General features: G+C 49.4%; 1 protein-coding gene across 1 annotated transcript; it reads right to left on the reverse strand.

Moving 5' to 3' along the window:
- Nucleotides 1–13,730: 13,730 nt before the first annotated feature.
- On the reverse strand, nucleotides 13,731–109,541 carry PXDN (peroxidasin). The gene is made up of 23 exons (XM_063078723.1): nucleotides 109,309–109,541; nucleotides 67,434–67,505; nucleotides 66,391–66,462; nucleotides 62,562–62,633; nucleotides 58,984–59,055; nucleotides 58,542–58,613; nucleotides 55,981–56,150; nucleotides 54,424–54,541; nucleotides 50,568–50,737; nucleotides 46,243–46,515; nucleotides 45,041–45,157; nucleotides 43,895–44,053; nucleotides 43,071–43,183; nucleotides 42,043–42,199; nucleotides 35,109–35,217; nucleotides 34,348–34,505; nucleotides 29,222–30,725; nucleotides 26,135–26,269; nucleotides 25,289–25,497; nucleotides 20,157–20,277; nucleotides 19,692–19,824; nucleotides 17,171–17,284; nucleotides 13,731–16,116 (listed from the first exon to the last, which is right to left on the reverse strand). Exons 1-23 carry the CDS (start codon nucleotides 109,506–109,508, stop codon nucleotides 15,997–15,999), a joined length of 4,440 nt encoding a protein of 1,479 aa, XP_062934793.1. The 5' UTR covers nucleotides 109,509–109,541; the 3' UTR covers nucleotides 13,731–15,996.
- Nucleotides 109,542–117,081: the final 7,540 nt, after the last annotated feature.

Below are 117,081 nucleotides of genomic sequence, written 5' to 3' on the forward strand. Positions count from 1 at the left end.
TTGTCCAATTTTGTCAAGAACCCTGCTAAGTCAGTTTAACTAGACCCCCACCCCTGATATCTGATCACCCTCCGTATCTGGTAAGGGTCCTCATCCCCGAAATCCTGCGGGTGATGTCTAATGGCCCTGGTCTGTCCACAGCAGGGACCCTGTTAGGTCAGTTGCCTCATGCCTGATGTTTTCTCTTCGTGACATCCCTCCACAGACCCCCACCTGCTCCTTGGACACAGTCTGCCTTGTTCTGGTTTTGTTTGGCATTGACCCTGCTCTCTACCACTCGAGACCTCATCGCAGTGGTCCCCATACTTATCATGATGGCCCTCCCGAATCAAGTCTGCCTTACTGTCTTTGAACAAATGTCAGAGTAAGTTTCTTCTGTAACACCTGGCAAAGAACACACGCTCAGGATGTATTTGCTGAGGGCCGAGTGTGACCACAGTCTCCGTTCTGAGGGCAGCATGGAGTGGATCACTTGAGCAATGACACCCAGAAGAGGACGAGGGGGAGGAGATCGGAAGGGGTGGCTTGAGCAGGATCCAACGGGGGGTCCTGGGCAGTGACAGGGGAGGGGCCGGGGAGCAAAGCGCAAAATGAGAAAGCAGAGGCCCAGAGTTTACACTCGCCTGAGGGGTCAGAGGCTGGTAAAGTCCCCCTGAAGGTGTTACTTCCACTTGCAACTTAATTGGGTGGTACATACACAGACACTTAATTCCTCTCAGAGTTGAAGCACCCTTCTCCAGTATAAATAGAGGTTTTCCCACACTGGTCAAGCAAAGCATTCCCTCAGGATGGTGCACACCTGCCGTCCAGGCCCGCGCACGTGTCCCCACACCCTCCTGCTCTGCCTCTTTCAGGGGTGTCGTGGACACATCCCAGCAAGCACGTTGCCTCAGAGTTCGGGAAATAATTCTAACAAAGAAGAACGACAGGGTGCCATAGCGTCCCTTAGTGTCTAAAGGAAAGACTCAAAATAGCAATAGTGGTCATCGCCTGAGAGGAAACTATCTGCACTGTGCGTGCCAGAAGCAAAACCATCTATATTCTGATCCACAATCGGAGAAAAGAAAACCTAAAAAGGAGGCTGCCAGTTACTCGCTTGTTGAGAGGGTGTGGTACTGATCACACCAAGGTCAAGGGCTTGGATCCCCACCGACTAGCTGCAAAAAACTTCTAATGACATCGTCCTTTTCACCCTGAGGAAACAGTAACCGCCTTCTCCCTGAGACTTCCCAAGGATTGGCTTGAGAGGCGGAATCAGGTGTGGCAGGAGGGATGGATCTGACCCACCGTTCTGTGGATGTGCCAGTGACACAACAGGAATTTGGAACTTCTGGAATGAAGTTCATTTCAATTAACAAAACATAGTCTCCTTCGGCTGAAACATGCAGAGCTTTTATCTGGAAAACTCGGCTATTTGAAGAACTACAGCTCAAATAATAAGACATAGTGGTGCAAAGTGCTGCAGTTTCCAAGAGCCTTCACATTTCGTGTTATGACTTTAGTCCTCGCAGGCTGTCTGGTGTATATGGCAGCAGCCAGCATGCTCATGTCACAGATGAAGACACTGGGACCGGGAGAGGCCAAGGGGCACAACTGGGACCCAAATCCAGGAGCATCAACTCTGAAATGGGCATTTTACTCATTTTCCCATACTCAGTCCACGTTAAATAAAAACCACACGCCATGTTGCCAGACAGCAACATCTGGTCTCCTAAAGTCGTCTGCTCTAGAGAGAGAGAGAGAGAGAGAGAGAGAAATGTGACTATTATTCATCCCTGTGAACCAACACCACCACATCGATGTGTAGGGGCCAAGGGAAGACATCCCCTTCAACCACCAAAGGTTCTCTGAACAATCACCGGATAAAAACAGATTAATATGAAGAAAATGCATAACAAATTGTTATATCATAGTTTTATGTGACACAGGAGCCTTTGGAATGAAGACCCAAAGATATAGGGAAAATAATCCTTATTTATGCTTAGGTTCAATGAAGAAGGCCCAGCAGTGTAGAAATGGGATTGGACAAGAAAAGTGTGCTCTAGACCGAGTGGGGAAGCCCAGCAAGGCCTGTCTGTGTAGCATTCACTCCTCCAGGGTAGGGCAGGACCCTTTCTGGAGTGGGGGTCTTATGACCTACAATCAGACAAGGCAGGTGGGAGAATTTCTTAAGGCCAGCTCCAAGACAGAAAGGCAGGGGGACGGCTAGAGTACATTTTTTATCTTTATGGCTGGCTTTGTGGAAAAGGCCTTGGGGAAGAGGGATTCTAGTTTCTAGAGCTTGCCTCAGGGGAGAATGCGGCTGGGAGACAGGAGGGCAGGAGAAGGTCCCGGGGAAACCCTGCTTTTGAGGCTGCTCCTGAGGCCTTCACTTTGGAGTATCGTTTTCTGGGCCTCAACAGTTGGAGCAATACCTACACAAAAGTATTAGCAGATCATGAACTTCCAAGAGAATTTTGGTAATTCAGAAGTGAAGGATAAAAACAAAGTTCTGACAGAGTCTTAAGAATCTTGGCTGGAAGTATCTAAGGAAAGTCTGCCCCTGGCCAGGAGTCACTGTGCTGCATTCTCCAGCTGTGGATACATGGATGTGGGACCTTCTGGCACAGGCGCTGGGCTCCGCGTTCCGGGAACAGAAAGGCGGGCCCACAGCTGCTGGAGAGCGTCCCCCGCACAGCTGAGAGGGCTTCCCACGCCAGGGCTTGTTTCAAACGAAAGTTGCCTGAAGGAATTTTGGCTTTGTCTATGGGAACAATTATAAGTTTTAAAAAATGCATTTGCCCTCTGGATGTTTTTTAAAATGTTAGTTTTCATGCCTGTCTTATAACGAAAGGCATAGGCTATTAGTGTTAAGGTTATTGACTTTAAACATGTTTAAGAAAAGAAAAAGAACATTTTCTGAAATTTAGCAAGTATAAAAAGATCTTAATTATTATTTTAATTACTCTTGAAAGAATCATTAGCAAACAAAAGAATGTGGAGCCTTCTGCTCCTCAATTAGGCCTGATGTTGATTGAAATGAACTTGAACTTCCTCAGGATGCACCGAGGCACTGTGACTAGCTTTGCCCCTGCTGAGGACTGAAGGGGGGTTTGAACAGGGAGGGCAAAGGGAGGCTCGTTAAAAAAAGAAAGAAAAGAAATGAAGTCAAGGAAGACAGAGAGAGAGAGTGGAGCTCCTGCCTTTGAGAACTGCCCTCAAATTGGTGACGTTAAGTCATACCCAGGGAGAAACCCGAAAGGGGCAGGGACCCGAGGGTGCAGGGAGCTGGTCAGGAAGGGGGATACAGGAGGGGGGGACCCGCAGCAGATGTGGAGGCCTGAGCTGTGCCCCACCGCATGCCCTCCCCTGGACAGCAGCTTGCCCCTGTTTCCCTAACTCTGGAAGCACCTGCAGGGCTCTTTAACACACGCTCCACTGGGCCCCAGCCCCGAAGTTTCTGCTGGGAAGGACGAGGAGGGGTGGACACTGCATTTCTAGGAAGCTCCCAGCTCACGCAGACGTTGCAGTCCTGAGTCCCCGCCTGCACCTGCACAGCCCCAAACTGGGATCTCCTTGAGAGAGAGGTAGGCAGGGCAGAGCAGCCCCCACCCTGAAACTCCACCACGTCACCCCTCTGACACCACACCATCCCTCCAGTGCTGGCTGGCAGTGCCACCTGTCCTGCTCTGTGGCTGTGCCTGGCCAGGAACGCCATGAATGAAGGCCCACAGTCCGTGGCTCTGCAGATGGCTACTGCCCCCAGCACAGCATCTGCAAAGTCCCCAGTGGTCCTGCTTATCAAGAGTTCACTCCCTTTTTATTACTGACTGGTATTCCATGGTATGGACGTGTAGCTTGTTCATCCACCAGTGCTACGAGACATTGGGATAGTTTGTGGCCCTCATAACTAGATGCGCTATAAATGCTCAGGTACACATTTTTGTGTGAATATAACCTTTCATTTTTCTAGGGTGAATACCCAGGAATGGGATTGCTGGGTCCTATGGTAAGTGTGGTCTAACTTCACAAGAAACCAGCAGGCTCTCTTCCAGAGCGCCCCCACCATGGCGTGTCAGGTTTCCCTCTGCCTGGCACTGGCGGTGTCTGCACCCCTCACTGGCCACCAACGCTGACCATCTGTTTAGACACTCAGTTCCTTATAGCTTCCTTGTATCTTCTCTGGAAAAGTGTATGTGCAGATATTTTGCCCATTTTAAACTGGGTTGTTTTTCTTCTTCCTATTGAGTTTTGACAGTTCTTTATATATTCTAGACACAAGGCTTTTGCTGAATATGTGCTTTGCAAACATTTTCTCCCATTCTGTAGCTTGTTATTTCATTCTCTTAGCAGTGTCTTTCACAGAGAAATTTAAAAAGAAAATTGGTAAAGTCCAATACCACTTAGTTTTTCTATTATGGGTTATGCTTTCAGGAATCAAGTCTGAGAACTCTGCATAGCTCAAGGCCACAGAGGTTTCTTCCATATGTTTTTTTCCTAAATGTTTTCATTATGTGTTGTACATTTACATCTATGATCCATTTGGAGTTAATTTTTGTATAAGATTTGAGGTTTACAGTAAGGTTTATTTTTTGGCCTGTGAGTGTACAATTGTTCCGACACCACGTGCTGAAAGATTGTTCTTTCCCCATCGAAGTGCCTTCACACTTTCATCAGACGTCAGCTGCCTTTATTTGGGTGATATGTGCTCGGATTCTGTTGTCTGTTCTGGATCTGCATGTCCGTCCCTTCACCAACACCACACTGTCTGGATTACTGTAGCTTTCTGGTAGATCTTAAAATCCAGTAGTGTGAATCCTCCAATTATATTCTTATTTTTCAAAAATGTTTTGACATCCTTTTCCTTTCCATACGTATTTTAGTACCAGCTCATCTATATCTACAAAATCTCCCGCAGTGACTGGTGGGGGCTGTGGACCCCCATCAGAACCAGCAAGACACAGACGCAGTGCCATGCTGAGAGCCTCAGCCCCTCCCCAGTGCATGGGCTGCCTCATGGGGGGCCTGCATGTCCCACCCCATCCTCACACCCAAGACCAGCTCCACTCCCCAGACCTTGCATCCTCAGTGGGGCAGAGTCACCGCCAAGGTGGCAAAAATGGATTTCTGGGTGGGCAAAAATTGTTTGCCGATACAATGTTTGTGACTGTCTGAAGGGTCAGCACATGAGCAGATTTACAGTTTATCCATGGTGTTATTTTGCAGGGGTGAGGGCTTGGCTGGGAATGCTATGCTGAAAATGCTCCTTAGCACGGTTTCACTGCTCTAGACTGGGAAACCATCTGTTTGCCATTCCTGGCTAGATCACACATTCATTCAGCAAAGACATCTGGATTGCTTATGATGTGCCCTGCAGGTACTCTCCCAGCTGTTGGGGTGTGGCAGCAGGTAACATCCTTGACAGCCGACAGCTGTCATTCTATCAGAGGGAAGCCTGGTGACACCTCCTAAGGCTCCTCTCCAACCAGGCATCCAGACTCCTGACACTTCTAACTCAGAAGTGTCCAGTTCCAACCTACACTTCCCACAGGCAGGGCCTGGGGCAGCTCCCAGCTCCCAGCTTCTCGCTCCCAGATAATGTGCCTTCAGCAGAACTGGCTTTCTCTGGGTGCCCGCCTTAGAGGTCCTGGTGCTCTGGAGCTTGGGAACACAGTTCAGACACAATGAAGCTTTGCTGCATCCAGAAAAAGCAAATGGTAGTTCTGCGGTCAGCAGGGAATGTAGGGACCTGCTTCCTTGGGGGTCTCTTCTTTTGTGCAGTTCAGTGATTGATGCAAAATGTTCTCTACTCTAACTGGCATGGCTCTAGCAGAGAACACCCTGGTAATACTCAAAATTAAGACAGGGTGTGTGTTTCACCAACAACCTCAGCTTCCCGGGCACGTGCTGACTGCAGTGGACCTCCTGGGTACGTCCGCCGGAAGACTCAGGCCGCCACAGTGCAGGCAGGGCGATGGTGTGGGTTGCGGTGTGCTCAGCCAGCCCCTTAGCTCTGCTCATGTTTTCCTGTGTCTCGCACAACAAGGGAAAGTTTCATTTGTAAGCCAGTCCTAGAAGTGATGTCATCTTCCCAATATTCTGGCAGGCGATGGAGGATCAGTCCTATGGGACTGCCATTTTGGAAAACCCGATTTTAGAATCACTGGCCTGAAGCTTTGACCCTCTTGACATTCTGTAGGCATCCAAGAGGTCTCTTCTCTTTCCCGACAAAATCGTCCCTCAGGAAAGTATCCTAGCAAATTAACACACACAAAGGCTGACTGCACTGTCTTTTCTGGGATAAGAATCTAACCCCTGACCATATTCCTATCTGTCTCGGGTCAATGCACGAGGCTGCACTGGGACCTGGAGACACTGCATGGCTGGGAAGGGAGTTGTAGGAAGCCCATGCAGGAGTGATGCATGCCTGGTGCAGGCCCCACAGGGACAGTGCTGCCATCGTCCCCAAGGTGCACTCAATGCAGGGAAGGCTGCTCATCACACACTGCAGGGTGGGTCACACTGCAGTCATGGCGTGTGTGTATTTCCATGGCGAGGGTTTTAGAGAAAATGGAAGTAATGTGTCTGGAGAAAGGGGGGCCTTTCTAATTTAGCAGGTGCTAAATCTGGGCAGGGGAGCAGCTGCCTCCCTACCCCACGGCTTTGACATCCAGCTCCTTTCGAGGTGACCGCCGGCTGCCCCTCGACTGCGGGGTCCTCCTCCTCTCCTTTCTCCTCCAGGTTTCACCACCAGATGCCTTTCTGCAGACCGTGCGTGCTCCCTGTCCCTCCTCCCACCCTGGGTGGACAGTGGAGAGCACCCTTCTCCCCCCGGTCCAGGGGAGCATCCCCATCATGGCGTGATGGAGGCTGCCTGCCCAGGGTGGGTTCTGTTCCGATTTTACTCCCTGCTTCAAACCCACCAGTGGCTTCTGCGGGGCACTTAGAAAAAAAAAGTCACTCAAGCTCTTTAGGACAATCATCTCCTGCTCACGTGCCATTTCCCCAGGAGCCCTTGAGGTCCCCTCTGAGATACGTACACCCCCTCCCACTCCAGTGGCCACCCCAGCCCCGTTCCAGGTGCTTTTTCACGTGGAGAAGTTTTCTTGACATTCTAGATGAGCGAGGGTCCCTGCTGTGGGCTCCCATGTGCCCTGCACTCCCCACCGTAACTCATCACACAGTCCCAGCGCTTCCCTCGTCTGTCTTCTCTCCCCACACGCTCCCGACAGGAGGAGACTCCAGTATCATCAATGTCTAGGGCACATGCGGTGTGCATGTGGTCTGTATCTAGCCTATATCTAGTCTACATTCAGTCTACATACGGACCACATCTACTTAACATCTAGTCTAATTCTTGTCTTCTAGTTTATATACATCGTCTACGTCTATTTCATATGTAACCCACACTCAATCTATATCTAGTCTACCCCGAGTCTATATCCAGTCCATATCTAGCCTACATCTAGTCCGTATCTATCTTATGTCTGTATCTTGTTCACATCTCTCTAGAGCCTGGCTGCTAGCAGGTACTCAATAAACACTAGCTGAATGCACAGGAGAAAGAAGAGGTGACTAGATGACTAGAGGAATAATTCTTCCTAACCTGGGGCATGCTTACAGTCTCAGTTACAGATTGAAATCACTATCATGTCCCCTCTTGCTGACAGCACAAAATAAGGCAGAAACGAATGCACTGATCAAAGCCTTAGCTACCTCCACTCAAGAACGGAGGTGTTTATCTACAGGGTCCACATGGCAAAGAATTCAAGGATATTGTCTAGAAGAGCTGGTTTCCCCAATTAACCTTATAGGGATGGCCTTTGGGCCCCCAAGAGGGCAGGGACCATGTGCTTTCTTTGTAGGAGAGGAGTTCACAGTGCTCAGGACCTGGTTCCAGGGTGCAGAATCCCGCAGCTCTGCTCAAGAAAGGGCTCCCTGGCAGTCCATACATCGATACCCTTTTATTTTTTCACCGACATTACTTTGTTTAATTAAAAAAAAAATGTTACTAGGTAGATAACGTTAGAGATGAAGAAACTGAGGCTGGAATGGGTTGCATCACCTGTCTGAGCTCAAACAGCAATGAACAGGAATGGAGCTCACCAAATTTCACATCTTCAGATACATTGTGTGCAAAAAATAAAAAGTTATAATCAGCCTACAAGCAGAGATTTTCATCTTAAAAAGTAATAGAGCCACTGCCGATGAAAGATGGGAACAGAAGCAGTAATGATTTGTAAGTAAGCTCAGAATCCAGGGAGAAAAGGGTAAGGTGGGTGTGAGCCTGTCCTTGAGGAGTTTATCATCCAGCTGCAGAGATACAGCTGCAGGGGGAGGTGATTAGGGAGTCAGGACAAGTACAGCACAGCACAGACACGGCCCTGCCTGCTCGTGCTGGACACGCTCCCGGAGTTGGGTCCCCTGGACCGATGAGATGAGCGATGCAGGACATACAGGGATACTGCCGACGACGAGGGTGGGGAGAGGGAAGACAGGCCGAGCCCAGACACAAACGCAGGAAGGGTGTGTTTGGAGGCCACGGGCATTCTGTGAGGAAGGCGGGGCTCTGAGCCCAGGCGCACAGTCTCTTATCAACACACTCTCGGCCCGGTGAGATGGCCCGGTGAGATGGGGCATCAGCCATGGGCCTCGAGTTTCGAGATGCTCTGGGTCGGAAGGAGAGTTTCTCACCCTAACTTGGCTGCTTTTACATTCAAGCTGCAAATGGAGGAAGGACAGAGCCCTGCATCTTCTCCTGTCCCTGTCTGCAGGGAAACAGGAGCCATGGCGTCTTTTCATGACTGACTATGGGACATGGGGGACGGGTCTCCAAGCCAGACCTCCCCAGAAGCAAGGCTGTGTTCCTGTGACCAGAAAAAGATTAAACTCACACATCTGTGCCAGGCACTTTGATGTGGTCATCTCTTATTTGTATAGAAAACTCACAAGGTGGGCAGTATAATTAACCGTTTTACAAATAATGATTAAATAACAAATTTAGAAAGATTCGGTGACATGACAAAGGTCACAGAGCTAATAAATCACAGTCAGGATTGCAGCTCAGTACAAATAAGAAATTATATCTCAAAGATTCAGATTCTCAAACGTACACAATTTTGTCCTTCCCATAGGAGGAACATTCAATGAACTACTCAATTCTAACCACATTTTGGGCTCAGCGTGGAATAAATCAGAGTTTAACATTTTTTAAAATTTATTTTAATTGACATTGTAATTGTACATATTTACGAGGTCCAATCTGATGTTTAGATATATATGTATGTTGTATAATGATCGGGTCAGGGCACTTATCATTTCCTTGTGGAAACATTCAAAAGCCTCTCCTCTAGCTATTATGTAATATACTAAGTTTTAATTAAGTGCAAATTTCAATTTTTCTAACTTTGATGAAATGAAAAACGTATTGGTCTCAGTATGAAAAGAAATGTGTTTGAGTCTGGGATCTTGTGAGTCCTGACTTGCAGGAGATCGGAGTCATGAGATGGTGGAGGTAAGAGAGACCCCTTCACGTGGCCCCTCAGGACACAGCTCAGGACTGTCCCTGGAAATCACGTGCACAAGGCTTCCACAGAGCCCACAGTGACTACCAGCTGCCTGGTGTCCTGCTCCCTTCTCATTTTAGCCCTGCACACTCTGAATTTAGTTATAGGAAATGATGGCCCGTAGTCATTCTCTGAGTTAACATCCGGTGCAGTAATTTTTAAAGAAGATAAACATGAATGTTTTCCAGGAACTTCCTTTGAAAACAGCTGCATACTAGTCATTCGACAAGGCTCAGTTTGTATATTCTGACTTGTTTTGCTTAGAGAGGACTGTTTTAGTCACTTTGTGTTGCTATAACAGAACTACCTGAGACTGGGTAATTTATAAAGAACAGAGGTTTATTTGGCTTACGATTCTGGGACAGCTGCATCTGGCACAGGCCTCAGGCTGCTTCTACTCATGGCGTAAAGTGGCAGGCAGCTGGCAGGTACAAGCAGATCACATGGCGACGGGAAGCAAGAGAGAGAGAGAGAGAGAAGGTGCCAGGGTCTTTTTAAGCAATGAGATCTCGTGGGAACTAATAGAGCGAGAACTCACTCATTAATCCTCCCTCTCCCAGGGAGAGCATTAATCCATTCATGAGGGATCCACCCCCATGACTCAGTCAGTTTCCAACACTGCCACCTTGGGGATCAAATTTCCACATGAGTTTTGGCAGGGACAACACATCCAAACTCTGTCAAGGACAAAACAAGAAAATCAATTTGTGTGGGAAAGACATAGACAATTTTTAAAACGCATACAACAATGATATCATGGAGTTATTTAATTTAGGGCTTTTAATTGTGGGTTAATAACCCTTTGAAAGGGACTTGGTTTTGGAAAACGTGTTGAAAATAAAATTTTCCATGTAATTTAAGATTATGCTGAACATCAGAAAAGAAAATATGATGAAAATCAGAGGGCTCCTATTCCTCCGTTTCCACAAACCACTGTAGGAAAAAGGCACATTGCCTTACCATTCACATGTGAACAGTCGCCGGTGACAAGGGACACAAAATACTTCCTTCCCTCCTTAGTTACAGCAAACTAATCATAATGAAGCTGTTCCTGGGAAATATGGTTTCTTGGCTGTATTGTACTGGATTATTAGACTGACATTTGGAATTATAATGGGGAAAAAATGTTACTTCTAGGTCACTTTGTCAAGGTAGGGAAACGTTTGTAACATAGTAGGAAAGACGACAGAGAAGGTGCCGGGATCTCTCAAGCCTGGCTTCGTTCCTCTGGAGTCATCCGGGTTGTTTGAACAAAGAAAACCCAGACACTGTAATAGCTGATAGAGACTGAGTTATTTTCAACAAATACCACAAACATAAAAAGTTACTGCTGGCGTTTCTGGAACCTTCAAACATGCTACCTGTTCGTGCCTCCAGGTTTGAGGTTTGAGAATATTTTTTAGCATAAACAAACAAAAGCAAATCCCCAATGTAAGGATTTCTGGCATAAGGCTAAACACTCAACACCTGAAGAACCAAAAATGCAGGGATGCTCAGTGCCTGTGTTAGAGTAACGAGGATGTCCAAGCAAACTTGGGGTGGCCGTCCAGAGTGAGACACTGGCAGGAGGGAGCTTGTCTGAAGACGTGTGCAGGTGGAATGAATGTGAATGTGCTTTGTTCTGTGCATTCTCTGTGTTTTTACAGCTGATACAAATGACTGATCTTCGCTAGCTCCACACTGTGCATTTGTTTAAATTAAATTTGGCATATGGCACTCACCCCCCATTTTCATTCCCTGTGTGTAAAATGCTGATTAGGACAGGCCTGACTGCCTGTTGTTGGCTGAGGGGTGAAAGCATGTGAGTTGCTGGTGGGCCAGTACGAGCTGCACCTCTGCATCCATGGCTGTGGCTCCCAGCCTGAGGCAGCCTCCAGCCAGCGGAGCAGACCGTGGACCTAGGCCCTGCAGGAGAGGGCTGCAGCCTCACGGCGCTCGCAGTGCATGCCTAGAGTCTGGCCGGAGACGGGCTGCCTCCGCCCATGTGCAGACCCACTGCTGGTCCTTCTGTGGGCCAGGAGCCTCACAAGCTGTGTCAACGGAAATTAAAGCTGTCGAGGCAGAAATAATTTTGCGAAGTTTATTGGGAGCCAGATGTGAGGATAGGCCTGAGAAACACCATCTGGCAGTCAAAGTAGTACTCCTAAGTTTATTACAAATAGGGAAGGTAACAGAAGGGGGACCGTCTCAGAGCTGAGCTGGGTCATTCCCACTGGTGGGATAAAAGCAGAAGTCATAGCCGCTGATGGCTTATTACATCAGAGGAGACACAGTACACAGGCAATCTCAGGTAAAAATCTTCATGCATCAGCTGTCTTAAAATTGTCAGCATAACTCCTTAGTCAGCAATTTAAACACTAATCAGTTATTTCCTTCCTAACCATACAACATTCTTATAGAACAGAGAAACCCATAGTCATGAGACTCAGCCCAAGACAGAGATTGGTTAAATTCCTACTTAGGTTCCTTCCTCAGCTGCACCAGGGGCTCCAATCCCAGGTGCTCTAGAAACATGTGCATGGCACAGGTGTGCCTGGTCTCACCCCCATCACCCAGTATTTCCATCTGCCCCCACTAAGTAGTTCATTACTGTTGGGAAAGGGAAATGAAGGGTCAGGATCCCATGGAGGTTCAGAATCTTGCCAAGCATTTGATGTAAACATGCACGTGCACCCGGGTGCTCCTTGGTTATTGTCTGATGTAATTGTGCATGTGCACCCAGATGTTCTTGGGTTGTCTGACTCATACCCAGGTGCTCCTGGGTTATCAGACTTAAGTATAAAGGAGTACCTCTGATCCACAGGGCCCTCCACCCCCGGGATGCCCTGCGGGGTCGGGGGGAGTGGGGAGGCTGCCACTGCTGCTGGAGGATGTTGCTGCCAGGGCCCCCAGGATGACCCTGGAGGCCATTGCTGCTGCTGCTGGAGGCTGCTGTAAGCTGCTGCTGCTGCTGAGGAAGCTGAGGACTGAGCTCAAGTTGGAATGAACCTGTCAATGACTCCCAGGATCTTTCCAATTACCTAGCTTGTGACCTGCTCATGAGGGGTCTGGTGACCCAGTCCGTACAACAGGTTTGAAGGGTCTGAGCCCTAGACCAAAAATTACAGTCTCGAAGTACTCTGAATTAAGTGCAATGGAAATCTATCAATGATACATAAAAAAAATAAAATAAAATTCAACATACATTTATCACTCTAAGAAATGAGAGTTGTTGGAGTCTTTAAATACAATTTTTGAATGACTGCAGAAGATGATTTTAGGTTTATGAACTTCCTGTGTGGGCAGAGTTCACCACTGATGTGATTCTGAGGTTTGGGGGACCTCACTGTGAAAATGCCTGGGAGAATTTATGGATATCAGCTCCTTTAACATGGAATATTCATGAAAGCAACCCAAGGTTTTTATTCATGTTTTTAAAATATTTGGAAATTTTAAACAGTTACTATTCAATTTTTCCCCAATATTTCATTTTTTTTTCTTATAATTATATGAACTATAATGATTGTTTTCCAAGCCTTATAAAAATACCCTCAAATCCTTTCCCATTTCCTTCAGAGCAGCATCCTCTCTCCCACCCAGACCAAAGCCCGAGGGATGAAGAATCGTCACACACCGTCACCTATTTCCAGACGCAGAGCCACGCACGAGCCCAGGCCTGCGGAGGAAACATTTGTCTCCGGTGACTCCCGTCTGCCCTGGTCTGGGCTCTTGCTTTGGGAAGACAGTCCACCCTCCCGTTAGACCACAGGGTGAGTGCAGCTTGTCCTACTCGCTTCCTCACTGACAAGTAAAGGTCTTTGTCCACAGCACAGCAACTTCAAGAGGTAGGGGCAGGTGCTAGAGGCGTTTTCCAAGAGCTCAACACCCACCTGCCCTAGGTTTAAATCGACAAAGTCAGCCTAGTTAAAGCATTCTAGCTACTTAGCAAAAAAGAGTCCCTGTTAATTAATCCTCTCTTTTTTTCTTTTTCACATGTTTCATATAAAACAATTAGTGACTAGACACCTCTTGGGGTTATTCCTAGGACCTGTCTCCTTTCTTTGTTATACTTTTGATCTCACCTGGTAAACAACGTACAGCCTTTTTCATCGCTTTAAGTAAAAAAAAAAAAAAAACAAAAAAAAAACCCAAAACCAAAAATTCTCCATTTGAAAGTGTGGCCCATTTATTTGAACTGAAAGGCATCATTACATAGTGCAAACACGTCTTTGGTAAGGTACTAAATACAATGAACCTTAAAAAGGCATTTATTTGGCTATTGGCAACAGTTAGAAAAGTAAATAAATATGTACACTTTGCTTCCTATAAGCGCAATCCCCCTACAGTGGCTGCTAAAAAACATTGTTCAGGAACTGCCCACTGTTTTGATAATATATATAATATCAAACTGGTGATACTGCGGACATTTTGGTCTGAATTACAGAATTTTACTGTAAATCACAGTCAGCTTCCCCCGCTTCGGTTTAGAGAATGTAAACCCTTGACACTTGCCCAAGCTGCACGCCTGACCTCCCTCCACGCACGCTCCCTGGCAGGAGACCATGAGCACACCTCCAAGGCACTTAGGAAACAGCAAGACACCCCCAAAATGTAGGATCTACTGTCGTTTTATACCTGAGCAACTTACATAACCATCAAATTTTAGACACACTTACACATTTCCTAGTTTACAGAAATCTGTGCCAAGATCTGATCACAAAATCTGACTTGATATTTCCAAAGAAGTTCACGTCCCATGGGACAGCAACCAGCTCTGATTTATTATTTATTAACACGAAGATGACAAGTCAAGATAACCGTTTGTGTACATAAACGCCACAAATTCACTGTGACCACCTCACGGCAGGATTGTTGCCCACATCCCCAGCAGACTTGGAACACTGTGCAGGGAGGTTTTGGGGTGTCTCTTTCAGGGAGAATGATGCTCGCACTGGAATATGCATCATGTGCAAATCACACCCGACATCATAAGAGTCCATGATGTGCCAGACACTGCTGGGACCTTCCTGCCACCCCCCACTAATAATGGTCTCAATATGATGCCACCAATTTTGGAAACCTGCCACCTCAGCTGGAGGCTCTCTGAGGTCAGGGGTCCCTGCATTTCTGCATCTTGTATCCCCAGCACAGAGCTTGGCCCACAGTGGACCCTCAAGTAAAGGTGTGTTGAGCTGGACTTGCATGTTCAGGGAAACATTTCTCAGAACACAGACCAGGTGGCATTCAGAACAAAACGGAAGGTTTCAGTCAATTAAAAAGAGAGAGACCATGAGGTATGAGAGTTGCTTTCACTGAATCCTAGAAGAACTTTTGCATAGTGGAAATGATTTCCTGCCATATCTAACACCTAAAAAATGGGCAAATTTTCATAAAACATCATGCATTTTAAAAATACAAATGAGGTATAGGGGTTCCTTTTTTTTTCTTAACGCACTCACACAACCTAAAGTTAAAAAATTCTCAAAATCGAATTCCTTCAGCCCATGAGAAGAAGAATCTGGAGGGTGGCACTTCCGCCGTGTGCTCCAGTCAGCGACAGAGCCTCACGGGTATGAGCAAATCCAGAGCCGGCTATGGACCGGTTTTGTCAACGCACACGGTCACCAGCAGGTATCGTCAGATATGGAATGGGATGAAAGAGGGTTTTCACATTCGGTTCACAACTAGGCAGTACGCATGCAAGTCACAAGTGAAAACAAACCTGTTCCTAAATGTGGACTAATAATGTTACGATCATGTGTGGACAGAGCTGACCCAGAGTCACGGTGCAAAGCCGCTCTGAGTGGCGGGAATGTCTGTTTCATGATTTAACGCTGATGACCTGCGAAACAAACGTTACAGAGAACCCAGAAGAGGGAGGTGGCCAAGGTTACCATGGAGGGAGCCGGGAGCCTGTGTCCCTGTGAACATGCTCATACAAGATTCTGTTCCATTTGCCAAACACTGATTTTCTTTTTAAATGTAGCATTCGATGTAACCCAGACTTTGGCGAGCCACCTTCTGGTGGCTCCGTAATCACCCCACCTGCGGGCGAAGCATCTGTGAGCTCCCGGTGTCAGAGCCAGGCAGTACTAACATTTACAGGGATCCTGCTTTATTTAAAAAGAAGTGGTGTTATTAGGAGAAATCAATTTAGAAGCCTAAAGGATTAACTGTGCGATTTAATAGTAGCACCAAGTTTTCATCTGAACAGAATTAAATAAAAACCTGAGAAATCTAACATGAAGTTAGGACTCGTGCCTGCTTCCCCTCCGTGTGTCCGCTCCGTGTGTCCTTCCTGACGAGCACTCCAGTCGAAAGCTTCCTGCACTACGTTCTGTAACAGCACCAGCTGGACATTGTCCTGAAACGTCTTGAGTCCTGGATGTTTCCTTTGGTCTGCAGCTGCCTGTATCGGCCATCTGATCTCACGATGACCCAGCAGACTAACTTCAAGGAGCTTCTCCAGAGCCTACGGCTTTTCCTCCGTGGTTTTCTTCAAGCAGACGGGACAACACGCTCCTTTGATCTTCACAGGTGCTGGACACGTGGCAGGTGGGCAAGCCTCCACGAAGCAGGTGATCTGCCCGTCCTGGAGAATGACACGCAGCCCGTCAGTTCTTGGGTGAACCCCAGCAGGGCACAGTGCCACACCTCCCACTGTGACTGCTGGGACCCCGGGCACAGGCGTCACCTGTCCTGTGGGTTCTGTGATACAGCACTGGTTCTCTGCTGATTTCACAGCTTCACGCAGACATGAGTGAACACTACACCCCACCCCATTCCTTCCGGGAGGTTCACATCCTCACCCTCCCTTGTCCTTCCTACCATCCTCCCACACAGAGGAGGCCCCAGGACCACAGGTTGAGCTTATCCTCCCCACCTGCACCTGGATCCCATCTGATTGTGTCTGTGGATGTCGTCGTGAAGGAGGATGGGACCAGGACGAAGTGGGCAGGGACACGGCTCTCCTCCCCACTGGTCTGTCCTTCCCAAACCAGACACTCTCAGGGACACTGGAATACCCTCTCCCAATGTCCATGGCAGAGGGACTGAGCCCGTACCCTGATGGCTCCCAAGGTCCCAGACTGTTCCTTTGTCCTTGTGGCTCTGCTTCCCAACCCTCTGCCCTGAGCTACCCAGGGAGCTTGGGCTGCAGCCAGACGTCTGCAAATGGCCAGCATAGAGCACCCACCACCTGTCCACCTTCTCAAGGAGGCGGACTGCTCCTTACATACCTCTGTAACACACCCACCCCATGACTGGACGGAGGCCGGGGTGCGGGGGTCAATGTTTAAACAAGATCCGTGAGGAGGAGCCCTGTCTGTCTCATTGCAGGTTTCTGTGGTGTGAAAGTTCCTGCCACAGTGGAAAGCGGGTGCACACAAGTGGCCCCAGCTCACCCTGTGCAGGGTGGGGAATGCCCGCCCACTGCAGGGCAGAGACTGCCAAGGTTCTGGCCCTACCAGCGCCTCCTCTGCAGGTGCAGCTGGCACAGAGAGTCTGGGCCTGCCCTGTGCTTCCATGGGGGTGAAAGAGGGACGGAGGCATAGGTGAGCCGGGGCACCTCGCCCTGACACCTGGCGGTCCCCTGTAGCTCTAGGTCCCGGGCATAACTGAGGGCATGGAGACAGACCCACACTCACTCTGCATTCACAAACGGTGCACGCGTCTTTCCTCCACTTTGCGTTGTTGGTGTGTGATTCGCCGCTGGCGTCCGTGCACTCTGTGGCACTGAGCCGCGACTCAAGTTTCTTTATCTGCGACACAGAAAAAAAACCTCACTGGTCACTCAGTATCAGTTTAGCTCCAGTACTAACGATGCTCCTCCCCTGGAACAACGCCCTGACGTAAACCAAGTCTGAGACGAGCGTTTCTGAAGACCTTTTGTGGAATCTCAGTTTCCTTATTAGGCAGCTGTTGGCTGTCCAAAATCTCAAAAGCTCATGACAAGACGATTTGACACCTGTCCTCTGTGATGTCATAAGTGCATTTACTGTAAAATATGTACAAAACAAAGGACATGAAAACAAAGGATATCCTCACAGGAATTTGAGAGCAAGCATCAGTCAGATGACAAAAACTTTCTGTACTTACATTTTCAAATGAACGAATGATTATGACTAATAATCCCAATATCAAGTCTTCCTTATTTATTTTCTTTTTATTATTATTTTTTTTTTGTAAATAAAATCACTGGTTTTTATCTGGAGGTAACTGATCCCTGAATAAGGACTATCTTTCCCAACTTCCCTCAGGCCAGGTGGCTCCCAGTGGGATGTGAGGGCAGGTGCAGGAGCCACTTGCAAGTATTACCCAAGGGAGCCCACACTGGGGAGCACATCTCGAGGAGCACACCCCAAGGAGCACACTCCGAGGGAGCACACCCCGAGGAGCACATCCCGAGGGAGCACACCCTGAGGGAGCACACCCCGAGGAGCACATCCCGAGGGAGCACACCCTGAGGGAGCACACCCCGAGGAGCACATCCCGAGGGAGCACACCCTGAGGGAGCACACCTGGGGGAGCACATACCGAGGAGCGCACCCTGAAGGAGCACACTCTGAGGGAACACACCCTGAGGATAACACCGCAAGGAAGAACACCCCGAGGAAGCACACCCCAAGGGAGCACACTCGGAGGGAGCAAGTCCCAAGGATAACAATATGAGGAAGAACACCCTGAGGGAGCACATCCAGAGGGAGCACACCCCAAGGAGCACACTCCGAGGGAGCACACCCTGAGGGAGCATACCCCGAGGAGCACACCCCAAGGGAGCACACTCCGAGGGAGCGAGTCCCAAGAATAACAATATGAGGAAGAACACCCTGAGGGAGCACATCCAGAAGGAGCACACCCAAGGAGCACACTCCGAGGGAGCACACCCTGAGGGAGCACACCCCGAGGAGCACACCCCAAGGAGCACACTCCGAGGGAGCACACCCTGACGGAGCACACCCCGAGGAGCACACCCTGAGAAAGCTCCCTTCCCATATGCTTCCATGCATCTCACTGGGGGGATGCAGACAGGGTGACAGTAGCTAGAAATCCTCAGGCCATGAGGTGACCAGGACACTTGCACCCATCATAGCCTCTGAGGGTCTGTCTGGGGTTGTCCCTGCTTCTCTCTGGATGGTGCCAGCACAGCACCAGGAGAAGCTGGGCGAGGCAGTGCCATGCGGTTCTGGCTCCAGATGGCAGAGGCAGGTGGACCTGAACCTGTAGGACAGGCGAGGTCAGGCGTGGAAAGAGCGGCACGCCTCCTGTTCAGCTGGAAGACCACTTTGGCCTACACTAGAAGAAATCCAAAATCTCTCCCAAACCTGGGGCCTGAGGATCCTGTAGCCTGGAGAGGAGCTGAACTTACAAATGCAAAGTACCATGGACCACCTTCCATGTGCACTTGGGGGTCTCCTATCACCACCACCATGGGGTCAGCACACTTCCTCTTCTCTAGCCTTAGATCTCAATCTCCACTCCCTTGAAATAAAACCACATCGATAACCTCAGTACAGTGACTAGAAAAGGTAGAAATAAGTTTCTAGGCAGGGAGAACGAAGATAATTCATTTTTTGCAAAACCTCTGCGAAGAACCCAATTTGAAAATCCCTGCTGTCCTACAACGCAGACTCCAGGACCTTCCTCCCATCCAGGGAGACCTGATCAAACATGTGGAGTATCGGCCTCAAAACCCCTCCTTACCACTCCCTGGGGATACTTATTTAAGTTATTCCTGAACGGTGGCTTAAGAACAGGACTTCATTCGGACCCCCTACTGGCTAGCTGCCGAAAACAAAAACAAAAAAAGAATTCTGTGAATTCTGCCACAATGCCCTTATCCTGAGTTTCCTATGACATTGTGTCCGTGCCCACCATGTCACCTGGCTGGCATCCCTGTGGCCAGAGACACCAGTTACCTACTGCCCTGGTGTCCTGACCCACTGGGAAGCTGAGGACTACAGCTCAAGGTGGCCCAGCTGAGGCGAGCTGAAAGGAGAGCAAAGCAGGCCGAAATGGTGTCCCAGAGGCTCCAGGACCAGGCCCTGTGCTGCTGGGCAGCACCCCCACCTTCACGGGTACCTGAGTAATGAAACGTGCAGGAAGGACGTGCACTATCGAAAATGTTTGCTGGAGGTAGAGGTGTCGGGTGGCCAAGGCCACCATTACCTGTTTTCTGAGGTCTGTGATGGTCTTTTGCATTTCCAGAACAAATTCTTTGAAGTCATTTGTCCCTGGTCCTTTTGAGTGCTCATAGGCGGCTGACGTGGCATTGCTGGGATGTTGGCTGTGGTTCACAACACTGCAGAGGAAGGGAGAGAGGAGGCAGCAGTGAAGTAGAACCTTGGCAGCTCACCACTGGTGCCACTTTATGCAGGTTCAAATCGACGTTTCCTGACCATGTGCCCCTTCTCCAGGGACAGACGCTCTGAGCTTGCAGAGGGGCTATGGCTGAGCAGGACGCAGGGGGCAGCCTGTCCCCCCATCCCCCGTGCCCAAGGATGTCCCTGCAGAACACACAGACCGGTGGACGTGCAGGGAACACCATCCCCGACAACGGGACAGTGGCCCTGTCCACGACGCCCACGACGGGAGGGCCGCTCTCCACGCAGTGTACCCCGGAGACAGCCGTACCTCAGTATTTCCCGTGGTCTCATTTTCTTGGTGGGCTTGTCCTCCCGGTAGCTGAATTCAAGAGACCGTCTGCCTCGGAAATGATATGAAAACGCATTAAACTGTCCCCTGGTCCTGCAGTCTGAAAGGAAAGCATAAAAGGGGTACATGGCTCTTGATGACAAATTCTAGGAGAAATTAAGGACACCCTGTCAGATATTAACAATCTTTATGGCGTGTTTATGAGATGAACTGTGACACCTTCACGTCAGGCAGTGGATGAGGTGGCCTCTCGTGAGCCAGCAGCTGGTCTGTGGGTCCTGCCCTCTCCTGTGCCCCAGCCCTCCTGACCTCCCTGAGGACGGCCAGCCCCACCCAACAGCGCCCCCGCACTACCCGCTCACCCTCCCGTTGTCTGAACACTTCTCTGATCTCCTGCCACCCACACATGGAGACCCAGGTGCTCCGCCTTCAGGGGTCTGAGTCTGCTCATGTCTGGGCATCCTGCCACCATGGCCGGGCAGACTTTGTGCTCTGGAGCACCTCACATCACCTGCACACCCCTGCAGCAAGCCTCCAGGCCTCACTCCTGGACGAGAGGCAGGTCGTGCCTGTTCCTGCTAAGTCCCAAACACCACCTGAGAACTCCTGCCTACACCCTGGATTGAGGTATCTCAGCGCTGTCTCACCTGGGTCCAGGTGAGTGAGGTGTCTCAGTGCTGTGTCTCACCTGGGCCCCAGGTGAGTGACGTGTCTCAGTGCTGTGTCTCACCTGAGCCCCAGGTGAGTGACGTGTCTCAGTGCTGTGTCACCTGGGCCCAGGTGAGTGACGTGTCTCAGTGCTGTGTCTCACCTGAGCCCCAGGTGAGTGACGTGTCTCAGTGCTGTGTCACCTGGGCCCCAGGTGAGTGACGTGTCTCAGTGCTGTGTCTTACCTGAGCCCCAGGTGAGTGAGGTGTCTCAGTGCTGTGTCACCTGGGCCCAGGTGAGTGAGGTGTCTCAGTGCTGTGTCACCTGGGCCCAGGTGAGTGAGGTGTCTCAGCGCTGTGTCTCCTGGGCCCAGGTGAGTGAGGTGTCTCAGTGCTGTGTCTCACCTGGGCCCAGGTGAGTGAGGTGTCTCAGTGCTGTGTCTCACCTGGGCCCAGGTGAGTGAGGTGTCTCAGTGCTGTGTCTCACCTGAGCCCCAGGTGAGTGAGGTGTCTCAGCACTGTGTCTCACCTGGGCCCCAGGTGAGTGAGGTATCTCAGTGCTGTGTCTCACCTGAGCCCCAGGTGAGTGAGGTGTCTCAGCGCTGTGTCTCCTGGGCCCAGGTGAGTGAGGTGTCTCAGTGCTGTGTCCCACCTTAGCCCCAGGTGTGTGAGGTGTCTCAGCGCTGTGTCTCACCTGGGCCCAGGTGAGTGAGGTGTCTCAGTGCTGTGTCCCACCTGAGCCCCAGGTGTGTGAGGTGTCTCAGCACTGTGTGACACCTTTGCCCTCACTCACACTATCCAACAAAGTGACTGGGTTTTACATCTGTCTCTTGGCTCGCTCTGGCCCAGGAAAGCATGGCAAAGAGTGAGGGCAAAGCCAGAGATGACCCTTTTCAGATTTCTAGCCTTGCGGAGCTGCCGGGGTAGAAATTCTACAGGAGAAACGGTGTGTGAGGACTGAGCTGAAGCTACGCTGGTCACTGTCCCGTGACTGGGACTCGTTCTGGTCTAGCTTGTTCCTGTGACTGTGAACATTCTTCAAGACAGAGTCGTAAAGCTCCACTTCGGCCCCATAATGAAAGCGATCAACAGCCCAGTAAATGACCTGCAGTTGATTTCAGCAGCCAGCTGTGCTGCTTCCAGTCAGCCCCAGCAGACCGGACCCGCCTCACCTCATTCTACCCGCCAGCCATCTCAGAAGAACAGAGACTCACAGAGTTGCTCCTGGGGGCACAGACAGGTGGCAGCAGCCGTCCCCTCCCAGCCAGACCCTCCCAGCAACAACACGGCTGCTCAGAGCCTTTTCCCGGCCGGGCTCTCCTGCACCCCCTCTGAAGCCAGCGGGGCCTCAACATTGCTGACACGGGAGGAGGAAGGTGGTTCTCACTCTCTGTCCCACCCAGGACTGTGCAGATTTGGGGCAGGTCTCTGCAGAATCACAGATGTAATGGGGGGTGGGCACCAGGGGCAGGAATGAGGCAGATGGGGCCCTCAACCCGATCATGGCACCGTGGGGGTCCCTGCCCAGGTGCTCCTACCCCTGACCCTAGAGCTCTCCCAAGAAGGGCCCTCTGAGGACTCAGGGCCTCTGTCTTTGCCAGGAATGCCATTGTGTCTCTCCCTCACGCCATGGGGCACAGCTGGTCCCATCTGCTCAGCGAGCTGGCATGCACCTGGCTTCGTGCTACCTCGTCTCACTAGTCCAGGAGCAGGCTGGCTTTCTGGACCCAGTGCGGACCTCACAGGGCACTTATTGGTGTGGATGTAGATGAAGCAGATGTGCTCTCAGTGCAAATGTACTGGACCCATGAAGTCCCTGGGGAAGTCCTGTGCAGGTGGGAGATGGCGAGTTCTGAACCTGAAATCCCCACCACAAGCACCCAGTTATGCCTAGGAAACTCTTCCAGCCCAGGTGCCTTCCGGGGTTGTCGTAAGAGCTCATTTTAAAAGAAGAAAATGCTCATCTTCTAACCAGGGTAACATTTTCATAGCCTCCCCCACCCCTTTTTAATGTTTTGTTTTTTTTTTTCCTGACCAGTAAGGCGATCGCAACCCTTGGCACGGTGTTGTCTGCACCACGCTCAACCAGTGAGCACACCGGCCATCCCCATGTAGGATCCGAACCTGCGGCCTCGGCACTACCAGCGCCGCACTCTCCCGAGTGAGCCACAGGGTCAGCCCCCTTTTTAATGTTAAACACTGACATCACATTTTAATGGAATGATCCAAATTAGTGTCACCAGTAACTGGGCAAAGTGACATCACGTGCCTCCTGACAGGGGAGCATAACCGCGATTATCCAGCATAAATGCCAGAATGCAGAATTTGGATCTAACAGTGAGAAAAATGTCAGAGGAACCCAAACTGAGAGGAATTCTACAAAAAGGAGCAAGATAAAGACTGAGAAACTGTTTCAGACCAGAGAAGCGTAAAGAGACATGAAAATGAGTTATAATTCATGACCTGGTGGAATCACCTGCATTAGGGTGTAAGATAATAAAGATATTATCGGAACAAATGATAAAATTTGAACAAGATTTGGAAATTAGATAACAATATTTTGTTCCTACTTAATTTCCCAATTTTGATCACACACACAAGTAAATTATTTAGAAATAAAACAACATCATGTCTGCAACTTCCTCAGGTACTTTAGAAAAAAACATATGCATTTTATTTTACACACACACACACGTGCACACACACACACACATAAAATGAGAAAGGATGGTGAGAAGCATATGGCAGAATGTTAACAACTGATGAATACGGGTCAAGTATAGGAACTCTTTGTAATGCTTCAATAATTATTGCACTAATAGCAAAATTACGAGCGTCTGTGTGTACATGTACTAGTGCCTCTGTGCATGTGTGTATGCGTGTGCAGGTACATACTCAGGTGCATGTTCATGCATGTGTGAGTGTGTGTTCTTCTCTAAGACTCACCAATGCCCACAAAGAAGTTGTAGTTTATAACCTGGGTCAAAAGAAAAAGAAACTGGATATACCCAGGACTTTTTTCTCAGGTTTCTTATGTGGGCAGGTATCACGGATTAAAATTAAATATTGAAATGATTAAGAAATACAGTTCGTGGAAGTTTGCTTTAAAAGTGTCTTTTTAAAAAGTTGAACTGAAAAGTAGATAGCAATCAACATTCGGTCCTGTCAAACCTCAATCTTTTTTTTCTTTTTCTGCTAAATTTTAGACATGGCTTTTGGGCTAAAATAAAAACAGATAAAGCTTACAACGTATTGAGCTTTGTCAGCCCAGCGCTGTGCCTGGTGTTCTCAGATGGAAACGTATCTGGAAGGCAGTGCATCAGCAGCTGCTTAAAGCAGCTGACCAGCCCAGGGCAAAGGCTCGTGCAGGACAGGGTACACAGAGCTGGCCTCACAGACGAAGCACTTCAAGCTCTTTGGTTTTTCTGAGCAAACAAACAGGAAAACAGGAGCCTGGTAAAGTTGTCTGAAAATGGATTTTTTTTTTTTTTTTTTTTTTTTTTTATATCTGAGAATAGATGAATCGGCTTTTTCCAAAGGTTTTCGAGAGAACAATTTTCTGCAAACACAGAACAACTTCTCTGCCATGCTTGTGGAAGAGCATTTTGAATTGAACAAACCAGTGAGAATATAAAACAAAAACAAGAGAGCACAAGTAAAAACAGATGCAGGTTTCAACAGACACAATAACAAGGATGTTAATGACATGGGTCCAAGCTCCCTCAGCTTTAATATTAAAGGGGCTCTGATGGTAGTTTGGATAAAGCCAAAACAGTGGAAATCGAGGCTAGCAGAGGGGTCTAGGAATGCAAAGGGGATACGAGGCCGTGGGCATGGTGACCACAGGGCCAAGGTGCTGAGCGAGGCTCGTGCATGAGGGCCCCAGCGCACGCAGACGGGCGCTGCCAGCCCTCCAAGCATAACGGGAAGGCCTCCCGCCTGCAGGAGCCTCTCACCCCCCAGAAGGTGTCCTATAACTCCCTGCTCTGGCCATGCACATGTTGTGGACATGTGGGAAACTCAGCATACATTTTTTAAAACAAAATCTGATATATCTGACATGCTTCTTTGATAGGTTTACTTCTCATGTTTTATCTGTGAGTACAGATATACAGGCTAACACACAAGTACTCGTATTTAGAGTGGCATGAGGTTTTTTAAAAAATTAGGAGCACACCTTACATGATGGTTGTTTCCATTTCTTTTACATAGTGTTTTAGTTGTCATGTATATATCCCATGTCACTACATAGTCCTCAAGATCACGCCTTTTATTTATTTATTTATTGGCTCTGTAGCATACCTCGGTATGTTATACCACAATTCAATACATCTGCTATAGCTGAATATTTTGTTTCCAGTTCTCACTAGTGTGTAAGTCATTTAGCATGTGTTAGGTTCACCACAACTGGCTGTGGAAAGGAAGAAAAGATGAGGAGGGAGCGGGGCCCCTTCCGACACGCACCTTCGCAGCAGTCCTGCCACACACGGAGGTCCACCCTGGGGATGTCGGCACAGCTGCTGTACCCGTGCGGGAACTCCGCCACCCTGAACACGTCCCCCTGCACATGCGTGATGTTGTCCGAGTTGTCGCACAAGATCCTGGCCAGGGACGTCTGCTTGAGCTGGGTCAGCTGGGCGGGGGAGAACACCCCTGGGTTTTCATACCACAACCTGGATTCCCCCAAAGTGGGAGCAGGGTCAGAGAAAGACAAGGACACTCAAAGGTCACAGGGGCTGGGTTGCAATATTCACCCAACACCACAGACATCTCTGGTTTCAATTAGGAATCAACGAAAAAATAGCTCAGACATGGCTCATTTCCTATCACAAAAACAGAAACGAAAGCAGAGTCTGGAATATAAAAGATGGTTGGTGGCTCTTCTGGCTAGCAACAAAGAAGGAAGGCCATGTTCTCAAACAGCTGCCACGGCAGGGAGCCATCTTCTGAAGTCCTTAGTGACAGGCAAGGCCCACCTTTCCCGTACGTTAGTGAACTAATCATTTTAGACTAAAAATGAAACTAAAATCTTGCCAGAAGGTCAAACTCCTCTAGAGTCCCCAATGGTTTAATGGTATGGATTGTCCAGTAGTTTCTAGAAGCAGAAATATTCTTTCTAGGAGAAGGAGCATGAGGTTACCTGTGAACCTGCTGTGGTTGGGTCCCAATGCCACGTGCCAGGCATGCCAAGGCAGCCACGGAGCTGCCCACAAATAATGCCTCATTCTCAGCCAGGAGATTCCTCTCTCCCAAGTCCCCGAAAAAGTGGGCCTAAGGAGGGACTCTCCCCTGCAGCACATGAGTGTTTACCTGTCCCCGTCCCGGAGGCGCCTGAACTGCGTGCTGAGCAGGCACAGGAGGGTAGGGCCCAGCCGGCTGCCAGGGACCAGGTCTTCCACCATGAGGGCTGGGAAGAGGTCGATGTTGAGCGTGGAGCCGTACAGCCTGCGGAGGACGAAGCCAACACTGCGGTCACCCATCAGCTGCGCGCTGACACGGACTGCAAGCACGGGCCAGCCTCGCTCTCCTGCCTCTACGTAACCTACACTCTACTTAGAGAACACTTACCTTTATTTCTTCAAAGCATCCATCCAGTATGCTTTAAAGAATTTTTACCACTTTGTTCTATATACATACATATGTTAAAAGACATACACAAATTTATTTATTGTAAGAAATTTAGAAAAGCCATAAAAATATAAGGAATAAAATTTAAATTGTACCTTTCCCTACTATTCAGGGATAATCACATTTAATACCATACTGTATGTCCTTCCATCTTTTTTCATAAATTTATGAATAATAAGCTATATGGAGCTACAGACACATTTTTAAAAGAATAAAATTGGATTCTATTACATATTGAAAATATGTTTGCCATAATGAAAATACTTGCTAAGCAAACAGGGCAATAGCATAAGATTTAGAGATTTAAGAACTAACACTTTCTGTTTGTTTGTTTTTGTTTTTGGTGACGGGCCCGTCCAAGGATCGAACGCCAGACCTTGGTGTTATCAGCACCACACTCCGACCGTCTGAGCTAACCAGCCAGTCCAAGAACAAACATATGCATGAAATTCTTCCGATTCCTTAGAAATATATGCTTACAAGCAAAGACCTGACAACCTTACCACGAATCATTTTTACGTAATCTTCTATACTATCCAAAGAACTGTATTAGGCAACAGATGTCATCTTAGGTTCAACTGCTACTCAAAGCGCCACTAGATTTTTTTAAAAACTATACTTTATAATTCCGACTGCCTTTTTTGCATAACTTTCAAAGTAGTGACACTAGACTAAGCCTTCTAATCGAGACGGCGAGCTCTCTACTGAAAGAACAAGTCTCGCACAGGGCTGCGTGCTCCGTGGCATCCATCACGCACGTGGAATAAACACAGTTTTATTTAAACTTCCATTTAGTCCTTCAAAGGACAGATTGTGCTCATTTTCTTCTAAGTCCAGTGACATTCACGCTGAGCTTCTAGCTCTACGACGTCCACCAGGAAGCAGACTGGTCAGGGGGAACCTGGGGGCCCTGGTCTGTGGCTGGGACTCTTCCCGGGCAGCCCCCTCCTCTCCGTCCGCCCCAACCCCACCTCCGGAAGGGGTCACCTGTGCAGGTGGGAAGGATCTTGGTCCTCAGGCACACTGGCGTGAGAGCAGGGGTCTGAGGCCTCCTCTCCAGTCCAAGGAGCTCCTTCCACTGAAGGGGCCTCAGAGACCCCAAGATACTGCACAGCCTGCTGTAGGAGGCACAGCCAGTGGGGGACAGCATGCAAAACTTTATCTGGGTGTCAGTAAAGTATTTCAGAACCATGCACTCCCTTCAGGTCTGCCTAAAACAGTCTCTCTTCCCCATGAGGTCTCCAGGGCCCCACGCTCTGTGTCACCTCCTAACTTTCCTCATATACGTGTCTCATTTCCCCTGTCAGTCATGGGTTAAAAGGAAAAGAAAATAAATGAGTGATTCGTGGTGAGGGTGAGTAACTAACTTCTCAGCCCAGGGTCTCCAGCACGGAGCTTGGCCGAGGTTCACCCACCCATCGCCAGCTGCACTGGGCTGGACTGACAGTTCCCATGAGCTGTTTTGAAATAAGTTTGGCAAATGAGAAAATCGACTGGGAACATTGTTTGTGTCAGTCTGGACCAGAACAAAGGAGAATGTTCAAGCCCATGAAAAGCACAGACACAGACAGTTCACATAAGTCCCAATTAAGCAACACTGCAATAAAAAACCATCTTGTACTAGTGGAGCACGTACATATTTCCCTATGCCAGTAACGGGATACCGCTACTTACATGAACAACAGCATATATTAAACTGAATAGGACATAAAGTTCATTATTCAGAACTTGCAATAAATTATGAGTAAAAAATAATTTTTCTCTAGGAGGCACAAGTCAGATCCTAACAGGGTCTGTCTTCACTTCAGTGTTGAGTAAGTTAAAAGTAGACGAGAGAGTCCAGAAAATACGAAAAGTGAGTCTTAAGAGCGGTTTTTGTAAAAAACAAAACAAAACAATCTTTTCAAATAAAAATTAATATATCTTAAATACACAATGACCTGTGGACTTAGTTCATAAATCCAAGGACTATGAAGAATCGTTGCGGGAAAACTCTAATGAGTAATTAATTACTTCTATTTCCTTAAAAGATTGATGCAAATAAACTGGTATAAATAACATGAAAAAGAAGTTAACGAGGAAAAGACAGAAATGAGCACCAGGAAAAAAGAGAGCCCGAATATCTACACTTTGGAGAACTTTAAAAGTCTAATTTGTGACCCTATTGTGACAGAAGGAAGACTACCGGTTGTGGGTCAGGTGACATCAATTCTCACCCAGACCTGGGCCCCTCCTCGTCTAGTGGCACCCTGGTCTCTGCTTTACCTGAAAAACCTCATTTGTCTGCCCTGACTCTCCCGCGCACTCCCACCCCAGCAGGCCGGTGGGATCTGCTCCCAGACGCCGGCACCGTCAGGCAGTCACAGGACGTGGCCACATAGGCCAGATCTGGGTACACAGGTGAGCACAGGAGAGGCTGCCAGCAAACCCTTGGGAGCTGGCGCCAATCTCTGCCCTCTCTGCTCCTGGCACAAAAGCGGACACCTCCTCCCTGAAGCCCCTGACAGCAGGCCCGGTTCTGGCGTCTTCCGTGCAGAGCAGCCCAGCCCTTCTTCCAGCTGCAAAGTCACCGCTCCTCTGGGAACTCAGCGCACAGCCCCCAGGGCCACATGCAGGCCGGACTGGACCCTCATGGGCTTCCCTCATCCACCCTTTCCACGACACACACAACACCTCAAACACGGAGACTGACAGCAACACAAAGGCCCCGTCTAGGTCGTTCTGGCGTCTACACAGACACGTCACTGCAGCCGGTCTCTCTGAACTCACCTCTTCAACTTCTCCCGGATCTCAGGGCTCTTGATCTCATTTTTCAGGTCCTCAAACGTGTGGGCCGCTGACAGGTTGCAGTAGACCCTGTAGTCGTGGTAGGGTGGGATGCCGTGGTCGCGGCCCCGCTGGATGTTGATGGCAGCCAGGTCCAGGGCCACCGTGTGTGCCATGGAGAAGAGCCGCTCCGTGAGCTCCGTGTTCAGCAGCTGGGAGGGCACGCGCATCTTCCCCGCCACCCCGAACAGTCCCCTGAGCAGCGGGTCGATGCCCCCCTCGTTCACGATCCGGAATGGAGAGAAGAAGGCTTTGTGGAGGGGGATGTGGCCTTGGGCGACAGGCTGGAAGTGCTCGTCCAGTCGGTAGAGCAGCGGGTTGACAAGCGTGTGGCCAAACCTGAAGGCGGCCGTGGCGAAGGCGTTGAAGATTCCAGCATTGATGCTGGGGTCGTAGCCGCGGTACTCGCCCAGCATCTTCATGCCCACCTCCCCCAGGACCTTGGGGAGCCAGTGCCAGTAGGTGATGTGCTGGATCTCTGCCCCCACGATCTTCCTGGTCTCGTAGTAGATGGTGTCACCGTCCCAGTGCGGGTTCAGCTTGAGCAGCTCCGTGGCGATGCGGTTGTGCTCGCGGAACCAGAGCGTGTGCATGCTGGTCAGGCCCAGCTGCTCGTTGGCGCGGTGGTCCCCGGCTAGGAAGCAGGGGATGGGGCTCTCGTTTTCATCCCGCATGCACTCGGTGGGTGGCCCCGTGGCAAAGGGCAGCAGCGGCTTCCCGGACCTCTGCACAATGCCCTGCCTCAGGAGGCCGCGGTGGCTGGCCAGGTCGCGGATGCTGCGAGCCTCGTGGTCTGTGCTCCCGTACACGTTAGAGGCATCGATGTAGGACGTGAGCTGGTTAATCTGCTCCCGAGGGTACACGGAGTTCATGAGCAGGGAGGTCATGCCGCTGCCACACACGGGGCTGGACCTCACGAAGAACATGCAGCGGGCCCCGCCCCTGACCCGCGGGTCATTGGGGGGGATCATGACAGAGAAGCAGGGGGGGTCGTTGCTGCACACGGAGCTGCAGTGCTGCCCGTCAGAGAAGCGGGCCTGGCTGAGGGCCACCACCGTGGAGTCCAGGTCGTGGTCCAGGAACTGGCCCCACTGCATGAGCATGTGGGTGAACTGCACGTCGGGTGTGACGGTCTCCGTGCCTATCAGGGTTGTGGACACCAGGCGGGGCATGGGCAGCACGTGCCCATTGTAGAGCCGGTGGGGGTTGATGCCCCGGGGTGTGTTGAACCCGTTCTCATACACGGCTTTCAGCAGGCGCTCGAAAGCGGTGAGCGAGGCGCCCCACATGGGATGCTGCAGGTTGTTGCAGGTGCCGTCGTGGGTCCTGTACTTCTGGTGGAAACACATGTCTGAGCAGTTGTTGATGCGCCGGTGGGCGGTGCAGCCCGACAGGTTGGCAATGAGGCTCAGGTACTGCGGAGACACCAGGTCATTGTAGTGGTAGCCTGAAGCAGAGAGCAGAGCGGGACAGAGCTTACTTCCACCGGAAAGTGGGCAGCTCCGGCCTGCAGCCATGTCTCCTTCACAGCGGACCCACCTCGTGGGGGATCCCCTGCGTTTCCACATTCACCCATCCATCCCTAGTCGTGTCCATAATACTCAACACGGCTGAGCACCAGCGGCCTCCCCGCCCCCAGAGCAGGACCACTTTCCCAGACACCTGTCCCTCCACACCTCAGTCCACTTAGGCTCCACGCTCCGCTGCCCCCCGCTCAAGCAACTGCCACCTCTGTTTAGGATGCCTCCAAAATATTCCCGACCCACGCCCTCCTCTCTGTTCCTCTGGCATTATCCCCAGCCAGATGTTTATGCCTCCTGACTTAACTTTCAAAAAACAGCCTCCTGCCTCGCAGAGCCTCACCACACACACAGTGGTCTACCTGCAAGCTCTACTGGGTCACCTTCTTGCTCAAAAACCTTCAGCCTTTGCATACCAGCTACAGAAGAAATTCCAAACTTGTCAGCCTGGAGCACTGCTCCAGCAGGTGAACCCTGTCTTCCCAGCCTCTGCCTTCAAGACATCTGCTCCTGAGCAACAACACTTCCAGGTCCCCAGGAACAGACACACTCCGAATCAGCTTCCCAAAGCACCTCCCCTGAGCACACACAGCCGGGCTCTCCCTCAATGCCCCTCCTCCACGGGCCTGCCCGAGGGCCTGCCCAAGCAGCTACATGCACACGTGTGCACACGCCCACATGCACACAGGCATGGCCACACACAGAACACTACACACTCCCACGTGTTCACACAGAGCACACTTCCAGTCACATATGTGCACACACTCACAGGCACACACAGACACATGCTCGCACACACCCAAGCACACTCAGCACACCGTGCTCACCCTCACATGCTCACAGGCTCACTGCTGCGTTCTGAGCTGCGCCTACATCTTCTTTCTAAACCCTCCCCAGCACATGTCTGGCTATCAGGACCCACTCTGAAACAAGACACAGCCTTCTTTTTGTGTGTGTGGGTGTGTGTGTGTGTCTGAAATATCCACACAAGAACGCAAAACAGAACTGGAAGTGAGAGATTTTCCAGGCTGGGGAGAAGCAGGAGGAGGCACCCAGAGAGGTCCTGGTGGGAAACTGTGCAGGGCGTGGAACCTGTGGCTGCCCTCCCCAGTGCCGTGGGCTCCAGCTGCGTGTGACGCAGGAGGCTTCAGCAGAGCCTGCTTCCCAAGCACCGCACCGGCACAGCTGAAATGTCTGGCTCCATGTTCAGTTACTCAGGAAGTCTCAGAAGTCTCAATCGTGAACACCCAAAGGGCCGAGAAAGCAGAGGGCCAGGAGGAAAAGCGCTTCCTCCCGCGCCAGGCTGGGCTTGCATCGAGCGAACGCTCTCACTTTTTCCGCCGTGCTGGCCATAGGTTTAGAGGCCAGAGCAGGGGGCAGCTCAGTTCCTGCATCCGCCCTCATCCGGCCCCGCAGCAATGCAGTGACACAGCCCAATGCTGCAGAATCTGCCAAACCATATCGCTTCTCTGCAGAAAACCCTCATGGCTCCATCTGGTCCACAGCAAAGGACGTGACCCTTAGATCCCCTCCAAGGCCCTTTCTGACCTTACCTCTCACCCCACCCCTCCCCCGCTCCGGCCACACTGGCCTCTTGCTCTTCCTCAAATATCCCAGGCGTGGTCCTGCCTCAGGGCCTGTGGGTCAGCTGTCCCCTCAGACACCCCAGGGCCCCCTTGCTCTGTCTCTTGCAAGGCCTCTGCTTGTCTGTCATCTGCAGTTACGGGAGATGGCATGCCATCCCGACCTGGCTCCCCCACCCCTGCAAGCCTGCTCCTCTCTGCACCACTCACTGCATGGGTTCATGTGCCCTGGCCCCCTGGTTTGCTGTCTGTGCTTCTCTGGGATTTTTATCCCTTTTGTTTGTTGCTGTATCTCTAGGCCTGGGACGGCAACTGGCATAAATCGTTGCTCAGACATGCACGCAGGGCGAACGCATGAGTGAGGTAATAGCATGTGTGCGTACCCCACTGCTGCCTCGGTAAAAAGCAAACATCTGAGATGGCCTCATTGCTGGGGACCATGAGTGATGTTACTTTTCTCCTATTTGCCTTTCCAAATCTTTCTGTAACTAGCATCCAACGATATAAAACTGGCCCACAGCTCGCATTTGAGGATGGATTCCAGATGAGTTTATTTTTGTAGTGGCAGCAGAAAGTTTGTGGGGTCAGCTTGCAGAGGCTGGCACAGCAGTGTTTAAGGATCTGAACCAGTAATTAAATGAAGAAAGACAGGAAGTGGCAAAAAACAACACTGAGCAACTCATACTCTGTCCTCTGTACTAGAGAACAGGGTCCTTACACCAGAAAGAAACAAAGTCATACCAGAGCCTGAGGCAGGGCCGGGAGATGGCCAAAGACCACTGCTCTGTCTGGTACACTCTTACCGCGGCCTCACGGCAGGCCTGACATGCAAAAAATGACCAACAAAGACTGGTTTAACTGGCTTTTCTCCCTGAGAATGCCCCTGGAAAGTGAGGCTGGGTTTCCATCCATAAAGAAAAGTGGGAACGTTCAGAGGGTTCAACTCCAATGTCCTCTCCTGAGAGGCCGGGTCTGGGTGAGGTGCCCTCCTAGGACGGAAAGTGGAGCTGCTGTCTGCACACAGCAACAACGAGGCTCCGAAGCATACAAGATGGGAACTGGCTCAGAGTCCCTACTGCCACGACACAGAGAGGTGACCCCATGGTTCTCGTTTCCACACCTCTCTCATCTCACACACTCGCACTTAAGAATAACATTAAATTCTTGAGTAACATTCTGCTCAGATTATAAAAGGTGTGCTCACTGAAGACAATTTGGAAACACTGAAGAGTCATGATACAGCTCCCTCATTTCACAGGGACAGCTGCTGGTGGCGTCCTCCCTGGTGTTGTGTGTATGTGTGTGCGTGTGTGCACACGCGTGCACAGATCTCTGATTAAGTAGCTGCTGCTGCAAATGATACCATTACACAATAAAAGTCACAGGCATCTGCCATATCGTCAACAGCACAATCACTAACAGCAATAACAATGGCAGACAAAGGTGTCTCTTGTCTCCTGAGCCAGGCCAGGTGCCGAGCAGAGTAGGAGGAGGTTGCGCATGCCCCATGCCACCTGCACAACAGCTGAAGGCGTTCTGGTGGCTGGTGTCATAGATGCTGCAGCTCTTCACAAACACCCTTTCTAGGAGCTGCACGGCCTTGCATTCTGTGACAGGGCATCACGTATTTAGCTATTATCCTGCAAAGCCCTCCTTAAATCTCCTCGCCCACGTGAGGACTGGACTGTCACAGCTGTTGGGAGGGACGAGACAGCTCACCCAGCGAGGGCTACTTGGGTAGATGTGCAATAGCCTAACGAGCACATTTCACGTCCCCTGGAGTTTCCTATTAGACCCAAAGTGAGAGCTACAGGAGGTGTCAGCTCAACCGAACCCATAGTCCAAACATTACTTCCTAAGCACAGGGGCACAGAAAATGCTAGCACTCTTCAGGCACGTGACGAGCCTGTGGTGTGTGTGACAACCAGCACCGGGAACGGAGGGGAGGGAAGTCCCCGGTACTGACTCGTTCCATTCAGGTCGACCATCAAGCCGTGCTGCACGTGCTCCTGGATGAGCTGCAGCGTCCGCTCAAAGATCTCCCCAGCCCGCGCCTGCTCCACCGTGTAGGGGTCCCTCGGGTACCGGAACAAGGCTAGTAAGTCATTTGGAGAGCGAGGACGGCTAGCAGGAGTTCAGGGAGGAAAAAGAAAGAACGAAGCAAATTACTGAAGACAAAAATCACTAGTATTCAAAAATGTAATTCTTGCTGTTAATGTGTGAGGAGTTACTGTCTACAGCACGATGTACTGTACCTCGCCTGTCCAAAGTGAAAGGAAACAAAACCCCAAACACACAGAATGGAAGATGCTAAAAATAAGCCATTAATTAAGTCAGTAGAGCGCATCACAGCTACTGCATTTAAATTAATATGCAGAAAAAACTGCCCTGGAATTACCAATACGAACAAATACACTAATCACTTCTGAAATATTTTGGTTTTGCCCAATCATTTAGTAACAAGCCAAAAGGGTGACTTGAAATTTTTAAAGAATGTTTTGGTTGTGAATCATAGTTCAGACTCTACCAGCAAAGTACACATCCTTGTGCTATTTTAACCTCCAGAAAGTCAGAGGGCTGTGTTGCTCATGATTTTAAAATTAAACGCTTTGTTCCTCAGATGGAACAGGTCAAAATTTGTGCACCAGAATACCACATGCCTTTGCCAACCTCTCCTGCCCCAGAGCTCAGCAGTTTGAGGTCAGCATCACGCCTATGTCTACATACCTGTCAAACAAGTGTGTTCGGGTTGAGTTTATAGCTCTGTCCACAGTCGCGATGGCTTCAACGATCGATGTGGCCACAAACGGATCCCCGTTTCGACTGACATCAGGAACTAGGAAAACATGTAGTGGCATTTTACCGGAAAAGCGGTTACTCATAAAATAATGTCTAGACACTACATCATTTAGATTGAAGGCATGCTTTCTCAAAATGTTATTTCTACTTTTAAATCAAAGCTTGAATAATTTTATAACAAATTCTACTAGAAGCTGTTTTCAAACAGTATGGAAATTACAGACTTTTGAATTTTTGAAATCATGTGATACTCCATAAAAGGACAGGAAGGAAGTAGTTATCACCTAAGGCCAAACTCAACAGCATATGGGGAGGTGTGACTGCAGCTGCCCTGCTGGCCAGCCCTGGGTACAGACGAGCTGCGGATGCCAGGAATGGTGGTTCTGTGACCATCCACTCAGAGGCCAAAGCTTCCCTGGACACTGGGACTCCAACCTGCTCACCCCTCAAAGATGGCTCCCTGCAGTGTTCCATCCCATCTGCTTGCTTGTGTGACAGCCATCAGCACAGCACTGTACACATGCACACACACACACACATTCACCACACCACACACACCCTACACACAAACACACCACATACACTATACAAACCATGCCATGCACATACATACACATAACAACACACACACCATGTGCGCAAACATCCACAATGCACCACACACAATATACACACACACGGCTCATACACATAGACACTGTACACACATCAATCACAAACCCACCCACTACACACCACACACACTACATCCACAGAACCCCCCAAACATACAAACATCACTCTCTCTCACACATAAACACACACACCACACACACACAGTGTGACCTATCGTCCCCCGATGATGTGCTCCCTTTGTGGACTCCTCTTCTCATTCCTTTTACACTTAACATTAATATTTGCTCAGCACTTAGAGTTTGCCAAATAAGATAACTCATTGCAGCCCATTTCCGGTCCTTCCCTGTTGAGAGCAGCCTTCCCGGGTCACAGTGGCCTTCATCTCAAGCCCAGCAGTGTTCGCTTCTCTCCAGCAAATCTGCACCATTGAAATGCCTCCTCCACTAGGCTCCTGGGACACATCCTCCCAACTGGGAGGTACCAGGGCACGTTAGAGAGCTCATGGAAAGATGTGTATCACATGAGAATTCCATTTCCACCAGCTTTCTGAAGTGCCCTCATAGTTCATCCTGACTGGACCTGCCACCTCCTCCTGACTGGACGTGCCTCCTCCTCCTGACTGGGACCTGCCTCCTCCTGCTGACTGGACGTACCTCCTCCTCCTGACTGGACGTGCCTCCTCCTCCTGACTGGGACCTGCCTCCTCCTGCTGACTGGACGTACCTCCTCCTCCTGACTGGACGTGCCTCCTCCTCCTGACTGGACGTACCTCCTCCTGCTGACTGGACGTACCTCCTCCTCCTGACTGGACGTGCCTCCTCCTCCTGACTGGAACTGCCTCCTCCTCCTGACTGGACGTGCCTCCTCCTCCTGACTGGAACTGCCTCCTCCTCCTGACTGGACGTGCCTCCTCCTCCTGACTGGACCTACCTCCTCCTCCTGACTGGACGTGCCTCCTCCTCCTGACTGGACGTGCCTCCTCCTCCTGACTGGACGTGCCTCCTCATCCTGACTGGACGTACCTCCTCCTCCTGACTGGGACCTGCCTCCTCCTCCTGACTGGACCTGCCTCCTCCTCCTGACTGGACGTACCTCCTCCTCCTGACTGGGACCTGCCTCCTCCTCCTGACTGGACCTGCCTCCTCCTCCTGACTGGACGTACCTCCTCCTCCTGACTGGACGTACCTCCTCCTCCTGACTGGGACCTACCTCCTCCTCCAGATTGGACGTACCTCCTCCTCCTGACTGGAACTGCCTCCTCCTCCTGACTGGACGTACCTCCTCCTCCTGACTGGGACCTGCCTCCTCCTGCTGACTGGACGTACCTCCTCCTCCTGACTGGACGTACCTCCTCCTCCTGACTGGGACCTACCTCCTCCTCCAGATTGGACGTACCTCCTCCTCCTGACTGGACGTGCCTCCTCCTCCAGACTGGACGTGCCTCCTCCTCCTGACTGGGACCTGCCTCCTCCTCCTGACTGGACGTACCTCCCCCTCCTGACTGGGACCTGCCTCCTCCTCCTGACTGGATGTGCCTCCTCCTCCTGACTGGGACCTGCCTCCTCCTCCTGACTGGACCTGCCTCCTCCTCCTGACTGGACGTACCTCCTCCTCCTGACTGGACCTGCCTCTTCCTCCTGACTGGACGTGCCTCCTCCTCCTGACTGGACGTGCCTCCTCCTCCTGACTGGACGTGCCTCCTCCTCCAGACTGGACGTGCCTCCTCCTCCTGACTGGACGTGCCTCCTCCTCCTGACTGGGACCTACCTCCTCCTCCTGATTGGACCTACCTCCTCCTCCTGACTGGACGTACCTCCTCCTCCTGACTGGGACCTGCCTCCTCCTCCTGACTGGACCTGCCTCCTCCTCCTGACTGGACGTACCTCCTCCTCCTGACTGGACCTGCCTCCTCCTCCTGACTGGACGTGCCTCCTCCTCCTGACTGGACGTGCCTCCTCCTCCTGACTGGACGTGCCTCCTCCTCCTGACTGGACGTGCCTCCTCCTCCTGACTGGACGTACCTCCTCCTCCTGACTGGGACCTACCTCCTCCTCCTGACTGGACGTGCCTCCTCCTCCTGACTGGGACCTACCTCCTCCTCCTGACTGGACGTGCCTCCTCCTCCTGACTGGGACCTACCTCCTCCTCCAGATTGGACCTGCCTCCTCCTCCTGACTGGACGTGCCTCCTCCTCCTGACTAGACGTACCTCCTCCTCCTGACTGGGACCTACCTCCTCCTCCTGACTGGACGTGCCTCCTCCTCCTGACTGGGACCTACCTCCTCCTCCTGACTGGACGTGCCTCCTCCTCCTGACTGGGACCTACCTCCTCCTCCAGATTGGACCTGCCTCCTCCTCCTGACTGGACGTGCCTCCTCCTCCTGACTAGACGTACCTCCTCCTCCTGACTGGGACCTACCTCCTCCTCCTGACTGGACGTGCCTCCTCCTCCTGACTGGGACCTACCTCCTCCTCCTGACTGGACGTGCCTCCTCCTCCTGACTGGACGTGCCTCCTCCTCCTGACTGGGACCTGCCTCCTCCTGCTGACTGGACGTACGTCCTCCTCCTGACTGGACGTGCCTCCTCCTCCTGACTAGACGTACCTCCTCCTCCTGACTGGACGTACCTCCTCCTCCTGACTGGAACTGCCTCCTCCTCCTGACTGGGACCTGCCTCCTCCTCCTGACTGGATATACCTCATCCTCCTGACTGGACGTACCTCCTCCTCCTGACTGGGACCTGCCTCCTCCTCCTGACTGGACGTGCCTCCTCCTCCTGACTGGGACCTACCTCCTCCTCCTGACTGGACGTGCCTCCTCCTCCTGACTGGACGTGCCTCCTCCTCCTGACTGGGACCTGCCTCCTCCTGCTGACTGGACGTACGTCCTCCTCCTGACTGGACGTGCCTCCTCCTCCTGACTAGACGTACCTCCTCCTCCTGACTGGACGTACCTCCTCCTCCTGACTGGAACTGCCTCCTCCTCCTGACTGGGACCTGCCTGACTGGACGTGCCTCCTCCTCCTGACTGGATATACCTCATCCTCCTGACTGGACGTACCTCCTCCTCCTGACTGGGACCTGCCTCCTCCTCCTGACTGGGACCTGCCTCCTCCTCCTGACTGGGACCTGCCTCCTCCTCCTGACTGGACGTGCCTCTTCCTGACTGGGACCTGCCTCCTCCTCCTGACTGGGACCTGCCTCCTCCTCCTGACTGGGACCTGCCTCCTCCTCCTGACTGGACGTGCCTCTTCCTGACTGGGACCTGCCTCCTCCTCCTGACTGGGACCTGCCTCCTCCTCCTGACTGGACGTGCCTCTTCCTGACTGGGACCTGCCTCCTCCTCCTGACTGGACCTACCTCCCTCCTGCTGACTGGACGTGCCTCCTCCTGACTGGACCTATCTCCCTCCTCCTGACTGGACGTACGTCCTCCTGACTGTGACCTACTTCCTCCTGAGTGGAACAGACTTCCTCTTAATTGGGACACACTCACTTCCTTCTGAGTGGGACCCTTTCCTCCTGATTTCCTCCTGCCTCACGAGGACTCCTTTTCAGTCTCAGGCTCTCTCTCATACACTCTCGCTCCGTCTTCTTCTGGCTGACAGGTGCACACCATTGGATTAATTGTAATCCTTGCTTTCTGATGTCCTCTCTTCACTGGTCCATCTTGGGGGGTCTTTTTGTTCATTGCTCCTTCCCTGCCAGATCTGACTGCTGGAGCAGCCAAGGGCACCGTGACCAGAGCTGCTGTCTATCTACAGGCTCTCCCCAGGTGACTCCACCTAATGCCATGTTTTTAATACTCGCAAGTTAATATCATCCACCCAGACCTCTCCCTTCAGTTCCAGACATGCAGACACACCTGCTCACTCCAGGCTTTTCAACCTTACCAAGCTCACACAGGATTCTTGATTCTCCAGTTCCCCATGCAGAGCCCAGCAGTCCACTGCAGGCTGGGCCTATTGGATCTGCCCATGGTAGTGGCCCCACCGCTGTCATCAGGCTCACCCTGACTGCAGGACTGCACCCCTGCTGTGCTCCTGGACACCCTGCCCACACCCCCAGTCTCCACGTGGCACCCTTCTCAGAATCTACTAGTCAGGTGGTCTTCCTTGACCACCCTATGTAAAAGAGACCCCGCCCATCTCTCCCACCCCTCGCCCTGCTATTTTTTGTAGACTGATCACAATTTGAACATTACTATTCATTTCACTGTTTCTTTTTTTTCTTTTTCTGGGTGGCTGGCCAGTATGGGGATCTGAACCCCTTATTGTTGGTGTTAAAAGACCGCGCTCCCACTAACGGAGCTAACCGGCCAGCCCTCATTTTACTGTTTCTTATTCATCTCTCTGCACCAGAATCTAAGCACCATAGGGGAGAGACCCTCATCTGTGTGGCTCGCTGCGGCATCCCTGGTGCCCAGAACAGTGTCTGGTGTGCACACTTGAAGTCTGCTGCATGAATGGAAGGAGAAGCAAGCACTAGACACTCACTTGTAGAAACTGACCTAGCCAGAGATCCCTTCACCACCTTTTCACAGCATGTCCTGCATTCGTGCCGAGCTATAAGTGGGCAAAGCACCCCGAAGTACATCACAGCAACACGAGAGACATATGCATGCAGTGAGTTGATCAGCTATTCTGCACATTTGAAATGTTTACACATTTCCAGTTCAAAGAGGTGAAAAAAATTTGCTTGGGCAGAAATCCTATTTTTTTGTTTATATCTCAAATAGATTTTGACTTAACTAACTTTAGGAATCTAATATTTTTATGCCAATTGACAGACAATAAGGCAGATGATTTATTTAATTTTATGACTCTAATATTTTGTTATTACCAACGGTTTAAATTGAATTTGCTTTCTCTCAACACTGATCACAGAAAAATAATTTGAAAGCAGGTATCTATCTACATTTTTTTTTTTAAAAGAGGAAATTCCCCAAAATGTTCACAGTAGTTATTTCTTGAGGATGGGTGGGAGATTGCTTTAAATTCCGTATATAACTAATTCACATTAAAGTAAAACATTATTTTTCAAACATAAAAATAAATATCAATTGAAAATAACTACTTTTTAGTCATAGGATTCATTACTTAGTTTCACACTGCACGCACGATATAAAATGTAATAATGAGGTCATTTTACATTTTTCCTAAGATTAAAAAAGAGAGAAAAAGGTTTCCAGTTATTCTGTCACGGTTCACATTTACAAGTGTGAACCATGTTCAAGCCACTGTGTGGGGTGTTTAGCCAACACATTAATGGGACACCCTTCCTATCTGCTAACATGTCCGATGGAAAAGACAAATTAGTCACAACGAAAGTGGAAAAGGCAGAAAGGGAGTCTCAGTGGAGTGTGGTGGCTGAGGACTGGCTGCCACCCGCTGGGAGCTTGGAGTGGGTGAGAGGCTCGTGTACCTGCTGAGGCGGGCACCCTGGGCAAAGAAGGGCCTTGAGAGAAAGCAGGTTCTCAGAGGCAAAGACTAGGAACCAGGAGTGGGAGTGGTGGCGAATGCAAGCCATGGGACGCAGGATCGGGTCAAATTGTGAGTACTTTATGTGATGCTGGAGAGTGTAGATTATACCCTGGTAGCCACAGGAAACATGCAGAAGGGTCAGGGATGCATCATGAGATTTGTGCTTTGGGAAAGGCAGACCAGACGGTGTGGGGACAAGTGTCACGATTCAGATGCGATCTTCCGAGGGCCTGGAGTGAGCAGCACAGTGGCAGGGGCCAAGCATGCATGGGCACCAGATGCAGAGATGGAATCTGGATGACTCCAGGACTGCTAACTGGGTGTGGGGAAAGGGACCGTCCATGAGCATCTGTGGGTTTATATCGAAGGACATCCCCAAAGCATGCATGGCTGCACCCAGAGCAGAGAGAAACCACGGCTGAGGAGGACAGAATCTTATAGCAGTAACATTTGCCGAATGATGACTGTAAATTACACAGTCGGGGTGACTGCCAAGGAAAGCTCTGGTGAGTGAAGCGGCCGTGATGACTTGCAGAGTGTCAGGGCAGCGGGGAGAAGGGACTGGGAGAGTGGCCTCGCCTCGCACTAACCACATGCTCACCTGTGAATTAGGGAAGCACTGTCCCCTGAGCGTTTAGAATCATTTAGAACCTACTCTGATCAGCCTGGAGTGACAGCAGAGGCCCGGGCATGTTCTTCTCGATGGCACGCAGGGCGTCCCATGCCAGCCCCGGGAAGCACTCCCGCCAGCCCGGGCAGTCTTACCGTTCACGCTGAGCACCACGCTCACCGAGGCGTAGCCAATGGTGTTCCGGGCCACACATTCGTAGCGCCCCGCGTCCGCAGTCCCAACGTCATTGATGGTCAAGAACCCTTCGGGGCTAATGTGAAATTTTCCACTTTCCGTTACCTGAACCCCATCCTGGAGCAAACCAATAAAAATAATAGTAAGGAAGAGACTAAAAAGCAGAAGTTGTTTTTCCTGGGGTGGGCGGGGGAAGAACGCCATTTGTTAGGATTCACAAATGGAAAAGTCTCAAGGCTACGATCAGATGTATCCAGAGCAAGTCCGTGGGACGAACCCTTCACACAGGCTCCTTCTTTGCTGAGGACAGAGCTTTTAATCCACAAGATGATTTTCCACAACTGTGGGGTAGGGGGAAAGTTTCAGATGGCACCTCCCATGGGCTCGGTGCTACGGTGGGCACATGGGAGTGTCCCTGTGGGGGACAGGAAGATTCAGACAGACCCAGAAGCTTAAGCGACGTTGCTGGCCCAGGCAGGAGCATGAGCGGACACACGGGTCTGGGTGGAGAGTAAAGAGAGGCCGGAGAGGCTGGAGGAGGGATCGCGAGGAGCCCAGAGGGGGCAGAGGGAGCCTTCACCCACCAAGAGCTCTCCTGCCAGGGACCCCGAGTGGGCCAGCCCTGTCTGCCCAGGAACATTTCATGTTAAAGCGGTGTTGATAACGTGTAAGTACTGTTAGCGTGTTTATGTTGTGCTTATGAAAATAGCAAAGAAAAATTAAATAATATCAAAAACCGTTCTTTATTGATTATGAGATGGTGGATCTAATAAAGGGGTTCATTTTGCTTTTGTCACTGCAAATGAGAGTGTTCTGAGTTCGTTTTGTTCTTATTGGTAAGAGTATCCTCAGAATATGTTTAACTCCAGGCCAACAATGTGAACATTTTTTTTTGCTGCTGTAGAAAGTCTGCAGCAGAAGCAGGCAGGTGGCGGCCGGTTGGCTCCAGCACCCTACCTGCGGCAGAGGCGAGGCCTGGGCCCGTTACCTTGTTCCAGGTGATGGCTGGCTCGGGCTCCCCCTGGGAGCTGCAGGGCAGCTGCACGTTGGTTCCCACCTCCACTGTCCTGTCGCTTGGGATGCTGGTAAACACTGGTGTGACTGGAAGTCAAAGGTGCAGAATCCAGGAAAACTCGTAATTCACAGCAAAGAGTTTCAGAAGAGCAAAAGCCCCCTGCACTCGATCAGGCCAACCAGATCCCCGAGAGTGGCCTGAATAGCCTCAGCTCCAGTGGCCACACCAGTGTTAGTGACCTCTGGGCCTGCATCTACGCCCCAGTCATTTTATCCTGACTCTATCAAGAGAGACATGGTGTGCTGAGATTCTTCCAACTGGAGAGAGCAGGTGAATGACACATAGCAAGGACAAATGGCAGGTGGGGGTCTGATGTGAGACCAGACAGGAGAGAAACAGAACAGTGCCCCTGGGACATCGTCAGGGTCTGCACATGCTGAGCTGGCTCAATTAGACCTCATGCTGCTTAAATACCCACCTTAGAAAATGCAGTTAAAAAACAACCCTGCTCTAAAGTAAATATTAATTAACCAAGGGAAAAACTGATTAGTTTTACTTTAATGCGTCAGCCTTATCTGAATTCCACAGAAGCACCATTAAAAAATAAATAAATGTTTTCACCAGCTAAAGGGAAAGAGATTTAACATAAACACCTTGGTAATACCAGTATGATGATGGTCAATACGGCACAAAACAGGGAAGAGTAAACTCTTTATAATTAGCAATCATATTAATGTTGGTTTCAGAAAAATCTGTGTTTCCTGACAATGGATTGGTTCGGGCCACCTGGTGCATACCTCTGGGCTGCACGGTCAGCTGGGCTACAACTCTCTGCGAGCCAATGATGTTGACAGCCTGGCACTCGTACTGGCCCTGGTCATGGAGGGCGACCCCGGAGATTCTGAGAGTTCCTGATGATAGGACCAGGTGCCGCCTGTCCACGGAGAGCTGGCTTCCTGCAAGGGCACATGTCAGTTATGGAGACAGGAGCACAGCAGGTGAGACATGGGGGTTCAGGAGGACCTTATCTGTGAAAGTGAGGGCTCGCCAGAAGTTTGTGGTCCATTTCCCAGGGGACTCCCAGCAGAGCCTGCATGGCGCTGCACACGGGCTGGGTCATCGAGTCAGGGAGGGATGAACATCTCCCGTTCCGACCTCCAGGAAGGGCTGGGAGGGAAGTCAGGATGACATGAGACTGGGGTGACCGATAGGCTGGTCACAAGCCAGGTCTGAGAAGAGGAGAACAGGGAAGAGGATTGTGGGCAGGGGCTACCTAGGAGGAAACGCTGCCCCAGGGAGGCCCAGTGCATTACTTTTGGGGATAGACCTCTCCTGCTCCCACATGATAGAGGCCTGAGGATGAGGAGCCTTGGGCAGGGACTCTCGGAGGGATGCAGGGACAGGAGCCCTGTGGGCCTGGGGACCCTTCCCCAGCAGACTCGGTCCCCGCCCGGGCTGTGACTTCATCAGTAGGAGGAAGTGGGCTAGGGTAGTACCCAAAGAACTAACGGGATCAGCAGTCACGACACCACATGCAGCAGCAGTGGTGAGGACTCTGGGAATCAAAGGGATAGCAAAGATACTCATTTCTTTGATATTTCCTTTCCAAGAAGTTCTACCCTACATGCTGTTAAGTTTCATCGAAGACGCTAGTTAAGTTTACACTAAAGGTAAGACAGAGAGACTATTTGGGAGACGCAGGCACCCACATCCCCTCAGCGACGACAGAGCTGCTCAGTGTTTGCTGCTGGAAGGCCACAAAGACGGGCGACCCCTGCCCCTCCCCAGAGCCTGGGTGGGGTGGAACTCAACCGTGGCTCGGCCCTGTCCAGAAGATGTTGGGTTTGCCTGGCCGCAGGACGACGGTTTGATTTCAGGGTTTGTTACTGAAGGAGGAAACAGGTAAAGGGCCCAGTGCCCCCCCCCCCCCGAGGCCACCGTACCTCCCTTGGTCCAGGCGATGACAGGCTGTGGGTAGCCCTTTGCCTCACACTGGAAATCGACCGTCTGACCCTCGATGACAACTCTGTCCTGAGGAGTCACAGTGAACTGAGGAAGAGCTTCCGGAGGAAAAACATTCAAAACAAGACATTTAAAAGACAGCACTGGGTAAAAATGCTGCACAAGAAAATGAACAGTTAAAACAGGATAACGACAGGGTGCAAAACGTGTGAGCAAGTCAAAAAGGGAAAGAGGCCCAGGGGAGAAAAAGCAAGCAAAGCAGAAAGAATATCAAACGGCAGGTGTTTTCTCAGCATTGCACTGAAAAGGTGTACAAAAATAGGAGGCATTTGGCAACACTGCTAGCTACCACGTATACAGAGTGTGGGTAATGTCATGTCCCGTTCTGTGCAAGCATGGCTGACAAAAAGACTGATCTCATTCCTCAGTCTAAATTAATATTTTCAAATGGTTAAAAATGTCTTCTGGTACAACTGTGTAAAATGACAGCAGTTATTATTATTGGATGAGAAAAATAAGTTACAGAATAGTATATCTAGTATGATTGTAAAAGTAACAAGCACGCAAAAAGATAGCAAAACCCCATAACATGGTTACATAGCTCTTTGTGCAACAAAAATTAGAGAGATAGATTCACAACAAATTGTTAGTGAGAAAGGAAATGGGCAAAAAGAGAGAAAATAATTTCTCAAAATTTTGCACTTGTGTACTCTTTTAATGCTTCCCAACAAATGGCTCACGTCGCAATTTATTTAAGAACTATTCAACTAATTTTATTGTCAGTTAAGCACTTTGAAAGTGCATGGCAAAAAGTCGTAAAACTATACATATTTCCAGGGTCCTATGTCCAAAAACTCATCTTGGGGAAGCAGTCAAAGCTGTGTGCCAGATGTGCTGAATACACAGGTGCAAACACGTGCATGCCCATTCATTTATTCAACACACCTGAGTGCTTGCCAGGTGCTCGGATGCTGCAGACACCACAGCTTCTGCTCAGAAAATCAGCTGATCACCAAGTCATGTGCAATTAGTCAAGTGGCAGTGAGTGTCATGGATGAAACCAAGGCAGGTTAAGGAGACAGAGCAGAAGCTGCCCACACAGAGTTCATGCACGAGGTGCAGGCAAGCCAGGAGGGTGCAGGAGGACTGTGCAGCATCTCTGACACTGTGCATGGACCCTTACCCTGCACGATGATGAAAGCCGTGGCGTGGATGCTCTCAAGACTATTGGATGCAAAGCACGTGTACTCTCCGCTGTCCCCCTGGACGACGTTTTGTATATAAAGGCCGCCAGAAGGTGTGATATTCACACGAGGGTCAGCTGGCAAGGGTGTCCGGTCACCCCTGGTCCAGCTGATCCGTGGTGGGGGGTGGCCTGTGGCACTGCACTCCAGGGTGACACTCTCCCCAACCAGCACCTCCGTGTTCTGTGGCTGGATTACAAAAGTGGGTCGGGCTGTCACAACCAAACAAAAACCCTCAATTAATTTCTTCCAGTTTAAGAAGTTTTCTGCTTGATTTTTTCCTATATTCAGGATACTCATTCTATCTAACTCCGAAATAAGCAAAACGAGCCACATTTAATTGGATACTTCGTGTTTTCTTACATTTCTTAAAGAAATGTGCAGACAATAAAAACAGTTCACAGCCTGAGGTCAAAAGAAATGCAGGCAGCCTGTGATCCGTACGCAAGTGTGACTTTTTCAGTAAGAGCTGGGCTTCCCCTGTAAACTGTATGGGGCTCTAAGAAGAATTGTTACTTTTTAAAATTTTAAATGCATTATGCCAGTCTTGTCAAATCTTGTTAGCTAGTAGCTCTTACTGGGACAAAATGTTGTTGGTAAAGCAAATTAGAACATATAAAAATATCAATTTCACTCACAACAAAAAAATGCAAATTAAAATTACACTAAGATAATATTTTTCAACTCCAAATCTAGAAAAACAATTCATACGTTTAGTAATGTTGCATGGTGAATTTGTGTGGAAACGGCACTCCTGCACATTGGAAGTGAGGTGTGAGTTGATATGGAGAGATATGGCCACTTATATCAAAACTGAAGATATCTGCATCCGTTTACCAGGAAATTACCCTGCTAGGAATTTAATCCCAGATATTTTTACAAACATGTAAATTGATATATGTACACATAATTTTTAGGTTGTTTTTTGGAGGGCAATAACCCTTATCCGCAATTCTGTCATCCAAAAGGCCCCCAAACCAACATTTTTTCATAACTTATTTGTTCGTAAAACTTGATCTGTGTAGCATGGGGCTACTTACAGTTTTTATTTGCTGCACTCACTATGAATGCTCTCACAGTTTGCTGCAGGATACCGACACACTGGCTACAGGGTACTGTCCAAGACTCTGCCGACAGTTTAAGTTGGTATATGGATTACCCAACATGTTACCCTCCTATAAATATTTCCCAAATTTCTGAGTTTTAAACAACTTCTGGCCCAAAGGGTTTTGGATAAAGGATATGGATCTGTGATAGCAAAATATTTAGAAAAAATCTGAAGTTACTCCAAAAGAGAACTCATTAAATATAGCAAAATTTTAAGCAGCTATAGAAAGGAAAAAGTAAGAAAATTCCTCATGTACTGAAATGAAAGATGAAAGGTTTCTGAAATATGGCAAGTAAAAAAAAAAATCACTAGCCTTGAATGTGCTTACAACTTTCTTAGAAGGATGAAGAAGAAACTATTAGAAATTTGGGGAAGTGGGAATGAGGGGCAGGAATCAAGTGGATAAGGGCAAGAGATGAGCTTCTCATTTAAGCTTTTTTAACCAAAAGCAGGTCCTCTCGTGGGTTTGCTGCCTGATTCACCTGCATTAGGCAGAAGAAAAGTGACCCTGGATGGAAGAGCTAAGACGCAGAAAGAAATAAAGAGCAAGGGAAATGAGAACCATGTGGGTGTATGCAGACAAAGCTTAAGAGACCAAAATAATACAAATGTTTTACAGATTTTAAAAACATAAAAACTCAAACAGCCCTTAAACTAAGATGGTATGCTGGAGAGAAAGGCAAAGACAACAACTTTAAACTTTGGCAATTTCATAATGCATTTAAAATTTTTCAGGATAGCCACTAAAACAACAGAAATAGATAATGTTAATTATCTCTTAATTCAATTTCCGAAGTAGTAGTGGGAAGTGGAAGATGAAAGATAATTATTCCAAAATAAGGCAAGAAACAGAAAAGGTTGGACAAATAGTTCAAAGTAAGATGTAGAATTTATAAATCTATATTGCTAATTACAATAAATATAAATGGATCCCCTTTAAGAAAATGTCAGTTTTTTGTTTTTTTTTTTTTAAATCTGGTGCTATGTTGTTTATAGCAAACAAACAAAACATAGATACAGAATGGTTTAGAGCAAAATGGTGGAAAAAAGTACACGTGACAAATGCTAATCAAAAGAAATCTGTTCTATGTATATTAAATCAAATGAACTTTACAGCAAAAATCATCAATAGAGATGGGAAAGTTAATGATCAAAAGTTTAATTCACCAGGAAAATAAAAGTTGAAAACTTATATGCCCCTAATAACAGAGCATCAAGATATATAAAGTGTATTTAACACTTTAGGAGCCATGGACACTTACAAGTCACTCTGTTATTATTACAACAGGTTATTACTATATTCTGGGACAGGGGTCAGCAAACTGTTTCTGTAAAGAGCCAGGTAATGCATGTTTTAGGCTTTGTGAGCTACAAAGCCTTTGTTGCCACTACTCGACTCCAACATTGCAGTAAAAAAAGTAGCCACAGACAATATGCAAAAGAGTGAGTGTGGTTGTGCTCCAATTATACGTAATGTATAGACACTGAATTTTGAGTTTTATGTAATTGTCATGTGTCACAAAGTATCATTCTTTTTTTAGGAGTTTCAATCATTAAAAAATGTAAAAATACATAATAGTTTATAGCCTTAGAAAACCAGGCAGTGTGCCAAGTTTGGCCTGCAGGGCATAGTTTGCCAACCCCTGCTCTTAGCTTCTGAGCTTCTGCATGGTTGGTTCTCTCGTGCTGCAATGACCGCCCCCCCCCGAGCCTTAGATGGTAGGATATCTTTCATGTGTGTTTTAGGAAGCTATACCAAGATGCTCAAACTAGCACATCAAATAAAGCTGAGTTCCTGAGAAAGAAACAGAACTTCAGATAAAAAAGGGGTTAAATTCAGAACTCTCAAGCCATAAAATACAGGATTCTTTTACCCTAACATAGCAACTCTTCTACATAATTTCATTATTCATAGTCTATTGTAATTCTCCTTGGCTATGTAACATATACTTACAATACTTTATATTACACTTTGTTCTCTATTTTGTGAAATTTTTAATTCCTACAGACAGAACCCAAGCCCCTTCTATGACCAGGAGCTGTGTCTTATCTTCATTGCTAGATCCATGGTAGTCTGACTTTGCTAAATACCTGTATTGAACTTGTGGAAAGTTGTTTGATTAAGGGCTTTGATTCAGCAGCAACATATTCCTTTTGCTTTCCTGATTAAGGGCTTTGATTCAGCAGCAACATATTCCTTTTGCTTTCCTGATAGCTACAGGTTCTCACCCGTCAGTGAATACTTATTGTGCCTGTGCTGGGATGTGCCAAGTAACGCAAAGGTCAGACCAGTTTTAAGGAGCCTAGAATCTAAACTAAGAAACAAACACAAACCACTTAAATTGCCACCCAACAGGTTTTATAACGGCCTGAAATGTGAAACCCCAGGGAAACACTGACCCTGGAACGACTGCGGGTAAAGCTAAGGGGCAGGCAAGGAGGCTTCAGGGAGGAAGTTCCAACCACACCCTGGCCTGGATAAGATTCAGATAGGAGAATGGCAGGTTAACCATGCGAGAGGTGCCACCGTGACCTCTGCTGTTTGCCAGGAGTGTTGGTAGGCACAGGCCACTCCACACTACTCTTCTCCAAGGTTTCTCTTCTGACCAAAAGCCATGGTTAAGATGGATGGACAGGGAAGAGTTAGCATCCTGGTGGGGCCCAGATGTGTCAGATCATCTACAGTTGTGCTTGACTTGGCTTGGACAATCTTTTCAAATTTTTTAAATTAGGTGCCAATATTTTAAACATGGAAATTTTGCAAAAAATCCAGATGTTTGTCTTCTTTTAAATAATCAACACTCTTAGCAAAATAGAGACCTCATTGCCAAGTAGCAATGGCTGGCTTTGGCTGAGCAGTGCCCCTGCAGGTGGGCCCGTGTGGGTGGGGTCAGAGTGTGGACACAGTCCCTCCAGGTTCCCATGGCCTCACCTCCTCAACTGTGTCCACTCTGAGTGTGCATCCCCAGATCAGGGGAGACCCTGGGCGAGAGCAACACTCAAATGCCTCGTGGGCCACCCCTGGGATGGGAGCCTTAACCTGAGACTTTAACATTCATTCTGATTTTACTGAGTTGGGGTGCAAGGAGAGGAGGAAGTGGACGGTGAAGATGACAATTCTGGAAGAGACCCTTATGGGAAAGGCCCTGCACATACCTGGAGACCCAAAGTACCTGAGGGTCACCTCATGCGTTTTCACCTCGCCAGCCACGTTCTTCGCCATGCACTGGTAGATGCCCTGGTCCGTCTCCTGGGTGTTCTGGATCATCAGGGTTCCATCGTCCAACAAGTTCAAGCGGGAATCTGTCGTCATGCTCAGCTCGTTACTACAAAGATGGAAATCTGGGATGCTCAGATGTCAAAAGCACAAGGGAATATCTCACCCCTCCCCAGCGGAGGGTTTTAGTCCTAGCAAGGGAATCCCAGCTGCATAGTGTGCAGGTGAGCACTTCCGAGTGTGTTTCACTCAGCTTCCAGGACACACTTCTTCAACAAGAGCCACAAACGTAACAGGCATTTCAGGAAAGAATCCCACACATTTGCATCTCTGCTTGATTCACATGCTTACCTTTGTTATCCGCGTGTGCATTCTACCTACATGTTTTAGAGCGGTCCTACTTTCAAATGGAAAAATGAAAACACGAGAAAAAATTCAAAGGAAACACTTTCCTTTGTTTCTGGCAGATTAAATCAAGAGAAAAGGGTAGAAACATATTTTTACATTACTACAAACAAAAGACATATCTGTATTTTAAATATAGCACCCACAAGCTTCTGGTCGCTTCCCTTTTGACATGCACCATGGCCCGTGGAGCCATGGCACATTCCAGGACACAGGTCTCTCCATCCTCTGTATGCCTGGGCAGTCCCAGAGCAACGGTGACTTCTCAGGGGACTCCCACCATGCAGCAGCAGGCTGAAACCCCTGCACCCTGCCCACCATGTGACATCGCTTCAGCTCCTTCTGTTCAGATGCACATGAGGACAAGACAGTGAAGTCTCACATCGTTGAGGTCACAGCTTATGGTAAATGTGTCGACAGCACAAGAAAAGCCAGGTACTGCGCCATGTGGGAATGCCAACAGATCTGGAGAGAAGCTTGTGCCACTGGACCATCAAGACAGACAAAATAACGTCCACTTTCCTTAGTTCATGCAATTAATCATCAATGCTGAGCATGATTCTACCTCAGTTTCCTAAGAAAATGGCGAAGCCTGGATGTGTGCTCGATTATTTATGCCGAAGGAACAAAACCAGCGTTGTTTGAAAGCATTTTCCCATGGTGATGCTCATAGAAGCCAGCAAGAGTGCTCTCAGACCACCTGAAATGCTCCCGTACGCAACCAACACTCATTCTCTTCCCACACACCTTCCTCACCATCTTCTCTGCCTGGCACCCATCCGCCCAAAGCGAAACTGTCCTCACTCACAAGGTTTCTGCATGGAAGCAACATTCACGTCAGGTACCATAAATGGGACTCACAAAATGTGGCCCAGTCACCTTTCCATAAACACGCAGAGCCAGCAGGTGAGGCAGCCTGCAGGTAAGGTTGGGCTGCATGTGAGGCTGGCCAGGAGGTGAGGCTGAGATACAGGTGAAGTTGGGCTGCAGGTGAGGCTGTCCAGCAGGTGAGGCAGACCTGCAGGTGAGGCTGTCAGCCAAGACACAAGTGGGTGGAGGCAGAGCCCAGCACCAGACATCAGGCCTCCAGGCTTTGGCTCCTCCTCTGCCATAGTTGGGTGTGAGATTGTAACTTTTACCATCAATTTTTTCATTTATAAAATGTAGGTGTGAAGTATTTGAGCCAGATTTATGCTTCCCTGCAACTTAAATGCACACTTCACAGTATTTTGGAATCGCTCCAGTGCTGTACTCTGGAGATATGTGAAGCATGGGACAGCATCCTGCATTTCCTCTGCAGTGTACTGGGTCCCCCGTCGATGGCACCTTGCAGGTATGAGAGCAGAGTCTGGACCTAGCACAAACCTCCGATTTCTTCATGAGGAAGAACACGTCTTCCAGTTCCGCACCTGACACCCTCAAATGCCAAGCTCAATACTCTTGTGTTCATCTTTTCTATAAACATTGCATTACCCAGGAGCCAGGCCATGTGTGCTCCTGGGAGTCTGGGCCTCGTCTGGAAGAGACGATGACTCAGGCAATGTCTGAACCATCTGGTCGTGAGCGTCACTGGGCTCTGATCAGAGATGTCCTCCCTCCTCCTCCTGTCTCAGTGTGGCCAGAGCTCAAGGTGGAAATGCTACAGCCCAGATCATCAGGGAAGACCTGATTCATAAACATGTGTGTCTTGGTGTCAGTGACATTATGATGTGTATGTTTTGTTTTCGTCCACCATTCCTGGCTTGTACTAATCTTCCCCCGCCTTTCTGTCTTGGAGCTGGCCACACAGAAATTCTCTGACCTACCTGGTCTCGTGGTAGGCCATAAGACACCATTTGAGAAGGGGTCCTGCCCCACGACCAGGAGGAAGAAATGCCGCACAAAGAGGTCAAGAAGACACATGGGCCTTGCTGGCATTCCCCACTCAGCATTAGGTCATACCCTTTTTGTCCAGTCACATTCTACATGGCTGTGCATGCCTCAATCATGCCTATGTCATAAAAATCTAAGAGCACAGGGTTCAGGGAGCTTCTGGATAGCCAAACACGTGGAGGTTCCTGGAGGGTGGCAGCCCAGGGAGGGCATGGAATCTCCACGCCCCTTCCCCATACCTCACCCTGTGCATCCTTCATCTGTGACCTTCGTAATATCCTTTATAATAAGCCAGTAAATGTTAAGTGCATGTTTCTCTGAGTTCCGTGAGCTGCTCGAGCAAACTAATCGAGCCTAAGGTGGGAGGAGGAGGTTGTGTGAATCCCTGATTTGTAGAAGCACCAATAAAACAACCTGGGGCTTGCGAGTGGCATCTAAAGTTGGGACAGTCTTGGGGACCGCACTCTGAGACCGTGGGATCTGATGCTGCCTCCAGGTAGACAGTGCTGGAATTGAATTGAATTAAAGGACACCCAGTCGACGTTTAGCAAGAGAGCTGGAGAGCTGCTCTCCTGCTAGTGGGGAGAAGTCCCCACATATGTGGTCACAGATGTCTGTCTTCTGTGCTGATGATTGATGCTGACTAAGAGTACAGGAAGAAACGTATTTTTTTCCACATGTTGTAATAGTGTCCTTGTACAGATGGATTTAAAAGTGATAATAGAAGGTGGCTTTACGTCAAGGGTTTCCTTTTAAGATTGGTTTAGAACATAAACTTGAAAGTACTCCACCTCGACCCAAAAAACCCTCCGTGACCCGACCTCAGGTTCCCTTGAGACTTGACCCCACCCCCTCCAGAGCCTCTGCCTGCGGCACAGGGGTCAGGCCCAGCCCAGTCTCTTCCATTTCTGTCTCTCTTCGTCCCTTCCCTCTCCTGAGCCCACACAACCCCAGCTCCCAAACCCAGCTGGGGCCATCTCATCCTAAACAGGCCCCTCAGAATGTTTGTGGCAGGAAGGCAAGAACCCCTTTGCTCAGGAGGGGTCAGGGCCTCTCCTCCTCTCGTCTGGCCCGGCCACAAGGCCCAGGTCCAACATTTGTCAACGCCAATGACCAGAAGCCCGAAGCCTGGGCTAGAGCAGGTTGGCCATGGCGAGGGGGAAGTGGCTGGATAGAGAAGAACCAAGAGGACTTCCCCCACCAGTTCCTACCTCGGGCAGGACAGGGGGAGTAAGAGATGTGGCCAGTGTCCCCCACTGCCCTGACATGACAGGGGCAAGTGCCCTGGCCTTCAGGGAATGAGGTCCAGCAAGGAGCCACCTCGCAGGGGCTTGGACGGCAGGAACGTCTCCTGGCCACTCTCCACGTCAAACCAGAGGGGGCAGAAACTGATTTTCTCTTTACTTTTCTCCCTCATGGAAGAGGAGAAGGCAAGGTGGGGCCAGAGGTGACACTGAGACACAGCTCAGCACCCGGTGCGTCTCTTCGTGATGCTGAGGCCCGGGGCTCCCAACTTACTTGTTTCGGAGCCAGATGATCTCGGGTTTGGGGTTGCCCTCGGCTCTGCAGGTGAAGTACACGGTGTTCCCCGAGGTGGCGTCTGCGTCCTGCGGCTCTGACGTGATCCGCGGCCTTTCTGTGCCCAACAAAGAAACGGAGACTTTCTAACACCATGATGTGAGAGTAGGGGAGGAGCCAAACTGGACCCCTGCGTTTGAGAGAAAACCACACCCGCTCCAATGCACATCTCAACCGTGAATATCCCACAGAAACGACCGACTGGGACCCTGCAGAGACCGCCCCACAGCACGGGCCTCTACGCAGCATGAGGAGCGCCTCAGAGATGCACTCTGGAGTCTCAGAGACAGGCCGGGCAAAGCCGGTTCCAGACACAGCCCACGTGCTGACCTGCAGCGGGCTGTTCCACGCCCTTCAAGGAAGCTAACACCTGTGCGCAGTGAACTCCACCAGCGGTACGTAGTGAACAAAGGAACAGAAAATAATACCTCGCAGCTAAAGCAACCCTGACTGCGTGCGCATGTGGGGAGTCTTGCCGGACCCCTGACATCTGGGGCTGTGAGGTGGGGTCAGCCCTGCTGCCACTGCACAGCAGCAGAAAGAAGCCCCTCAGCACAACGTGGGCCACGGTCCACTCGGACTGTCCTCAACTGTGCCGTCCTCTTCTCCAAAAAGGAAGGCGGTCACCCCCCTGCCTTCTGCAGCCCAGGGTGGGAGTCTGGGGTCGCTCCAACCCAGTCCCCTTCCTCTCTCCCCACATCCATCTGGATGGATCGAGTCTGGAGCCATCACCTCATGGGGTCCTCAGGCCTCCAGCCTCACTGGGACATTTCTTAAATCCTCCCATGGCTCCCCAGCACGATCAGGAAAAAACCTAACTTTCACTATCTTTTTCATTACTTAGGCTATACACGGCAAATATACTAAAACCTACTAACCTGTATACTTGAATAGGGTGCCTTGTATGGGTAGTACGTGGATAACTCCTCGGGGAAGCTACTGCATACAGCAAGTAATTGATTACTGACACCCAGTTGAGGAGACGGGGACCACAGGAGCCCCGCTTGCTCTGTGAGCCCCTTGCTGACACATCGCCTCTGCGGATGCGCCTGCAGCCTGGCTCGGCAGCTGCACTTCTCCCAGGCACGAGCTTGCCCCCTGCACATTTTAAACGGTCTCCTCACCCGCTTCCTGCCGGGTGGTCTGTGCAGCCCTGACTTCAGGGAAACTGTGAAAAAGCTCTGCTCCTCCTCATGCTCGCTCCAGGATGTGGCCCTCGGGGAGAGGGAGCCAGAGGGGCATGACCCAGTCCCTCCAGGTGGGCCAGGGTGACAAGGGCAGAGCTAAGGACCTTCCAAAACAGTCAGCAGAAATCTGGTCCTTGAGACACACATCCCTAGGGGTGCCGCTGCCAACTGGCTGCAAAGAGGTCCTTGTCTAGGGTTCACCAAGTTGTGACTTTTAGGACCAGGCCAGTGACGGCTGAAGACATGTCCTGCCCCTGGAAGGCCTGGGGGGCCACGCCTGGGCTCTGCCAGGGGCTCCAGACTCACTCACCACAGTTCAGCTCTTCCGGGGTGATTGTCGCCACTGACCGCCCCTGGATGCGCCTTGGGTGTTCGCAGGTGGCTGCCGCCTGCGCGTTCCCTGATTGGGCATAGGTTTTCAGCAAATCTGCCAACCACAGGATTTCACAGTCACAGTGGAGCGCATTTGAGTCCAGTCGCCTGTGGGAAGGAAGCAGCAGCAGTGAGACCAGGGCATGGGTGACGGCTTCACGCTGGCCAGACAGACAAGGCGTCCGGGTCCCGAATCAATGAGCCTGCAGGGGCCTGCCAGGCCGTGACACCAGACGGGACGTGTCTTACACGAAGGGATCCGAGACCCAACCCCACCTGACGCAGGGAAATGAGGAAGAGATACACATCGATGAAAAGAACCCAGGAGCGGAAAATACCCAGAGTGACACTCACGAGACAGGGTGTAAGGGAGTGCGGGTTAACGAGTGATAACGCTCTGCAGGCTGCAAGTTCCACACAGAGGCACCGACAGGGCTGGATGACTCAGGACAGTCCATGAAGGGACAGGGCAGGAGCCATTCACAAAATCCAGCACTGCAGTCACAACAGCACATTCCCCCAAATCCTCAGGACCACAGTAATATCAACACATTCACCAAATCCAGTACCGCAGCCACAACAGCAGCCCCGGAGCTGTCACTACCGTTCAACTCCTGTCCTGCGACAGGCACCGCAGCATTATCATCTCACTTAACCCTGAAGTTCCCCCTGGGGGTGTGTCGGCAGAGCTGCACAGCGTGGCTGGGGTTTACGTCTAAATCCCGGGAGGATCCCACTGTCCTGGGAAGTACTGGTGAAGCCTGGCACGCCCCGTCCCAGCAAGAGGACCGGGCAGGGTATCCCTCCCCCTGGGAAGGACGGCTGCTTCTGCTCAAGAGTAAGAAGTGGTCGTCGTGGGGGAGAGGAGTTCTAGGTCAGGAACACCTGCTGCCTGACCAGCTCGGCACAGGTGCGCTACCTGGGGGAGCTCATTACGGACCCCACCGAGGTGGGCACTGTTTCCAGCCCACAGACGGGGACTGGGATCTGGAGAAGTGACTTGCCATGGGGCCATGGAGCGGGGTCTGAGCAAGGGTCTGAGCTCGGGCGGTGGCTGTCACTAACTACCCTGGCAAAGCCCGGTGCACCTCTCATCCATGAACTCAGGGGAGACAGGGACATAGATCTGACCCTGCTAGTGGAACCGCTTTTTCCTGGTGAGCACGTACATGGGATCTATGAGGCCCTGTGCAGAGGGGACGCAGATGCTCCTCGTGTGGTTCTAAGGTGGGAGGCCAGGAGGTAGCTGAGACAGCAGCCTGCCTGGGCCACCAGCACAGCCCGCAGTCACTGCTGAACCAGAAGACCCCGACAGTCAGGACAGGACCATGCTGCCATGATGAACCAGCCAGTCCTTCGGCCAAGCCCACAGAGGGAAGCACACAGACTCCACCATGACCCGCTGCACCCCAAGGCAAGGAGAGGGTGAGGGGGTGAGCCCACAGGAGGGGGTGGCAGGCTTCCCGGGATGGGGGTCCTGGGGGGCAGCCAGGCCACAAGGAGCCCTTTGGAGCAGCACACTCTGAACGAAGGGCTGCCCCGTCTGAGCAATGAACAGCGGGCAGGCGGCAGAGAGGAGGTGTGTGGGGGCCATGTGCCAGGCATGCAGAAGGAGGCTGAGAACAGAGAAATCAGACTCTGTAACCCGCCACCCCGCCAGCTCTGGGCGCCTTGCAGCTGTCATCTGGAGTGTTTGGCAATTCCTTTCTACTCTTATCTGTCAAACATGGAAGTATCTGTCCTATCCTCCCACCTACAGTGTGCTTTTAGTTTGGCTGGTGACTTCCTTGTCCTAAGGAAAAGAATCATATAGTTATGATGGTCTAGGTCTCAATCCACCTCATCTCACTGAGAAGGTGAAACAAACAGAAGACCACCCTGGTGCAGGCGTGTGTCTCCGAGTCTCCTGCTTCTTTCCTGGGTCTGGGTCACTGCGGACGTCACTCAGAAACGTTTAACTGAATGAAAGGCCTTCCAGGCCACAAAGGAAAACACAAAAAGGATGTCAAACAACTTTCTCCATCAGTACCCAAATGCCTTAATTCTACTGTAAGAAATTACTCAGAATAAAGAAAAAATATTTTTGGAGGTCTTGAAAACAATGGGTAGATTCCAGTCCACTTAACATGTTTTAATTATGTACATGCCTAAATAAAAGGAGTGAAATACAGTGTAGAGATTCTTTCTAGACTACTTTTATTTCCACAAGTAAAATGTGCACCATGAAATTTAAAGTTAATTTTAAGAACTTAAAAATGATTTTTAAAAATGCGTCTTAATGGCCTACTCAATGATTAAGTTATTGCCATATTCCGAGTCATCCATTTCCCGTTCTGCTTTCAGTGGATTTAATTCACCCTGCACATGTACATGCCCTTGCATAAAGAATACTCCCATTGTTATAAGCACTTCACAATACCAAGTAAAATGGACCAGGTAAATGGATCATAGAGAAACTAGGCTTTTCTGGAAAGGCGGCACAGAAGGCATTATACTTACAATCTTTTCATAGATTCCAAGTTATTAAATGTCCCCTGAACTAAATGTGTAATCCGGTTGTTATGCAAAAATCTGTTGAAAGAGATAATATAACAAACCAATTTTTTAAGATACTTCTTAGACATGTAGAAAAGACTATAAACAGTCAAATATATCAGATTTTTAAAAATATCTCAGTGATTACATTTATTTAATACAAATTAATTTGAGAGAAATGCTATTTAGCACAGAAAATAACTGCATTTTTTTTCTATTTTATGACCATTTTCAGTTAAAGAAAAAATTATGTCTCGCTTCTGAACTGTTAGGCTAGTAATGTGGATTTTATACCAAAACAGTTTTCAGGTACTCAAGAGGTGTTGGTCTTAACTCTGCCAAAGCCAATGACCCACAGGCTCTGAAGACCTAAAAATGCAAAACCAAGGAACAAAACACAACTTACAGTCTCTCCAGCTTTGGCAAATGTTGAAATGACTCTGGGTCCAAAGTTTCTATCTGATTAAAATGCAGATATCTAGAGGAGTTTAAAAAAAGAAAAATAATTTAAACAATGTAATTACTTTTTTGGATTTTGATTTTCTGCTCAAACACTTTTTTCCAAGTCAGTTCAGACTCAAATGTCAATAGATAATTCTAGATGTCCTACACTGTGTGGAAAACAAACAAGATAATCAAGTAGGAGATAAAATACAACTGACAATCGGGCACAGCCTTTCTTACAATTGGCTGGACAACGCACATTATGGGTCTGGACGCACTGACCAGTTTCCCTCACACCCGCAGGGCGACATGACGACAGCCCCGCCCCGTGTACTGAATTCACTTTCAAAATACATGGATTTCCAAAACAAAATGTAATCTCCATTATAGCACAATATGTAAGATGTGAATTCCTTCACTCAAATCTTCGAAGTGATATATGGACTGGGCAGGGTATTAGACGCTGAGTCTCTTGTCAGACACACAAACAACTGCAGAGACAGTGAGTGACAAATGCGCCGAGTTAAGACAATGGATTTCCTCGAGTGTCTTTTAATCAAACAGAAGACCCAGAGCTTATACGCCTTTCCATTTAAGATGGAAATCCTCACTTTCCATGATTCACACATTTTGGGTATAACTCATTTCTTCTAATTTTCCTGAACACTAATTTTGTCACTTTGAAAATTGGTGCTTTTGGGGTTTTTTCTCTACAGTAAAACAAGACGTCACCCTTCTATCGAGGGTGCTTCTGCAGGGAGACCCTCCTGTCCCCACAGCAAGGGGCGATGTCTCCACTCGGGCACCCACCACAACGAACACACGATTCGAATGTCCATCTCTCTGAGAGAAGCTGGAGACCAAAATACCAGCAGTTACAGCCATAAATCCAAACAAAAGGAAGTATTCTCAACACTCATGCTCGATGGTCACTTTTATTAACTTTCTGAAACTGCTGTAACCACAAGGTCACCAAACTTCAGTCGCCAAAGTCCCTGTCCTGTCCTAGGGTCAGCTCACCAGGCACAGGCAGCACAGGTAAGTGAGTCTCGGGACATGGGCCCCTCCTGGGGACACATGCTGTGCTCACTGCAGGCACAGGCCTGTGCATGTCAACTGCTACTGGAGTGGGACATGTGAGGAGAGGATGAACTGGAGCAGGAGGAGGAAGAAAACACAATCAGCACCTGTCACAGGTGAGCAGGTGATTCAGAGATCCCAGAGAAGACAGAACCAGACAGAAATCTTCAGGAACAGTCACAGAAAACCTTGTCTGTGCCAAGCAGCATGCTGAAAAATAACTCACAGTCCCTCACGGCCCTCGGCCCCCTGCAGCCCAGGCCAGTCAGGGACAGACAGGGGACCAGACACCATCACACAAGATGGCCCACTCGGGGGAGTTCAGTCCAGCCCAGGCCGGCAGGGGCGAGTCCTGAGCCAGGACTAGAAAGGCAAGTGGGGCCAATCAAGGACAGAAACAGGGGTCTTCAAGTCCCAACCCAGAGCATTTGTCTTAAAAAGTCCTTCACCTGGAGTGCGTAGTATAGATTGGCCAGGAGGAAGGCTGGCAGGTGGGACACGGGCATCTCGCCTTAGCAGGCGCTAGAAGCATTACTGCCCGGGTTCACAGAGCCCTAGGGCGACTGGGCTCCTGGAAGCCTTGGGCGTCATCCAGCCCTCCCTGGACAGTTGAGGAAACTGAGGACCAAAGTCAGGGAGTGACTCCCCAAGTACTCAGAGGTCATCACTGAATTCAAGTCCACAGTCTGACTCTGGCAGACATGTTTTCTGACGTGTCAATGGCCTCCCAAGGAGCCTCTGGACCAGAGACGCGCAGCAGACCCCAGGTGCACCGCGGCACGCCCATGTGGACTCCCATCCATGGGCTCCAGGGACTCGTGCTTCCCACCTCCAGAGCCTGGCGAGAACGCTCGTCTTCAACAGGTGGGGTCTGAAGAGGGGCTGCAGGGAACGAGGCGCTGAGGGTGGGTCTAGCAGAGACCCCGCACAGACGCCCTGCCTGGACACCCAGCCCTTCACACAGTCGTCGGTGGGAATATGTGACTGGGGTTCTGGGTGGGCCCACTCCTTTCCTCCCTAGACAGCACCTTCTGGAGGGAGCCCGGGGGTCCTATCAGTCTCTTAGTCTCCCTTACATACAATATGATGTTGACTGATTGAAACCAACCTCAGCAGCAGAGACCCCAACTCACCCGATCCTGGGTTTGCAGGCAGAATTTTAACTGGCTCAGAAACTCTCCCCCAGTCGTCAAAACACTTGGGCAGATAAACCTACTTGCACTTCACAGATGCCAGGCCTCTCTCCTAGGTTTTCCCCAGACTGCTGCTTTCTTCCCTAAAAATAACACTTACCTCACCTCCTCCAAAAGCTGGACTGGATCCCCTGATTCCGTCAGGACTTTACAGTTTGTCTGCTGTGATCACTTTATCTCCCTCATGGCATGACACACTTGCTATACACAAGAACTCGTTCCTTTGAAAGCTTTCCCTATGTCTGCACATTTTCTAGATGCTCCCGTGTGCTGGCAGTGATCTGACTCTTCTCATCTCGTTGTCTCTGAAGCAGAGACTATACAGCTCTTCACGCAACATCGTCCCACATAGACCCGTGCCCTGTGCGGTGTGTCAGCTAAGCAAAGTCCTTTCCAGGAGCAAATAAATACTTGGAAACACGAGCATTCTGTGGGCTCCCAGAGCACATGGTTGCAGGGTGGGCCCTCCTCCAAAATCTGCCTTAGATTCTCTGAAATATTGGGGTGCTCAGCCAACCAATGAGACATGGAAACAAACAAACTGTGGAGCACCGGGACGTCAGGCTGCGTTAGGACAGGCAGCTGTTTTCTGTCCACATTAGTAAAGCTGCACGATAACTTGAAACTCCTCAGCAAGCACTCAGCTCAGTCAGCGAGAGGTGACCGACCGGCCAGCAAAGCAACCGACCAGGACGTTCTACTGGAAAGTCAACATGCTGACTTCACAGCAAAGTACAACTTCCGATGGCCAAAGAACCAGGGAGCATTTAGTGACGGGCAGCATACACTGACCAGAACTACACGGAAAACAAGTTTGTTTCTCCAATGTAATGACACCATGCCTGAAGAAATTAAACTGCATGTGTGCAGAGTCACAAAAAGAAAACAGGGTACGATGAAAACCCCTCCTGCCGCACACACCCAGACACTTCTACCACAAAAGATGTCACTTGCTGCTCTTGTTCTCACGTCTGGTTCTCCTCTACATGGAGAGACAGGGAGCCCACCAGCCTGACTGTTCTCGGCAGCACGGGCGCGGGGCACGGGGGCAGGTGCCTGCACGAACCCCAGTGTACGTCAGCTGTTGGGGGACAGGGGCTGGACGGTGGGGTTGGAGAGGCGGCCCGCCGCTGCTCTTTCATCATCATGCACATACTCCCTGCACCCGGCAGCCTCGACATGCACCATGCAAAGTCCATTTCCCTACGAGAGGCAAAACGGCAGGTGGCACCCAAGAAACGGAAGCACAGAAGAGAGGGGCACTTACAGTTGCTCTAGAGAGGCAAGTCCCTTAAATGCTTGCCTGTCAATTGACTGGATCTCATTCTTGTACAAATAGCTGAAACAAGAAACATTGGGGAGTGTTAGCACACAAACAAGAGGTCACAACTTCAGACGGAAAAGAATTACGTCCACACATGGAGACGGCTTTTAAATTAATGACTGCATTAGAATGCACCAAAACTTTACACGGTAAGTACAGCTCCTCTCGGGAGGTCTCCCTCCCCTCAAATCCCAAATGGATAAAAAGCGTCTGGTCCACACTGGCCATGGTCAGACTGCTGCTCTGTGTGGCCAGGTAGTTCACAGACACTTGGGCGGACCCCTCACGAATCGTTGACAGCATGTGTGCTTCAGAGCCTGAGGAGGACAGAGCCGGTTCCCCAGCAGCGTGTGCGATGCACGGACTATCAGGTTCTGCAGCTGACGCTGATGCAGTTCTAACATACCCGAAGGTAGCGTGGGGGCCACACAATGCAGAGACTGGCTGGGCCCCAAGCTTCTCACCTGCTAGAATCCCGTTCTCCCAAAACAGGAGTAGCAGGGCACATGAGAAGTCACACAACTGGCCTGCTGCCTGTTTCTGTATGGCCTGCAAGCTAAGAAGGGTTTCTACATTTTTAAATGGTTGAAAATGTCAAAAAAGGAATCCCGTTCTGTGGCTCATAAGAACTACATGAGATTCGAGCATCAGGGCCCACAGGTCAGGTTGGCTGGGGCACAGCCACACTCCTCCACTTGCACTTCGTCTGCGGCTGTGTTTGCACTGCCTGGTGCCTGCAGAGAAAGCTCACCAAGCCCTCAGCTAACCGACCGAGGACAGGGACTCTCACACAAAGCATCACAGTTCCAAAAGAGCCATCCATCGTGGACATGACTTGTGTTCAGCACGGATCTCCTCATAAAACAGCTCTGCAGCAGCAGATCCCTGGTACCCCCAAGGATGCTGTAGACCAGACATGGTTTCTGCGCTCAGATGCAGAGATATCTGCCCCTATCACTTCTTACAACCCACCTGGCTTCAGCTCTGATGTGGGCAGGTGGAAAGGTCAAAATCCACACTTTCCCGCATTTCAACTTCAGGCAGAAACTTCTCTTCACACTGATTGCTCGGTGGCGGGGCCGCACCGAACCCTCCACTGAATAAAAAGCACTATTGGTCTCAATGCTTATACCGTTGCATATGTCATTTCCAGAGGGCAAAATGCTTTACCGTGCTTTGATAATGTTTGGTGAAGGATCCAACAGGACTTGCTCTGCTAACTTTAATTGCTGCAGTCTATCTAACTGGTTCTCACCTCTTTCCTCTGTGCAAATGTGCTAAGGTGATCTCACAAAGATTTATAAGCTTTAACATAAACCAGCCAGGATTGCTCCAGCGATCAATAGCCCAGTGCCCACAACAGAGGCCTAGCAAGGTGGGTACTTCTCCAGGATTTATGGGCTTGAGTCCTTGAACCGCCACTTACTGCTTGTGTGACCCTGGGTAAGATATCAACCTTTATAGGCCTCAGTTTCCTCTCCTTTAAAATGGACAGAATAATTGATATATGGCCTGGTACATGGTAACTGCTGCTCAGGTGTGAGTTACTGCTACTCTCACTATAGAAGGCAAGTCTGAACGTAGGTTTCTGTGCCCATTTCAAAAGGCAAAACTAAAACAAAATATGAATGCAAACATCACTGTGCATGAACTTTAATATAACGAGAGTAAAGGAATCCTTTTAAAGAATGTGTAACATAACTGAATCAGACTATCATCTATGAATCTATGCTCATTAAAGACACTGGAACATAATAGTTGAGCATTGACCATCTTCTAATAATAAGTCATAATTTTCCACTTATCATAGAACTCACCCTTTGAATAGGAGTTCTACGTATCTCAAGAATTTATTTCATCTTTAGGAAATATGAATCAAGGGCAAGGCTTATGCCTTACCAGAAGTAATTGGAGTTCCAGGAAATAAGGACTAGTCAACTTCTAAACATATAAGACTGAAATAATCAATACATTTCAGGAGAGTTCTTAAACATTTAGATTATACTATTACACTGTTTCCTAAATCGATGTTTACCAAAATGTACCCTACCAATGAGATCTGAGGGATTTAGGAAGAGAGCTGGGAACTGCAAACAGCAGGACCCTCTCTGCTCAGCTCAGTCCTGCTCTTTAGCCTGTTTTCCCATCATGACACCTCCCCCTCTGCTACTAACCTTAGTCCCCATCCCAGTGATCTGTGTCAGGCACTGCACTGCCAGTGGGCACCATGGATGCATGTTGGTGGAAGAGAGGAAAGAAAGGTTGGAACACGGATGCTCTGAGGGTAAGTGGGTCAACAGATGAGGCTTAACAAGCATTATTTTAAAAAGATTGTCTTTGGTGAAAAACGGAGTATCCCAAACCACTTAACATCAATCATGTTTGCAGAGTACCTAATAAGCTGCTCTTAGGTAATTCAAAACCCAAAGCAAAAAATTAAATAAAAAGTAAAAAAAAACTATTAAAAATACACACACACACACACACACACACACACACACACACGCACGCACACAAAGACACCTGATGTTCACTACCAGCTAAATAAATCTACTTTCTAGGAAATCAAAAGATCTCTTCTGGAACATGCACAGCACTTAAAATACAAAAAAAAAAAAAGAAAAAAAAAAAGGTAAACAAACAAAAACTCAAAGAATAAATGGAAGACCTGTTTTTCATTTTAAAAATGAGTAACAAGGCTTAGTAATAGTAATATTCAGACAATTAAAAACATACTATGCAAAAAATGATGGAGGAAAAACTGTTCATATATAACACTTTCAAATATCTTCATTGAGGAAGATATATTTTAATAACAGAATTAAAAGCAGCTCTGTAATTAAGAACCAGTGATACATCTAAAATCGAAACAGATTTGAAAATATACATCAACGCTAGTAAGATGACCTTTAAAATCAACATAATTTAAAGATGTTTAGGTTCAGTTACATAAATTTCAAATAAAAATAACTGATATAAATCCTTCATGAAAAATGGCTCTCTTTGGGAAGTTATCCTATAAGTAAGAATAATTTGCTAAAAGCACATGACACATATTTTTAATCTGTCTAGAACCAGGGGTGTAATTTCAGGTTTTTCTTAATCCTTTCCGATGTTAAAATAAGCGCATGGGAAAGATACTAAACCAATACTTCACAGGGAAGTCATTTTCTAAACTGCAAAACTGACTTCAACAAGCAAAAGATATTTTAAAGATAATACATGAACTAACTAAAATCAATTTTTAAAGGTAAAATAAAATTTACATAAAATAATGAGGTGAAATCACTTGGAAGAAGACAGGAAAATGAGCAGGAATTAGTGACATTCTGAAGAGATTAGTAATTCACATTTTACACTTCACCTACAGCTGGAAAGGCAACTGGAAACTGCCACCTCGCTTATATTTTATAAAACTCATGTCAATTGTTCATATTGGCAACTGAACATGTGGCCACTTTGCATCTCAAAAAGTGTCACTGCTCCAAGACTGGTTTTCAGAGACTGTGCATTTTATTGCTATTCAGCCTATTTTACTTAAGGCTTATTAACTAAATGCTAAAGATCACACATAACGTTGTACTTTAAACCAAAGACAAGTCATTTAAAGAATCCCAGGCAAAATTTCACTCATCTTCTAAAAATAAAACCTTTTTTGATGAATGTGTTCACAATAACTCATAAACAGTACAAACTATAGTTCTATATTTAAATAGTCTATTTAACATAGATAACATAAGCTTTGGGGTTAAAGAACTGATCATTAACTTACAGATATTTTAAATTTTCCAAGTCTTCAAATGCTCCATTTGGTATCTTCTTGATCTGATTATTGTTGAGAAGCCTATGAAAGAAAGTTTCAGTAAGAATTTAAAAAACAAAGAAACGTTCTAAGTTGTGTTAAGGGAAAATATTCTTGTAGCCTTGGAAAAGGTTATAAAACGATTAAGCTACAGACCTCACCATCAACCAATCCGTGCTAAATTAACACAACACAGAGCAGTTTTAGTGTTTAACCCTCCCTGATTACAAACGTGCTCAAGGAATCAGCATCTGCATCACTTCACGTTCTTTCACCTTGATGGACAGTAGAGAAATAATTCCTTCTTTCCTCTTCAAAGGAATGTATATTTTCATCCTGCTGTCTCTTAGATTTTCTACTTGAGCCTAGATTGTGGCTAATTTGAATACAATTGTGGCCCTATGGGATGGTCTGGCTAGATGCACCACTAAAGGAAGGTCATTTCCACCAACAAGGAGCTGGTGCACAGAGCCACCAGGACACCCGCCCCCAGGGCCACACGACTGGCAGGAGTCCTGGCTGCTTCCTGCTCCCCACAGCCCTGCACTTATACCAAGCATACCATCCTGGCACGGAGGACAAATGGCTTCCGACAAGCTGGCTACTGTCTTCTGGAGAGCTTGGGGCCTGTCCTGCTCCTCCCCCAGCCTACCCGGGGAGGTCTAAACCCTGGGGCATGACCAGGCTGCCAGAGCGTCGCCTGAGACCACGCAGAGCTGGGGAGAAGGGCCCTGCTGCTCAGCCTCACCACGGCAGTGCTGGAGGGGCACGCGGGAGAGGGCTGACCAGGGGCACAGTGCGCTGGAGTCACCCGCACCATGGAGACTGGGCGCCCCACCCAGGATGCCAACTATGGGTGCACGCACAGGCTCAGAGAGCACAGCCGGGGTCCCTGGTCCCAACCCTTATGTGCTCACCCTGTCTCCTTTCCGTCTCTACTTGTCCCCATTCATGCCCAACAGTTGCACATCACGAGACCTCCTATAGACTCCCCACAGAACGTTTCAACTTACAGCGTATTCAGGTTTCTCAGCCGCCTGAACGTCCCAGGTTGGATCTCTCTAATTCTGTTAAAGCGAAGATCCCTGTGAAGAAAGCAGACACGTGTCCACACGCGACTCAGCGCACTCCGCTGCACACTTCAGCAGTCGCTTTCAAAGTGGCGAGAAGGCGTTTACAAAATTAAATCACGCGGTCTACTCCACAAGTGAATCGTCTCTTCGATGAGCCTAATAAATGTATGAATATTTTCTGAACGGTGGAACAATGATACCACACACAGAAACCTGCTTCAACAACAGCTATGGGAAGAGAAGGCGGGCAGAGGCCTCTCTCTTACCCACTTTAGGAGGCCCATCTCCAGCCTGAATTAAAAACTATAAATTTAACCACTGTGAAAGCCACTGAAAAATAAACAGAAAGACCATTTTCTGTAACAAACAGTCTTAGAAGAATTAAAATTCCTTATTCACAAGCCAGCCCCTTGTGATATAGTCCAATAGGGAATGTCATTGGTTGAATTGTGTCTCCCCAAAATTTGTTGAGGTATTAACCCCCAGTCGTAACCCCGAGTGCCTCAGAAAGGGCCCTTATTTGGATAAGCTCTTTATGGAGGTAATCAGGCTAGAATAAGGTCAACGGGGTGGGTCCTAATCCAACACAACTGGTGCTCTTATAAAAAGGAGAATTTTGGAGACAGGTGCACAGGGAGAACACTGCAGGAGGGTGAAGGCAGGTCAGAGTGATGCTTCTGCACGCCAAGGAACAGATGCCAAAGATGGCCAGCAGCTTCCAGAGCCGGGAAGAGGCCTGGGATGGACCACCACCGCCCTCAGAGGGAACCAGCCCTACGCCACCCAGACTTTGTCATCCGGCCTCCAGTACTGTGAGAGAATGATCTTCTGTTAGAGCCTCCCAGTTTGCTGTCCTTTGTTATGTCAGCCCTGGGAAACCCAAGCAGAGATCTGGGGACAACATTTGGTCCAAATCATAAATGAATGTTTCTTAGGACACTTATTGAACTCTTAAAGTGTTTATAATCTTTTAAGGAATCTGATTATTTTGAGCTAATTTGATTATTGTAAGTGACTTATAGCATTTACTCTAGTGTATGGTTCAATAAGAGGCTTCTCAAAACGCATTCTTGAGTCACTGTCATTATCCGTGCTGCTTAGGAGTCGGTGCATGAAGTGGGGTCTGCTCCAGCACTGCTTCTTTGCCCTGCGTCAAGTTCCTGAGAAGGGGAGGGGGTCACCTTTCCACCCACTGGGGCCACCGCAGCCGGCACACAAGCTTCCAAACTGTGACCCCATCCTGGTTTGGTTTCTTCAGTGATTTCCATCATCTGCCAACTCACTCTCTCCAGCATCATCCCCTCCCCCCACACTGACATGTTATTTTTAAAATAAATGAGATCTTAATTTACATTCGTATTCAGAACATCACAAGTGTTTCCACCTGGGGAACTGCTGGAATTCAGAAACACTGAAGGGGACAGCGTTAGCAGAGGACAGACACGGGGGGATGCAGCCCATGCAAAAGATAAAGATTTTCACTGATGAAACATTGAATATGTGAACTATGGGTCAATCACATATAAGGAGAGAATTCTGACTGGTTAGGATTTTACATAAACACAAATGATTGGAAGGAAGCTCTCTTCCCCGACACATAACAAACACAGGGTTCACAGCACATGGACAGATAAGAAATGTTCTCCTGGAACTCTGTGCCTCCTGCTGCAACTCACAGCAGAGACGATCTGGACGTCGTCTCCTCAAGAAACCAAGCTTCCGCTCCAGAGGGAAGACAGTGGACCCAACACACACCTTTCAACTCTCCATTCCCTGTCAAAATCCACACTCAAACGACACTGAAAAGACAACAGCACCGACACTTTGGAAACTAGAAAGCAAACTAATGAGGGAGAAAGGACCTGCCCACTTAAAGTTAAACCTGAGCAGGCTGCAAAAAAAGCTGCAAAACAACCTTCATTGCATGCAAACCACCCCCAAGTCTAAAATTTAGCACCACCCAACACCTCTGGCAGTGGTGAAGAGGACGGAATCCTCAGTACAATTCACCTGTTTCTAATGTTTTAATGAAACCACTAGAAATTTTAAACTTACATATGTCTGTCACATCACATTTCTGTCAGACAGCACGGGTCTAAGTTAAGATTATTTCACAACCAGCTCCCATCCTCCCACACGTTCTTAGTCGGACAACCAGAAAAAGACTTCTACAAGAAAAAGGTAAAACAGAGGTTCCCTTTCCAACATAGGAGGAATCTTAGCAGAGAATGTACCAGGATATAAAAGAAGGAAATTGAAATTCTAGAACTAAAAAAACACGATAGCTGAAATGAAAAACTCACCACATGGACTTGACATATTGAATATTGCAGGAAAAAAGTATATTTGAAAGCAAAACATGAGAAATTATGCAATCTGAAGAACAGAGAGGAAACAATGCTTATACTCCAGTATTTATACCTGCACACCCCCATCCATATGTGCATCTGCCACAGAGCTCGTGAAAAGAGCCAGAATAAACGTCACCAAATCGGCGTGTTTGGGATGGGCTGACTTGAAGCACAGGCTGCATCTTCACACCCATCACTTTTGGGACTCTGGGGCTGCCTCAGAGACCCTCATCCCCCAGAGCAATGGAAAGAGCAAAAAGTAGAGGTCTGTGTGGCTCCAACCCAGACAGATGAGAATCAAGACGCCTAAGAAAGAGGAAACCAACACAGTCCTTTCAAACATAAAACCCACAGTCAAGGCCAAAGAGGCGAATTGCACTTTAGGGAGCTACAGGGTGAGACTCAGAAGGGATTTACCTACGGAGGAGCAAGAGCGATTCTCTCGAGCAGCGAGCAGCGTTCTCAGCTGGGCCCCTGATCACCAGCAGCAGCGTCACCCAGGAGCATGTTAGAAAAGCAAATTCTGGATCTGACTGAAACCAACTTAATCAGAGACTCTGGGAGTGGGTGCCGGTGTTTGGATGAACTCTCAGGTGATTTCAGAGCAAGGTGAGGTCGGAAAGTTCTGTTCTCCACTTACGCTGGGAGGCAGCAGCGTACGTATGCGCATTTGTACGTGTGTGCACGCGTGTGAGTAGATACAGGAGTGACGTGTGCACACGTGCACACTCACACACGTGCACACTCACACACACGTGCACACTCACACACGTGCACACTCACACACACGTGCACACTCACACACACGCACAGACACTCGTAGCTGGCGCTCGCTCATGTTCTCTGTTTCCTCCGCATCTGACCGCAGCCCACCTGTCATTGCTGACATCAAGCTTATGTTAAATATAAGGAAACTAAACTCTCCCTTTCCACTTTTAAAGTGTTGTCTGCACATGTCTGGACAGACAGACCCTTAACCCTAGAGAGTAAGAGTAAGAAGCGTCATTTGCTCCTACATTACACATTTATGGTGTTTGACAAATACACTTGTTAGTTTTATAATTGTAATCAGGATTTCCACAAATAATCCTAACCGGGGGGAAAAAGCGCCCTGAACTGTAAAAATTAAAGAGCATTTCAAAAAAAACTTCCCGGCTCTTCCCTGGGGCTCACAGCTGTCACCTGTCCCCACAGTGGCGCCTCCCCATCCACTGGGCTCTGGGGCTTGGGAGGGGTGCAGTGGGCAGTCGTGGCCCGGCCCCTGCTCTGCACACGTGCTGGTGCCAGCCCTGCTGTGGCACTTCTCCCACCCAACAATGAATGCGCGGAGCTTCCTCCATGAAGTTGGCCTGACGAGGGAATGGAAATAGATTCTAGAAAGTTCTGGGAAAGCCATACATGGAGTAGTTCCTGAAAGAAGCCAAACACACACAAACATGGAGAGCCGACATCAGTGAGGGTGGCCACAGACGTCCCACTGAAGCCACCACCTTCAGCCTCAGAAGATTCATTCCTGGGACAGCTTGGGAAGGGGCTCACCCCGTCTACAACTCAGGGCCCCAGACCCTAATACATCAGTGACAATAAACCCTCAGGGAACTGGGTGACAGGATGAAGACCACGGTGTGAGAAGTAAGATTCCCTGCAAACATCCATCGCGAGCATTGACTGGATATATGAAGCACGCATGAGGTGGCAGCCTCAGAGAATCCCAGCGTGTCCAGGGATCGGGCAAGAGCTCCTAGAAGTGAGGCTGCAGGGCCAGGTCATGGCCTCTTCACGGTCCGCGTCAGCACCACAGCAACATCCTGGGGAAAGGGCCAGGTGGCTGGGGCACACTCCAGGTGGCTGGCTGAAGCAAGAGGGAGAATTAAGATCAGGCTAGAAGAAATTCCTTCACCTGGCAAATAAGAATTCAAAAGCTAAGAAAGATTAGATAATCTGCCTAAGGCCACTCAGTCTGTAAGTAGAACTAGAAATGCAATTAGAATCAGCCCAGGGCTCCTTTCTCAGCATAAAATTGCTTCCACTGGCAGCTTCCGAGGCAGCTAATCTCGTGGTAGAATTCACAAGACGTTGCTCCAGACTCACAGTCAAGGGTTCTTCCGAATGTCACAGAGCTGCTCAGCCGCTGACCTACTTAGGGGACGCGGGAAGCCAAGAAGAGTAGCCTGGAATAACTATTAAAAATGAAATATGAATTTTCAAGTCTCAAAAACAGAACTCGGGTCCATTTACATTTTATATTTAAAAGCAAGCAAGCTCAAAGTTTCTAAGGCAAGGAGTGTTGGGTGGTTTTGTTTGATTTGGTTTTTAAGGTTTCCATTATTCCAAAATCTTGATGGAATCTAAAACTTACGAGGAAAAAAAAAAAAAAAAAAACCATCAAGAATTGTAGTGTTTGAGATGAAACATCGAACTATGAGTTTATATGTAATATCAAAATCATAATTCATTACACAGCCATAGAATAATTGAAGGTTAGAACTAAAAGAGAAGTTAGAGAACTAAGTTACATAAAATGTACAAACCACACAATAATGCTTAATTCCCTCATGAAAAAGTTACTATGAATAAAGGATAATCACTAGAGATTGTGTATGAAGTTCATTTTACTACAATCTTAAATAATACTGATTTTTAAAATAAGATAATTTTGACTTTTACCATTTACAGAAGTGGCACATGTTTTAATTTATTTTTAAATAAAAAGGAATTAAGACTAATTGGTCAACAAATACAAAATTAAACAGTATATTCTGTTTTGTATGAGAACCAAAAGTATTTCAATTACAGATGGAAAATTCAGCCACGTCAGAAAGTCAACACTTGACAAAAGTTACTTCTACAATATCATCACTCTTACATTTTGTTTTGTATTTTGGAGTCATGTTTCTGACTAGCAAGATCCAGAATGTTATTTGAAAATATTTACAAACAATGCATTTCAGAGGTGATTTTTCTTTATTCTCAGTATATTTTTATTATCACCTTCTCTTCATAGTCTGGATTTTTAAAAAAGTGTTTTGGACACCTTTACATGGTACCTAAGACTTTTTGTTACATTTGGGTCACGATGTTAAGAAATCATCTTGAAGCTCACTGCATAATTATTACATTTTTGTGTTCCTCTTTGACATATAGAATTTCAACATGAGTGTTCCTTGTACAGGTAAATAGCCTCAGACCATGGATTCTGTGTTTCTGTAATAAGCATGTTGTACAGTAGTGAGAGCATGCACGTACAACCTAAAGGCTCTTAAACTGTTCTACTCTGCTTCAGAGGGGGAAATATTTAAGGAAATACTTTATTGATTTTAAAAATTAAAATTATAACAGACACGACACCCCCCTCTGACGGCGTGAATCTGGGAACCACGTCACCAGCCCCCACCGCACCCCACCCCACCCCACCCCCAATCTGAATGGTGGATCGTGCCTGTCTTCGGCTCTTGCTAAAAATGCAAAACAGCTAGAGATTTACAATTGCTGGAGAGTCTGAAAGACATCATTTTAAAACAGGCCTCATGGCTTTTTATTAGTATTTGGCTGGCCTGAAATCATTTCCAGTGTTTGCACTGATGTATGCCTTTAGACACTGAAAGAACGCTCAGAAGTTGTGTTTTAGTGTGAAAGGTAGCTCTGTTTTCACATGGGGGATTCATATGGAAACCCGTCGATTTACTTTAATATCTATTAAGATGTCTTTTGACGCACAGTCTTATATGGCACACTAGATTCTTCGTATGATGAGGACTCAATAATGTCATTACTTCCATACTTAACAAACACTAACTGCAGAGCAATTTTGAGTGGGTCACTGCAAAATGAAAACCACTGTAGAGGTTCATGCCCGCACTGCAGCAGCCCAGGAGAAACAGATGCAAAAAGTGGTGAGCTTGAGCTGAACTCCAGAGGAAGAGTCGAAAGGGTCGCTGACGGATGGGCTGTGTGACGCCTCCTGGAGGATGCCAAGCCATCCACTGAGAACAGAGGGGCTTAAGGGGTGGCAGGGGGTGCAGAACAGGTCAGGGGGAGTCACAGGTTCAGTTCAGGTGCCTAAGTCTGAGATGCCAGTTCGACCTCTGAGTGGACGTTCCAGGTGGACATAGCAGGTCTGGGCTCCGAGCAGAAGTCCTGCAGATGAGTGCAAGTGTCTAAGCTGCTGGCACGGTGGGTGGCAGCTCTGGCACAGGCAGCCACAGAACAGGAAGGATCACTTACTGAGACGGTACAGAGCGCGGAGGGGTGGGAACGGGAGGGCAGTGTCCAGGGAGGGTCTGAAGAGCATCAGCTTTCAGAGCACAGGAGAAGGAGGATGCCAGCAGAGCAGCCAGAAATGTGGAAGGAAAACATGTGTTCCTAAAACCGCAGAGGGGAATGGATTCGGGGTAAAAGCTCAACTGCGAGAGACTTCAGCCGACCACCCCAGACCCAGCAATGCTCACTAACATTTTCTGCAAACTGTGCCGCCGTGTCTGTGGAATGCACTTAACGTCCATGTTAAGTAAATTAAAACCTCTCCGGTACAGAATAGTTTTATAGCGTCTTGGAAGAAACCAAATAAAACCGTGCTGAGACTTAACCCCAAACACACTAATCTCCTTCAGAGTTTAAACACGGAACTCACAATGCCTCTTTTGGAGCCTACGAAATAAATAGTTGCTTGAGAATGATGCAGCACGTTTTTCTCATTAAAATAACCAGTTTTTGATGTTTGCTCTAGGAAAAAGTAAATTTAGTTGCTTTGTGGTGCAGAAAATCTAACAGAACCAGAGTTAAAGCAGTTTTTTCAACTAGAAGATTCCATATTCAAAGAACAACAATGAAAAGAAATTGCCCGACTGTATAGAAACAATCCAACTCGCACAGTTTTCAAACTTGGATCTATCCTTGCCCATCACTGGGGTGGGGTGAAGTTATGACTTTGTTGCTGAGCACCGGCATAACGTTCTACTCCAATGTGCAAAATATCAAGTCACGTAACAGTTTATTAACACTATGCTCTGCTCTGGGACAGGCAGTGCCGTCCTACGGGGTGAGCAGCTACGGGAGCCGAACCATCCACCCGCAACCCTCCCCAGCTGCCCCCTCAGCCCGCGGACAGGAGCGTGGAGAGGGGCTGGGCACGATCCTGTACCCACGCTCTGCCGGGTAAGTCCCAACCACCCCAACACAAGCTCATTTTTTGAAATCTGGCATTTTACCTTAAAACATGAAAATGCTTTCCACATTCTGCTCTATATTACTATGACTGCTTTAAAGCAAAACATTTCTAAATGACTTAATAAGAAAGCAGAGGTTTGGCAGCACCTGTGATCTCTCCTTGAGGTGCATACAACCCTGTTTGCTAAGGACTCGGAATCCACCGCAGCAGAGGAGATGCCCCAGGGCACTCAGGCCACACAATCTTGAACCAAAACTCAGACTCTTCCCCACAAATCCTGTTTTCCCCTCGACTTCTCCAACTTGGCTAATGGCCCCATCGATCTCCCGGTTACATGAGCCGAAAGTGTAACCTTGTCCTCGATGTCTCCGTCTCCTCCATCTCCACCCTGCCAAGCCCAAGGCCACTGGCCCCCTTCCATCCCCCACTCCCCTTCCCAAAGAGTGCCCCTCACTGGATCCGAATGACCCTCAGGAGGCCTGAGCCACGTCTGCAAATATTTTATATATAAAATGTATATTATATACATACATCTTTTATATACGAGTGTGTACTTATATAATTTTGTATTTCCCCTATACATCTGAGCGTTAGAAGGAGCCCGCCTGTATGCACGGTGATGGTGTGTCAGGGATATATCTACATCTACGTCCATCCAACACTCTATGATAGTGCGGGTAGATCATATAATTATTAGGAATATCTCTGCATTAGTAAAATGAAGCTTTCTAAATATCTCTTCAGACAAATTTTGCTAATATGTTTTCTGATGGGGATATTAGCAGCTGTTTTGGGGGAAAACATCTTTGTATAACAAATATTTTCACTGTTCTTCATCCACCCAAAGGCCTAAGCTGTCTTTTTGATATGATGTTTGCATGTACTGTGTTTGGATATCCATAAAATGCTAAAAAATCATTAGTATCGTCTCAATGTTCGTGTCCCCCAGGGTGACGGTGTGAGAGGTGGGGACTATGGAAGGTGATGAGGTCATGAGGGTGCAGCTGTCATGAATGAAATTAGTGTCTTCGTAAAAGAGGCCCCAGAGAGCTGCCTCGCCCTTCCCTTATGTGAGGACAATGAGAGAAGTTGCCATTGTCATAAGACACCAAATCTGCAGGTGCCTTGACCTTGGTCTTTCAGTCTTAAGCACTGTAAGAAACAAATATCTATTGTGTACAAGTCCCCAGTCTCAGGTTTTTGTAACAAGAGGCCAAACATACCAAGACACCGCTGCGACAATTAATTTAATGCTATCAAATTGTATTAGTCAGAACATGCCCTGTTGTCGGTTATAGAAACCTGGCCTAAATCCCTTTAGGAGAAGGGGTCATTTCTTGGAGGGCTCCTGGATACCACAGATGCTTGAGGGCAGAATGAACCATCAAGGCTTGGGAAGGGTAAAGATTATCTCAGCTTCTCAGGCCACAGAAAGTGGGGTCTGACCCCCTCTCCACCACTCTCCATGATGGGCCCCTCCTCGTGACCACGATCCCCTCTAATCCCCTCCCTGCAGACAGCTTCCTTAGGGCAGGGGCAGCAGCCTCGGCAGGGGCACACCAGCTCTGCCACAGGTCACAGACGCTGCCATACTGACTTTTCTTGGGAATGAAACATCCCATTATACAAAGCAGATTATACATTTTTCACTGGTATGTTCTGAGGAATTAATGAGATAATGCACATAGAGACTAGTGAGTACCAACTAAAAATTAGCTAAAGTTAAAGAAAAAAGTCAACATCAGTCATAGCACAGGACAGAGGTCACCTGGCACTACCCACTAGGTAAGAACATGGTGCATCTATGAAGTCCCAGTGCCATAGAGCCTCCACCAGCCTGAGATTCAGAGCATCCTAGTAAACCCCACAGGAGATCACCCCACCCCAAACACTTGCTCCAAGAAAACTAGGGGTGGGTGAGGTGACGTGTACTTCCCCCTGACCTGGGCCGCAGGGTGGAGGGGCGCCTCCCCATGACCCAGGATGCAGGGTACAGGGGCAGCTCTGCACTTCCTCTTCTCTGAGGTCTGCTGTGGCTCTGTGCCCCAGAGTCCCTGACCACACTGGCCCCAAGCCATACCCAGCTTCTCCCACTCACTGTCTCTGTTATTGCCCGGTTTGCTTCCTGAGACCAGCTCTTCCAGAGGGTTTCCCAAGTGGAGCACATGGCTGCAGTGACCAGTTCTCTGTATGTAACTCAGCCTCCTCTCCCAGGTACAACAGGCTCCCTGGCAGGGACAGGGTCAGGGAGGGGTAGGCCAGCTCCGGCTTAACCTGGAGCCACTGTCCCCAAGACATTGGCCAGCCCATGCTGCTTGGCTGCCTCTCGAGGCTGAGCCTTCTTGTAGACACTGTCTTTCCCTGGTCCAGTCTCTTTAGAGTGTCCAGACCGTCAGTCAGAGCAAGCACCCGGATCCAACTGGATGTTGGGTTCCAGTTCTCTGTCAGTGGGCTCCTGGCTTCCAGACAAACGCAGAGACTGGCCTGAGCATCTGTGCCAGCATCTCTGAACTTCAGTGAGAGTTAGAAGCTTTGAGTTATTCCAGGAATTTGAGAGCTGTTCTGCCCAGAACATAAAGATCGATCTTGAGGGTGGGGTTTCCCTGTTCCCATTCCTCTAAAAGCTGGTATCCGACTGGGTTCCAGCCCCGCCTTCACGCCATCCTATCAAGTCCTCCAAGGAGCAAGTGGGATAACAACAGTTTAAATCACAAAGAGTGAAAATGTGTTGCTGCCAGAAATAGAATAACATCCTGCTGTTGCTGCCAGAAGACAGAAGCCAGTCCAGGCAGCGCTGATCCGCCCTAAACTTTACCTGCCCCACTAAAAACACAGCCCGAGGTCATGATGCATTTTCAATCAGCCCCACATGCCTTATCTAGGCCTTTTAAAATCAAATTGTCAAATAAGAGTAATCAAAAAGCAATTGAATTTTAATTGTAGATATGTTTGACTTTTGTTTAAATAGTAAATCCACACAACTCGCCAGTTCTCTCCAAACTTTTTCACCCAAATTCCTGGAAGCACAATGCTGCCCAAAGTCTTCTAAAATGGAAAGAGGGGACTCCCTGCATAGAGGTTTCTCCACATCCATGAGGGCAAGAGAAGACGTGTGCTGGGCAGAAGGCAGACAGCCCAGACGCCTGGGGCCCTTTGTTCAAACCCGAAGCAGACAAAATTGTCGAAAGCGACCATCTGCGGATGTCTTTCCCCAGGAAGCAATCCCGGGTGACTTACAGAAGGAGCAGGGAGCCCGGAGGTTGAAGATCCACACGTATTAGGATCTGAGTCTCACCACCCTCTGTCAGCATCTTGCCCACGTGCCGGGAATGGATTCTCGAGAACACGGAAAGAGAATGGAAACCACACCCAAATCGTGTACAGCCATTCTCCAGCGAGAACAACAAGGTTTGTCCTGGAATGAGGGGACCATGCCCAGTCCCTGGCAATTGGAAAGAAGGCGCTTCTCCAGTGACCTTCCCGTCTAGGCGCTGAGCAAACCCGGCAGCTGTCATCTGCTTTGGACCCGCTGTGCTCTGTGAGGAGGTCGACGGCCGGGCTGCTGCAGGTATGGGCCTCTGGCCTGGGACCAGGGCTGACACCCCACCGGGAGAAAAGCTTCTGACAACCCACAGAGAGCCTCAGGCAGCAATGCTCATGGTGTGAAGGGAAGAGGGGCTGGCTCTCTCCCATTAGAGCGAACGGGCTCAGCTCTTCTTCCCCTGGTCCCCTGTGGGCCCACTGAAGGCCTGCACTGTCCCCTCGCCACGAGACCCTTGCTCAACCCAAATTCCTCAGCTCCCTATCTGTGTTCTGCCTTTTGCATAAAGCCTTTTCCTAAGTAGAATGATGAAAATCTTAAGAACGCAAAGTGATCCTCAAACCCCTCCGCCCAGGCAGCAGCAGAGTTCCCAGGGCTTCTGCAACGGCAGCAGGAGGAGGGGGTCCCTGACTCAGTGCCCCCCTGCCCTCACCATGCAAGGCAGAAATGCCCCAAGCTATGTCCTCACTTCCTGCGTAAGGCGCAAGTCACCATGAGCACATCAAGCTCCGTGTGCCTGCCTGGGTTCATGAAGGCCCTTTCTAAATGTACAGATTTTACCAAGGAGACCATTTTAGGAACAATTTCTGACATTGAATGCCGGCCCCGAAATACAGTCCCCCATGCCCTGACCATCATTTTGCCCGATTTTGCAAGCACAGCGACAGCAGCTATTTTCTGGTGCAGACATGATTTCACTGCTGGACAGAGCCTACTGTGGCCAGTTCTTTCAGGCAAGAAGAACCAGGCTCTGGTTCCTGTTCCAGGTACCCTGGCTCTCGTCTAACCTCTAGAGCCACAAAAAACAGTCCAGTCCTTAGCTGGTCCCTCACTCACTGATATCGACAGCGCCTCTGTACCGTTCACCGGCTCTGCTGATGCACATGAGAAGCCTGCTCCAGGAGCATAGGGTGGCCCACAGGTGACCACGATGCTTGCTGCTGTGTGAGGTCACACACGGGGAAGGGACCTGTCCAGTGGCAGCTGGGAGGCAGGATGGGCCATGTTTCGACAAACAAAAAAAGAGGTTGAATTTAGAGAAGACGCCAGCAGAAGGCACGGGTGAGGGCGCAGCCTCCTCAAGGAATCCGCGAGTCCTTCAGCAAGGCCAGGGCACAGGCGCTGGGAGGAGCAGGACAGCAGCTGTGCACGGCAGCATTAGCTGTCGTTCCATTATCTCAAGCCCACAAAGGGTCCCAAAGTCAACGCCACCAAACAAGGTATGTATCCCAGATGGCAGGTGCTCCTCCCGTCACCGCTTCCTTCTGAAAATGTGAGCCAGCACGTGTGCGTTCCCTCCTGTCACACAGAGCCAGCACCGCACACACACTCCACCACCTGCCCTTCTCACTGCCCGTGTTCCAGCTCATTCCACAGCCGTGCGACAAACTGAACGCCTGTGTCCCAAGCTCACTCGCTGAAGCCTGACCCCTGGTGTGACGGTTTCAGGAGGTGCAGCCTGTGGGAGGTGATTAGCTGCTTTAGACGAGATCCAGAGAGCAGGGCCCCATGATGGATTCGTGTCCTTTCAAAAGGAGGAGAGGGAGGCAGGGAGCTGCTTCTCTCACTTCCCACCCTGTGAGGATGCAGGGAGAAAGCGCCATCTGCAACCCCAAGGAGGGTCCTCACCAGAGCCCCAAACCACGCTGGCACCTGGACCTTGGACCCCCAGCCTCCAGGACCGTGAGAAGCACATCTCTGAGTTGAAGCCACCCCAACTTTGGGACTTTGTTATGGCAGCCCGTGCTGACTAAAGGAACAGTATGTAGATAGCGTCCCCCTTGCTTTTCCCAGCAGCTCAGCCAGCTGCCGCCCGACCATGGGATTCCCAACCAGGCCCCTCCTGGAGGGCATCTGAGTGTCCTCGTCTTGCGCTGTTATAAATAGTACTGCAATGACTAGCTTGTGTACATACCATTTTGAATATTTGTTCCCATATTTATGGAACAGGCTCCTAGAAGTGGTGTTGCTGGATCAAAGGATAAACACATGTAAAAATAGTCAGCATGTGTTGTGCTGAGCGTTGGTAACTCTTATGAATACATTTAATCCTTACAACCCCAGAAGCTGTCTGTCACAATCCCGACTTACAGAAACTTGTCCTGGGCAGACCATAGCGTATGACTCTGCTGAGAGCCAGATGCCTACAGGTGGCTCTTTGTTCTGGCTCGAGCTGTGAGGCTGCAGTGCCTCTGGGTAAGCCCCCAGTGGGTGGATCTCAGAGCTCAGACTCCTTCCAGAAGAGATAAAGGCTGGAGCAGAAAAGTGACAGGATCAGATGACTGTATCAGAAATTGCCCTGGCACAGTGTGGAGGAAAGGCTGAGAAGCATAATCCTGGAGACGAAACAGCCGACAGAGGCACCACACAGGGGGAACAGGAGAGCAAGGGAGGGGGCCACAGGGTGGCTCCCGGCTCCTGGCTGGGGAGCCCGGTGCTGGTGCCAAGGAGAGCAAGAAGGAGCCCAGCACTCACTGGAGCAAAGAGACCATCAGCTGACTGCAGGGAGAGGTCTGACCACAGGAGGCACCTGAGCCCAAGGCAGGTGCACTGCTATTCTCTCCAACCTCCCTTTTCCTGATTGTGCATACAGATCCCATCCCAATCACATCTCTGTGGGCTGACTTCAATTTGCCCATCTTAAAATAAGGCGCATACCCACAGCACAGGGATCTCCCAAGCGTCGTCTGACCAGTGGAGATAACAGTGGGACTAGACCACGCCTCGCCAGTGGAGGCTGGCCGTCTGTGCAGGTGCTCCTGCACGTTCCTGCAGGGCGTGCTAAGAACACAAGGCCCCAAACCCTCTTTGCCTGGGCTAATCCTCTGAGCTGTGTTTGCAGCTAGCAACCTTGAAGGGTGGGGTACCATCTCCTCCCAGTGAAAGAGCAAGCCCTCCCACCGCACCAGTGGTGATTGCCCCAAGCTCTCCTGCATCCAGCTGGGTCCACCTTCATTGCCCCACGTGAGTGGGGAGCAGGGGGGACCGAGGCTACCGTGAGGCTCCAGCCAGTGTACTGGGAGTGATGAAGCCCTTTGTCTCTGACCCAGGGGCCTTGTGTCTCTTGCCAGCATCTGTGAAAGAGAAGCAGACCTCAGCCCCTCCTTCCTCAGTCTGGACACGGTCCTTCCAATAAGTACAGCCGAATCACTGCATTAGGCGCCTGTGGCAGTCAAGTCACACTCTACTAGATTGAGTTTGGTTCAACCGAAGCTCCTGACACTGCATCACAGGAACTGCTTTGAAGGCACGCTCACCCTCCCCCGCAAACCTGGCGTTTATGCAGCTGTTTTTAAAAATATACTTTAACTCAATGCAACAGATGCTGAGCAGCCCTGAAACAGCAGGTGTCATGACTAGAAATCACAGGATTTTTGTATACTATTATATATTTCGTTTTTTGTTTTTAATGCCTGTCTAATTGTTTGTCATTTCACAATTAGAGGAAGCATACAAATACACACACACACACACACACACACACACACACACACGCACACACACACTACAAACCACAAATGAAACGACTGAAGGAATTAGGGAGAAGGAGGAAGGAAACGAGGTTAATACACGCAGGTGCTGGGGTGGGATACGAAGGTCTCCATGCGTCCAGCAACCAAAGCAAAGAGAAAAGCCGATCAAGTACGAGGAGCGTTAGATCCAAATGGACCGTCAGCCAACTGTCTGGGTAAAGGGAAGTTTTTACTGATACTGAGACATAAGCAAGATTTCCCACGAGACTCCACGTGAATATCAGACACGTCACTGTGGTCAGCAGCATCCCACACGGCATGCCACAGCGATTCCGCGTGCATGTTCTGTTGCCCCTCACTGTAGAGGCATGATTTTAATGTGTAATTCAATAAAAGCAGCAATTCCAGTTTCATCCTGTTTATCTTGGCTCTTTCTGCTCTCTGCCTCGCTCTCACGCATCAGCTAATCCTCCAGGCATGTGTGGCCTGCATGTGTAATAGGGATGCACTCTCCTTTATCCAAGTAGCTGAAATTAAAACAAACAATGCAGATCAGCCAAAGAGAAAACGCATGGTCATGGAAAGCATAAGTCAGGGGTCAGAGGCTGGATGTACGTGTCGCTCCACCCGGTGACCAGGTGTTTCTGGACAAAGGACAATCACAGAGCCCCCACTTGCACATGAAATGGGCCCCTAGTCCCGTGCACTTGCTGCTCGGGTCCTAGACAGGATTGTCTCATGGACAAACACTGGCCAGGGCAGGATGCCCACAGGCCAGAGACCATCCCTCCAGAATGCCGAGGGTGCCTGCCCCTGACAACCCCAGGATCCATTACTTACCAGCACAATTATTAATAACCCTCTTACACCTACAAATGTCCCAGTTTGTGTGACAAATTATGCAATCACCCAAAAGTGCTCTAAGGGGATCCGTAAGTAGCTGATCTCTGCAAATGCTACTTTGTGAGACTTTATTGAAGGCACATCTGAAAACCCGCACCACTTAGGTGAGTGCATAGTGCCCAAGACCGGGGGTCTAAAAACAAAGGTCTGGGCCCAGCCTGCCACTCTGGGTCCTTGGTCAAGTCGGCTGGTCACTCGGGCCTCAGTCTCTTCAGGGAGACAACAGAAAGCCAGCCCCCGCTTGCCCTGGATCTTGTAGAGGGAAACAATGAGAGAAAGGCCATGTGCATGTATGTACGTGTGCGCGTGTGCACATATGAAATGTCATCCAGGGAGTATTGCTAGCTGCAGCTGTTCTATTACCCACGTGTTGTTTTTCAAAGTAAATACTAATTCAAGAGTTTTCTTTTTTAATATGGAAAGTCTTAGATTCCTAAAATCGTTAAAGAATGAACGTTATTTTATGTTTTGTTTTCTATCATAGGTCACATAGTCATCCAAATCTGGTGATAGGATAAACCATTTTTCACAAAACATCTCAAAGGAAAAGCTCTGATAGAAATACTGTAAAAAATGTCCCCACGCCTCCAGCCATCCACTTAGGACTCTCTCAGCCCAAGTCTGCTCTGTGCGGTGGGTAAACTATGCACTCGCCTTGGAACACTGCAGCCGTCCCTCTGGGTTCTGTGGACTGAATGTTTATGTCCCTCTACATGCACATGTTAAAATCCCCACCCCCAGAGTGATGGCTTAGGAGACAGGGCCTTCAGGAGGTGTTTGGGTCACGAGGGTGGAGCCCTCATGGGTGGGATCGGTGCCCTTATAAGACGAGACCAGACAGAGACGATTTCTCTTCTCACCATGCGAGGTTATGGTAAGAAGATGAGACTGGTGCCCTTAATAAAAGGCCCCACAGGGCTCTTTCTCTAGCCTGTGAGGACACAGTGAGAAGGCCACCTGCGAGCCAGGAAGTGGGCCTTCACCGACACTGGATGTGTCGGCCCCTTGATCTCGAACCTCCCACCTCCAGAGCTGAGAAAAATAAATTTGTCATTTAAGCCACCATGTCTGTGTTAATTTGTTAACAGCAGCCTGAGTGAGAAACTGGACTTATGAAAGTATTGGAGGGGCTACTGTTGAAGAATTATAACCACAGTTTTCAAGCTGGGGCTGCCTCTTTACCATCACGGTCATGGCATATAAAAAGTCGTGAGAAAATGCCTCCTTGCAAGGAGGACAGGGGGCACTGCTAAGAAACGGAGCAGGCCGAGCCCTGCAGGCCGTGTCGGCCCTTCCCAGGCCAGCACCACTGGTGGCACGTGGGTCGGCAGCCCTCATCCTTGGGAAGGAACCCGTCTGCTGGGTTTGCTGCATCGTGGACTGAAGCTTTTGTAAAATACAATACAAACGTGCTTCAATGCACAGCAATGTCAAGCGGCTCCTATACGCTCGTTTGCGGCATCTTTACTTGTATAGGCGACCTCTGTGGAACCAGCGACTGCGAGGGCTGCTCTGGGCAAGGGCAGTTCAGGGCACCAGGTGAGGAAGCTCCAGCGGAGCACTGGTTCCCTGCCCACCCAGTGTGGTGTTGTCCTGCAGGAGGGGACGGTGGTGACAAGGCTCTTGGCTGCAGGGAGCGCGGTGCTGGGCACATGCATCTCCAGCTTTGACATGCTCAGGAACAGCTGAACAGGAGCCATTGCCACCGTCCCCAGACAGCAGGAGCTGGAGCTGTGAGCAGGAGCTGGAGCTGGAGCTGTGCCTGTGTGAGCCACGGGCCGCCTCTGGCCATGTCAGCATCTCCCTTCCCAGGGCCCCGCACTGCGGTCTTAGCAGCATCCACACCCATCCAAAATCTCAGATCCAGAAAGAAGGCTGGGGTCATAAGTGGTGGGTAGATGCTTGGAATACAACTGTCAGGAGTTTTATTTATGCTACCTTGCCCTGGAATGCAAGGCCGTGAAGGCAAGTCTGTCAGGCATCACCTGCACATAACCTGCCCATGGTAGGCCCCAGCATCCACTCAGTGGCCTTACTGAGCAAAGGAGGCCCAGCCCCAGGACCATGCCCGGGGAGGCCCTGCGGGGCTGCAGGTCTCCCGCACAGCCAGCTCCCACTGTGCTTAGGACCCCAGGACAGAAGCATGCTCTGGGCCTAATGGGATTGCAGCTCGCCATACGCAAGGGCTGTGTCCTGTAGCTTTGTTTCTCCAGGCACAGAGCTTGAGCAAGGGGACAGCCTCAGGGGTAGGGACCAACCCATCGCCCTCGCCACCATGCCACCTTGTCCAAGATTCTAGAGTCTCTCGACCAGTAATCCCAGCCCAGCCTCCCAAAGGCAGGAGTCAAACTAACTCAACTCTTGAGTAATCTCTTAATTTTCTAAAAAAATCTGGTTGGTGAAAATATTGAGAAATGCATGTAAATAAAGAGCAAAGATCAAGGCAAAAAAAAAAGCTAGTCTTTCTCCAATACACACTTCCGGAGGGGGGAAAAAAAGCTGAGAGAACGGTACAAAGCACAACACAGACAACTTTATTTCCAAAGACTGGCTTTGGGAAATAAATCAAGATATTGACCTTTTCAGAGGCAGAACATACATTAATGTTTACACTGTGGTTTTAGGTTTCTGGGGTTTCCTGATTAGCAATGTGAAAACGCAGTGATGATATTTAACTACTGGACTTCTCTGGACTTAGTGACATATATACTTCCTAATGAAGGTGATACTATCATTTGGTTTTGTAATGTGTAATACTTTACTAATCGTAACATTGTAATCCTTGTTTTATTGAGTTTAAGTTTTTATGATCAAAGTGTGGAAGACAACTTTGCTGAGGAGAGAGTTAAAATGTTGTAAGCCTTGTTAATGTCCTATAACATCATCACCAAAATCAGGAGGCAGGCAGGAAGACGAGAGGGGAGGAGATTGCAGATTGCTAGATTCCTCTTCCTGCAGAGCAGCAAGTCCTCAGGGACAGTCTAAAGTAAACTGGACGTGACAGCCTTGGCAGTTAAAAGTATCATTGAAAACAGTGTAAGTAAAAAGTGACTCTTTCCAAGGAGTGAGACTGCTCCAGTGGGGAGGACATTTTATTCTTCATTTTAGATTATTCTGCATTTTTTCTAAGAATGGGTATTCCCTTAATTAAGACTAAATGAATGAATAAAATAGGCAGCCCAGTTCCTAGACCAGAGACGCATGGGGCCTGGTTGCTGAGCCTCTGCAGGACAGACTCCCCAACGCCCAGGACCCTGGTCACCTGCCCAGCCCTTTTCCCTCCACAATCAGGACTCTTGGAGATTTCCAGGCTCAGACACGCTCCCCAGTGTCTTCTAGAGGGTGACCTACAGCTACCATGTTTTCTGGAGCAACAGTCAATAAGTACATGGAAGGCAGGTTGAGCCTCTCCCTGCGGCAGCTTTGGGCCGTGATAGCTGGACCTGGCTGCCCAGCTCCCATCAGCATGAACAGAAACAGAGATCTAAAGGAAGCAAACATGGAAAACCCTACTCAAAGCCTGCTGCAGACTGACTGAATTGTGGCCCCAAGTCCATATATTAGAAGCTTAATTCCCACTGTAACTGTTGAGGGTGGGAAATGCTATTATGGTCATTGAAAAGTGAGGCCTTGAAGAGGTGATCTGGTTGCAGGTCCATGCTGTAGTGAATGGATTAATAATGGTGGTCAGGGGTGTGGTGCTGAGGGCTTCAAAGGAGAGCATGTGACAGTTTCCCTCTTTCTTCTCTGCCATTTTCCGCCATGTGAGACCCCTGTGTTGCTGTAAAGCCACCAATGAAGGAGACGCTCACCAGGTGTGTTCCCTGGACTTTAGACTTCCCGGCCTCTGAAATCGTAGGCAAAAAATTTTGTTTTCATTATAAATCACCCAGGTTCAGGTATCTATGTTATAAACAACAGAAATGGACTAGTACAAAGGCCTTCCCTGCCCTCCAGGTCCAGAGCAGAAGCCACACCTGGAAACAGCCTGCTCCAGACTCACACCTGAGTGGCTGAAGGACTGCAGGACAGGAAAGAGCAGGGTGAGCTGCTACCTTCCCACCTGGAGAGCACCTGCAGCCACCTCTTCCCTGGCAGCAGCTCTGAGGCCAGCTCTAGCAAAGGGTGATCACCACGTAGCTGTGTCTCCCATGCAGGACCTCTGCCCCCCACCACAGGATCCACATGCCCAGAGATCTGGCATGGGTACCTGCAGAAACTCGGCATCACGGGCTGGGGCCACAGCCACAGGCCCCAAGCCCTGCAGTGGTTAGAGGATGAAAGAGCCACCCTATGTATGGTGCTTACTCCTTCCAGTCTCCAGAAAGTCCACCAGCCAAGCCACCATCCTTCAGACAAGTGTAGCTCAGCTAGGACCCCTGTAGGAATGCCCATCTGGTCCCATGCCCTATCCTGCACCAGGCCTGCTCTGCCCCCACGTCTGAGGACAGAGGACCATGCCTCCTCCAAGCAGACAGGGCCATTTTTAAGAGCAGGGACCCTGCCTGTCACACTTCCTGGAACTCCCACCTCCTCCTCAGCATCCCCAGTCCTCAGATCAGGCGTGGCAGGCTTGTCCCCCAGAAGGCTGGGTAGGAAGGGACCATCACTGTGTCCGTGTCACAGGAAAGCAGGCGCAGGCAGAGGAAACAACAGGGTGGGACAGCACCAACGCGCTTGCTCACGGCTCTGAATGTCAGTTTCACAGACTTTCACTCCATGAAATATCACTCTTCTTTTGATTTTTTCAACCACTTAAAAATGTAAGATGCATAAATCTTGGGCCAGAGAAAACCAGGCCCAGCTGGCCCAGGGCCCGGTAAGGGGGACCCTCTCCAGGCTCCACGAATCTGGTTCTGTGTGGAGCCCTTGCCCATCCTGTCCCAGAAGATGAACCTATTCCTTTCTTTTGTGTTTTGGGGGCTTGTGTTCAGGCCACATGTAAACACAACCAATGATTGCAAAGCTGCCCGCTCTGCCTTATGAAGATGCAGCACAGATCTATTTGCTTATGCGTGCTGTTTCCTCGGAGGAAAAACATCCAAAACTTCTTCCTTGATTGTTAAAAAAGAAATCAGTATTTTTCCTGCTTTCCAGACCAAAAAAAATTGGCCAGAACTGCGTACAAGTGGACTCCTTCCAAGGCCATTTTTTTCTGCTCCAGAAAGCCCCCCCGTGGGGCTGAGACTGAGGACGGCAGTGGCATCGGAGGGGAGGGGCCACACTCATCTCCTGGGCACACAGGGAGGCGTGCAGAAACGACTGCGTGAAAGAGCCTGAAATCCGTCATTTCCAACTACGTATGTCAGTGAAAACATAAGCCGGCTGACATTGTTCTAGTTAGAAACTGCCGTGAAAACGGCAAATAAACGGGAGCCAGTGCCCAGCAGACCAGGTGAACACAATCCCAGGCAATGGGAAATGGCAGCTCTCATTTTTGCTCAGAACTTGTATGTGTCTTCCTGTTGTGAAAACAGGACACCGGTGCAGATATGTGGCCATGTCTTCTAATTAAAAGAACATACCACGCTGTACGGCAGGGCAGGGTGTTTTCTGCTGAAATCCAAGGACACGCACGAGGGTCTACAAGTTCTCTGGGGGAGCCTGCTTTCCAGCCCTGGCCTGTGGCAGCTTCCCTGGCTGAGAATGTCAACGGCCAGGGGAACCAGGAGCTGAGAACTTCCAAGCACTGAGACACTCTGTCGGGCAGCTTCGCTGGGCCACCTCTCTGCCCAGCCCAGCCCCTGCCATCTGAGTGTCTTCCACACTCACGGTTAAGGTAATGGTATGTGGGTGCAAATACACACAGACGTATGTTCCAGGCAAGTGCAGCACTCGTCACACTGCCCTGAGTAGGCTAGTCCATCTCTTCTAACCGGGCAGCAGGTAGGAGTGACATTGCCCACAGGGGAAGTAATACACAGGCCTGAAATCAGGCCCCACCTGTGCCACCTAACTGGCTGTGACTTCCTAGACAAAGACCTTGACCACTCTGAGCCTCAGTTTACTCGTCTATGACCTCAGGGGGACAATATCACCTGCCCTGCAGGACCACTGTGAGGACTAAATGAAATGACATGTGTGAACTGAGAAACTGTCCAGAGGGATAGGGGGAGGCAGCAGGCGGAGGGCCTATGGACGCCCTCCCCAAGGAACGGGGGGTCTGCCGCCAGCATGCAGGGGCCACCTTGGGAAGGGATGCATAGCACCTTGCGAGGGGACCACGTCTGGACCCACAGTGAGGGGACCGGCTGCAGCACCAGGCTTGACTGCCCTGGGTGCATGCCCGCACAGCCATCTCTGCCCGTCTCCTTCGTTGCAGAGGGATTGCTCCTGGACACTCCGAGGACAAAACGTGCTGAAAAGCCTTTGAAGGCTGTGCAGTTCCGTTCCGCTCCTTTATGCCACACCAAGCAGACAGGTTCAGAGATGTGAGTCCATTTGCCTCAAATCATACAGCCCAATGGGGCAGGACTTCAGGGGACTTCGACCAAGAGGTCCCTACGGCCCTCTTCTCCCCGGACACGGTCTCAGTAGCCCCTCACCCTGCTTGGTCTGAAAACAGAGCAGCGCTCAACATTCCCCAACTTTAACTTGGCTGAGACGCATGTACTGACAGAAAGACTAGTTTGATTTCAATACAACCGTCTACCATGAAATGCTAGATCCACTTCAAATTTAACTTAGAAAACAAGACCATGTGACATCTCCCCCACATATGAGACCAGTTGTGGTGACTCCAGAAGAGAAAAGCGTGCTTGGCTGGTGAATTCCTGTCCCCCTAACAATAGGTCGATGCCCAGACTGGCCAGTGGAAAGTCTGACAGGAGCAGATTCCCAGCTGTCTGTCCGCTATTCAGGCCTCTTTGTTCTGGGTTCAGACGCCTGTGGATCAGTTCAAATGCCTCTAGCCTGGGGCCATCGGATTCAACTGGTCTCAGCGGCTTTTCCTGACAGTAACCACATGGCCAGGAACAATGGATTCTACACACAAATGATGAAGACTTCACCACACACTCCTGAATCTCTGTAAATTCCTACTGGGGGAAATAATGCTGCAATAGATTCACCTAATTTAACTAACTGGTGAAAAGTTAAGAATCAGGTTGCCAAATTGTTGACGTGGGAAAGTTTTTATTTTTGGAAGAACGTCTTCTAATAAATGCAGAAGGAAGCACGGACAGGTGATCTGAGGCCAGGAGCCATGGTCTACTCCACTGACCTACTTCACTAATCCACTACACTAACCTGCTGCACTAACCTAGTATACTAACCTACGGCACTAATCCACTACACTAACCCACCACACTAACCCACTGCGCTAACCTACTGTACTAACACATTGCACTAATCTACTGCACTAACCCACTGCACTAACCCACTGTACTAACCCACTGCACTAACCCACTGCACTAACCCACTGTACTAACCCACTGCACTAACCCACTGAACTAGCCCACTGCACTAACTTAGCATACTATCCTACTCTACTAATCTGTAATACTAACCCACTGCACTAACCCACTGCACTAACCCACTGCACTAACTTAGCATACTATCCTACTCTACTAATCTGTAATACTAACCTACTGCACTAACCCACTGCACTAACCCACTGCACTAACTTAGCATACTATCCTACTCTACTAATCTATAATACCAACCTACTGCACTAACCCACTGCTCTAACCTACTGTACTAACCCACTGCACTAACCTAGCATACTATCCTACTCTACTAATCTGTAATACTAACCCACTGCACTAACCCACCACGCTAACCCACTACACTAACCTACCGCACTAACCCACTGCACTAACCCACTGCACTAACTTAGCATACTATCCTACTCTATTAATCTGTAATACTAACCTACTGCGTTAACCTACTAAACACTTCGCAGTGCCAATCTACTCTGCTAACCTATTGTGCTGACCTGCCGTAGTGACCTACCACATAACCTACCATGTCACCTACTGCGCTGACCGACCACGCCAGCCCAGCGCACTCACCTGCTCCACTCACCTGCAGGGACCCCGAGACACTCCCCGTTGAGTCCCTTGTTCTGACGGTTAAGCTAAGAACATGGGTACCAGGTGTCTCAAAACAAAGGAATTGGAAGGCAGAATTTTAAGAAGGTCAGAATGAGCAGCTCCCTCGGCTGGCAGCGAACGGGGACGGTTGTTTGCAGACACTGGGACGTCCACAGACAGAGGAAGGCAGAGGGAGCACAGGGCCCAGACGCTGTGCAGTGGAGAAGCCAGCAACCCCAGGATGTGCAGCGACAGGGGCCACGCTGGGCGGGCACTGGGCTGCAGGTGTCAGGCCACCATCGGCCTCCTCCTCCCTCTTGTGACTCGTCAGGTTTCAAGCCGACACGGAACCAAGCACATGCCACGATGCCCTGTTCTGCAGCCCCCCAGGACTCTGGCCCCAAAGAAGAGCTTCTATGGCCACTGACGAAACCTGGCCCCAAGGAGCGTGTCCAGCAGGACACGTGGGAACAACGAAAAGTCCACCCGTAGCGCGCACTGGGCAGAGGACAGCCCGAGCCTACACGCAGGAATCGCGGCAGCCAGCGCCGGGTCGGGTGGAGACTGGACGGTGGGCTGCGCTTCCCTCCAGACCCGGCGCCTGCCAGTGCCTCTCGCCAGCGCGCCACGCCTGCCCTCCCTGTGTCCTCTGCTCCCCACATTAAGAAGGCCACTAACCTTCACCCCTCCCAGCCCCAGCCCTGCAGGGACCCAAGGACGAGCCGCACAGGACAGAGTGGCCAGCCCCTGTCACAGTGCTCTCTCTTGCACTAATCCTTACACGAGTCACACAAAGCCTTCACACTTCTGGGGTTATGACGCCAACATCAGGGGTGAGAAGGAAACGTGTTGCTACAAGGTGGGACGCCATGGGGCAGCCTGCCTGGGACCCTGGCAGGGGCATCCACCTGACCCCTCTGCCTTGGTTTTCGTCCTTGTCTGGAAAATGCAACCAGCGGCAGTGCCCATGCAGGGCCTGTGGGGAGAACTGGAGACAGCAACCCCATGGCAGGTGCTCAGGGAGTTACAGCGAGGGTCACGCACCCAGACAAGGACCCCTTGGCGCTCAGCAGGGGAGAGGAGGGGACAGCTGAACATGCGGGGAAGAACTCCTCAGCCACCAGCCTGGTCTCACCATAGAGAAAAACGCACACACAGAAAAGCGGACCGCTGGTGGAGTGGCAGGGGTGCGTGAGGCTGCACACAGATGTGCATGACGCAGGCGGTCTTGTCATGGTCAACACAGAATGAGCAACTTCGTTAACAGATGTGCGGGGGACAGACAAGTGCACACGCCCGTTGTGGGCTGCAGGGTCACAAACAGTATTTACTTACTGTATTTAAAAATCTTCTAAAATGAATGGTCTTGCTACATAAAAATAAATATGCAAAAGAGGGGTTACTTTTTTTTTAAAGGAAGAAATTAAGCGTGTCTCTAGACTATTTGGGACTCAAGGAATATAAACTCTTTCAATGACTCCAAGTCCCGTACAGCGGGTTCAGGGGTGGCTGTGGGGCCTGACTCCTCTCAGCAATTCTCCGGGCCCAATGTGCTTTCTCCAGGCTTCCGCAGCCCATCGTCTCTTCTCTCTCTGACCAGCCCCCTGGTTCCAAAAAGCCCCTGTTCCTGTCACAGGGGCTTTAACAGCCTCTCTGGACTCTGCAACCACAGGCTTCTGTTCTCAGCTCCCACGGCCGGCTGCTTATTTCCTGAACATTTTTCTATTCCAAGTTCCCGAGAGAGAGCATCTGTGTGGGCTAAGCTAGCCGCAAGTCACTGGCCAGTGCAGGGACAGATCGTCCTCGGTTAGATCAGCTGTGATCCGGGAGGCCCAGAGCCGTGGGACATACCGCATGGATACTGCATTAGTCAGGATTCCCCAGAGAAACAGAACCAACAGTATGTGTTTGCACACAAAGGGAGAGGCAGAGAGAGGTTTATTTTAAGGAATTGGCTCATGAGGTTGTGGAGGCTCATCAGGTCCAGTATCTGCAGGGTAGGCCGGCAGGCTGGAGCCCCGGGAAGAGCTGCTGCCACAGTTTGGGTCTGAGGTCCTCGGGCTGCAGCATTCCTTCCTGCTGGGGGAGGTCAGCATCTATTCAGGCCTTTGACAGACTGGACGAGGCCCACCCACATTATGGAGGGTGGTCTGCTCCTCTCAAAGCCAACTGATGTAAATGTTAACCCCATCTAAAAGATACCTGCACAGGAACACCTGCAAAATGCCTGACCACATATCTGGGTACCATAACCCAGCCAAGCTGAGACGTAAAATGCCCCATCACAGACATGCAGGCAGCACGTCTGGGGACGGGGCAGGCACGCTGAGACGAAGCCCCCTCGTTCCAGCGGTGAAGTTATTACTGAGCGGTTACCTGAGGTTGCTCCCGCACAGAGAAAACGAGAGAGCTCTTTGGGTTAAGTAAAATAAATGTGTAAATCACGTTATCCCACTGATTCATCCAAGATTTGTTTAACCAGGAAGCAAAAGTCCCACACGCGCAGCAGAAGCCACACCCAAGTAGTAACCAACTCCTGGCTCTCCTGAAACCAAATGATTTTCCCTTGTTGTTTTTCTAAAAGACTCAAATCAAGCTAAATGTCTTTTAACTCCCTCCACCAAGGAAGTGAATCATAAAACAGAATTATTTATACCAAATAGTTACTCCCTACTAAGAGGCTCTGAGAATATCTAACCCAGGTGCTTCCGGCACACACAGAACTAAAGTTTTCTTAGACAAGAAATGCGACCCAAGCTAATTACTGAATGACAAAACATTTTTTAAGGTGCTAAATAAGACAGTTTCATCAATCAGAAAACACTACAGTTCCAAAAAGGTAAGAGAGATAATAAGCCCAAGAGGAGTTCACAAGGATGGGTTTGAGATGAATTATCAGGAAAGGTTTCTCACAGAGAGGCCACAAAACAGAACCCTGTAAAAAGAATAAAAAAATAAGTCTTAGCCAAAGTAGTCCTTCTTGAAAGTTTCCTGTTCCTCCTCGTTTTAGTTTAGGTCACTCTGTGTTACCAGCCTAACGAGCCTTACCCTCCGACTTTGACGCCAGAGTGTCTTCTTTCCCTGCACTGGGATTTCAGAGTGCTTGTGGTGGCACAGTCCTGTTCCAATGAGAAAGGGAGAAGCAGCCAAATGCAGCAGCCACCATGTCAGAGCCTCGGCTCACCCCAGCACCCAGACGCTGGCCAGCTGTGGCCCTAGGAAGAGCTCAAAGGATCCTCACCCAATCCCTCTGTGTAGCGCTTCACTCTCTCAGGAACCAGTTAAAAAAGGCTGCTGGACACAGAACTCTGAGAAACCTCACAGCAAAGAAGGCTCCTCTAAGACCAAAGAAAATAACGAGGAAGTCCGATTTTAAAACCTGTGCATTTTGAGCTTAGGAGAAAAGAGTCACAGGTCTACAGGCAGAGCTCCTTCTGCAGCTAGCTCCTTCTCTGTAACCCTCTAGCTAGGCTTTAACCCCATCCTTACATCACAGGGAGGGTAGAAAGGAGGAGGACAGGGCTGCGGCAGCACAGAGGCACACTGTCACCACAGCAGGGACTTCCTACCCTATGGGGTGTGCCTCACAGCCTCACCCCCTCCTGGACAGCAAAGTGTGTGTGCATCAGTGCCTGACACTTAACCACCAGGATTCCAGTAACGAGGGAGGAAAGAATGAGCGGGTGAGTAGATGGATGGATGGATGGATGGATGGAAAACAGATGGACGGTGGGTGGGTGGGTGGAGTTGGGTGAACGAACGGATGGGTGGACAAACAGATGGAGATGGACAAATGGATAGATAGATGGATGAAAGATAGGACAGATGGATAGATGGATGGGTGGGTGGGTGGATGGATGGATGGATGGATGGATGGATGGATGGATGGATGGACAGATGGATGGACGAATAGATGGATGGGTGGGTGTATGGATGGATGGATGGATGGATGGATGGATGGACGGACGGATGGATGGATGGATGGATGGGTGGGTGTATGGATGGATGGATGGATGGACGGACGGACGGACGGACGGACGGACAGATGGATGGATGGATGGATGGATGGATGGATGGATGGGTGGATGGATGGACGGACGGACGGATGGATGGATGGATGGATGGGTGGATGGGTGAATGAAGGAATGGATGGATGGATGGATGGAACATAGGATAGATGGATGGTCGGATGGATGAGTGAAGTGACACAGGCACTGACCTAACACAATTACACAATGAGAAGGAAAAGAAAATGCTCAAGAAAAACAAGTGTTCAAAATTTATATTTAGCCACCTGTTGCCATGCCAATACAAACATCCTACATGTCTGAATAAGTAACAACAATGACTAACTGTATTTACTTTAATTGTTATTTTTAAATGTTAAAAGTGCTGCTCCACTGGTTACAGATTTTTAGAAATATTTGCTTCATGCCAGGAAGCAACAAGCATAATCTGATTCCCTGTAGGAAGCCTGGCTGTGACCTGGAAGAGGAGCATACATTCGACGACGGGGACTTTGGAAGAACAGCGGCCCTTGTTGTCCACTCATGAGACCCACAGATGCTCTCCCATCTCACCTATGAAGCCAGGTTTCTTTCCTATAACATTTGAGTGAAGAAATCTTCCTGCCTGAGAACTATAATAGTCTTATTTTTTTTTCCCCCACAGAAAGAGGCGGTATTAGTCTAAGAGCTCCAATCACAGCTAAGGCAAATTTTCCTTCTCTAACAATGTCAGCCTTATATTTATTTACAGTAAGTCCGAATTTCCATTTTTATCATCCTTAATTCTTGGCCAGTAATTAACAGTAGATCCATCCTGGCTTGGTATTTAAGGAAAGAGAGTTGTTCTTTTATAAATAAAAAAAGAAAAAGAAAGAGAAAGGCACTCAGCATTACAGTGTATTTTCTGGGTTCCAGGACTACAGAAGGTGCCGTCCTCAAAAGGGAAAATTAGATATTTCTTACACATCTGGGTTTTATCTGTTACAGAAAACTGCCAATCTAGAATGCACAGAAATTGCATGCCGCGTGGTAACTTCCTGTTTGCATCACAAGCATCTGCTTCAATTAAAGTCAGCACATAAAATAATGAAAACATCAAACTCTATGCACTCAGCCTGCTCTCTACTGGGAGCGATACCCCAGCCCATCACCACCACCCCAAATCCCTCCTGCTGGCCCTTCCTGAGCCTAGTACCTGTGAGTGCTGCCCCTCTGACTCTTTCAGAACGGCCTCACACATAAATTTATCACGTTTAAATGTGCACGCTTCAACACAATCCAGATCATGACAATAAAATTACAGCTTCCATTGTCAAAGCGCCTGCTAGGCCAAGCGGTGTGTTAGTTGACGTGCAGGTGCAGCCAACATCGTTCCTCAGGATGCCCTACAGATGGGGTCACTGAGGCTTCCCTATGCCTCCCACAGCCCCTCCACTCAGACGGGCTTGTCCTCAGCCCTCAGCTGGGCAGACTTGTCTCTGAGCGCAGATCTCCATAAGTCTCAGTCTCCCCGTCCCCCTCAAGAACAGGCTCCATCACATCATACCCTGGTGCTCAGTGGTGCCCATGCCCTGCCCTCAAGACCACAGTGTGGCTGAACCCTGTCATCCCAGACCACATGTGTCCCCAGCACCGGCCAGGCACTGCCTTCACACAGCAGGCTCTCTGTGATTTTTTAAAAGAATAATTAAATATACCAACTTTGAAGCACAGAGGGAAGATATTTTGTCCCCTGGAGAAGATTACGTAGACACTGCTAGGAGTTTTAACCAGACACTTAAAACTAACAACTAATAATGACCAATGTTAGCCTTGCATAGACTCCAAGGGAGGGTCTACAGGAGCAGGTGGACAGTTCTTGGGGGAAGGGGGCCGCCACAATGCAACAGGCCTGCTCGGCAGGGGTGCTGCCACCCTCAGAGCCCACAGTGTGTCTATCTAGAATCGGGAGAGAAGGCCGTTCATCTTCGGTATTTGCAGATTCCATATTTACATGAGCCCCTACTTGCTAAAGTGTGTACATCACCCCAAATCAACACTGGGAGAGCGTCTGCCGTCTCTCACGCCTTCCCAGCTGATGGAACATGGCGACCCCAGCTTTCTACTGTCACTCTGTAAACAGGGTTTTTCTCAAGATTTATTTGGTGCCATATTTTTCGCATTTTTATGCTTTTTATTGGTGACTTTGCAGTTTAAAATGGCCCCCAAGCAAAGCGTTGAAGCGTCGTCCAGTGCTCGCAAGCCCAGGAAGGCTGTGGTGAGCGTTACAAAGAAAGTGTGTTGGAGAAGCGTCACTCAGGAGTTATAGTGCCGCTGGCCAGGAGCTCAATGTTAACGAATCAACAATATATATAAATAAGGTGTTTTCAAACAGAAGTATACAAAGAACATGATCATCATTTAATTGGTTGATGAAAACTGTGCGACCAGACTTTGCAGGAACCTGGCCTTGTATCTCCCCTAAGAGATCCGGCGCTTGCTTGTCCAGTGTTTCCATGACTTTACAGAACATGACTCTGGCGAACAGCCAGAATCCACCACAAATACGGCCTCTGGTGACAGAAGGCAGGGTGCCGAGCTGATTGACCTTTCAGCTGCTTCCGGTGCAGGTTCTCACGCTATGACGTGACTGTAGGTCTGGTAGAAACAGCACACCACTGGGCAGAGACCAAGCACCAGGCACACCATGGAAACTGTCAGAACCCAGAACACAGACAGAGCTGTCAAACAAGATAAGTGACAGGCACAAGCCCCAGAGTAGTTTAGTTCTCATGGCATACTGAGAATCAAAGCATTTAGAGAAAAAACAAGTCATAATAATCAAAGTGCAGTTACTGAGCAGAGACAGAGGCACATGCATGGATCGCTATTTCTCCAGTTCCGGTGCTAGAGCAAGTGTCCTCTCGCATGGTGCTCCCTTCTCAGCACCTAGCTGTCACCTCAGTTATAGACTCTTCTCAGTTTAATTCATATTGTATCAGCTCTGCAGCAGATAAGTAATCAATGTTCAGCTAACAGGGAACATCTGTCCTCAAGAAAAAGGACCGTGTCCAGGAGGGAAACGGAACAGGGAAAATGAACAACATTCCAACCAGAGTTTTTGGTGCAGATCGAAACATTGTGGATTATAGAAATGTACCCTCAAAAAAATCTAGACAAACGCAAGTACACACACACAATGCACACAAGGGTATTTTGGAAGTATTGTTTACAGTAACAGAAAAGTGGAAAAAGAAATGTCCCGTAATAAGAATTTGGTTAAATAAATTTGACAGTTCTAAACAGGTGAATATGATCTGGCCATTTACAATCATGATACAGTCCTCTACCTATGTAATGGACACATGATCATGACAGGTTGCCAATGTTAAAACATACAAAATACACAGAGCAGGATGTATACCATGACCCAAGTTTTAAAAATAGATAGAGACAGACAGGCATTCAAATATTTATGTCCATATGCACACAGAAAAATATTTGTGAATGCATGCATCTGAGGGGAAAAAACAACAAACTGCAGTTTACTTTAATGATAGGAATGTGAGTAATTTGTTTCCTTTTATTTTTCATTATCTTCAATCTTTTCTGCCATGAACATGTACAACTTGCATAAAAATATTTTTAAAATATGTTGTAAAAGGAAAATAAACAGGATGGTGAAATCAGTGGGTGAAAGAGCAGGTTTCCTAACTCCTAGCTTACAGTTTTTGGAGAAAAGGTTACCCACCCCTCGTTTGGGGCAAGAGCAGCTAATTTGGTGTATCTGTACCTCTGACCAAACTCCATGTGTGTGAGAGGTAAAAGACGACCAACAGTTGAGGGGCTAAGACAGAAGACAGTGGGGCAAATTTCCAACGATCTAACAAATTTAAACGTAACTTCAGAATTGTGGGAAATAAACAGGAAGTGCTGTGAGTCCTACGGCCAGGACGCAGGAACACATGCAGACTCCAGGGCACAGGCGGCAGATGACGCATGGTTACATCCCAAGTAAAAACCGCTCAGAAATGCAGCTGATTCCCGGTCCCAAGAAGCTAACGATTCGACCTAAGGATTAAGGATTCCTCCTGGTTTTCCCCTTGCAGGCGTCACCATTCCTCTCATTACTTCTGTAATTACCCAGGGCAGACACTGTGTCAGACCCAAATCTGGCTCACCCCTTGGAGAAGCCTTTAGTTAAGCAACTGGCTTACAAGAAATCTGCCTGTGATTTTGGGGTTAGTTACACTCACTGAGACTATTCTACACTTATCACAAATAATCACATTGGGCAACTGCCTATCACAAATAAACTGCCTTTAGTCCCGAAATTATAAGGAATAAAATTCTTCTTACAAAAAGGAAAGTCTTTTAAACTGCATTTATCTGTGATAGTATTTGCTGCAACCTCCACTAGCAGCTGAGTCGGGGAGGGGGTAAAGTCATGATAAGTCACAGAACCTAGAAACAATGGTTTCCATCAACATCACAGACATCTGGTAGACCGCTCTGAAAAGTGATGCGCTCAGAGCTGTTCCACACATGTGAACAGAGCACACAAAACAAGGAAATGAACAAGTGAGGGGGAGTATTAAGAGAGAGCACAATAATTTATACACTGTTAAAGTCCAGCTGTAGCAGAAACTGATGAGGTGCTCAAAGTCCACTTCCCCTTCCCGTGCCCTTGAACCTAGGCAGGGACACGTGGCTAGTGCTCACCAACATGTGAGCAGAACGATGTGTCACCTCCCGGCAGCTTAGAGCAGTGAGCCTTCCCCAGGATCACTCTCCCTCTCTTCCCTTCCCCAAGAGTTTTGAAGGACAGGGACTGAGGGTAACAGAGCTTCAGGATGGACACAGCCAAGACCTGTGAGTTACTGTCAGAGCAAGCATGTTCTTAAAGAGTCAGACCATAGACAGTTTGGTTTGTGACAACTACACAACTCTGCCTTTGTAGTTAGTATGTAGCAAAGACAAAATGTAAACAAATGGGCTTGTTCCAACACAGCTCCATCTACAAAACAGGCAGCTACCCCAGGGGCCACAGCTCGCTGACCGCTAGCTTCTGGCAGGATCTCCAGTGAAGAGCTGTCCAATCAAGAACATCTGCACTGAATTTTGTGTGACTGAGGTAGCAACTTGCATTGTTTTAATCCACTTAGATTTTGTCATTGTTTATTATTACTGCTAACATTACATTACCCTGCCTAATACAACAGCATTACAAAGACAAATGGAAAACACCCAAGTTGAGTAGTTTTAATTTTTTTTAAACCTGAACTTTCGAATGTAAACTCAGTAATCATTTTATTCAAATTGTTATTTATTTTTTTACCACACTTTGTTGCAGAAGAATTTAAAGAAGTTTAAAAAAAAAGTTAATAGAAAAGAAAGGTAAGTGGTGAGACTTACTCTCCTGTCTGAAACTACCAAACTGATAAAACATAGGAAGTGACTCTTTTTGAGATACTGTACATCCCTGAGAGACAGAGAAGAAATGCAGTGAGCGGGAGGCTGTCCCAGCCCACTACCTGAGAGAAAATGATGCTAAGAACCTAGGGAGACCACGGCAGGTGCAAGCTGCAGGACAGAGTACCAGAGATAAGACATCTGAACACTCCAGGGAGAAAAAGAAGGGAACTCCAAGGACCTGCAGAGTACTGAGTATACAGCTGAGCACTGATTAGCAAGCACATGCATGTAGGCAAACTACCTGAGGCAGGAAACAAACCACCCAAATAAATCTGAGGTTACAATGCCCAACACTCACACTGGGCTAGCAATTAAAGTACCCCACCAGCCAGACTAAAAACCTCAAGAATCATGGGGCACTGGGAACATGGATGGGTTTGCTTCAGATGTTGAGAATAACTAGTCTTAGACTAAGCACTGCTTCAATCTGGCCTAACAAATCTTAAAAGCAAGACCTGAAAGAACCAAACTGTTTCCATGTAGCTTGACTGCACCCCAGAAAAAAGTTTAAGGGTAATTACAAGAACACAAAATATCCTGTGTTCAAAAAATGAAATTCACAATGCCTAGAATCTAACAAAAAATTATCAGGCACGAAAAGAAGCAGAACAACTAAATCTCACCAAGGCGTATCATAATCAAATTCCTCAAAACAAGTGACAGAAAGAAAGTTTTAAAAACCATCAGAAACACACAAGTGGAGCACAGAGAAGGGTGTGACAGATTTCTCATGGGATACAAAGTGAGTGAGAAGTGAGTACAGCAAAATTTTCAAAGCAGTGACAGAAAAACTATCAACCTAGAATTCTGTTCACAGCAAAGTAGTCCTCAAAAATGAAAGCAAAGTAAATATTTTAAAAATATATACAAAAGCTGAAAGAACACATCACCAGCAGATCTGCACTACAAGAAATGTTAAAATCCTTCAGGTGAAAAGATGGAAATATGTACTTACACAAAGAAATGAAAAGCACCAGGAAGAAGGGAGAATTTTTCCTGCTTATTTGGATCTCTAAAAAGATAATTGCCTGTCTATACAAAATAATTTTAAAAACTGTGTGCTTTATAATAAATGCAATATTAAAATGTATGACCACAATATCACAAAGGTTAGGGCTAGGGAGAAATGGAAGTATACTGTTGTAAGTTTCTTATACTGTACACTCAGCAGCATAAACTGTAATAAAATGTAAATGTATATTATAAATCCTAAAGTAACCACTGAAATAACAGCTAATAAGATTTACAGCTAACAGCCAACAAAGAACATAAAACTGAATAATTTTTAAAAATGCATTTAATTCAAAAAAGAAAAGTAAGAAAAAGGAACAAATAACTAATAGTACCAGTAGCAAGATAAATGACTTAAACCCAACTATATCAACTACCACATTAAATGTAAATGATCTACATATCCAAATTAAAAGGCAGAGATTGTCAAATTTGATTTAAACAAACAAACAAAACAAGGCCCACCTATATACTGTCTACAAGAAATGCACTTGTATTTCTTGAGTATAGAAACACAAATAAGCTACAAATAAGGATGGAAAAATAGATGTGGCTAATATTAACCATAAAAAAAGATGGAATGGCAATATTAATATTAGACAAAGTTGATTTTAGAGCAAAGAATATTACCAAGAATAAAGAAAATTATTTCATAAAGGAATCAACCTATCAAGAGGACATTAGAATCCTGAATATTTATGCACTTAATAACATCACTTCAACAGAGACAAAGCAAAACCTGATGAAACCTTAAAGAGAAATAGGTAAATAACAATAATCAGAGATTTCAATATTTTTATTTCAATAATTGGAAGAACAAGTAGACAGAAAATCAGCAAAGGCACAGAAGATTTGAACAACACTATCAACCCATTTGACCTAATTGACCTTGTAGAAGAGTCCATTCGACAACAGCAGAATACGCATTCACTTCAAGTGCATAAGGAGCATTTCCACACTGAGTCCAAGACCAGGTTGCCTCACTGGAAAGGTCTACCGAATATTTAAGGAAGAAATAAAACTAATTTTACTTATACTCTTCCAAAAATTTGAAAAGGAAGGAATGCTTCCCCACTTACTCTTTGAGGCAATATTTATCCTAATGCATCAAAATCAGACAAAAGATATTCCAAGAAAGGAAAACAAAAGACCAATATCCCTAATGAACAGATGCAAAAATTGCACGAGGTCAGAAAGGCAGGAGGGAAAGCTTAGCAAAAGGAACAAGAAAACTTTGTCCATTATCTTAATTGTGGGGATGGATCCACAGGAACAGAGCATGTGTCAAAACTTACCAAGTGCACACTTTAAATATGTGCACCTACTTAAATACCAGTTATGCAATCATGTCCTGATAAGGTTATTTTTTTGTTTTTTCCCCTTAAGTGAAAATGTATTCGGACAAAGGTTAAATAAGAGAATTGTCATTGTTTAAACTTCTACTTCAGTCCTTTCTATAGAACAAAAGGTATGATCTAGGATATCTCATCTTTTGTACCCTGCAGGCTATCTCATCTTCTGTAAGCCTTCTAAGCTCTGCAGGTGGCCTCACTGGAAAGTCACTGTCACAGAGTGAGAAATCACTGTCTGCCTATGTCATAAACACCCGCACTCCTTCTCTGAGCCTCTTAAATGGGTGGGCACCTAGACAGAAACAGGGCATGACTCCTGTTTGCCGTAATGCCATAAGCTGATTATGCAGTGGGCCATCAAATCTGAAACAAACCACCGTTAAAGGAAAAAGGAAAAAAAAAAAAAAGAAAAAAAGAAAAAGACTAAGGTAAATTCCTGCAAGAGTAAAACAAAGAGGGCCCTAGGAAATCACAGGAGGGACTGACTATTCATCACCCAAGATATCCTGATTAAGCTCCGAGGGGTGGGGGGGTAGGGGGTTGGTGTCTCCCATTTCTCTGCCCTGAGGAGCAGTGGCAAATAGAGAGGAAAGGCAAGTTTCCAAAATAAAGAGACTAATTAACAAGATAACAGTGATAACTGATCTTGTATCTAAGCCAGGAAAGAGGACCTGGAGATTGAACTTGTGAAACAACTAACACATTCTTACTTAATGTTTTTGCCAGTTTCAGTTTATGACTCCCTTGAGACTGTCTTAGGCTTTATCTATTGTTTGTAGAACTGCAGCATCTGAAGAGCAACCAAGTGAGTAGGGGAAAAAAATGTAACTCATATTTTTCAAGATAAACTTCAAGACAGAAAATATAAATCATAGGAATTATCGATTGAGAAAGACTTTAAACCATATTTTCAACACCAAAAAATTATCCACCCCCACTGCCATGTTTATGCTGAGTTACGTACAGGTGGTAAACAGCAAACAATTTGGCAATCCAGTCGTGATCCTAGGAGAGAGATCGCTAGCACACAAAATGTCCTTAACATCAAATGTACTTAACATCAAATATGGCAAAGTTTAACTGCTCTTAAATTGAATTCGCCAAAAAAAGGTATTTAAAATAACTCACACTTTCTTCTGTACCCCAAAAGCGTATGAAACAGTCACTATTAAAATAATTAATAAACGTGGACATTGTGAAGACAGGAGACTTCACACAACGACCTCTTCAGTTTTACACACCAAGTGGGAGAGGACAAAGATCCCGCGTTTCCAGCCGGGAGTTGTGACTGCCAAGCCCTGCTGTGCCCCACTTCTGCATATCCATTCACATCTATCCACTTCCTCCTCACCGTCAAGTGCAAAAGAAAAGGCCAGGCTGCAACCAAAATGATAAAAACTCATCATTAGCCAATGGGAATCAGCATAACTCAAACTTCTACCCAGCTTTCAAATTAAAGAGAGAAGCTCTGGAGACTGGAATTTTGTCATTGTTTTTATTTACATTCTTAACATTGATCTTTGAATCAGTGCGGTGGACAGTTCTGCCTTAGCCCACCCGCCCGCTCAGCCTACACTCCTTCTAATACAAACACCTTGTTCCGCCCCACTCCTCCCCCAGGGGCAGTGAGCCCTCGCCAGCTTCTGGCCCACAAGTTTGGGGCAGGGCAGATTCCATCCCTGGTTCTGGCCTGGTGAGCAAGGCCTCCCATCCTCCACTGGTGGGCTGGAGACAGACATGCCACACTGACTACCCGGTCAATTAAGACAATTCCCAAAACTTCTGCTTGTGCATTGAATCACTCATTTTCTTTCTGCTGGATTAGCTCTGTCAGAAGTGAACTCTACAGCTGCTCATCATCACCAAGAAGGGAAACCGAGTCAGAACAGAGAAGGGAGCCAAGTCATGCATCCGGGGGAGAAAACCACACAGTGACGGCAGCATTTGGACCCTGGATCAAGCCAAGTTGAAGTCAGAGCTGACCCTGGATTTAAAGTCACACAGACTGATACACTTTTTCTTTTCACAACGATTTCCTTGACGGATAAAATCACAGGAGGGAGGCAAGTTCTAACAACTGAACTACGGCTCAATTGCTCTGAGTTTCTAAGGAGAAGAGTATTTTCCAGACACTGCATTCAGATGCAACTTTCAAAGGTTAAAGTGTGTATCTGCATAAGCAAAGAAGTACTCCCTGGATGAAAAACCAGAGTTCCCAGTAAATGTCACGGCAAACACTGTCATGGAGACAGGCTCCCTCTAAGCTTACTTTGAGCACTGAAGATCTTCCTCTGCTGGACACAGGGAGCGCTCAAGGCTGAGTACCAGCTGCCTTGCAGCCACGTATCGGCATGAGAGCCCTGCACAGCCATTAGTGGCGAGAGAAAATATTTGGTCCACCCTTCATCTTGAGAAGTTAAATGATCAATATCTAAATATTTTAAATATCCCTATGGCATGTTTTCAAGTGTATTTGAGCTACCATAACAAAGTATTTGGCTTTGACATAATAATGAATACAAAAGTAAAGTAATAATTTGTTTTACGTAAGGCAAAGACAAACTAAAGACTGCTGTCCCCAGCCAGAACGCTGAGCGTCCTACAGAGGCCGGAGCAGCGGCAATGCTGCCTCTCACACCCACTGGCCCCTGGAAGTCTCCTGCCCAGAGGAGAGCCCTGGCCCGCAGCTGATGGCAATCCCAGGGGACACACTCAGGAGAAAGCAGGAAAATCAAGTGGAGAAGGTGAGCCTGGTTAGTGCTGAGAGAGAGGCCCTGCACACAGGTCCCTCCCTTGCCCAGCCCAGCCGGGCTCCACATCTCCACCTCCATCCACGTGCAAGGAGGAGGGCTCATTTCTTTAACAAGGTGACCAATTTTACAAAGGAAGTTGGTGGGAAAATCATATTCTCCTGAGAGCCGTGTTCGGGGAAGCTACAGTGGAGGATGATAAGCTGCAGGAGCAGCTGTGATTCAGGACACAAGTCTCCATGGGACACAGGCAGATGGTGAAGTGGTCCGAAGACTTACCTCTCCACCTCTGGTCCTGACCCCAGAGGGACCTGCTGGGCCTGAAGGTGGGTGGGATCCGTGAAGTGGCAACACTGGGACCATCCACCCATGTGGACACGAGCCAGAGGCGGGCATCCACTCCGCCCCAGATCACCAAGGTTCAGTGCCCAGAGCGCTCTGCCAGGACAGCCGTCCTCCGTACTCTCCAGGGACCCCACCAGGGCCAGAACTGGGTCTTTTTTTAACTGGATGGTCCAGAATACAGCACAGGCACAAACACGCAGCAGGTGATCAGAAAACTGATACATAAGAGACAGGTGTCTCCCAGGCAGACCATGCCCACCCAAGCACCACATCCCCAGGCCCCCTCCAGTGCCAGGGCTTCTGCCATGCAGACTGCAGTGTTGGGCAATGCCATGGCTTTGCAGTGGCCTGGACTGTCAGGTGGACGTAAGTTTTGAAGAGCCATTTCCCACAACCTCAACAGTAGACCTCGATTCTTCTACGGGGAAAAGAAGTCGACAAAGGAGAAGGGTGGAGAGGGCAAAGGTCCCACATGCACGGCCAGACTCAGCTCAGAGCCACCATTGCTGGAGAGTGTTTAAAATGTTACTTCTCCAAACAGGCACACCTACCTTCCCATGAGAGCTTTCTATCACTGTGACCGACTTCCACCATAGTGCTGGGTACAGTGCGACACTCAAAAATTGAAGAAGCATTTCTGTGAGACCTGCTGAGCTGAACCAGACAATACACCCCGACGGAGGTGTGCAGGGACGCTCCATGAAGGCGGGGCAGCCCACCAGCAGAACACAGCCCGCTGGTGCCACGGGGCATGGGCTGCTATGGATTCTGGAACACCACTTTGTACTCGCAATTGGAGGGAGCTCAGAGTCAACCCAAACCCGAATCACAAGGTGGTCTTAGGCCATTATTTCCTGAAGCCCCAAAGCCACAAATAAAAATAATCCAATATTAGGCTCTGCTTAAACACACTCTTGAAAAACAGGGGGTTGGGGGGAGTCTGGTACTTTCCAGTGATTCTCATTCCATCTTTTTGGGAGGTTGGATGGAGGTTGGATCTTGAAAGCAAAGGGACACGTGACGATTGGATGGCCCAACTCATTCCAGGGCCGGGTTCTTTATTCTCATATCTTTTATGTTCCTAATTTCTACCAAGTATTTTTTTAAATAAAAAATAATAGCATACACATGAGAGTAAAGAGGCCCAGGAGGACAGGTGAATGGGGACATGAGATGCTTCTGCATGTGTGGGATTTGTGACGTGACTGTGTCTTATCAAGCAATTCCACCCAAGAACATTCAAGACTGGAACCCCAGACACCACCTCAGGAAGCCTCCCCCAGAATGGTCTTCTTCTCCCACTTCCCACTGCCCGCAGCGCACTCCATGGGGAACTGACTCCTTTGTTTCCCAAAACCTACCACCTCGTCATTGCCACCTGTCCACGTGTGCCCTCGGTCCACACAGCTAAGTGCTCATGTTCTCCGAGGGGTCAAAGTCACCAACCTAGAACGTGACCATCCAAAATTCACCTCAGGCTACTTGTTCTACCCTCACCCCATGTGTCTGTAGTAATAGCAGGAGGGCGCCTTTGTCTTCCCGGCTGTAAGATAGGCGTGCGCATTTCACCGGTAACTGCTGAGTTCTGCAAGGGATTTGATCAGTTCGACACTATTCTACCTGCCTCACAGCATCAACAACACCAAGCACAGCCACTTCAAAACATTTTTGGAAAATTTTTTGAAAAACTTTGAAAATTTACAAAACTCCGCGAAGGTATAAAGGACACATTTATGCAAATGTGCGCTTTCAGGAAATCTTTCCATCGATCCTTGGCTACTTTCACAAATTCCGCACAGCAGGGCGAGGGGCCAGCCGTGGTTCTCCAGGGCTCAGTTCAAAATGCTGCTCTTTTCAAAACACAGTCAGGATCTGACAGCAAAGCACAGTACAAGGACTGGACTTCGACCAGACGTGAGAAAGGCTTCTGGGTCCGACTTTTCTCCACTGACTCACTGCAGAACGGAGGTATTCATATCCGGAGAAGCCTCGCCCTGCCCTGTTTGGAAGTCCACTGCCTCGGCGTCGGAGTGACCGTCCGCACACGCTGCAAGGAAAGCCTTACTTCTCTGTCCCAGGAGCAATGACACAGGCTGAGAATAGCTCGGCCCGCCCCCTCCCCGTCCGCCCCCGGAACCCGCAGGAAGCTGCCTGCAGGCTGAGTGACCCCTGGAGAGGTGGTCTGTCAATGACCGCCCACTTCCTGCGGAGTTCACTCAATTCCTGCAGCTTTGGCCGGCTCTTCGGTGGTGCCCAAAGTCCCTGGCTCAGCCCCGAGAAGTGAGAACTATTTTCGGCACGCAGAAGGGCAGCTGCAGGACGCCGAGTTACAGTCGGCGACTAAAACGCATCGCAGCCTGCCCTTACGCATTCTGCAAATTCCTAATCCAAGTCGCATCACACACACCGAGGCCTGCAGCGAACTCTGGTGGCATCTCGGTTCCTCAGAGGCCCGCGGTGCGGAGGGATGGGAGTTCCTTCTTTGGAAAGGGTGGCGCGAAGGTGCCAGTTTCTTGGCCTGCGGGGAGGCCCGCAGAGTGGCCCGCGGAGTACGTGATACATTGTGTCCACTCAGTGCAAAGGATCGGGGGACTTTAGCCCAGGCCCGAACACAGCCAACCCAGGTTAGTCCCGAAAGAAGAGACGTGCCCGGAGCACAAACCCGCTCTGAGCCCCGGCTCGGAGGAGACCGGGCTGCCCGAGAACTCGGTGGCCCGCACCGGGCCCCTCCCGGGAGCCTCGGCCGCCAGGGCCCAGGGAACCGCTGCGCGCCGCCGGGCCCCGGGACACCCCAGCGCCAGGAGGCTCTCGGCTCCCAGGGCGGATGCGGGGACCCTCGGGGTGGGGGCTGCGGCATCCGCGAGGGACGTTCCCCAGCGCAGGGGTGGGGGTGAGGGCGCCGCTCCAGCAGGAGGGGAGGCGGGGAGCGGGGTGGGGGAGGGGGAGCGCCGAGGGGGAGGGGAAGCGAGCCGCGGGCGGGGGCGGCGGCGCGCTGCGCTGGGGGAGGGGAGCGGGACGGGGCGGCACGAGGGGGCCGGGCGCGGGGGCGGCGGGGCGAGGGCGGGAGGCGCGCGGGGCTTTCCCTGGCTGCTCCCGACAGCCTCCCCCTCCAGCGGGGGATTCCGAGTTCCGAACAAAGGCGGCTCCCGAGGCCGCGCGCACAGCGCTCAGGTCCGCCCAGCGGCGTCCCGCCAGGGTGGACAAAGGCCCGGCGGGCCCGCGCCTGGCCCCCTGAAGCCCTGACCCCCCACGTCCCCAGGCGCAGGATTCCTCCTGCACCCCCGGTCCCCCGCGGGCTCCCCGCGCCGCCGATGTCCCCCGGACGCCCCAGGTCCCCGATCACCCCTGCGCCCCTCGAACCCCGCGGAGCACATGACCCCGGATCTCACGGGTCCCCCGAGTCCCTCCGCGCCCCAGGCCGCACTCACAGGATGGAGGTCTGCGGCGCCACCGCCGGCACGGCCTCCAGCAGCAGATGCATGCAGCGCACGGTGGTCCGGAAGCACAGGCAGCGGCTGGGACACCCGGCACCCGGCTTCGGGGCGACCACCGCCAGCGCCCCCCCGCCGCAGCACAGCACGAGCGCCAGCAGGCAGCGGCGCACGGGGCCCGCGGAGCGCGCGGCCATGGCAGACGGCGCGGACGGACGCTCGGACGCGGGGACCCACGGCCGGCGCGTCCACCGCCGGCTCCCGACTGCGCCCGCCCGGCCGCGGCCCACGTCCAGCTGTGCGCCGGGGGCGGGGGGCGCCAGCTGTGCACATGCGCGCGGCTCCTCCCCGCTCCCCTCTGACTCCCCGGGGCCGGGGCGGGGCGAGGAGGGACCCGGTGTGTGTCCCCGACGCTGCGCGCGGGACCCGGGAGGGGTCTCAGCGGAGCCCTTTGGTGTCTCGGCCGCGCCGTGCGGGTGTGCGAGGAGGGTCCCGTCGTTCGCTGCCGTCCCGCAGCGCCTGTGGCGAGCTCACCGCGTCCAGGCACATTTCCAAGCGCGCTCTCAGTCCCCCCCGCCCCCACCAGCAAAATCATTAAACTTTCAAAACAGCCCCATTCCGGTCGAAGAAACTGAGGCTCGGGCCACAGGGTGCACGTCTGGGAGGCGCTGGGGTAGAGTTAGAAGCCAGGCGGTCTTGCTTCCTGGGGCTTGTTAACCACCTGCGACCTGCCTGACTAGGGCGCCATTGGGACAACCAAAGAGAGTTCGTGTAGAGTCCTCGGAGGTGCAGCGCCGGTGGGTGCTGGGGCGCCTTAGTGCCTTTCCTTGTGGGACTGGCCCAGATGGAAACCTGTGGACCCTCCCCAGGTCTGGTGTGTATAGAGACAGCAGAAGACATGGAAAGGAGGGAAGACATTGGGGCTTGAGGGGAGGGGGAGAGAGAGTAGTTAAGACACTTTCATAAAGTTCACCACTATCCTCACAAGTCCATCTCCGCGTCACGGATGCGGACGTGGAGCCCAGGTCTGTTCCGAGGCGCGCACCCTCAGGCTTCCAGCAGGTCACCACGCTGGCGCTCTAACCTCAGGTGGTTTGAAGGCATCATGGGGTGGGATTGGAGGGTGATTATTCAGTTTGCTTTTGCTATTTAACAAATCACCAGAAGGTGTAGCTTAAAACAACACACACTTTTCGGGGGGTCCAGCGTCTGGGAGCAGCTGGAGGTGGGGGGGCTCAGGCTCTCTCCCGAGGTTGCAGATGCCTTGGTGGCCAGGCCACATGGTCTGACGACCCAAGTCTCCTCTTCCAAGCCACTCCAGGGCTGTTGGCAGATAGGCTTCAGGTCCTTCCCAGCTGAGTCTCTCCATGGCTTGCACACAGGACATGGGCTTGACCTCCCGGAGAGAGTATTCCAAGGAAGAACAAAAGAATGAGGACGCCAGGACAGAAGCTACAGTCTCCTGACCTGACCTCTGGCAGCATGCTATCTCTTCTGCTCCATCTGTCTGTGGAAGCAAGTGAGTCCAGCTCACACTCCAGGCAGAGCGTCACACAACAGCATGGATGGCCAGAGGCAGGAACACTGGGGACTGCCTCAGAGGCTGCCTGCCACAGGGGACCTTGTAAAGGTCAAAGTCTCCAGACTCCACAGACTTGACTTTCTTAAGTCTGCATGACAGCAGCAAGTGGCTGGGAATTACAGACAGTGGCACAAGCAGAGGCCTGGGCAGAGACTTCTGTCAGTTCCATCCTGACACCAACTACCTGGGGTCAGTACAGACCCCACAGGTCAAGGGCACAGGGGGACACCAGCAAGACTGCCCTTCTGCAGCACCAGCTGCAAGTTCAGGGCCTTCCAGGCCACCCACACTTTTGACCACCTGGCTACAAATTTAGAGGCTCCCATGCCCCCGCTCCAGTTGGTGAACCTCTGGAACTATGCACAGAACACAGGAAAGTGTTATAGTTACACTTACACCTTTACTATAATGAATGGTACAAATCTGGACCCACCAAACGAAGTGACACGTGGTAAGAAGTAGGGAGGCTCCCAGATGCAGAGCCTCGGGGCCCTAGTCTCATGGAGTCAGAGCCATTGCTGTCCTGGCACCTCCAGTGTTCCCAAGCCAGGAAGCTCCACTGCACCTCGGGGTCTCCAGCTTTTACTAGGCTTTCTTTGCATAAGCGTGATTGACTGAACTCAGCCTCCAGCTCCCACTCTGCCCAGTAGGTCAGGCTGAAATCACATGGTCAGTCTCTCTGGTGGCCAGCCCCATCCTGAGTCACCTCTTCAGTGTCCATTCAGATGTGGCTGAGGGCACACTGTGAATATCGGACACTCCTATCACTGGAGAAATTCCAAGGGTTTTAGAAGCTCAGTCCCAGGAGCCCAGGAAAAAAAACAGACAATTTTTTTCTTATACAACACAAGCTTAACAAGGATGTTTGTATTTTGGCAAGTGGCACCCAAGCCCTCATGTCTGTCACGGAAGCCAGGATCCCTGTAACCACATGGGATCACCCTCCCCATCATCTGGGGACCCATAACAAGCCATCCAGGGCTCTAAAGAGTCACACATCGCCCCCACAGCACAATCCTGGGTTCCACACTCACTTCCAGATGGCTTCTGGACATTTCCACCCCCACGTCCTACAAGAATTTCAAGGTTAGTATGTGCCTTTTTTCCTGACTCACTAATTTAATCTCCAAACCACTTTCTCTTAACCACCAACCTGGAAGTTATTCTCACCTCAGTCCTCACCCCACATTTAAGTAGTTACAAAATCCTGTTGATTCCCTTTACTCAGTATTGACCGCTCCTCATCACTGCTCACTGAGTTGCGGCTTTCCTGTGGCCCTGGACCTGACTCCCCCACGCACCTGTCTCTGGGATCTGCCTGGCCTGTCCTCCCTGCAGCTGACAGAGCAGATGTCATAACCTTGGCCCTGCCACTTCTCTGTGCAAACACCTCTGGGTTCCTCCAGCATGACTGGTGGGTTTGGGAGACGAGCTGACCCTCGTCTCCAGCTGCTCTGTGCACTCTCCATTCACCAGACACCAAATTACTTTAATTCTCGTTTCTGCTCAACCTTCCAGCCCCAGTTCAATGTGGCAGCTCTACCAGGTGAGTCCCTCGAGGCCTCTGTTACACCCCCATCCCAGCATTAATACCTGTCCAGTGCTACATGCCCCCTCCACACAGCGCTGGGATGACGTTTCTATGCCCAGCTCCCATCACGGCCGGGAGCCCTGGGGGAAGGATGGGGAATCTCTGTCGTTGCCTGAAGGCAGCCAGCCCGTGGTATGCCTTGCCACCCACCCCTGGGCACTGGTGGCTCTCAGCAGCCCTGCAGGTCTGAGTTCACCCTGGCACTGACCAGGGTCGGGTGACACCCTGGAAACAGCCAGGCGAGACCATGACATCCTCTGCTCTAAGTTTGTTTAGGTTTAGGGGTCATCAGAGAAACCATAATTACAATCACGATGCTTTACATCATCTCATCTCAGCAAAGCTCGAGGGAGGTAGTGGGTATTGGTATCTCATTTGAGATGAGGGAAACTGAGATTGTAGATGTTCAAAAACTAGCTCGATGGCCTGATGCCACCTTTGAGTGGCACTTCTCAGAGTGTCACCCAGATCCCCCGACTCCTCAGTTACCCGGTGTTTATTCCAACCTGGCTCAGAGGCAGGGTCTCATACCTGACATATCAAACACCCTCAACCTATGGCCAGCCACAGGGGCAGTGGCATTTCAGGACAGCACAGATTGTTAGCTTTTCTTTTCCGTTGGACAGCCATCTCCTATGCCAGCTGTGATGGTTCATTTCACGTGTCCACCTGGCTGGGCTGTAGCACCAGTGATCTGACCAAACACTAATCTGGATGTTGCTCTGAGGATATGTTGTAGACATGGTTAACTTCTATAACCAGTTGACTTTAAGTAAAGGACGTCACCCTTGAGGATATGGGTGGGCCTCGTCCAATCGGTTGAAGACCTTAAGAATAAAGACTGAGGTTTCCCAGACAAGAAGAAATTCTGCCTCAAGACTGCAGAAATTATTCCTGCCTGAGTTTCCAGCCTGCTGGCCTGCCCTGCAGATTTCAGACTTCTGACCCCCACAATCACATGAGCTGATCCCTAAAATAAATCTATATATACCCAGCCACCCACCCACCCACCCTTCCGTCCATCCCTCCATCCTGTTGCACTGGACAAGGAGGTGGGGTGGGGAGTGGAGGCCTGACAGTGATACCGCTGGAAGAACGCGAGTCACTGGGGCATCGCTCTTTCCTCTGCTGAGCTGAGAGTGCGCCCGTATCTCTCACTCATCTCCCGCGTCTGCCCTCTAGAGGCCCAGGGCAGCTGCGGTCCTGACTTCTCTGCAGGCGAATTGTTTGAGGAGGTCAAAGCCACTGAAGTATCTTAAAGCCACTTAAGTATTAAGTATTTTCCCAGGACCCAGGTGAAATAGTCCCACTTCCTTCTGATGGCCACTTTCCAAATCTTATCATCTGCCCCGAATCCTGCTGTTTATCCTATAGCAAACATTCAGGTGACAGTTGTACAGTTGACGACCTTTAGTTGTTTTATGTATTTACACGATGAAGCACGGGTTAGCAAGTGAGCAGATGCTGTCTCATCCCCAGTTCTCTCTTTTCTTGGAACACTACACTGAGGACCATGATGGACTGGGCTGGCCAGGCATGGTTCTGGGCCTGGGACAGAACAGCCACAGCCACTGTCTGGAAACTCACTCCATGGCAGGAGCCATGCTGGGCTCCGAGTGGTCCTCTCACCATGTGGTGCCTGCAACTACCTGTGCACAAACATTTTATTTTCTAATCCTCATAAGCAACCTGTGAAGCAAGTATTATCTCCGTTTTGCAGATGAGAAAAACAGTGCTTAGAGAATTCAAAAAACTTTCCCAAGGACTCGTAACTAGTAAATGGAGGGAAGTGTGGAAGGGAGGAAGGGAGGGAAGGAGAAGGGAAAATAATTCTGACTCGGCATTCGCAATGCGCCAGGCACTGAACCACGTGCTTTCTGCACTGAGCAGGCACGGGTGGGGCCCACTAGATCCTCTTTCCTGGGCAGCTGCACTCACACCCCCATTGCTGTTAGTGTGGGCAGCTAAAGCTCTCTGCAGAATGCTCACGGCTACCAGGAGTCATCCCACCTGGAAATACTGGAGCTCTGCCCCTGCGCCCTGCAGCCCACAGCCCAGGATCCACTGATCTAGTGTTGGCCCTGGCCTGGAGTTTGCACATTTCTGTAGCAGATCCAGGCAGCACCGGGCTGAGGCTACACATCTGCCAAGACCTTCTTTAGCTTCTGCCTGCTCAGTGGGCTCTGTGCACCCCTGAAAGGCCCCTCAACCCACCATGTGCACACTGCTGGGGCTTTGCTTCTGGGGGCCCTCCTTGTGCTGTCAAGAGTTCCTCTGTCTCCCTGCCTGCAAGGCACTCAGCCACCAGCTTCCTGGGCCACCAGCTTCCTGGGCCACAGCAACAAAGGCCCACAGACGGGCAGTTCAAACGATAGAAGTGGACCCTCCCGCAGTCTGGACCCCGAAGTCTGAGACAGAGATGTCGCAGGGTGGTTCTTTCTGGAGGCTCTGAGAAAGGATTCATCCTGGACAGTAGGAAGGATGTCAAATGACTGCTACAAGAGCCAGTGTTTAGTGCTCACTGTGCGCCTGGCACCAGGTAAGAGTTTTTAGAAGCATCACCTTGTGAGTTCTGGCCAAGACAGTGGAACAGATGGTCCCCAGCGTCACTCTCTCCCAGAAATCAACCAATTTACAACTATATGAAAAAGCAACATCGGCCAAGGTGGAGCCGCTGGAGCTCAGGGGAAGACGTAGAGAGACCTATGGAGTTCATGAAGGCAGGAGAAGCCATGATGAGAGAAAGAAAAAACTGCTCCGACCATTTTGTGCTGTGGCTGCTTTAAGGCTAGAACTGCTGAGCACATGGAGCAGGAGCCGGCATAAGCCACAGCTGCGCCCTTTGGATGGAGTTGCTTGGAGGCAGCAGGGGAGAAGAGGGCCTTGGTGGCCCCCAGGACAGCAGTACCGCTAACAGGGTTTCTGTGGACCCACATAGGACTGAGGAGCCACAACAACTGAAAAGTGGAGCCACTCAGAGGCTGGTGAGTCATCGCAAGTGACCAGTGCACGGCCTGTCCCATAGGAAATGTTTGCAGCACGGGCAGTGGGATAGATGGGCCCACTGGGGGAACACTGGGGCACAGCAAGGACAGCTGATCTGCCCCGCAATCAGCACAGGACCACTCAGAGGAGACTGGTCAGGAATATAGGACTGCATGGGGTGCAGTTTGATGAAAAGACTCAGACCCAGATCGGAGTTTCTACACACCCAGGTGCACTGAGTCTGGAGAGCCAGAAATACCTATAAGGTCAATCAGTAAACCCCGAGCTGCACAAAAAGCCTTCCCTAGGGAAGCAGCAGCAAGGCAGCAATTCAGCTCAACCACAGGGCTCAAGTGCTGGTTCCCACAGGAAGTTCCCCCAGAAGTAAGCAAAGGACAAAACAACTAGTTCCAGCTCAGATACACTGCCAGTGCCTCGGGTCCGCCTGGAGACCCAAGGTCTGGAGCCAGGGACAGTACCCCCTGCCACAACCTGGCACACTGCACTAGCGCCTCAGGGCCTGCCCGGGGACTCAAGGGATAGAGTCAGGGACTGGACCCCCCCCACAAGCAGGCACCCTGCCAGTGCCAAAGACCATGCCAAAAACATCACTTCCATGTGGGTGGCCCACCACAGCCACCACAATAACCATGGCTGCCACGAAAGCAGCTAGACGCCACAACTACCACTCAGATGGTCCACCAGCCACTGGAGTGCATTGACACAAGGAGAGTCACCAGCAGAGACCAAAGAAAAGAAGAGGATGTCTCTCTCCACAAAGCCCATTGCAGAGTGACGGAAGAAGCATCTGCTCTATGACAATATTGTGGGACCTGATCACACTTCTAGGCATTGGACAGATCACCTAGGCAACAAGTCAACAGAGTAACCATTACTCTTTCAGAAGGAGGGAAGAAATCTAGGGTAATGGGGGGAGAGGAATGGGGGAAGGGGAGAGGTTGGACAAGGGGCATAAAGAATAATTACGATTTGTAACAATATCTATGTTAGTGATATTGATTTGATCAACATATCTCAATACTGAGCTCCAAAAATATGTATAATCAATTTTGAGTCAATAAAAATTAAAAATAGAATAAATTAAAATAATGCCATAGTCTTAAAATCAAAAAGAACAAGCATCACCATGCGCACGCCGTGTGTAGGTTTGCTAAGGTGTTGCCACAGCAGGGAGCTGGGGAGCAGTACGGGGGACTCCCTTCTCTCTACTGTTAGCAACTGACCGTGAACCTGTAATTATTTCAAACTAAAAAGCTGGCTAAAACTTTTAAAATTACAGAGGAAATTGGTAGAAGGCACCATCTCAATCTTCACAACGACCTTGAACTGTAAGAAATAAATGAGGGGGGAGCATGCGCACAGCTGCGGGAAGTGGGCTCCCGAAGCACCGAGGCAGGAGGGAGTGGAGCCACGATGTCAGCTGCCCGCTGTGGCTTCTTGCAGGACGCCTCTCTCTGAGCCCCAGCGTCTTCCTCTACAAAATGAAGTGGTGTCCGCGTCCGGGCGCTGCAGGGCCTGAGCTGTTCCAGCTCTCTGTGCAGGGGAGGCCCGCCATGTGGACGTGAGGGTGCTCTATCACTGTGCCCCACCC

This window comes from Cynocephalus volans, chromosome 14, assembly GCF_027409185.1.
Source record: "Cynocephalus volans isolate mCynVol1 chromosome 14, mCynVol1.pri, whole genome shotgun sequence".
Taxonomy (NCBI): Eukaryota; Metazoa; Chordata; class Mammalia; order Dermoptera; family Cynocephalidae; genus Cynocephalus; species Cynocephalus volans.

Excerpts from the sequence above, each read along its gene's own strand:
- PXDN (XM_063078723.1), bottom strand. The coding sequence starts at position 109,508 with ATGGCCGCGCGCTCCGCGGGCCCCGTGCGCCGCTGCCTGCTGGCGCTC. Across the intron at positions 34,506-35,108 it reads CGAACACACTTGTTTGACAG|CCGTCCTCGCTCTCCAAATG; the intron begins GTATGTAGACAT and ends AACTCCTGCTAG. Across the intron at positions 17,285-19,691 it reads TCACAGACCTCAGAAAACAG|ATAAAGAAACTTGAGTCGCG; the intron begins GTAATGGTGGCC and ends TCTGTGTCGCAG.